The sequence below is a fragment of the Oncorhynchus mykiss genome, chromosome 2, assembly GCF_013265735.2.
Source record: "Oncorhynchus mykiss isolate Arlee chromosome 2, USDA_OmykA_1.1, whole genome shotgun sequence".
In the NCBI taxonomy this organism is placed as follows: domain Eukaryota; kingdom Metazoa; phylum Chordata; class Actinopteri; order Salmoniformes; family Salmonidae; genus Oncorhynchus; species Oncorhynchus mykiss.
The window spans coordinates 58,252,801-58,356,766 of NC_048566.1; the positions used below are offsets into that span (position 1 = coordinate 58,252,801).

Below are 103,966 nucleotides of genomic sequence, written 5' to 3' on the forward strand. Positions count from 1 at the left end.
CTAGAATCTTGACTAGAACCCCAGAATTTTGATCATATTTCTCCAGTGCTAGCCTCTCTACACTGGCTTCCTGTAAAGGCAAGGGCTGATTTCAAGGTTTTACTGCTAACCTACATTACATGGGCTTGCTCCTACCTATCTTTCCAATTTGGTTCTGCCGTACATACCTACATGTTCACTACGGTCACAAGACGCAGGCCTCCTTATTGTTCCTAGAATTTCTAAGCAAACAGCTGGAGGCAGGGCTTTCTTCTGTAGAGCTTCATTTGTATGGAATGGTCTGCCTACCCATGTGTGAAGGTGAACGCAAAGGCACTGGAGCGACGAACCACCCTTGCTGTCTCTGTGAGTCACTGGCTTACTGGTGCTCTTCCATCCCGTCCCTAGGAGGGGTGCGTCACTTGAGTGGGTTGAGTCAATGACGTGATCCACCTGTCCAGGTTTGGCGCCCCCCTCGGGTTCATGCGGTGTGGGATCTTCATGGGCTACACTCGAGAATCCCCGGATTGGGACACCTCCATAGGCCTACATTTTCAGAGAGGTGAAAATGCCCCTCTCCACTCCCCTCTACAATATGAATCTAAAGTATAAAATTTTTACATCAACGGCCATGTAGTTGACTCTCAGACAAGCATGGCTTCACTCAAACGAATTCGGCTAGAGTCCTGGTGCTAGCTGGGATTCCAATTGATGTTTACTTTGTGTCAAAATAACTAATTGTTTTCTTTTGCTGAACTTAAATAACAACAGTCTAACCTTGTATAGCATCATCTAGTCAAATTGCATCAGTTTCAATGGGTGACTTTTAATTTGAAGGCGAACCGCCGATTCCGCTATTGTTGTCCACAGCACACTGGTCTATGAAACACTGACAGGTGAGAAAGGGCGACCGACGGACTAACAACAGCGTTAATGGAACTTTGTTGCTGATTTCGTTATGGGTAAGAAACTTTCTGACCGGTTCTTATTTATTTAACCTCAGTTCCAAGAGCAACAGGCGCAGTCCTGTGCAATTTCTCGTGGCACCAACATATATTGGTTTAATTCGATATCAGGCTCTCATTCTGCGCTCATAGAGAACATGATATTTTCACAACGTGTCTTCCTTCCCCTGACCACATTTATAGTTTTTGATATAATTCTATAATTTAGCCTAGCATAACCTACTGTTAATGTCTTTCTTATATGTACCATTGCCTCCTTTTACTTTTGTGTTAGCCACTACTACGACTAAAACTGGCTACTTTTGTCTGCTTTACAATATTTAAACAATCAAACGTTACACTGTAACAATGTTCTTCAATCAAGATGAGCTGGTGACGGCGCAACATCGTATAACGAAATGATGTTTGTACATGTGTTTCTACAAACCCTCATCCAAACGTCTTGCACTTGAACGTTCGGATTTTTACATTTCATTTTGCAGTGATATGTGGCGATGTAATCTGCCCAGCAGCTACATAATTCAGTCTGTTGGCCCATTTAAAAACACATAATGACCATTAACAAAGACAGTACAACCTAAAGGACCAAACAACATGTACCATACTGCCTCTCTGTCATTAATATTTATAAGCTTATTGATCTCCTGTTCAGGGAGTGGTTCTTAGTGTGTTGCACCCAATGATATACATTTACACTAGATCACTAAAAGGGGTGCAGTTTTGAACACTACGCGCCTCCATCTTGGCACAACCCACCATAAGAAGAAAAAAAATCACTAACTTTGTACATTGTAGCGCAAAATATGCTGATTTCAAATCTGATTGCCGCCTAAACTTTATTCGTTCACTTAATGGGTCTCTCTCACGTCTCTCCCAAAGATGATCTATTGCCTCAGCGAACTGACTGTGTCTGTGAATAGGGCTTCCACAGGCCACCTCGTGAATGACCACATTACTGATTCGAGATAGTGGGCACTTTTGTAAAATAAGCTATTTTTATGCAGATATTGTTGATCAGTACAATAAAACAAGCTCAATAACTCAATGCTTGCACACACACCTATTGAATATTCAATCAACTGTATTATGAATAGGCCTAGGCTTGATTTACCCAATAGAAATTTACCATTAAAATAAATGATCACTGTTACCAAAGTCAAATTGATTATATGATTTATTCATTAATGCATACATGGCTGTCACTGAAAATTGTTGACATGTAAAATTGAATGATATTGAACTCAACATTTGCCCAACGATTAAACAGCACAGTTTCTCTCTGGCTCAAGTGCCATTCTCTGATTTTGGTTAATATGCCTTTTTTGCTGTGGTATCGTGATAGTATTGAAAATCGTGATACCAAACCCGGTATCGATGTAAACATTTTGGGAATGTGACAACACTGTCACATAAGACCTTTACCCTTTACATCTTCCATGATAAAGTCATTGGATTTGTGAGAGAAAAGAAAGTTGCACTATGCTCCCTTTCCTCCTGATCAGCAAGGACTGAAAATAGGGTAAATCCATATGAATTCAACCACTTTTTGTCAGCATTCATTTTGATTTAAACAACTTTCCATACATATTTGCTCATGGAAGAAGCAGTCAGAAATGTACTTTTTGGACCAGAATGCCAAAACATTCAGTGTATAAAGGGGCTCAAAGTTGACCCATTTTTCATACCCCACCATACCATGCGACATTCATGTCTTCATCACTGTAAAAGATAAACGGTTGATTGATTATCATTTAAAAGCTTAAAGTGTTCTCAAATAATTGGATTATTTCTCTAAAAAAATATTTTAATAGATTTTTTTAAACCTTTAACATCAATTATCTAAACGCACGTATTTTCATATTCACATACAGTTAATTCGGAAAGATACTGCCACCACCGTGCTTCACCGTAGGGATGGTGCCAGGTTTCCTCCAGAAGTGACACTTGGCATTCAGGTGAAAGAGTTCCTTCTGGCCACGATACCATAAAGGCCTGATTGGTGGAGTGCTGCAGAGATGGTTGTCCTTCTGGAAGGTTCATCCATCTCCACAGAGGAACTCTGGACCTCTGTCAGTGACCATCGGGTCAATGATTTCTCAGTTTGACCAGACTGCCAACTATAGGAAGAGTTTTGGTGGTTCCAAACTTCTTCCATTTTTAAGAATGATGGAGGCCACTATGTTCTTGGAGACCTTCAATGCTGCAGGCATCTTTGGTACCCTTCCCCAGATCAGTGCCTCGACGCAATCCTGTCTCAGAGCTCTACAGACAATTCCTTCGACCTCATGGCTCGGTTTTTGCTCTGACATGCACTTTCAACTATGGGACCTTATATAGACACGGTGTATGCCTTTACAAATCATGTCCAATTTAATTTAATATACCACAGGTGAACTCCAATCAAGTTTTAGAAACAACTCAAGGATGATCAATGGAAACAGGATGCACTTGAGCCCAATTTCGAGTCTCAAAGCAAAGGGTTTGAATACTTATGTAAATAAGGTATTTCAGTTTTTGTTTGTTATACATGTGAAAGATTTTTAAAATCATGTTTTCGCTTTGTCGTTATGGGGTACTGTGTAAAGATTGAGGATTTTTTTTTATTTAATCCATTTTAGAATAAGGTGGTAACATAACAAAGTGGAAAAAGTGAAGTGGTCTGAAGACTTTCCGAAGGCACTGTATGTTGTAGCGTATACCCTATTTCACATCATCTGAGGTTTTTGTGTTGTGCCCGTCATTATTTGAGACACAACATGCTCTTGAGTACAGGGTGGGTTTCATTTCAATCGTATAAATATAATTCATAGAATGGACCTATCCCTTCAGACCACTGCAATTTAGTTGGTATACCATTGACATTTTTATTTACATTTTTACCACACCCACCATTGAGCGTCAACTTAAATGATCATGTCTATTCATTATCCATATTTCTATCATTTCAATTGGTTTCCTATTGAGTTTGACAGTATAATTTAAAAGGGATATTTCCATTCAAGTCAACATTTTCTGATGTGTGGACACCCAATCCTGTTGGTGGTAGCATTTGAAAGTAGAAATGTCAATTTCTTTCTCTTCCAATTTTAGTACATTTATCAGTCAAAACATGACACCCACTGTGCATTCAAGAGTGGGCACAACACAAAACCTTAGATAATGTAAAATCGGGTCTAAGCTACAACATATGGAAAAAATCGGAGTAGAAGCATTTTTTGATAATTGCTGTTAAAAGTTTAGAAAATTACAATTTGTCTTATTAAAAAAAAAAAAAAATTCTTCCAGCTTTTAAATGATATCAAACTCAACCCTTTATCTTTTCCAGTGATGGTATGGTGGGGTATGGCATTCAGGTCCAAAAAGTTACTTTCTGAGTACTTCTACAATGGGCAAATATCTATAGAATGTATCATTCAAATCAAAAGGGCTGCTTTCAAAAAGTGACTGAATTCAAATGGATTTACCCTATGGGCTTAGAGGATTTTAGTCTTCTCATTGCTCTGTTTACTTTGCCTTTGTGCACAGACACAGCCATCACACCTTTCTGCTCATGATTTTCTCTCAATCGTTAGGGCTTAGCTGCATATGTCAAACCCTTTAACTCAGAAAAGATTAATGGTTAACCTTAGTCCATTCTTAGACTTTAGCATCTATTCATGAAGTTATCTTCTGGCTGGGGGAGTTTTGTTAAAGGGCGACCGCACTTCCTGATTTGGCCTTGTTTTTCATCAATGCTCATTTAGAAATCCTTGCAGCTATGACAAAAGTCAAACTAGACTTGTCTTGAGCGTGTGGTTTGATGTGGTTGTTTCTTGGGTGTGTCTTTGGCATTCAATCACAACAAACAAGACCAGTAGTGAGTATAGTGAGGTAAGCTAATCTAGCTTTGCTATGGAGAGAATAAAGTTTTGAAGTTGAGGACTTCTCCTCTCCAGACTGATTCGCCATCTCAAGATGGAAAGCTAATTCAGTTCTTGGTGAAATACTGCACCAAATATCTTAGTTAGATGTAAAATTGCGAGACTAAGATCTGCTCTGCAAAAACGTCAAAATTAATGACCGATTTCTTGAGTTAGATTAATTCAGACTTTTGAGGAAGTGTATACTAGCTACGGCGTCTCAAAATGAACAAACAGTACTATGGTTGCTTTTTTTCTCATTTTTCAAGTGAAGGTCTTGTAAGCACACTCCTTCCTTTCGGCTAGCCGAGTTCGGCTAGGCACCAGCCAAACTGAAGCCTTAAGCACACACTGATATGCACAGCTCTCTGGGTGAGATTCTGTCTTCAAGTCTCCAGTGGTTGAGGAAGTGGCAAGCGGGCTGGAATGCATGACACTCTATCCTGGATATGACTGCATTTGCCTCAAACCATGGGTCCAGCAGGCAGAGTTCAATAAATACAGGCAGATGTAAGATGCAAGAGGATGACCCTCTTCTAATACCACTCCGTAGGCTGTCTAATTCAAAGCTTCCGCCAGAAGGAAGCTTTGAATAGGTCCGTAGCCGACAGAGTAATATGAGAAGAGTGTAATTGCTCAACTTATGCAGATATTCTAAACAGTGTTTTGATAACTTTCAAGTTGTGACAGTTTCATGTAGAATAAACCATATTCTGCTAATATAACAATGTGCAAATATTATACCTTCCAGTACGGTGTCACGTGTAAGAAAGAAGTACCCACTAATGTTTGATAGTACCATTCGACTCAATAATAACAAAAGACGATAAAAAGTAATAGATGTCTTGTATAATTTAAATGCTGAGTGTAAGGTCTCTCCCAATTCAGACATCAGTATCAACTTGTTTCAGGACTCCATTTCAAAAGTATCTCTTCTGCCCATCTGTTGAAAAAACAAGGAAGGGTTGATGAGTGACACGTATCAAAAGGGTGATATTATTAAACACTTGTGATGTACTGTCTTATTAGCAATCACCTTTTGTCCCTTCTGAGGTGTTTGCCAATGCCTGATGGGCATGGTAGCATAGATCAGCTCCAGGCCCCTCGTCACAGATACTGGTCATGAAGGAGCCTGACTTTGGCTCCTGTATCCAACCCAGCTCCTATAGCACAGAGGGAGAGAGCGAGAGACTGCCACCATACCGTCATGGAAGCCACATGTAAATACACGGTTGAACATAGTCAATCAGAGATGCTAATTCACAAGGGACACATGCCAGTGTGTTACTGATTGGTTGGCATTACTCACTCGGGCCCAGGAGTAGTCCAGTGGCACAGACAGTGGAAGGGGACACCTTACAACATACAAGACATATAGCACTGATTACATGATTAATGGTGGTTAGGTGAATTCCAGGATAGATAGTATATTGACCAGATCAAATGTGCCCAACCTGATTCAAGTGTCCTCCATTACTCTGAAGCGGGACTGGTGTCTGGCCACTGCCTCAGCCTTCTGTAACAGCTCTTGATATGTTAGCAGGGTTCCCACGACGCTGCTGAACAATAAATCCACCAGGTTCTGTACTTGGCCTGTGAATGGAATAAAGTATCACCCAATAAACATATAGCGAGGAAAAATAACTTTCTCTAGTTTGGAAACAATTTATATGCTAAAAGAGAGACTGTAACTACAGAATCGTTTCAGGCCAGTGACGCTGATGCCATGACTATGCAAACAGCTGTAATTACATTGCTTGCTGACACATGTTGATATTTGCTGCCAGAGCCATAGCTGTATTTTTAGTTGACAAGTACCATCCTTAATTCGTTTTTGCCTTAGAAAATACACAAACATTAATGAGAACAGGCATGTTTTGGGTTAGAAGATGAAGCCGAAATGCTAGCTAGCTACTTAACTTGCAAATCTGGGTTAGTTATATTTTTTGTCAGAGTTGAAACAAGTTGGCTAGCCAGTTTGAGTTGAAACATCATTGAAAGCAAGCTGGCTACATCCTAAGCTTGGAAGATACTATCCAAGATCCTGTCCTGTATTGACCTAAATGCCAATGTACTACAGTTAGCTGTTGTTAGCAAGGTAGCTAGCTAACGTGAGCTACACACATCTTCCTCTGACATGCTACATCACATTACACATTATCTTGATGTGGTGCCTTTTGGACCTCATAACTTTTAAGGGAAAAAGTGTTTATATACTGATATATATATATATAATACCAGTCAAAAGTTTGGACACCTACTCATTCCAGGGTGTTTCTTTATTTTTTTACTATTTTCTGCTTTGTGGAATAATAATGAAGACAACAAAACTATGAACTAACATGGAATCATGTAGTAACCAAAAAAGTGTTTAACAAATCAAAATATATGTTATATTTGAGGTTCTTCAAAGTAGCCACCCTTCGTCAGTTTCTTTTGTATGTCGTTTTGTTATAAACATTTTTTTACACCTTTTCCTCCCCAATTTTGTGGTATCCAATTTGTAGTTAGTCCTGCCCCATTGCTGCAACTCCCGTATGGACTCGGGAGAGGCAAAGGTCGAGAGCTGTGCGTCCTCCGAAAACACGACTCCGCCAAGCCACTGCTTCTTGACACAATGCTCGCTTAACCCAGAAGCCAGCCACACCAATGTGTCGGAGGAAACACCGTACACCTGGTGACCGTGTCAGCGTGCATGCGCCCGGCCTACCACAGGAGTCGTTAGAGCGCGATGGGACAAGGACAACCCGGTCGCGGATAGCTGCGACACAGCCAGGATCTGTAGTGCTGCAGCTAGCACTGCAATTCAGTCCCTTAGACCGCTGTGCCACTCGGGAGGCCTGCAATTTTTTTAAATGTTGGATAAAAGTAGAGACAGAGCTACAAAATGATATGTCATGGGAAAATAATTCTGCCTTGAAAGTTGATAAACTTGAATGTCACAGCCGTATGGATCTGTGCAAACCTGCTACAGCAAGTGTATCTTTTTTTTGTTGTTGAAAGATTCATGCTGATATGAAAGATAAGATCCATATGTTTCGAAAACCTTATCGCAAGCAATGATTATTAAACGATAAAACAGAGTGTCGGGATTGTATTTCACATGGTCCCACCAGTAAGCTGTGCTTATAGTTGAGAACCTTTGGGATTTGGATTTGATTTATTAGGATCCCCGTTAGCCGACGCCAATGGCAACAGCTAGTCTTACTGCGGTCAGACACACAACGAAAAAGACATTACAGGCACAAGACTCCAATTTACATACATTTAAAAACATTAACATGTGTCACACATACGGTGCATTTGAAAACTGCCTTGCACTGTCATCTGTGGGACCTTATATACTGTAGATGGGGGTGTGTGCCTTTCCAAATAATTTCCAATCAATTGAATTTACCACAGGTGGAATTCAATCAAGTTGAAAAAAGTAAAATTGTTTTGTTGACATTATCAAATAGTTTGTCAACCTTTTTTGTAAGCTTATATATCAAACTCAACCATTTATCTTTTCCAGTGATGCAGACATGGATGTCTCATTGTATTGCGGGATATGCAAAATGGGTGAACTTTGGGCACCTCTATATCTCTTGAATGTTTTTGCATTCAGGTCCAAAAAGTATATTTAACCAGGGGCAAATATGTATGGAAAGTTTTGTTCAAATCAAAACCCTCCTAAATTAAACCTCTCGTCTTATAAAGGGTGCCTAGTCTCCTAATTAATGATGCAAGTTGGCCATGTACCACATCTCTCTTTCTCCTTCAACCTTTTTCTCTTTTCCACTCTCTTTCAATCTCTCTCTCTGGGCAGAGGCTAAAGGGTCCAGCATTCTGTCTGACCTACATAGAGTAAAGAGATAATGCTGGAACGACCCAGCCCTAAAATCATTGCCCAACTCACCCACACCGCCTCAGTCACATTGGTCTCACACCGCTCTGGCCCTACTTTGCTGGTGCAACATGTATAGCAAGTTAAGTTTTGGGGAAAGAATAATACTTCGAAAAATAGATTCTAGATGAAAAGGGATCAAAGTTAAGGTAGAAGAAATAGACATTCTTCCTGCCCACCATTTGGCTATTTTGTCATCGTTTTAGAATTGTCTAATCATGTAGAGAAGTGATGGGAGTCAAGTTTATTCTACGGTAAGTGTCTCATTACTGATTTTGAGTAGAAGGTTTTATTTCTCCTGTAGGAAATTGATAGGAATGAAATCATGCTGTGTGCCCATTACTCTTGCAGAATTGAATGACTGTATGTGGATGACTATGCCGTTCATACCTCCCTCCTCATGCCTGTGCTAGAATGCAATGTCCTTGTGGATTGCACATGTAAGTATTATATTGCTGCACAGGAATCTTTATATTGGCATTTAGAATTGGTCATATTCATATAGTTGTATCATTTTCCGATATTTTTATTAATGATGATGATAGGATTTCTGAGCTTGAGCTATTTATTAATCATTAGTTATAAAAGAGACATGAGGGGTGCCATAATGAAGCTGGGGGGGGGGGGGGGGGGGGGGGCTGAGTGCAGGGAAAACGGTCACGTGTGGCTGTACTGATAAGGGGAGGAACCCGCTTACTTAGCTCCCTGCCTAGCAATAATGATGCAATGTTTTGTGATAAGGAGGAGACTGCACCCAAAGTGGGTTATGTATACTACCACGGGTGGGAACCATGTCTTTGTCTGTTCAGCTGTTCGATCCTCTGGGAAGAATACACTTGGTTTGAGCTTTCATAGTGTCTGAGTATTTACTCTGATAATTAGAACCTAACAATGACAATACAATGCCTTATGGAGACACATCCTGGTCAGTGAGTTGGCGGTACAATATTTTAATCTAACCACCTGTGTCTTTCTTCCTTTTTGTCCCTACAGGGATGCCATACGCCATGTTAAGATAAAGACGACTGTGTTTAACATGCTTAAGCGGTTGGACAAAATCCGGTTCCGGGGCCAGCGGACAGATGTGTTTCTGGATCTGGGCGACTCGCCCAACACATCTGACACTGAATGTAGCGAAGAGATTCTGATGAAGCCTCGGCCCTCACTTGAAATGAAAGACACTGAAGAACTGCAAGACCCTGTAAGTGAATATCAGTATTAATAGAACCACAGAACTGGCATCTCTTCAGACTCTTTCACTTCACTAATTCTCACTGAAACAAAACAGATATTTGCCTCCTAACTTAGTTTGGAATCTTACAGATAACTTTGTTAAGTCTACTCACTCGCCATGCCAAGGTGCCGCTTCCATTTTCGGGGAGGGGGAGGGGGAGGGGGAGGGGGAGGGGGGGGGTTTAAGCCAAAATGTCCCCCCTTTGATACATGGCTTTCATGTTTATTCAACCCCCTTCCTGTTGATGTAGTTCACTCAAGCGAGGATGGAGAGAAAGACTTAACAACCGCTGTCTAGTCAAACTATACATGTGCCAAGGCCTACCGCCAACTCAACATCCCTGAACACATTAGAAGAACAGCTATATTTTTCATCTTACTATTTCATTTGACTGCATATTCTGGTGCGTTGCTGTTCATATTTTTGTGGAGAGAGGTTGATCAAACTGCTTGATCTTTGAAGATCTACTCAGAGGAAAAAGTTGACTGCATGTTTTCCCCATTTTAACACCGATCAAAGTTACCATAAGTTATTTGATATCATTCCACACTGGGTGAAATTGATTGCGTTCTTTATGAAATGTCCAAAAAAAGTGCAAAGTTGTTGACAGATGCACACAAAAGACGTGAAAACTTGCCACTGGTGCAAATGCTCAGCTAGCCGATCTGGTTCCTAAATATCAAGACCCAACTTGCACGTCGAGTCTAAATAAGAGAAGACAGTTGGAGATGTTGATCTTTTTAGGGTGGCTGTGTCTCAAACAAACTTTGACCTGGAACGCCTATGTGCAGTGGAATTAGGGCTTCAACACAGCCCCTGTAATGTCTAACCACAGACGTCTTGGTTCTGGGAAACTGGGCTTCAGCCAGTTCAGTACTGTACAGTGACACATTTTGTTTGTGTCTTGGGCTTGTTCTCATGGAAACAGGAATAGTGTGGTTCTTCTCACTCTGGTTATTTATCATAATCTTGACACCTTTGTCATTATGTTTTAATCGATTTATGAACTCGTGTCAAATAGATGTATTTACCCGCGTCGCAGGACTGGCTGTCATTACTTACCACTTTTGATGCACTTTAGCTCTTTTATATCTAATTAACGTTGAGGTCTAATTTACACGGATGGAATACATTGAGGTACATTACATTTGTCAGCTAGTAGACCTAGTGAAACGCGTCACTGCTTCTCCGGGTAAATGGTGCAAAGAGGGACAGGGTTAAAGTCCATCTATTATTCTCATCATTTTACAAGCGGCACTATTGCAATCTGCTATTGCACTGATTTCTACCCTTCTGACACGAGCGGTCTCTCCTCCTGCTGAGAGGATGTGAAATGAAATCGACTTTGCCTCTCCCAGCTCTGTTGTCTGAGTAGTGTCGTACAAGTTGGCACTAGTGGCTATCTCACTGTAGCAGTCCTCTCTCTCTCTCTCTCACACTCACTTTCTCAATCTTTCCTCTTGCGCACTCACCATCTCAATCTCCTTTGTTTCTCTCTCTTTGTCAAAATTTTTGTTCCTCTATCAGTGCTTTGGGTCATGATACTAGGCATACAGGATTATACTGCTGTTTTTGAGCCAGGCTGGAGGGTGCAGGGAGAAACTGTAGGGTGAAATTAATTCTGCAGTCAGCTTGCCTCCATTTGTTTGTTTGTGTGTTTTGTGTGTGTTTGCTTTGCTTTGCAATATCAGAATTTTGAGGTTCTGTGTGCAGGTGTTTTGAACCAGAGACTACGGTAGCTCACATCGGCAAGGAGGTTGTTCTTCTTCACTCACCCCTGCATTTGTGTTTGCCCACATCCAGGCTGGTCCAGGGACACTTACGATGCCTGCTGCAGCCATCCAGGACTACCAGAGGGCTGAGACAGATCGACTCAACGACTTGAAAGGCCACCTGGAAGTTGCCTTACTGGAAAAGCACTTCCTACGTGAGTACTGCACTTTATGTTTCAACCTAGGTGATAGTTTGTCAGAGCTCTAGCCGGAAGTCTTTGATTTGCAAAAAGGGATATCATCACGTTTTGTTGTTTGATTGCCAATCTTCACAGCAGCTTTGGATATCTGTCTTTCCTGTCCATGTGTCTGTTGGGGCATTTTCACACATGCAGTCAAAAGTTTGGACACACTTTCTTTATTTCATCAAAACTATGAAATAACACATATGGAATCATGTAGCAACAAAAAAAGTGTGAACAAATAAAAATATATTTTAGATTATTTAAAGTAGCCACCCTTTGCCTTGATGACAGCTTTGCACACTCTTGGCATCCTTTTAGCCAGCTTCGTGAGGTAGTCACCTGGAATGCATTTGAATTTAATTTGTGGAATTTCTTTCCTTAATGCGTTTAAGCCAATCAGTTGTGTTGTGACAAGGTAGGGGTAGTATACAGATGATAGCCCTATTTGGTTAAAGACCAAATCCGTATTATGGCATGAACAGCTCAAATAAGCAAAGAGACATGAAGGTCAGTCAATCTGGAAAATTTCAAGGACTTTGAACGTTTCTTCAAGTGCAGTCGCAAAAACCATCAAGTGCTATGATTAAACTGGCTCTCATGAGGACCGCCACAGGAAAGGAAGACCCAGAGTTACCTCTGCTGCAGAGGATAAGTTCATTAGAGTTACCAGCCTCAGATTGCAGCCCAAATAAATACTTCACAGAGTTAAAATAAAAGACATCTCAACATCAACTGTTCAGAGGACACTGCGTGAATCAGGCCTTCATGGTCGAATTGTTGCAAAGAAACTACTACTAAAGGACACCCATAAGAAGAAGAGACTTTCTTGGGCCAAGAAACATGAGCAATGAACATGAGACTGGTGGAAATCTGTCCTTTGATCTGGAGTCCAAATTAGAAATGTTTGGTTCCAACCGTCATGTCTTTGTGAGGCGCAGAGTAGGTGAACGGATGATCTCCACATGTGTGGTTCCCACTGTGAAACCTGAAGGTGTAATGGTGTGGGGATGCTTTTCTGGTGACACTGTCGTGATTTATTTCGAATTCAAGGCACACTTAACCAGCATGGCTACCACAGCATTCTACAGTGATACGCAATCCATTCTATTTTGCGGTTAGTTGGACTATCATTTGTTATTCAACAGGACAGTGACCCACAAAACACCTCCAGGCTGTGTAAGGGCTATTTGATAAGGAATGAGAGTGATGGAGTGCTACATCAGATGACCTGGCCTCCACAATCACCCGACCTCAACCCAATTGAAATGGTTTGGGATGAGTTGGACCGCAGAGTAAAGGAAAAGCAGCCAACAAGTGCTCAGTATATGTGGGAATTCCTTCAAGACTGTTGGAAAATCATTCCTCATGAAGCTGGTTGAGAGAGTGCCAAGAGTGTGCAAAGCTGTCAAGGCAAAGGGTGGCTACTTTGAAAAATCTAAAATATATTTTGATTGTTAAACACTTTTTGGGGGGGGTTGCTACATGATTCCATATGTGTTATTTCATAGTGTTGATGTCTTCACTATTATTCTACAATGTAGAAAATAGTCAAAATAAAGAAAAACCCTTGAATGAGTAGGTGTCCAAACTTTTGACTGGTACTGTATTTCTGAGCTCGAGTTCGAATCAGTTTGTTTTATTTGTTACATTGTATTTTTGTCGTTTGGTAAGGTTGGTTTCAAATTGTCAAATGAACCAAAATGCCTAAACGAAACCGCGTGTTCATGTAAGTCATTTTGTTTATTGGGCAACAATGCGCACTTTGAAATCCATCTATAATATCATGGAGCATCACTTTGTGTCCCAATCGTATTACTTCAGCTTTCTTTTCCGAAACCACATGCAGGAGGGAAACGGCTCCATAGCTGCTCTAACTGCGACGGGCAGTGAATATGTGCTTCGTTTGGTGCGTTCCCGTGTGCGGATAGTGTTCCCACCAGTTCAAAGGGACAAACTTAAGGGGGTAAACGCACTAGAGTGGGAAGAAATGTTTTTGGGTGTGAAAGCCCCCTTAGTTGGTAAAGTCATTGGAATTTGTGTAAATTGTGTTTTTCTCTCTTTCGGGGCTCTCCTGGCTGCAGAATTACTGGCTCCTATAACCCTCTGGCAACGTTAAGTGTTAGCCTCCTCTTACCCCATCTAGGTCAGTGATCGTACATAGCATCTGTGAGTGACTATATCACTACTAAATGATGCTTACGTTTGGGCCGTTATTGTCATCCTACTCGGGCATGTGTCAATACATTTCGCACATTGAGGAGATCAAAGTACAGAAGAGGTGTGTGTGTGTGTGTGTCCTTCATTTCACATCAGCCCTTCATCTTGGATGCAGGATGTTTGTGTCAGCAGTGTGTGCCTCATTGCACAGCCTATTGACCTCTGTCTTGCACCAAAGGGTACTATGGGAATGATCACAATCTCCAAATGTACTTTTGCTGCTCTGCTAAAGCACACGTGTTTCCTCTAGGGAGGAAAAAAAGGTGAGATTTCCGTGTTGTCACAGTTGGTATTTAAGTTGATATGACAATGCGAATGTTGTTTGTCTGCCTTGATTTGAATCCTGGTCTGTAACTTGTAAGGGCTGGGAGAATGTTTTATCATGAGCCTTCAGGGAGGTGGTAAGTCCTTTTTTTAAAATTCTGCTTTGAGTCAGTAAGACCTGCAGCTCCGGGACGTGTTCAGGATTGGTGGTGTTGCATTGCACTGTGTTGGCAAACCTTGTTTATCAAAGTGACCCAGCCTTTAATTTCAATTAGTGTGTCAGCAGGCCCAAGAGATTACCCCTATGCTAAGAATGGTTAAAAACACACGCGCGGACATGCGCTACAGTAAACGCAATCTCTACCAGGAATTACCAGTTACATTTAAACACACCGACCACAGCCATTGTGTTTAACACGCACATGCACAGCATACACTGCAATGCTGATTAATTGAGGCCAATCTGCCCCGCGATCAATACATTAGTCTAGCAGACAGTCCATGTTGTGATATCATCAGCCTCTACAACGGCACAGACCAAGGCATTTACCACCCGTTTGAGTTGGATACAATTGACAGATTTAATAGTGCTGTAAGGGTTGACCATTTCCCCTAAATAGCTTGGATTTCAATCTCACGGTCGATCCTTTCACACAACCTGCGACAGGAAGAGCCTCAGAGAGCCAGGAATGTGTATTTTTCTGAGTTCCCCCCCCCCCCCCCCCCCCCCGCTTGCTCTCTTGATGTTTAAATCCTAGAGGCCTCCGCACTTACCACCTGTACTGACTCTCTGGACCTTAGCACACATGCACCCACTTACACACACGCGTGCGCGCGCGCGCAAACAATTTAAACACTTGCCCCCCAATCCCCTCTTCCCTGATACATGTGTACATTTTGTACTCTAAATTGTGCCATCCTGTATTATACTTATGCAACCAACAAAAAAAGATTCTACTGAACCAAGGACTTTGTTTGTATTGTTATCTTTTATAAAATCTAATTGCTTTTGCATTGTCGAAGGAACCTGCAAGTAAGCATTTTGGAAGGTGTATCCTGTACATATGACTAATACAACTTGAAACACTTCACGATTGTAAATAATGTGAAGTGTGGTCATCGTCCACTATGAGTGTGGAGGTCATGCAAAAGTCAGACGAGGACCTTCTTATTGTGCCAGCAAATAAAATCAATTTCTACAGATGGTCGATGTCACAGATGCTTTCCCACACTCCGAAGAGAAAGGCAGCCAGGTATTGAAGGACCATTGGGTGTCTCTGGTCTGATCCGCTGCTACAGAGACCGAAGGATAAGAGGTCTCAAACAGTTAATTTCACAGCAGTAGTTACTTCAGAAACATTCAGCATGGCCTCTCCCTTGCTCTTGGCAACTATTAATCTATGCTGGCTAGAAACCACAACGCATTTTTTTTTATAGTCTCCAATTCCAACCTCGTCTGTTCACATGCCTGGGTGCGTGTAACCTGGGCTACACTTTTAACGACAATGGCGGCGTAGAAGGAGAGATTGGTAGCAGTAGTATGATGTATTTTACTAGGCATTAATTATGCCTATGTTTGTGTAAACACTGTTAGTAAAGTAGTCCAGGTTCTGTTGTACATTTTATGTAACAGCTTGCCCCCAGAGAAATGGGTATGTTTATACAACAGCGAGTGTTTTCATCGTCCAATAAGGCTATATCTAAAATGCGTTTAATCTTCACTTGAGCTAACGGTTGGTAGGTACTAAAGCGGTTGTACCTCCCAGGTGCCCTGTATTTGAGGGCCAGCTTCTGTCTTTAGAGATCAGGGGATGGGGTGGTTGTGCCAAAACGAGGCAGATGCAGTTTTGAATGGTTTCCAGTTTACTCTGCTAGTCTCTGGCTCCAGGCCAAAACAAGGTCAAGTCACATGGGTCACACCTCCTCCTGTTTTACATTGTGAAATGCCTGGATGAGGTTACATAGCGATACCTCAGGAATGTCCAGGCCAGCCTGTAGACGTCATTCCACTCACTGTTTCCTTGTTGTGAGTCATTGCACAGGGCGTTCGGTTTTCTTAGGGAAAGTATTAGTGTGAGGAGATGCTGCATGTCCTGGATGGCATTAGTCCTTTGGCTTACTTTTTATTTTATACCCACTGTTAGACACTGACTCTGGGACAGTTGGTCATGGTTATATGATCCGCCCCCCTTCCCCATCTACCTAGGATGTGTGAGGATATTGCTAGCTTTGAGTATGAACCTCACACAGAACACTATTGAAAGTTTACAGGAATTCAACCTATTAAGCGTTGCATCATGGAATTGGATATCTAATTCAAACAGCCTGTGTATCAGGAGTAAAATACCTCTGTTTACCCTGGCATTCCTTTCCCTAGCCTGGCAACATATCCATTAGCTAAGTGTTAGCCAGTGATAAAGATACACAGCACCTCCCTTACCAATAGTGTCCCATGATACTGGCGCTGAAAGATTTACTTGAATACGATAAAAGACGAGAGCGACCTCAACAGCGCGTTGGAGATGCTAACATAAATGGTTGTCTTGTGTTGGCAGCTAGCCAAAACGAGGCACTGTGGGAAGGAAGAAGCAAGGAAGTCGGAGAGAGAGAGAAGCTGGCCTTCAAATACGGAGAACCTGGGAGGTACAACCGCTCTCTCGCTTGACGACAAATACAAAGTTACCAACGTCTTTGCAATTGATACAAACCAGCGAAAAAAGATGCGTCCAATTAAAACCCGAGATGACGTCATTAAAATACAGTAGGCCTTTTCCCAGCAAATTGAAGGCAGTAATGAATGTATTGTAATGTTTTTAAAATGTATAACAGATTTCACAATGTATTAAGTGTGTGCCCTCAGGCCTCTACTTTACTACCACCTATCTATGACACAAAATCCATATGTACATGTGTTTATAGTGCGTGTGTTTGTATGCATGTGTCTATGTATGTCGCTTCACAGTCCCCGCTGTTACATAAGGTGTATTTGTATCTGTTTTTTAAATACATTTTTTTACTGCTGGCATGAGTTACTTGATGTGGAATAGAGTTCCGTGTAAGTCATGGCTCTATGTAGTACTGTGCTCCCATAGTCTGTTCTGGACTTGGGGACTGTGAAGAGACCTCTGGTGGCATGTCTTGTGGGGTATGCATGGGTGTCTGAGCTGTGTGCCTGTAGCTCGGCGCATTCAACATGTCAATACCTCTCACAAATGGTGATGAAGTCCATCTCTCCTCCACTTTTTTAGCCAGAAGAGATTGACATGCATACTATTAATGTCCCTTGACCACACGACCAAACAGTAGTGCTGGTGCGTCAAAACTAGAGCCTGTAGGACCTGCCTTGTTGATAGTGCTGTTAAGAAGGTAGAGCAGTGCTTTATTATAGACCGAGTTCTCCCTATCCTAGCTACTGTTGTATCAATATGTTTTGACCATGACAGTTTACCATCCAGGGTTACTCCAAGCAGTTCTCAACTAGTCTCAACTTGCTCAGTTTCAGTCAATTGAGTTCTATTTTTCTACTTGTAGGCTACCGTCTGTAATTTGCCTCCAATATATTTCATGATGTGTAGCATAACGTGCGCAATGATTTACCAAATCTTGATTTGTTGCATTGTTATAGGGTAAGCAATAGAATAAGCCGCATCAGTATTTGCAAACATAGATATTATCACCTATCTAGGACCTGATCCGTCGTCAGTATTGTGGAATAATTCTAATGTTAAGGTAAGATTTGAATGGGATAAATCTGATCTGAGAGCAGCTTTGCCTTTCCTGCGATCCTCAGTATCGACATGCTTCAATGCGTTTAGCGAACATTCTCCACGGGTGGTGTTTTGGGAAACGTGGGTTACATCTTTGGCCGTTGTAGGAAAGATGCATTGTTAAAACACTCGGAAGATGCATTGTTAAAACACTAGTTTGTCCAGGTTTTCCATCGCTATCCAGAAACCGGGCCCTGGACAGTTGAAATGAACGTAGTTGATGCCTTGTTGCCTGTCTACTTGCCTGTCTACTTCCCTGTCTACCTCCATCTTATTGTGTTAGCCTATCCCATTCAAATAATATCAAGTCATTCTTTCTCTTGTGGATTAAGGAAGGACATTGAGGAAGAGTCTTCTTGAGATCTTTTCTGTATCTGTTATTCTGTGTCATGGGGGAACATCCCTTGTGAGAAATGAAATGTCTATCTTTTATAAGGTCTTAGTTCAATTACAGTGATGAAGTAGGTTGAGGTGTTCTCTGCCAGAACTCTGTGCTACATTCATTTTTAATTACCTAAAACAGTTGCATTAACGAGAGAAACTTTTACGGGTCTTAATTCGTCTTCTTTTCACCCCTTCTCTCTGTTCAGTCAAATAAAAGCTCAATGATTTGGGGACTGTTAAGGTAGTTGTGGGCAAAAATATCTGTTCCCATAGAACAGGCGTAGGCAACCCTGGTCCTGGAGTGCAGCAGATTCTTATTTTAGTTCCAACCAGGCACCGCATCTGATTCTACCAGTCATCAGATGTGCTACTTGGACAATGTCAGTGACTGGTTAAAGACTTAACCAGTTTGTCCAGGTGCCTTTGACAGTGACTCTCCAGGAGCAGGGTAACTGTTAGGAATATGTATTGGCTGAGACATTGATGGGCTTTTATTGCTTTATTTTTCAGAGGAAGAGTTGAGGAAACTTCGGGAAGAAACCAACATAGACACTCTGAAACAGGATTTGGAGAAGGAGAGATCGAAGAGGCTGGACTTGGAACATAAACTGAACTTGGATGTTCTCAAAATGGGGTAAGGGGCATGTGCGCACATGCTCCACTGCTGGCGTCCTTGTGTTAGTGTGTCTGTTGTATTTGTCAGTCCTTGTTAAAAATGGAGCCTCTCCCTAGAGTTGGTAGTGGGAATTTCTCAAGAAGCAGAGCCAGGCTACCAATAAGCAATAATTGTTTTCCCCCTATCCTTTTGCTTTCACTTGTCTGACACAATTATGTCTCAATAAGTGAATGTGTTTTTCTGAAGCCATGACTAATGCTCTACCTACCAGCAATGCTTTTTCTCTCCTGTTCCTAGACCGGAAGATTCCCCATCACGGCGACCCAGAGAAACGCCTCCAACTGCCAACGGTACAGGTAAGCCAGAAACAGGTATTCCACAATAGACAACTGAAGATACGCACAGACACGCTAATTCACACATTTTTTGAATACCTTTCATTGCAGACTTGACGCTCCCCAGACTGCGCATCCCAGGATTTCAGCTCCATAACATGCCATCTCTCACCATTCAAATGACCTGTCTCGTAATGGTTCAGAATGGAAATTTGCCATTGGAGATGGTCTCAACATCTCTGTGTGGTAGTTAGAGCCCCTCTGGTTTTTGATGGGTAGAGAGCTATCTATCTTTCCCGTGTTTGTGTGTGTGTCTGTGCGTGCGTGCATGCACACGCTTGTATGTATGCAACGCCTAGCATGAGTATCAGGAAGTGTGTGTGTGTGGCGACAGGAATTGCATCCCTCTCCCTCTCTGTAGGGACTGTTACACATTCATAGGTGGATGAATGCAGCTGTGGGACATTGCCTCTTATGGTGGAACATTGCCTTTGTACTCCCCTGTGACCGTGCTCAAGTCTTGATTTTGTCTCGCACCGCGTTTCTTTATTCAATTCTGTCAGCCTTGTTTTCAGATGAGGGTTTCTTTGTACTGCGAGACACAATATGTGACCGACCGGCTCGATTCGGTCCTATGTAGCAAAATTTGAAATTGTTTTTTTTTTATTAGATAAAAGTACACTCGGAGCTAGAAAATTGTATATCATACACTACAGTTGAGGAACAATGGGAAAGTAGATAAACTTGAATGCCCTTGAATGTTTTGGTGCACCTAATGGAGAGCTCTTCTTTGTCTACACCCATTCAGCATTGTTCACACCCTCTTAATTAAGCCTTAGCACCACCGATCTCTTTAAGGATTCACATGTGAGGCCATGTGCTAAACAGAGTAAGAGTGTAGTAAATAAATAAATATTTCAAGACTAAAAGTGTTGATAGTAGGAGCCAAAATACACTATCTAGTTCAAAATCTGATTGTAATCACCCCTGGCTAACTTGATGGGTCATGTAATTATCTGACTAATTGGAGTCTTGTTTAGACATGTAGTTAGCTAGCAACCAATTAACCTAATGGTGCTTTCAAGACGACTGGGAACTTGGAAAAATACGAGGTCAAATCATGACCTCAGTGATCTTCAGGTAGGAAAGTTAGGGCTCTAGAAAGAGGCCAAAGTTCCCGAGTTCTGCTGAAGGCAGAAGTCAGAGCTCTGAGTTCCCAGTTTTGAATGTGGCAATAATCCCAACCCATATACTACTAACAATACAAACTGATTGTCATAGCTAGCCACCATGCATGAATCTGCAGGTAGCTAAAGCTAATCACCTAGGTTCAATGTTAGCTAGCTAGCTAACATTAGGCTATAACTAGCTATGCAAATGGGTTCCTGAGATACACAGATCATACACGTAACGTTAGCCAGCAAGCCAGCCAGCTAACATTAGCTAGCTATCTAGCTAACAGTACACTTTAACTTGCAATGAAAACAACTTTAGAAATGTGTAATATCTGAAAATGTAGCTAGCTGGACCCTAGTACATGGATAAACGCTTCTCGCTGTCTGTCACAGATGCCATGGTTGCCCTTAGTTTGAAGATGTAATCCGCAGACAGGTGTTTTATACAACTTCTCTTTTCTAAGCCCGCCACATATTTGCAATCAAACGGCAGAATTTGCTCCACCTCCTTAGCTATCATACTCTTCTTCCCCTGGGCATTCCACTGATTTCAAAAGTGGAAACTTATTTCGTGACAACACTGTTAATCGCCGTTTTAGAAGACTACGTCTGGTTCAATGAAAATGTTTTTGCCTAAATCAGGGATTTCCTCATCGTCTGATTCATTTTCAGAGTCTGAGTCAGCATGGCACGATCGTCCTCAAAGTGGATAGCATTAACAACACTTTTGTAGTTCTTCATGATATGTCTTTTTAAAAAACTTGGTAGAAAGGTTTACCTACACATACTGAGCAGGTCATGTTATAGACAGAAGCATGCTACACATGTCAGACCAATGGCAACTAATTTCTCGGCATGTCCAGCCCATCCATTGTCTCAGCCAATCATGGCTAGCGGGAAGGTTCCTGTGTTTTTCCGTAATTTAACAAAGTTATTCCTATTTACAGATGGCATTATGTTTGTTATTATGGCACATGAAAGTTCACATGTCCCAAAAGGCGTTTCTGCCAAAAAAACACATTTTAATATAAAATAAATGTTTACATTCAAATGCCTCCTGTGAAATAGTGACGTGCAACATACGCCTAGTTTCCTGAAACGAGTCACATATTTGACTAAAACATAATACAGTATTTTCAAACCTTGCTTATGGGTGGGAATACTTTGGAACAGATTTCCAAAATTAAAATCACTTGGATGTTACTTGGAGCTTATTTTCTGGTGTATGTACAGTCTTTTATGTCGAACAACAAATACAAATAAATCAATGCTAATGGGCCAAATAAAATCAAACTCGGACCAAATTCGGCCTGCGGGCTGCCAGTTGGGGAACCTTGCCTTAAAAGGTTTTTAAACAAATCTCTCTTTTAAATGTAAATTGCATGTTATGTAAAGGTCCAGAGGCTTTTTTTTTGTGATTTCACGTGTTTCTAAAAAATGTACACAACCTGCAATATACTTCCTCATTGCTCGTTGTGCAGTATGGGGGCTCTGAAAAACATGAACAAAGGCTCCAAAAACACCCAAATACTTTCTTCAGAAGCGACAAAGCTCTCAGTATAGGTGTTTCGAAATTAAATTTTATACTTTATCTGCTACGTCATATTTCATTTTCCCCTACCAGTTGTGCTGCGCGGGCTACACGAAGCAGCACAGCTTATAGGGGAAACCGCTCGAGTTCATCACACGACTCTCCCTTCAGTTTTGCTAGCACAGACTGGGATATGCTAGGGATTCATCCGATAACATTGAGGAGCATACCACCTCAGTCACCGGCTTCGTTAATAAGTGCATCAACGATGACACGTCCGTACGTACATATCCCAACCAGAAGGCATGGATTACAGGCAACATCCTCACTGAGCAAAAGGCTAGAGCTGCCGCTATCAAGGAGCGGGACACTAATCCAGACCCTTACTAGAAATCCCGCTACAACCTCAGAGCCATCAAACAGTCAAAACGTCAATACAGGATCAAATCCTACTATGCCAGCTCTGACACTCGATGGATTTGGTAGGGCTTGCAAACTATCACGGATTACAAAGGGAAACCCAGCCACGAGCTGCACAGTGGAGTGAGCCTACCAGACAAGCTAAATGCCGTCTATGCTCGCTTTGAGGCAAGCAACACAGAACCATGCATGAGAGCACCAGCTGTTTCGGACGACTGTGTGATCTCACTCGCCATAGCTGATTTGAGTAAGAACTTGAAACAGGTTAACTTTCACAACGTCGCGGGGCCAGACGGATTACTAGGATGCGTGCTCAGAGCATGCGCTGACCAGCAAGCAAGTCTGACCTATTCAACCTCTCCCTGACCCACTCCAATTCGCATACCGGCCCAACAGATCCACAAATGACGCGATCTGAATTGCACTCCACACATCCCTCTCCCATCTGGGCAAGAGGCACAGCATTCAAAAACATAGTGCCCTCCAAGCTCATCACTAAGCTCAGGACCCTGGGACTGAACACCTCCCTTTTCAACTGGATCCTGGATTTCCTGACCGGCTCCCCCCAGGTGGTGAGGGTAGGCAACAACACACCCGCCACACTGACCCTCAACACGAGGTCCCTCAGGGGTGCATGCTTAGTCCCTCCCTGTACTCCCTGTTCACCCTTGAATGTGTGGTCACACACGGCTCCAACACCACCATGTTTGCTGATGACACAATGGTGGTTGGCCTGATCACCAACGATGATAAGACAGCCTAAAGGGAGGAGGCCAGTGACCTGGCAGTGTGGCGCAAGGACAACAACCTCTCTCTCAACGTCAGCAAGACAAAGGAGCTGATCGTGGACTACAGGAAACAGAGAGCCGAGCACACCCCCATCCATATCAACAGGGCTGTAGTAAAGTGGGTCAAGATTTTCAAGTTCCTCGGTGTCCACATCGCTAAGGAATTATCATGGTCCACACTCACCAACACAGTCGTGAAGAAGGCACAACAATGCCTCTTCCTGCTCAGGAGCCTGAAAAGATTTGGCATGGGCCCTCAGATCCTCAAAGTTCTACAGCTGCACCATTTGAGAGCATCTTGACTGGCTGCATCACTGCTTGGTATAGCAACTGCTTGGCATCCGACTGCAAAGCGCTATAGAGAGAAGTGTGGCTGGCTGAGTGCATCACTGGGGCTGAGCTCCCTGCTATCCAGGACCTCTAAAAAATTGTCAAAGACTCCAGCCACCTGAGTCAGACTGTTTTCTCTGCTACTGCACGTTATTAAGCGGTACCGATACACCGAGTCTGGAACCAACAGGACCCTGAACAGCTTTTACCCCCAAGCCATAAGACTGCTAAATAGTTAGTTTGAGTAGCTATTGGTTAGCCATTGGTTAACTATTTAACTAACTGCATTTACATGTTTTGACTGATCACATACAGTGGGGCAAAAAAGTATTTAGTCAGCCACCAATTGTGCAAGTTCTCCCACTTAAAAAGATGAGAGGCCTGTCATTTTCATCATAGGTACACTTCCACTATGACCGACCAAATGAGAAAAAAAAAAATCCAGAAAATCACATTGTAGGATTTTTAATTAATTTATTTACAAATTATGGTATTTGGTCAATAACAAAAGTTGATCTCAATACTTTGTTATATACCCTTTGTTGGCAATGACAGAGGTCAAACGTTTTCTGTAAGTATTTTGGCCCATTCCTCCATGCAGATCTCCTCTAGAGCAGTGATGTTTTGGGGCTGTTGCTGGGCAACACGGACTTTCAACTCCCTCCAAAGATTTTCTATGGGGTTGAGATCTGGAGACTGGCTAGGCCACTCCAGGACCTTGAAATGCTTCTTACGAAGCCACTCCTTCGTTGCCTGGGCAGTGTGTTTGGGATCATTGTCATGCTGAAAGACCCAGCCACGTTTCATCTTCAATGCCCTTGCTGATGGAAGGAGGTTTTCACTCAAAATCTCACGATACATGGCCCCATTCATTCTTTCCTTTACACGGATCAGTCGTCCTGGTCCCTTTGCAGAAAAACAGCCCCAAAGCATTATGTTTCCACCCCCATGCTTCACAGTAGGTATGGTGTTCTTTGGATGCAACTCAGCATTCTTTGTCCTCCAAACACGACGAGTTGAGTTTTTACCAAAACGTTCTATTTTGGTTTCATCTGACCATATGACAATATGACATTCTCCCAATCTTCTTCTGGATCATCCAAATGCTCTCTAGCAAACTTCAGACGGGCCTGGACATGTACTGGCTTAAGCAGTGGGACAGGTCTGGCACTGCAGGATTTGAGTCCCTGGCGGTGTAGTGTGTTACTGATGGTAGGCTTTGTTACTTTGGTCCCAACTCTCTGCAGGTAATTTACTAGGTCCACCCGTGTGGTTCTGGGATTTTTGCTCTGTTCTTGTGATCATTTTGACCCCACGGGGCGAGATCTTGCGAGGAGCCCCAGATCGAGGGAGATTATCAGTGGTCTTGTATGTCTTCCATTTCCTAATAATTGCTCCCACAGTTGATTTCTTCAAACCAAGCTGCTTACCTATTGCAGATTCAGTCTTCCCAGCCTGGTGCAGGTCTACAATTTTGTTTCTGGTGTCCTTTGACAGCTGTTTGGTCTTGGCCATAGTGGAGTTTGGAGTGTGACTGTTTGAGGTTGTGGACAGGTGTCTTTTATACTGATAACAAGTTCAAACAGGTGCAATTAATACAGGTAACGAGTGGAGGACAGAGGAGCCTCTTGAAGAAGTTGTTACAGGTCTGTGAGAGCCAGAAATCTTGCTTGTTTGTAGGTGACCAAATAGTTATTTTTCACCATTATTTGCAAATAAATTCATAACAAATCCTACAATGTGATTTTCTGGATTTTTTTTCTCTCATTTTGTCTGTCATAGTTGAAGTGTACCTATGATGAAAATTACAGGCCTCTCATCTTTTTAAGTGGGAGAACCTGCACAATTGGTGGCTGACTAAATACTTTTTTGCGCCACTATGCTGCTGCTACTGTTTTATCATCTACCCTGTTTCCTAAACACTTTATCCTTACCTATATGTACATATCTAATTACCTTGTACCCCTGCACATCGACTCGGTCCTGGTACCCCCTGTATCACAGGAGGTTGGTGGCACCCTAATTGGGGAGAATGAGCTCGTGGTAATTGCTGGAGCGGAATGAGGGGAATGGTAGCAAATACTTCAAACGCATAGTGTCCGTATGTTTCATGCCATTCCATTTGCGCCATGCTGGCCATTATTATGAGCTGTTCTCCCCTCAGCAGCCTCCTGTGCCATTTGTCGTTCCTCATCGTGCATCTATTCCTCATGTTATTTTTCAATCATATCCTGTTTTTTTTCTCTGCATTTTTGGGAAGGGCCCATAAGTGAGCATTTCACTGTTAGTCTCCACCTGTTGTTTACGAAGCAGGTGACAAATACAATTTGATTTGAACCACCCACCATCACATAGTCTTGGAAATCCCAGACTTATGCTGGAACATTGCTAACATTGTGGGATGCAACTAGCATGCTTTGGGAGACTAACCACCACATTGGTCGTCCGCTCAGCCACATTCCAAACTAAGCGAGGATGGAGTACAGATTTGAATGGTACTTGTGAGTTGTCTTGGGGAATAACCCAAGGTGACTATTTTAATTGGGTGTGATGTCAGGCTGCAATTTATTTTAGTGAGGTGTCTCGGAGCGAGCTGTTAGTTAATTAGTTCCAGAGACGTGCTGTGGAGACTACAGTATGAGGGGAAAGGAGATTAGAGAAACTGCTAAATAAAGACGAGGTGTTTGGATACACTGTAATGAAGAGATAGAGGTGCTAACGTAGGTCTGACACAAAGCATACATAGTGTTGTATTCACATACTTTCATACTGCAACAACCATGCAACATTGAGTTGAATACTGGTCAAATATATACAGTATAAGTCGTGGTCACCAACACTAGTCTTGGAAAGCAACAAGGTGTGCAGGCTTTTGTTCCAACCCAGATATAACCTACCTGATTCAACAAAACAAGGTCTAACAATATCCCATATGTTCCTCTGCCCCTGCAGACAAGCAGAAGGAGACCATGTACTCATGGCTGCAGGCGTGGCTGTACAACCGGTTCGGAGCGTACATCGGGGATTTCCGTTTCCAGCCGGAGGAGAACACAGTGGAGCCAGAGGAGCCGCTAAGCGCTAAGAGGTGAGAACTGCCCACACCTCCGATGTGGAATTACCCTTACCTTCTGCCTAAAGCCCCATAGTGACGGAATCCACAATAATCCATTGTTTACTTCTGCCACAGCCAGGAGCTAGCATAATAGGTATTGTCCAATTCATCAGGGGACTGATGTTAGCGTCACTATGGGCCTTCAGGTAGGGTTGCAAATTTACCAAAGTTGCCAGAATCTTCAGTATTTTTGGTAATTAACAGATTGCAGAACAGATGTTCTATCATAACTTTGGTAAATTATGCTTGAATAAAATAAATGTATTCATATAATATTATTTATTTTTTATTACCTTTATTTAACTAGGCAAGTCAGTTAAGAACAAATTCTTATTTTCAATGACGGCCTAGGAACAGTGGGTTAACTGCCTGTTCAGGGGCAGAATGACAGATTTGTACCTTGTCAGCTCGGGGGTTTGAACTTGCAACCTTCCGGTTCCTAGTCCAACTCTCTAACCACTAGGCTACCATGCCGCCCCATATTATAATTGTTGTCCTTGAGTTTCTAGTAGATAGACCACAAGAGAAAATAGCCTAATTTAATGAAAAGTATCTAATCAACGATGCCATTATTTTCTATTAACTCTGCAACTCTTCCAACTATTGACTTTTCGTCACAACTGCCACCAGTTTGACACCAAAATATTGGCAACAAATACATAGTGACATAATTTATTTTACTAAGTGTGTAAAAAAAATGACATGATGGATATTTCATGCTGAAAAGCCTCATATTTGATGCACACACACACACTACATGTTAATGTTTTTAAATGGATGTAAATTGTGAAGTCTTTTGTCTGAGATATCTTTTTCGTTATGTGTCGGACCCCAGTAAGACTAGCTGTCGCCATTTGGCATCGGCTAACGGGGATCCTAATAATTGAAATCAAATGTTCACTAAGTTGATGGTTTATATTTAGGATCATGTTTTACAGCTTTGTCATTGTATTTTTTAAAAAAAATCATATTTAAATCTGCAATATTTAACTTTTTGGGTGACCCGACCAAATTCACATAGAAATAGGAGTTATAGATCTTTCATTCTCATTGAAAGAAAATCTAAGAAGCGTTAGATATGTTTTATGTACGCTGTTTATATGTTACATTTTTGCGTCTTTTACTTTCGGTTTTGTACACCAGCTTCAAACAGCTGAAAATACAATATTTTTGGTTATTGAAAATTAATTTCATAGTGGTTTAGATGATAAAATGACTCTCTACGCTGTGCGTTGCTTGTTTTGTCACAAACTGAAATTAGGCAAACTATTTGAATTTTAGCGAACAGGAAGTGGCTAAGCGATTTCTGCATATTACACCTTTGAATTATTTAATACTTTAAAGGTTTTAAATGTGATAAGGCCACACAGAGGGTCGGAGATAATTAGACACCTGTGATAATCTGAAATACCCAAAAGGGCCACTACATGTCTTGTGATAGATTACATAAATTCCTTGAAAGATTCTAGTAGTGTACTGGTAATTGTCAAAAGTTTCCAGTAATATATATACCTTCCATTTGTAACCCTAGACACAACTCAAGGAAAGGTTAATTCCACCCATATTTGGATTTTGCCTGAACTATCCCTTTTTAAGATTCTGATTTTAACATTTGCTCTGACGTTGTTCCCCTTGGCTTCTCCCCTATCATTTCGATCAGAGTGGGGGATCAGCCAGCCACTGTAGTCATCAGGTTACCAGCTCAGAAGACCCTGAGTACATGCTGCTTAGAGAAGGGTCATAAAACTGATGGCTTTGTAATGGGCCTAGAGTCTGTCAGCATGCTATTAATCAGCACCCACCGTAAAGTAGCCGTCCCCATGACTTCACCCTGATGTCAAATTGGCCTGTTGTTATAACCCACAGCCAATCCCAGGCCTTTCAGCACAGTAGAGGTTGTAACTATGTTGTTGTGGAAGTGGGAGGATTGTCTGACCCCTGGTGGTAGATTGAGTGCACTGCAGCAGGCTGTTGTCATTCTATGCTAGTTAAAACCGATTTAGGGTCCGTTCTTCCTGCTCCAATCCGATCAGTGACCTTTTACAGTTGCCCTGGACCAGTCCTCTCCTGAATAACGTAGAGTGGAGTCATGGGTACTCTGACTCAAACTATGTTATGAAACGTACAATAGACGGAGGGGAGAGAAAGAGGAGAGCAAGAGAAGAAGAGAACGCTCAGTGTTAACAATGTCCGTATTGTCATGAGTAGTTTGACACAAACTGTGTCCTGTAACTTTATCCAATTACATAAGAGGACGGAGAGTGAGAGAGCAGAAGAGGCAGGGGGAGAGAAGGAAGGAGTGTTCACTGCACCCTGCCAGTTGAAATGAACTTGATGTTAGTTTTTGAGGCTGAAAGGGAGATGAGATAGGAGGCAGACAAGAAGGCTTTGGCAGACAAGTGATTCTTCCATGCAACACATATGCCAAATAAAATAAAGGTTCAAATAAAAGACTTTCCCATGAAGGATAGCTAAATGCGGCGAAATCAGTTGTCTCTTCCTCCACCAAAAAACTATATAGCACTCTTTGTGCTTTTGCTTGTTCTAATTGAATAAAACTTCCCTTCTCTTGTCCTCTGTCCTCAGATTGACTGAAAACATGAGAAGACTCAGTAAGTGTTGTAAATTTAGTGAACAAGATGTACCGATCACACTCAATGTCAGCCGTATCTTGATGAATATCATATTCTGAGTCGAATACTATTCCAATGACATATCTTTATTGTAGTAAATGATGTATACATGATTGATGCATTTGTGTCTTGATAGTGTTTTTAAAAATGTTTTAATACTTTCTACTTGTCTGTAGAGCGAGGTGCCAAACCTGTCATAAACTTTAAGAGGAACCTTTTTGCCTTATCCAGCTGGCAATCAGTGTATACGTCAGCCTTCGCCTTCATTGTGAGTGTGTACACACACACACACACACACACACAAGGCAGTGAGGCCAGAGGTGTCCACCTCTCATGACCATCATTTGGCCGCCTAGTGTTTTGAGTACTCACGCGACGTAGCCTGCTTTGTGAGTCCTCTGAAACAGAATGGCGCACACACACACACTGTTGAGCCTGACAAACCGGTGCGCCTGGCACCTACTACCATACCCCGTTCAAAGGCACCTAAATCTTTTCTCTTGCCCATTCACCCTCTGAATGACACGCATACATAAGTCATCTCGATTGTCTTGAGGCTTAAAAATCAAGATTCCAGCGAGAAAGATCAATAGATCTATCGCTCCACCTGTATAGCAACATCTATTTAGGTTTTAGAGAGATATTTGCATGTAAATCTATATCTGCCCCAAAATGGTATACAATATGTGTTGCATAGTACCGAGATGTTTCACACCTCAGTATGAGTATAGACTAGAGGTGGATAGATGGAAATAATAGATTGTGTGTGACCTGTTCTCCCCCTTTTTATATTTTACACAGATCTATATGAATGCAGCGTGGCACGGTTGGGCCATCCCCATGTTTATCTTCCTAGCCATTCTAAGGTTGTCCTTGAATTACCTAATTTCCAGGTAGCTAAGCTCATTACAAGGTGCATTGCCTGTTAAAAGTTGTTCCATTTGAACATGTGCAATCTGCTTGTGAGTTGAGTCAAACTTGTCTCTCTCCACTTTCTTCTCAGAGGTTGGAGGATCCAGTGGAGTATTGTGCCTGGGGTCTCTGAACCTGTGGTAAGACTTTAATGATGTCACCTCTTTTGGGATCTAGCTTTACCTAGGAAAGTTCAAAATAAGAATCCCCTTGCACCTTCCACACACCCCTACCCCTTCAGTGCTTGCAGATTTTAGGGCACTGGGCGTGTATGAGGTATTCTGGGTGGGGTTATCCCTGTGCTGGGATAGGCTACCCTGGGGCGGCAGGGTAGCCTAGTGGTTAGAGTGGACTAGTAACCGGAAGGTTGCAAGTTCAAACCCCCGAGCTGACAAGGTACAAATCTGTCGTTCTGCCCCTGAACAGGCAGTTAACCCACTGTTCCTAGGCCGTCATTGAAAATAAGAATTTGTTCTTAACTGACTTGCCTGGTTAAATAAAGGTAAAATAAAAATAAATAAATGTGGGTTTTATATGGTGTGTATTCTCTTTTCTCTCCACTGGCTATCTGGTTAACAGGCTACACTCTAGGCAGTCTCTTCTGCTGATGTAGTGGTACTCTCTCTATTCTACTCTTTTCCTTTCGGCATGGTTAATACCTGCCTGGCGCCCAAACAAAATCTTTATCTTTACCCCTCTCAAATAAATACCGCTACAACCTTAATGCTGTTTGCTTTCGGGGCAAGAGTTTGGATGTAACTCTTCTTTTCCTAGGAACCACCAAAAGAGGATCTGACTGTTTCAGAGAAGTTCCAGTTAGTTCTTGATGTAGCTCAAAAAGCACAGGTGAGCTGTAACAATTGTTTCACCTTCTTGAGTTAGAAATGGTTAGAGATGCTTGATGACATCTATTCATAGTTATGGAGCTGCGTTGTGAGGTGTTTAAATTGCCATTTTCACAACAAAAATGTGTGTTCTTAACAGAATCTTTTTGGAAAGATGGCAGATGTCTTGGAGAAAATAAAGAAGTGAGTGTGTTTGTTACCGGTATGTTTAAGTTTGTTAACCAACGTGTGTTTTACACTTCATGTGTATATATACAGTTGAAGTCGGAAGTTTACATACACCTGAGCCAAATGCATTTAAACTCAGTTTTCCACCATTCCTGACATTTAATCTTCGTAAATGTTCCCTATCTTAGGTCAGTTAGGATGAAGTTTACATACACTCAATTAGTATTTGGTAGCATTGCCTTTAAATTGTTTAACTTGGGTCAAACTTTTCAGGTAGCCTTCCACAAGCTTCCCACAATAAGTTGGGGGAATTTTGGCCCATTCATCCTGACAGAGCTGGTGTAACTGAGTAAGGTTTTTAGGATTGAGGTCAGGGCTTTGTTATGGCCACTCCAGCCATTTTGCCACAACTTTGGAAGTATGCTTGGGGTCATTGTCCATTTGGAAGACCCATTTGCGACCAAGCTTTAACTTCCTGACTGATGTCTTGAGATGTTGCTTCAATATATCCACATCATTTTCTTACCTCATGGTGCCATCTATTTTGTGAAGTTCACCAGTCCCTCCTGCAGCATAGCACCCCCATAACATGATGCTGCCACTCCCGTGCTTCACGGTTGGGATGGTGTCCTTCGGCTTGCGAGCCTCCCACTATTTCCTCCAAACATAACAATTGTCATCATGGCCAAACAGTTCTATTTTTGTTTCAACAAACTATAGGACATTTATCAAAAAAGTACAATCTTTGTCCCCATGTGCAGTTGTACACCGTAGTCTGGCTTTTTTATGGCAGTTTTGGAGCAGTGGCTTCTTCCTTGCTGAGCGGCCTTTCAGGTTATGTCGATATAGGACTCGTTTTACTGTGGATATAGATACTTTTGTACCTGTTTCCTCCAGCATCTTCACAAGGTACTTTGCTGTTGTTCTGGAAATGTAATACAGTGAAATAATCTGTCTGTAAACAATTAATGGAAAAATTACTTGTGTCATGCACAAAGTAGATGTCCAAAACTACAGTTTGTTAACAATACATTTGTGGAGTGGTTGAACCTAAGTGTATGTAAACTTCGAGTTCAACAGTGTATATATAAATATAATAAATAAATAAATCTGTGTGCGTGCACGTGTATTTCAGCCTGTTCATGTGGGTGCATCCTGAGATTACTCGGAAGCTTTACGTTGGTCTATGGGTGGCCTTGATCTGCTCCTGTCTCATCCCCTACAAACTCATGGGCTTTATGATCGGTAAGTACAATATGTAAATTGTACCCTGGACTGACCTAAGATCAGCATAGGGGGTCACTCTCTGCTACACCTACTCGGTGAGAGCCCCAAGCATTGAGATGAGAAAAAGACTGAGATATACCAGACGAAGAAAGAGACACGGAGAGATCCTCTTGTTCTTCTCTCATGCCTTTCTGCATGTCTCCTCTCCAGGGCTGTATGCAGGGATCAAGTTCTTCCTAATCGACTTCATGTTTAGGAGCTGTCCCAAACTAAGGGACAAGTATGACACGCCGCACATCATTTGGACCAGCCTGCCCACTGACCCCCAGCTGAAGGAGCGCGGGGGCGCGACGTTGTCCAGACGGGTACGTCTCAAACTCTACATATACTATTGTATATAATGCGTTTGTGTGTCTGTATATGTGCAGGTCTTTTGTGCCTACAGTGCATTCGGGGAAAGTTTTCTTTATGTTAAAGCCTTATTCTAAAATGTACCAAATAGTTTTTTCCCCTCATCAATCTATACACAATACCCCATAATGACAAAGTAGAAACAGGTTTTTAGAAAATGGAAATATGACAGGTACATAAGTATTAAGACCCTTTACTTAGTACTTTGTTGAAGCACCTTTGGCAGTGATTACAGCCTCAAGTCTTCTTGGGTATGACGCTACAAGCTTGGCACAGCTATATTTGAGGAGCTTCTCCTATTCTTCTCTGCAGATCCTCTCAAGCTCTGCCAGGTTGGATGGTGGATTGTCCACTCAAGGACATTCAGTGACTTGTCCCGAAGCCACTCCTGCTTTGTCTTGGCTGTGTTCCTGAGCTCTCTGGAGCAGGTTTTCATCATGGATCTCTCTGTACTTTGCTCCGTTCATCTTTCCCTCGATGCTTACTAGTCTCTCAGCCCTTGCCGCTGAAAAACATCCCCACAGCATGATGATGCTGCCACCACCATGCTTCACATTAGGGATGGTGTCAGGTTTTCTCCAGACGTGACGATTGGCATTCAGGCCAAAGAGTTCAATCTTGGTTTCATCAGACCAGATAATCTTGTTTCTCATGATCTGAGAGTCTTTAGGTGCCTTTTGGTAAACTCCAAGCAGGCTGTCATGTGCCATTTACTGAGGAGTGGCTTCTGTCTGGCCACTCTACCATAAAGGCCTAATTTGGTGGAGTGCTGCAGAGATCGTTGTCCTTCTGGAATATTCTTCCATCTCCACAGACAAACTTTGGAGCTCTATCAGAGTCACCATCGGGTTCTTGGCCACCTCCCTGACCAAGGCCCTTCTCCCCCTATTGCTCAGTTTGGCCAGGCGGCCAGCTCTAGGAAGAGTCTTGGTGGTCCATTTAAGAATGATGGAGGCCACTGTGAAATTTGGTTGTACCCTTCCCCAGATCAGTGCCTCGACACAATGCTGTCTCGGAGCTCTACAGACAATTCCTTGGACCTCATGACTTGGTTTTTGCTCTGACATGCACTGTCAACTGTGGGACCTTTATATAGACAGGTGTGTGTGCTTTTCCAAATCATGTCCAATCAATTAAATTTACCACAGTTGGACTTCTACAATCAAGTTGTAGAAACATCTCAAGGATGATCAATGGAAACAGGATGCACCTGATCTCTTTTCTGAGTCTCTTAGCAAAGGATCTGAATACTTATTTTACATAAGGTATTTCAGTTTTTTATTTTTAATAAATTAGAAAACATTTCTAAAAACACTTAAAAAAAAAAAGCTTTGTCACTACAGGGTAGATTGATGAGGAAAAACATTAATTTAATCAATTTGAGAATAAAGCTGTAACGTAAACAAATGTGGAAAAGGTCAAGGGGTCTGAATACTTTCCAAGGGCACTGAAGGTACGTGTACACACACACATTAAATATTGATGTGTGTCATTGTCACAGTTCATCCCTAATTAATGTTGGTGGTCACAGCAGCTGGGAACTGTGGGAATCCTTAAGTTTGTGTCTGATCACCTGAGTTCTCTGTTGTTTTTCCTCTCTCAGCTCTCTGGGTGTGAAAAGGTAGGGATCCCTAGGGTGCACTTTGGTTGGCGAGTGTCTGTGTTTGCGCCACCATCGTGTGTATGTGTCATTTAGAGATAAGCTGCATTCCAAATCGACCCCTTGCCCCTTTGGATATCAGCAGTAGAGCAATGCTAACCGTGTCTATGTGAAGGATCAAAATGTGTCCTTGTCTTTTTAACATGTGCATCTACCACAGTGCTGTTGAAAGTGTTATTGTCCATGTGGCACCAAAGTAGAGATTACCGTAATGGTGTATTGAATGTTAATTTTGTATCCATTCTCATAGACACGATCAGAAGGAACCATATATTCAAAGTAGTGCTGGGTGTGTTGAGGAAGTAACTAGAAGCTAGAAACTGCTCATTGGTTCTTTTTGAAAGATAGTGGTTTGTTAATAGTATTTGTAATATCATACCGGTAACTACTCTTCCACAAAATCCCGTACAATTATTCAAGGTTGTTTTATAATGTCCTAATAGTTAGCAATACTTATCAGTGTGTTCGGGCCAGTTTGTGTTTTCTAGAAAAAAATCCTGCCAATGGTCAGCAAAAACAAATTAAAGTGAAATCAAATTGTATTTGTCACATGCGCTGAACACAACTGGTATAGACTTTACTGTGAAATGCTTGATTATGAGCCCTTCCCAACGATGCAGAGTTGAAAAATAAAATGGTAACTAGGAATAAAATAAATAAGAATGGAGCCATATACAGGGAGTACCAGATCAATGTGCAGAGGTATGAGGTATCATGAAGGCAGGGTAAAGTGACAAGGCATCAGGATAGTTGTGAATATGTGAGGGTTTTGTATTGTACTGTTAATGGTGTGTGTGTGTGTGTGTGTGTGTGTATAGTCTAGTGAGTGTGCGTAGGGTCCGTGCAAGATGGAGTCAGTGCAGATAGTTTGGGTACCATTAATTGACTATTTAGCGGTTTTATAGCTTGGGGGTAGAAGCTGTCTCGGCGCCTGTTTGTCCTGGAGCCGATGCTCTGGTACTGTTTGCCAGGAAGTAGCAGAGTGAACAGACTATGGCTTCGGTGGCTGGAGTCTTTGGCAATTTTTCGGGCCTTCCTCTGACACAGCCTGATACTGTTTAGAGGTCCTGGATTGCAGGGAGCTCGGCCCCACCACCCTCTGTAGCGCTATGCTAAAGAGGGTGGTGTTTCTGCGGTCAAGGACGGTGCATTTGGTATACCAAGCGGGGAAGCAGCCAGTCAAGATGCTCTCGATGGTGCAGCTGTATAACTTTTTGAGGAGCCTAGGGCCCATGCCAAATCTTTCTAGCCTCCTGAGGGGGGAAAAGGCCCTGCTGTGCACTCTTCACAACTGTGCAGGTGTGTGTGGACCATGTCCTTAGTGATGTGGACGACAAGGAACTTGAAGCTCTCGACCCGCTCCACAACAGCCCAATCGATGTGGATGGTGGCCTGCTCTCCCTTCTTTCTCCTATAGTCCACAATCAGCTCCTTGGTTTTACTGCTGTTGAGGGAGAAGGTGTTGTGCTGGCACCACAGGTCTCTGACCTCCTCCCTGTAGGTTGACTCATCACCTACCACAATCGTGTCGTTAGCAAACTTGATGATGGTGTTGTAGTCATGTGTGGCCACGCAGTCATAGGTGAACAGGGAGTACAGGAGGGGACTAAGTACACACCCCTGAGGGGCCTCCGTGTTGAGGGCCTGCGTGGCGGAGGTGTTGTTGCCTACCTTACCACCTGTGGCTGGTCCGTTAGGATGCCCAGTATCCAGTTGCAGAGGGAGGGGTTCAGTCCCAGGGTCCCTGGCTTGGTGATGAGCTTGGAGGGGACTATGGTGTTGAAAGCTGAGCTGTAGTCTATGAACAGCATTGTCGCGTAGTTATTTCCCCTTTTGTCCAGGTGGTAGATGGCAGTGTGAAGTGCAATTGAGATTGCATCTTCTGTTGGGGAAGTAGGCAAATTGGAGTGGGTCTGGGATGATGGTGTTGATGTGTGTCTTGACCAGCTTTTCAAAGCACTTTATAATTACACGTGTGAGTGCTACAGGGCGATAGTCATTTACGCAGGGTACTTTGGAGCTCTTGGGAAACATGGACAATAGTGGTCAGCTTGAAACATGTTGGGGTAACAGACTGGGACAAGGAGAGATTGAAAATGTCTGTGAAGACACTTGCCAGTTGGTCTGCGCATGCTTTGAGAAAACCTGTCCAGTCATTTTTCATGTTTCATTCTTTAGAATGAAAGGTTGTTATATACAGTACAGGGCATGAGTCCATTGCGTCATGCTTTGCATGAGACACTCCATAAACCTATCGTTCACATCCCCATAAGCATTGTATCCAATGCTCTCCACTAGTACCCCGGCCAATATGCACTGCTAACCATAAAACTGTGTACACTTTGAGTCACCTGCAGTGAAGTTGACTGAGTGATGCTGATGACCAAGTCAAGCCACTGGTTTGAGAGAGCCTGCTATAATACACACACACTGCTTAGGTCTAGCCAATTCCCTTCCCACACTCTGTTCCTAGTCTAAAATGCTGACCTCTCTCCATCCTTCCTTCTATCCTACCATTCTTATCCCCGCTCTCTCTTTCTCTTTAGATCCATCCGACGGTAGCTCACGGCAGTCTAGGAACAGCCTTACCATGTGGTATCAGTCTAGAGGAACAGACTGGCAGAGCCTACAATACTAAGAAGGGGGCTTTCCACGAGGTCTTCAATCTTTCTGGGGATGAGCGCCCCCTGGCAGGTTGGTAGAGCACTACATGATCATTCTCAGGAGCGACAGCTGACTATTTGTGCCTGGATCACCAGCTCACTCTTTTCCATGTTGACCTATTTCCATAGTTGTTGTTGATGAATTTAGTGTTTATCGATTGTGTTATGTTGGTGCAGTGCAAGCAGTGAAACCATGAGTATTGACTGTTTGTTGGCAGTGTGTCAGACCTGATATATATGTGTGTGTGTGTCGACTGGTTTCGTTGGCAGTGTGTGAGAATGGCTGGCGATGCTGCTTGATCAACAGGGACAGGAAGAGTCCCACAGACTACATCCGTAATGGTGTGCTCTTTGTCACTGAAAAGTAAGCCATATACTGCTAATACCTAGCTGTCACATGTAGATATGTACACTGAGAATGCCAAACATTAGGAACACCATTCCCCGTTCAAAGGCTCTTCAAATCTTATCTTGCCCATTCACCCTCTGAATGACGCACATACACAATCAATGTCTCACTTGTCTCAAGGCATAAAAATACTTTTTTTTTTAATTGTATTTATTTTTTATTTAACTGGGCAAGTCAGTTAAGAACATATTTACAGTTAAGAACAAATTGATTTACAATAACGGCCTAACAATGAAATAAAAAATATATAGGACAAGAGACACCACATAAAGAGAGACCTGAGACAACAGCATAGCATGGCAGAATAGCTTCTTTAAAAACCCCTAGAGTTGATGTCCGGGCCCCCGTGGAAATCAAATTAGCATAATACAAAAATCCCCATCAACATCCTTCAGTTTAAGCTGGAGATATGTTTCTACGCCTCGGAATGCTCTCAATCCACCGCGTCCGCCGATGTCGCGCGTTCGCATCGGAGGCGAAAGGTGACAGAGAGCTAGAGCTGTGTTTGTCAAATCGTGAGACATCCCGAAAATCGGTCTCCTCACACAATCGTCTGTAGCGTCTGAACGGGCTTGGCCTACAAACTATTATGAGCCCTCGGATGGTAACCCGAGACTCACACAAACATGATGGTGTTCGACAACCCCCACAAGCGCCTTGGGACTCGTCTGAAGGGCTTAGACTGTTATGGGTTAGCCTGTCTCCTGCCTTTTTCATCTACACTGATTTGAAGTGGACTTAACAAGGGACATCAATAAAGGGATAATGGCTTTCACCTGGATTCACCTGGTCAGTCGGTCATGGGAAGAACAGGTGCCCTTTAATGTTTTGTATGCTCAGTCTCTGCATGTGCTTTTGCAGCACCCTTTTTGTGTGTTTTGTATTGGCCTGTGTTCAGGTGTAATGTGTCCTTCTCTGTGCTTACAAAGTGTTTCCCTCCCCAGTTACCTTTGCTTTGAAAGCTCAAGCTGCAGGTCAAATTCCTCTAAAAAGAATAAAGTCATCAAACTGATTGACATCACTGATATTCAGAAGGTGGGTTTCTCTATTTTCACTTCACCTTCTGTCCAATGTCTAAATTCATTGGTTTAACAAAAATTTGAGTTGGGCAGTATCCATATTTTCTGTACCATGCAGAGGTATACAGTATTACCGAATGTGCACACAAGGGGTGCTATTTCCAAATGATAAAGGGAACTTTGCGGTAGTTTAGGAATCACAAAGACAGACGCGACTGCACAGGGATCTTAGTCAACTTTGTTTACTAGTGTTTAAATAAAATGTAAAAAATGATCAAGAAGGATCTTGATCCAGGAGGATGCATAGCTGGAGGCCTATTGCTGGATATCATTTATTTGACACATCTTAGATTTCTTATAGTTATAAGCAGTGGCATAACATGCACACCCAAACCCCTAAAAATAAACAATTTTTTTACAGTATTGAAAATCATACAATCAGTATTTCGGTATAAATGGTATATCGCCCAAGCCTACTAAAAATCGACTTCTGCAGTAGAATGTTAAGGTTGTCTGAGTTTATCTGGTGTTTTGTTTGTTCCACAGTACAAAGTCTTGTCTGTATTACCTGGATCTGGAATGGGAATCTCCATAGCAACACCGTCCACCCAGAAGGTAGGAACACTTATGGACAGTCCATTTTACACCATGTATCTTTTCTCTCTATTTAGGTCTGATTTGTTTTGTCAAATATCCTGTTTAAATATATAAAACTACAAGATGGAATAACAAGTGCATTACATTAGAACATCACAGCCATCCTGAACTACTGTAGCTGTTAAAGTAAATAAATCAACAAAATTCCACACCTGGGTGAAGTCGTTTATCATCAGGGTTCTAAAGTGCCCTAGTTGCACCAGGGAATCCAAATGTAATTAATTTTGTAAGTGGTTCCAAAAATGTGGCGTGTTAAAACTAAAAGGGGACTTACCTAGTCCAGTGGAGACCCAAGGAACCTTGAGTGAACGGATTTGGTATCTCATGTTTTTACACTTTACTTTTTATATATACTTTAACAACAAAGTGAGGTACGTTGGAAGCTTGTATAGTAGAGCTTTGTAAACAAAAAAGGAAGTAATTAAGTGATCTACGGGACTGTAATGAGGACCAGCCAACTTTTCCATACAGGATGCAGTGGTGAGTATTAAACTGTCACCTGTGATCGAGCGAAAGGCACTATGGTAGAGTGGTGACTGCTGGTAAATGGTATCACCATAGACACGATCTGGTAGGAAAGTTGACTGTACAATCTGCTTTCTGCTATTTAGGGACTTTAAATCTTAGCTTTTTAACTAGCTCATCGGTATGGTTTTTAAACATAAAATCTTTGTCAATTCAAAAGAGCAGATATTTATAGGCAGGAACCCAATCATTGAGCTTCATAAGTTTTGACAGGTTTATCAACGCCTAAAATAATCTTCCAAATAATATCCCCTCCTATTATCACTGTCTTTCTATCCCCCTCACGCTCCCCTTTTATTTACCCGTTCTCTCTCAGCCGTTGGTGTTTGGTGCCATGATCCACAGGGACGAGGCCTTTGAAGCCATCTTCACACAGTACACGAAGAAAGTGACCATGACCACAGCCACCAACCCTGAGACCTAACATACCAAAATGGCTGCCTTCACCAGGGATGTCCTATACTGACACAGCGAGTTCTCTATGTAGTACACTGCTACTGGCCAATTAGTATATCTGCAAGTATGTTAAGCTAGTGTCCATGCCAAGGTGGTGGATTCCTCCACCAAGCCACATTAGGTTAGTATGTGAGGATGGTATCCACTTGATCTGAGGCCTGGTCCATCACTATAAAGCCCAAGATCTTTGTATCCTCTCGCTGATAACCACAACTTCTCATTAGGTCTAAGGGACTACAACTGGACCCGCACACCATCGCTGACTCCTACTGGTTCGGTCGAGGCTATTGCATCTGGGGAAGTAGCCTTTTGAGCCAAGAGAGCACACTTGTCTTAATTTGCTGTTGTTCTGTACTCGGGTAATAGCTTTTCAAGTCTCTCTCTTTTGTTGTCAGTTTTTCTTTTGTACACGCGTGCGTAGTGTGCACATGCGTGAGAATGTGTGCTGCTAAAAAGCGTGTGTGTGTGTGGTGGGGGGGGTGATAATTTTATGGTCAACACTGTTGTGCTGTTTCAGGAGGAGGCTGGATCTCTTTGCCTATCTGAGAGGACTGCCTGGCACTCCCATTTTGTGTATCACACACATTGATGCTATTTGCTTCAATTGTTGCTCTCCTTCAATAGGATGCATTTGGTTTGATATAGATATCATTGGTGGCCTTGCACAGGTCTTAACTCACATTTTGTAAAGTGCACCAGAAACCACGTTTATGAATACCTCGAGCCTTCATGTTTCTCAGTTAATGAAAGTGCTTTAGATATCATTTCTGCAATAGCCTTTAGGTGTAAGTGTTTTATTTAGCCTTTTTTTCTGAGAGAGGAGGGACGGAACTGGAGTCATTTAATGATGAGCAGCCAAAAGCCTGAAGTTATTGTAGTCTATATCTTTCTCGCACACATTTTTGTCTCGGCAAAGAAAAGGTATGGATTTACATGTCCAGGTTAAGGAGTTATAATGCATTCATAAGCACCACATAAACATGACCTAATGTCAACATAGTCTTTCTGAAGCCTCAGAGTACATTTATTATGTAGAACAATATGTGACTTGTAATATGTGACATTCTACATAACTAATTGGTTCAGTAAAAACGATAACTTATGTAGGTTTTGTGGAATGCTTATGAATGTACTGTAAGTACTTTATGGGACAGATTTCATGTAAAGCAATTCCCCAAAAAATCAGGAGCCTTTTCTACACTTCCTTGTTCCACCACTCTCAATGCCTTACCTAATTCTCTCACAGATTTAGGCCAGGATTCAAACCAATGCAGCACTGCACTTTCGACTGACTCTGACGTGTAACTTCAGGTAAATTGCCATTGGATCACGCATCCACATGTTCTTAAAAGTCGAGTGCAGTGCAATGCCGGTTATTTGTGTTAGTTTGAATCCCAGACAAAAATGTTGGCAGTAAAGTTTTCTTTTTGGTTTTGACAGCAAACGGGAATGGGGTTTATATTAAAATGCTAGTAACCTTGTCAAGAGGTTCGGACCTCTTGGTGTAATGGTTAAGGTGTTGGCTTGAAGGTCGCTGGACCCGGCTTTGAGTGCCAGTCGGGGCTACCCCCTGAATTTGCTAAATTGGTGTCAGAAGTGGGATGGTGTCTGTGAGGCCATCGGAGAGGCGTGTACACCTGAGGGACTTGGTATAGAGAAAGTATGGGGGGGGGGGGCCCTCTCCCGAAGGAAGGGGGTAATGTAGCGTCCTTAACCCAACACCTTGCGACCTCGTCAAGATGTTCGTAGCTCTTGACGTAACGGTTAAGGTGTTGGCTACAATATGTTCTAGTTGAGCACATGCTAGGGAGGCTAACTGGACATTTGCTTGATGCCTTTTAGTCTACACCAAGTAATTTAGGTATCTCACTCGCCAAGCCCCTCAAAAAAAGTTAGATCTACTTAAGAAGCACAGAATGTACTGTATGTGTGCCAAAATCTTTACTTTATTTCACTGCTTGTCATTTAGTTATTTCACCCTATATCTGTAATGTTTACAGATGTTAGGTTCTGAACTCCACTGCTTTAAGTCAGTTTGATTCCTTGTAAGACTATGAGGTCATGAAGACTGACCGGGTACGTCTTGTGATGGAGAACTTCTGAATGCTGATAAACCTGAGTGGTCACATCTCAGCCAATCAAAGACTTCCCCTGGGTTTAGCCACACTCTTTGCCCGTGGATGGTGAATTGAAAGGTGTCAATTCGTGGAGTCATGTTGCTTCCAAATCTGTTTGAATCGCCACTCGCTAAACAATGTCAATGTATGGCATGGCCGTCAACTTGAAGATGGAAAATCCTCATTGTAGTACCGTGTGTGTCCCAAATGATCAAATGTGTTGTAAAAAAAAAAAAAAAAAAAAAAAAAAAAAGCCTTGCTAATCAATCATGCCCTTGTTGATCGATCATCCTTTTCGTTGCTTGCTAATTCCCAGTATGATGGTAATGGCTTCACCAAGTCTTCCGGTAGGTTTTTTTGTGTAGTTTCTGCCACACTGTTATGCTCACCTACCATGTCATTTCCCAATAGTTGAGGAGGATCAACACGGGACTGGATACATTTTCAGAGGAGGATGGATATTGTCTCTATGGTTCTGTGTCAGAGGGGGAGAGATTGTTTCAACCACTGAGGCTTGCCAACTGAAAACTGCAGAAGTAATCATGTGGCCTCTGTGTTAAACAAGTACAGGGCCTTCAGAAAGTATTCATACCCCTTGACTTATTCCACATTTTGTTGTGTTGCAGCCTGAATTAAAAAACATAAAAATTATCTCACCCATCTGAACACAATACCCTATAAATGACAAAGTGAAAACATGTTTTTAGAAAATGTTGCAAATGTATTTAAATGAAATGCAGCTTTCCACACCTTGTTTGTGCAACAGTTGGCAATTTTTAAAAGTTGTTTGTTTACCTATCTACCAATAAGTGCCATTTGAGAGGCATTTGAAAACCTCCCAGGTCTGATGTCGAATCTTTATATGAAATTCATTGCTCGAATTAGGGACCTTAGGCTTGCCCTAACAAAGGGGTTGAATACTTATTGACCCAAGACATTTCAGTTTTTCATTTTTTATTAATTTGTAAAAATGTCTAAAACGTTGACATTATGGAGTGTTGTGTGTAGGCCAGTGACAAATAAATCTAAATTTGATCCTTTTTAAATTCAGGCTGTAACACAACAACATGTGTGAAAAAGTCTAGGGGTGTGAACACTTTCTTGAAGACCTATTGTATTTATTTGAAATCAAAGTACTTGTTTGCTAATTCATTTTTCATAATACCTTCCCAATCAATATGTAACTGTTTAGGAACGATAGATAACCAGTTACAGTAGGTGTGAATACGTCTTTGTAATCTGCAGTGTCCACTGCCCTCCCAAAAAATTGTACATATGAAATTATGTAATGAACACATTTTAAATCCCTGTAAAGTTTTTAAAGAAAATTGTTTAGTGTAAAATGTTATGTACATTTTCACTTAAGTAAACACATTTTAAAGTAATGATTGTTGGCCGTTTTCTTTCAAGCATCTCAGTAACTTTATCACTTATTTCTTTATCCCTCTAATCTGGGATTATCCCTTGTTGAAGGTGGGCATACACTGGAAAGGTTTGGAACGCACTGGGTTAGAAGACCACGGCAAATATGATTTTGTTTCTGGTGTGAAAGGATCCTTTGGAGAGACATTCGCTTGAATGCTCAGAGTGCAAGAGTTTTGCACTAACTTGTGATTGCTCAGTCTGTACACAAGCGTGGTCTAGGTTGAAGTTGCCCCTAGATGCTGATCTTGGGTCAGTTTTGCATATCTCCCACTAATGGTTAAGGTTAGGATTGGGGAGGGGGAGCTTATGACATAGTGGGTCCTCATTTAAAAGTTTTGTTATGCTTGCAGAATGGTGTGGTACATTAGAATGAATGGAGTGAATCATAGTATTTTACTGTTAGCCATTGTTGCTGTTAATGCTAATGCGACCACCAGAGGGTGTCAATGTCTTCATGAAGCTTCTTCGTGCTTGCTTACGTTTCCAAATAATCCTACAGTCCACGTAGGGCAGACGTTTTGATTGCTATACCCTATCCGAAAGAGCATATTCCAAGGTTTTTAATTAATCTAGTTTTGCCAGACAACACAAAATGTTTTACAAATGGTCTCTCTTTCAAAATATAACTTCCTGGAATAACTTCAGCTCCATGCCTTCTGGTGAAAATCAGCAAATACCCATTTGGGGAAACTATCCTTTCTATTATATTCTGTTATATTCCATCATGTTGTAAAGGGCTGGGGAATATAAGCATGTGATGTCTGCTAAATTAACACGTTCATTTCATTGACATTCCATAGCCTATAGCACAGACAAATACATCTTAAAACATGCTATTCTGTTCTTTTTAAATAGTCTTACTTCCCTGTTTTTTTTTATTACCTCTCTAAACAAAATATTTATGGATTTCTTTGTGATTGCGTATATTAACCTCTCGAGGGTACGCTAGCGTCCCACCTCGTCAACAGCCAGTGAAACTGCAGGGCGCCAAATTCAAAACAACAGAAATCCCATAATTAAAATTCCTCAAAAATACAAGTATTTTAAAGCCTTAGGAAGCCTTAGGAAGTGCAATATGACCCCATAGACACTGTGTATTTGATAGGCCAAGAGTTGAAAAACTACAAACCTCAGATTTCCTACTTCCTGGTTGGATTTATTCTCAGGTTTTTGCCTGCCATATGAATTCTGTTATACAGAGACATCATTCAAACAGTTTTAGAAACGTCAGCGCTTTTCATCCAAAATTCTCAATGCTGCCCCCTACCCTAGTTGTTAATCATATTTAGGAAAAGTCGGGGACAGGTGGGTTCAAGGTTTTTATTGAAAAGACATGAAGCTGTAGGCCTAAGAGTGCTGTTTACTGTAGCTGTCTTAATTTCTTATGGCTGCCATCCCGTTAACAGGATAATTGTCATCAACAACCGTTGAATTGCATAGCGCTACATTCAAACAATATTACTCAAAATATTTATATTCATGAAATCACAAGTGCAATATAGGAAAACACAGTTTAGCCTTTTGTTAATCCACCTGTCGTGTCAGATTTTGAAAATATGCTTTACAGCGAAAGCAATCCAAGCGCTTGTGTAAGTTTATCGATCGCTCAACAAAACATTATGTACATCTAGCAGTTACAGGTCTGTGAGCCAGAAATCTTGCTTGTTTGTAGGTGACCAAATACTTATTTTCCACCATTATTTGCTAATAAATTCATTAAAAATCCTACAATGTGATTTTCTGGAATTGTTTTTCTCATTTTGTCTGTCATAGTTGAAGTGTACCTATGATGAAAAGTACAGGCCTCTCATCTTTTTAAGTGGGAGAACTTGCACAATTGGTGGCTGACTAAATACTTTTTTGCCCCACTGTAACTGGAGAGGTTCCAACAAACTTGATGTGCCAATAGTGAACGTCTGTCAGGAGTTCCCCCGGGCGCGGTCCCGTCAGTTCTCTTATAAACTGCTTACACAGACATATTTGCATGATTTTACATGATTCATTATTCATCACTAACGTTGGCTCCTGCATTACACTGACCAATACCTCACATGGCTTCCTCTCTCCAAGACCTAGAAACTGAGAGACCTCGGTTCCCATAGCAATGTTCTGGGCGCCTTGCCAAGTTGCTTATCAGTGAGAGTGAGGATTCCTCCATACACGATCAGTCAGTCACCTGCACGAAGCCGTCTAATTGGTTATTAGAAAAGTAGCATTGATTTGATACCCAAACGGAACAGTTTCCCTCACATTCCCTCCTCTTATCACTCTAATTATCGTAACATTTTAGGGTAAGCATTAGAATATAGCTTCTATCAAAGGAGGTTCTATCAAAATATTTCTATTAAAGTCAGTGAAATCAAACACAGAAAACCAGGCACTTCATCCTTTCAAACCCTTCACTCGGTTTCACAATCTAAAATACACACACACTCAGAGGTGACTAAATCTGTCTGTATAACCATTGTTTACGAAGGTCTTACCACAATCGGCTTGCAGTGACATTTGTTCTACGCCAACTGTTCCCGAGACTAGTCAAAACATAAAACAAATCCTCTAGGGCCTTCTAAACATGTCAAACAAAAAACAACTTTCAGTTCTCACTCATCGTCCTTCTCTAAAAGGAAGCTCATCCAGCGTCGGCAGCTCATCAGTCTCATCATCCTGAGTAGCATTAAACATGATGGCTGCTGAAACCTTATCAGCTAGGGAGGCACAAATAGCCTTACAACATGTTATTAATACAATTAGAATAGACTAAGCAAAAAACAAACGCTGCGGCCCATTGGGCAGTTTGGGATCCCCAACATCCAAACAGACATTTCAAGTTGCAAGCGTCCACTGTCGGGAATTGTTCTTCACCACAGTGGCAATGTATTTGGCAAGATTGGTAAGTACTGAGCCAGGACAAAAGTGCAGCACTCCTCTCCAATTATTACACAAGTGGACCCCTGACCTGCCAAAAGTTAGTCAAGACCCTCTCTGTTTTGCAGAGCCAATTTATGCCATTTTTTCAGTTTGTCATTTAATTGTTTCAGGGCATTTCGAGCAGCATTGCCAATTTCCTCTACGTGTTTAGAGATATCACGAATTTGGTCAAAGTGCTCATGTGACTCCATACCCAGGAAAAAAATACACCAAAGAACCTGGAGGCAGTTGCCTGAGTGTGAGTGATGTCAGCCAGAGACCTCTTATCTCTTCTCATTCCAGGAGATTTGTAGGCTCTAAAAAGTCTTAAGACTCTTATCAGTGTTTGGAACGGTTCTCATAGCTGTCACTACAAACCCAACAGTACAACTACCTCCCCAGTTCAGGGCCAGGCTATAGTAAGCCATTTTCCCACACAACCAATAGGTGCCACCTGGGGCTCCTCTCAAAGGGACAATAACATTATAGGCTGACATACCATAAGTAACATTACCAGGTTCCCCAGTGTCGGCATTGTTAACAGTTAACATTGTACAATAACATTCTAGTTCACCCAAACGATTAACTCCTTCTCCTCTAATACACCAAGGGGTTGTCATCACTCCTGCTACTGAGATGGGTGGGAGTAAAGTATTGTCTGGCCTAGCAAACGACGGTGGGCTTGTGTGGTTGTGTAATGCAGAAAACGTCATGGGGTCATGGTCACGTGGTATCTCTACCACAAATTGTAAGTCAATTTGTGTAGTTAGATTTACCCAACGGGAACTCCCACAAGTGGTAACCTGCTCCTACCTTAACTGGCCCCAACCCACACACCCAACACGCTTTTTGTCCAGATGTAAGATCAGTAACCATTTCTTCTCTAGAACGGAACAGATTGCCCTCATGGTTATGATCAAATGGTAAGTGTTAGGCACCAGAGGTGCTCTTGCATGTACAGCATTGTTTACTATCCTAAAGTCTTGCACAAATCACCAGATGGTTTCCTAACAGGTAGAATTGGTGTGTTCCATGGTGAATTCGGGCAGGGAACCAGAGTGCCTCTTTCAACTAACGCACTATGAATGTGAATGATACCCTTTTCCGGCTTCTTTGCTAACAGGGTACTGAGCTTTGTAAAGGTCTGTGGGTGCTTTTTGGAACGGCCACAACTGGAGCAGCTCCTTTCATGCGTCGGTCTTTGACCTAGCCCACAGTTCATCAGGTATATCCTTTCGCCAATCAATGTGTGAATTATCTTATAATACCACAGGCGTGGTTTCAACGGGAATTATAAAAAAAAAAAAAAGGTATTGTCACCGCAGTAGCCCAGTATGGCGAAAGTTGCTGTTGAAGCTGACCACTTTCCTTCCCCTTCCCAGGCCACCCAATCAGTTGCTTCCATAGCTTTCTTCATCCAAACACCCACATCTTTCCATTGTGTTCCAGGAGCTTTTGATAAGCTTCAATGGGGAAGAGAACCAGGGACGTCATACAAACTCAGGTTCGTGTCCGTCAACAACACTCCAGCTGCTACGAAGTCTTCTCCTCTGTATCCCAAGGGGGATATAGACAGGGCAGACATTTTCAACACTGAAACCGCAGCCCCAGTGTATGTTTATTAACTAACATATCAATATCAAGTGGGTTTTGGGTTGACAAGGTGGTCAATTTTAGCATTTGACAGGTTTCTTCTGGTTCTTCATCTTTTTTTGTTCTTCTTTAGTTTCTTCTTCTGTTTCCACTTCATCCTATGATTGGTAGGCCCCCTCATCCACCTCTTCCAAATTGGTTGTTCACCTGCACGCCCACAGGTGGGGACGGCCACTCTCCTTGGGCTTCTCCAGGACAGTGTCTTGAAAGATGCCCTATCTTCCTACAGTTGTAGCAACTCTAGTCTCTCCCTCCGTCAGCTCCAGCAGGGGCCCCTCTTCCTCTACCTCTTAGGTTTCCATTTTCTCTATGTCCTTTTACTCCTCCAGAGTAGCACATCAGCCGTACCTTCTTCAGTGTATTTCCTTCAACTGTCTTTCTGAATAGGTTATAGATGGCTTTATGTCAGACAGTGGGTTTTTTCCCCATGCAATACAAGTTGTAGTTACAGCTGTTTTCAGATCTTGTGTCAGGCCTGTCACCACAGCATGACACAATAGGCTGCTGTAGGAGTCTTGGTCAGGTATCAGGCCTATGTGTTGGAGGAAGACTGTCTCCATTCTTTCCATGTAGTCACGGTCGTGGTAATTGACGGACCAAGGCGCAGTTCCACATTTTTATTTGCAGTGAAACTTCTAAAAAAAACGAAACAATAAACCAACAACGAACCGTAACCTCAGTGGTGCTACATACACAAACAATATCCCACAACCCAGGTGGAAACAATGGAGAACTTAAGTATGATCCCCAATTAGAGACAACGATAATCAGCTGCCTCTAATTGGTAACCATACCAAGTACACCAACATAGAAATAGGAAAACTAGAACACCCCCCTAGTCACGCCCTGACCTACAACACCATAGAGAACCAAGGGCTCTCTATGGCCAGGGTGTGACAGTCACTCACTTTTTCATCAGTTCCCTGTTTGGTGGAATGGATTTTCTGCCAGTCTGTGCGTTTGGGGAAAGCAGCCTTTATAGCGGTAAAAACTGCAACCCACGTGTTTATAGTCCTTCCATTTAAATTTCAAGCAGCGGCAGAGTATCTCTTCAATTTTAGTGAGGGAAATATGTCTCCAGCTTCAGCGATTTTTTTTTTTGCAATTCGTTCCAGTCACTGGCAGCAGAGAATTGGCGGGAAAGGCAGCCAAAGGAGGTGTTGGCTTTGGGCATGACCAGTGAGATATACCTGCTGGAGTGCGTGCTACAGGTGGGTGTTGTTATCGTGACCAGTGAGCTGAGATAAGGCGGAACTTAGCATAGACTTATAGATGACCTGGAACCAGTGGGTCTGGCGACGAATATGTAGTGAGGGCCAGCCGACTAGAGCATACAGGTCGCAGTGGTGGGTGGTATAAGGGGCTTTGGTAACAAAACGGATGGCACTGTGATAGACTACATCCAATTTGCTGAGTAGAGTATTGGAAGCTATTTTGGAGATGACATCGCCAAAGTTGAGGATTGGTAGGATTGTCAGTTTTACTAGGGTAAATTTGGTGGCGTGAGTGAAGGAGGCTTTGTTGCGAAATAGAAAGCCGATTCTGGATTTGATTTTGGATTGGAGATGTTTAATATGAGTCTGGAAGGAGAGTTTAGAGTCTAGCCAGACACCTAGGTATTTGTAGTTGTCCACATATTCTAGGCCAGAACCGTCCAGAGTAGTGATGCAAGTCGGGCGGGTGGGTGCGGGCAACAAACGGTTGAAAAGCATGCATTTGGTTTTACTAGCGTTTTAAGAGCAGTTGGAGGCTACGTAAGGAGAGTTGAATGGCAATGAAGCTCATCTGGAGGTGTGTTAACCTCTCTAGGGTAGGTGAGACACTAACGTCCCACCAGGCCAACATCCGGGGGAAACTGCAGAGAGCTAACATTCTAAATACACCATTTGTTATAGTAAACATACTTGTAAATACATGTATCTTACATCATTTAAAAGAGAAACGTCTTAATCCAGCCGCTGTGTCAGATTTCAAAAAGCTGTTACTGTGAAAGCAAACATGCTATTTTCTGAGGACGGCGCCACGCACACACTAGCATTTTCCAAACAAGCATTAGCGTCATGAAAGTCTGAAATAACAATAAAATAAATTGCTTACCATTGAAGATCTTCCTCTGGTGGCAATGACAAGTGTCCTAACTACACAGTGAATGTTTGTTTTGTTTGATATAATCCATTTTTATAGCCTAACACGAAACATTTGTAAACCGCTTGCGTCATGATTTCCGTCTCATTCAACTTTGGAAGATGCGTTCGTGGTAATTACACACTGAACAAATGTTTATCCAGTCATGGTTGGTTTCATTGCAATCCTCCGGTTGTTACTAACACAACCATACTTGATGGTTCTTTTCCCGGGACATATTGACCGAAACAAACCAATTTGAAGACCCCAATCAATGACATCATTGCGCACCAATGGTAGGACCGGTCTATCGTTGATTGACTGTATTTTGGCCCAATGACCACTGATCATCTTGAAATCTAGCTTGGAAGATAGCCAATGAGCTGAGGTAAATGGCAATATGTAATGGTTATACATTTGAAGACCAGCCTTTGTCGTAAACTCTGGTGTAAAAGAGGTTCATTCATCATTGCAAATCCTACTTGACGGAGCTACGGGTGTTATGCATAGCAGTACATATTCAATAACATTTTCAACAAGTTTATATATTTAAAATATGGCGAATAAATCAGGAAAAGCTAAAACAAAGTCTAGGTATGCAGATTTAACCCAAATTATAGAGGAAATAGATAGATACGCCTGACAACGTATCTATCTAGAAGGACGGTGCCAGGGCATGGACCACAAAAAATGTCCACCTTCCAGCTGCTGTGAAGGACTACAACAAGAGCATGGGAGGTGTGGACCTGGCATATGCGCTGATAGGATACTACAATGTTCTCCACAAGACCATGAAATGGTACAAGACATTTTTCTTTCATTTCATTAACAATGCTGTGGTGAATGCCTTCATCCTCCAGAAGGAAATGGCTAAGAGCTGTGGACAGCCCCTCATCTCACAGCTAGCCTTCAGGGAGCTGCTCATCCAGGAGCTTGCTAGCTACAGCAAGTCCACTGTAGCACCTTTTGTCCCCTCTACCTCTGTCCCTTCTGCTCCAACCAGTGGTGTTCACCTGCCCAGATTCATCTCTGCAGGCATGAATGTGCCTCAGGGCAAAAAGGGCACAGTAGGGAGACGTCGTTGTGCCCTTTGTCACAGGAAATGCCCCATCACCAGCACCACCTGTTCAGTAAGCCTCTGCTTTACAGCAGAAAGACACTGCTATCGGCCATGGCATCAGCAGCACAATATTGTGTAGAGGACTGAGGGTCTTCACAATATTGTAAATAGAAAATATGTAAATAGTTACCCTTGTTAATTGTTTGTAGTAGTATTATTATTATTATTATTATTATTTTTATATATATATTGTGTTAGAATAGAATTTATGTATTTTGTATATAGTTCTTTCCTTCAAAATGTATCACTGTACCAATTCGGCCACTGTGGTATCCCCATAGAGACTGCCAGAGGTCCGGACAACAGGCCCTCCGATTTGACACACTAAACTCTATCTGCGAAGTAGTTGGTGAACCAGGCGAGGCAGTCATTTGAGAAACCAAGGCTATTGAGTCTGCCGATAAGAATACGGTTATTGACAGAGTCGAAAGCCTTGGCCAGGTTGATGAAGACTGCTGCACAGTACTCTCTTTTATCGATGACGGTTATGATATCGTTTAGTACCTTGAGCGTGGCTGAGGTGCACCCGTGACCAGTTCGGGAAAACCGGATTGCACAGCGGAGAAGGTACGGGAGGATTCGAAATGGTCAGTGATCTATTTATTAACTTGGCTTTCGAAGACTTTAGAAAGGCAGGGCAAGATGGATATAGGTCTATAACAATTTGGGTCTAGTGTCACCCCCTTTGAAGAGAGGGATGACTGCGGCAGCTTTCCAATCTTTGGGGATCTCGGACGATACGAAAGAGAGGTTGAACAGACTGGTAATAGGGGTTGCAACAATGACGGCAGATAATTTTAGAAAGTGAGGGTCCAGATTGTCTAGCCCAGCTGATTTGTACAGGTCCAGGTTATGCAGCTCTTTCAGAACATCTGCTATCTGGATTTGGGTGAAGGAGAAGCAGGGGAGGCTCGGGCAAGTAGCTGCGGGGGGTGCGGAGCTGTTGGCTGGGATTGGGGTAGCCAGGAGGAAAGCATGGCCAGCCGTAGAGAAATGCTTATTGAAATGGTGGTGACCGTGTTACCTAGCCTCAGTGCAGTGGGCAGCTGGGAGGAGGTGCTCTTGTTCTCCATGGACTTTACAGGTTCCCCAAACTTTTTGGAGTTAGAGCTACAGGATGCAAATTTCTGTTTGAAAAAGCTAGCCTTTGCCCTCCTGACTGACCGCATGTATTGATTCCTGATTTCCCTGAAAAGTTGCATATCGCGGGGACTATTCAATGCTAATGCAGTCCGCCACAGGATGTTTTTGTGCTGGTCAAGGGCAGTCAGGTCTGGAGTGAACCAAGGGCTAAATCTGTTCTTAGTTCTACATTTTTTGAAAGGGGCATGCTTATTTAAGATGGTGAGGAAATTACTTTTAAAGAACAACCAGGCATCCTCAACTGATGGGATGAGGTCAATATCCTTCCAGGATACCCGGACCAGGTTGATTAGAAAGGCCAGCTCGCAGAAGTGTTTTAGGGAGCGTTTGACAGTGATGAGGGGTGGTCGTTTGACCGCGGACCCCTAGCGGATGCAGGCAATGAGGCAGTGATCACTGAGATCCTGATTGAAAACAGCAGAGGTATATTTGGAGGGCAAGTTGGTCAGGATAATATATTTGAGAGTGCCCATGTTTACAGATTTAGGTTTGTACCTGGTGGGTTCCTTGATAATTTGTGTGAGATTGAGGGCATCTACCTTAGATTGTAGGACTGCTGGGGTGTTAAGCATATCCCAGTTTAGGTCACATCGTAGAAGGAACTCTGAAGATAGATGAGGGGCAATCAATTCACATGTGGTGTCCAGGGCACAGCTGGGAGCTGAGGGGGGTCTATAACAGGCGGCAATAGTGAGAGACTTATTTCTGGAGAGATTCATTTTTTAAATTAGAAGCTCTGATTATTCGTTATGAATGGCATTTATTTGATTTATTTCATTAACATTCATTTTAACCACAATGTCACAAATAATTGAACATATACACACACACACATACACATGAGCAGATTAACTTGGTCAAAACATTTATTTATTTAAGATTGTCAGAATGTTGGTACTTATTAACTTTGATCCAAAGCCACGAATGAGTGAGTCACTCAGCTTTATGCTGACAAATCTAGATATATGGTGCCTACGAAATAGGTCAAGCGTAAACAAATAAATTAGTACCTTTCATAAATTAAATAAATACAGTGCCTTGCGAAAGTATTCGGCCCCCTTGAACTTTGCGACCTTTTGCCACATTTCAGGTTTCAAACATAAAGATATAAAACTGTATTTTTTTGTGAAGAATCAACAACAAGTGGGACACAATCATGAAGTGGAACGACATTTATTGGATATTTCAAACTTTTTTAACAAATCAAAATCTGATAAATTGGGCGTGCAAAATTATTCAGCTCCCTTAAGTTAATACTTTGTAGCGCCACCTTTTGCTGCGATTACAGCTGTAAGTTGCTTGGGGTATGTCTCTATCAGTTTTGCACATCGAGAGACTGAATTTTTTTCCCATTCCTCCTTGCAAAACAGCTCGAGCTCAGTGAGTTTGGATGGAGAGCATTTGTGAACAGCAGTTTTCAGTTCTTTCCACAGATTCTCGATTGGATTCAGGTCTGGACTTTGACTTGGCCATTCTAACACCTGGATATGTTTATTTTTGAACCATTCCATTGTAGATTTTGCTTTATGTTTTGGATCATTGTCTTGTTGGAAGACACATCTCTGTCCCAGTCTCAGGTCTTTTGCAGACTCCATCAGGTTTTCTTCCAGAATGGTCCTGTATTTGGCTCCACCTATCTTCCCATCAATTTTAACCATCTTCCCTGTCCCTGCTGAAGAAAAGCAGGCCCAAACCATGATGCTGCCACCACCATGTTTGACAGTGGGGATGGTGTGTTCAGCTGTGTTGCTTTTACGCCAAACATAACGTTTTGCATTGTTGCCAAAAAGTTCAATTTTGGTTTCATCTGACCAGAGCACCTTCTTCCACATGTTTGGTGTGTCTCCCAGGTGGCTTGTGGTAAACTTTAAACAACACTTTTTATGGATATCTTTAAGAGATGGCTTTCTTCTTGCCACTCTTCCATAAAGGCCAGATTTGTGCAATATACGACTGATTGTTGTCCTATGGACAGAGTCTCCCACCTCAGCTGTAGATCTCTGCAGTTCATCCAGAGTGATCATGGGCCTCTTGGCTGCATCTCTGATCAGTCTTCTCCTTGTATGAGCTGAAAGTTTAGAGGGACGGCCAGGTCTTGGTAGATTTGCAGTGGTCTGATACTCCTTCCATTTCAATATTATCGCTTGCACAGTGCTCCTTGGGATGTTTAAAGCTTGGGAAATATTTTTGTATCCAAATCCGGCTTTAAACATCTTCACAACAGTATCTCGGACCTGCCTGGTGTGTTCCTTGTTCTTCATGATGCTCTCTGCACTTTTGACGGACCTCTGAGACTATCACAGTGCAGGTGCATTTATACGGAGACTTGATTACACACAGGTGGATTGTATTTATCATCATTAGTCATTTAGGTCAACATTGGATCATTCAGAGATCCTCACTGAACTTCTGGAGAGAGTTTGCTGCACTGAAAGTAAAGGGGCTGAATAATTTTGCACACCCAATTTTTCAGTTTTTGATTTGTTTAAAAAGTTTGAAATATCCAATCAATGTCGTTCCACTTCATGATTGTGTCCCACTTGTTGTTGATTCTTCACAAAAAAATACAGTTTTATATCTTTATGTTTGAAGCTTGAAATGTGGCAAAAGGTCGCACATTTCAAGGGGGCCGAATACTTTCGCAAGGCACTGTACATTTAAGTAGCTCAGGTCTTGAAAATATGGACAACCTTTTCCCCTCCCTATCCTCACTGGAATCTCTTTCATTCAGCTTCTTCTTCTCATCAGTGAAGAAGGACTCCATGTTTCAGAAATTCAATTCATATAGAGGGGCTATCACTCTTTCACACTGGTAAATAAAGCCAGTTTATATTCTAAATGACATTCTTTCTATTTTTATAGGGAGAGAAACCAAATGCATTATCAGCGTTCAAACTCCTCCGTGTGATGGTGTGGCGCAATGACAGAATGACGTCATTTACCAGGAACTGACGCAGCATAAGCTCAAAACTTTTAATTGAGGAACCACTACAAATCTGTGGCTTGAGGAAACTTCACCCCAGAGCGGTGGTCATGGGAGATGGTGTGGCTGGGGCAATCAAAGACCAGGATGTGTGAACAACTGACTTCTCAAATGCAGTGTTTCAGTTTTAATTATATACGTTTTTGAACCATTTCCATCATTAGGCCCAAATCTGTCATTTGAATGGTTTGTGACCAGAGTGTATGGTAAATTAATGATCTATTCTCTGTGTCAATATGCCATTTTTAACCTTCTGAGCACATCCTGGAAACATAAAAAACATTCCAGCTTGGAGTAAGGAAATTGTTTTAATATCATTATAATAATAAAAAAATATCTACCAGGGTTGCGGTCAATACCATTTCAATTTCAGTCAACTCAAAAAGTGAACCAAAGTCTAATTAAATTCAAATCCATGGTGAAGTCCCTTCCCTACAGAGCTTCTGCCACTGTTTTATTCACACAATTAACCCCCTCCAAGTCCAAAGGACTAGGCTGGTGTTGTACCCACATTTCTCTTTCACTTTCTCCCATTCTTCTAAGGGTGTGTTTGGATGGAGTAGGTGTAGTGTAACAGGTCTTTTCCACACCCAGAGTCTTATTAATCTCACTATCTATTCCCAACCCCATTATGCCGCGACAGCCTGGACAATTACCCCCTCCCATAGGGTGACTGGTTACAGTAATTGGGGCCCAACACCCCTCTGGGGGGCATGGTTCCCCATCTACCCACAGACCTTTATCCATATTCAATATCGCGTTAACACACTTCTCATAATATTTATATATTGCAGGGTATTTTTTTAGTCTGCATTTTAGTCGTGATGTTCCTTTAGGAGAATTGCTTCCGGTCCCCTCAGCGTTAACAATTCTTTCTATCCCTGGGCATGTCGAATTTAAATTACCCCAGAACAGACTTGACCAGGGTATGTTTACATTACATTCGTCCAATCCCTTGTTTGCTGTTTCTACACACTCCTTTTCCCATAAAGGCATGCCCGGATCCCCTTTAAGGTATTGAACGCATCAATGTGTGTATAGCCTTAATGTTCCCTTTCTCTTTTAATCACGTCCACTTGTATGGCCTTATCTTCTAACTCGGTCCACTGCAGTGTGACCCAGTAAAATTCCTGCGGTCCCAGTTTACGTCCAAGACGCTGTAGCCAACCTCATTATTCAAGTGGCTGTCAACCTTCCAATTCACTAATCTCTGTGAGCACATGGCTCAAGTCTCATCTCTTTTCCTATATCCTTTAAAAAGCTTTTCTCATTTTCCGCTGACTTTCCAGTGCTTAAATATCAAACCACCTTTAGTAGAGATCATAACCTGGGCCCATTCACATATTATCGGGAGTGCACGAGTCTTGAACACTGGAATGCGGGCAGTTTTGTTCAATTTTCCGTTCTCTTTATCCCTACTCTAACATGTGTTTGTTCCCAGCCAGGCTCTCCAATCAAGTACAAAGACACCAACAGCAGTACTAAAAACAGCATGCCAATACTTACACTTTAGAGGACGATCCCGTGAAAGAGAGATTAGTTGTCTGAGAATGTTAGGGAGTCTTAACAACGAACGAGCGCTTCCTGGACGGCTCCCCACCATGCCCAGCACTTCCTCCTTCACCATCCACACCCTTTTCATAGGATCTTTGGCCTCCTTCTTTTGGGCCTTTTTCACACTTTGACAGCTGTGCACCATCCCACCTACAGAAACAGTCAGTGGGCATTGTTACTTCATCACCCTTATTTTCCACTCCACGACTACCTTCAGCCTAGGGAGTAGGTTAACTCGGCAATGGTAGCAAAACCATATATCCCCCACTTTAACTGGTCCTGCTGTTATTCCATATAATAACATTGTTTTCCGCCTGGTATCTTTCTTGGCCTTTCCGTGGCACACTCTCCTTCTACACCTTGGCGCCACTTCAGACCTCCAGGCACCGTGCTAGTCATGCCGTCCTTCGCTACTGTTACTCTGGGAGCGGTAAGGCTCTTCTGGACCATACATTTTATCCCTTGGTGTTTTAAACCCATATGGACGCCAGAGATCAGCACTCGCTCAGCCTCCCCAGGGAGCTCTCCCTTTTAGGAATTGTTTTCCAGCTTTCTCCCCTTCCACTATTGCACTCCTCATCTGAGCAATAGAGTCTACTTTGTCATTACCCTGCCAGTACTCTCCTTCTTTCATATGTGCTTCCTAGTGTATTATTTCATGTTGCAAATGCATTAGCAAGTCAGCTATATTAGCCCATACACCTTGGTTAGCTATCTGCTTTCCTTTAGCTCCTTCATAGCCATTTTGTTCCCAGATCCCTAAATCTTATTTTAGGGCTCTATGGCAGTAGTCACTATCAGTTTTTTTTTCTCACATTTTTTACGTGCTTTTATATTTAGTTTTTAACAGGCCTTCAAATACTGCAGATTGAAGTTACCACAACTGTTGGGGCTCTTCAGAGAAGCCATACGTGTCTCGTAAATGTTTAACTCTAGATACTGTAGGTAGTCTACATCTTTTAGGCAACACTGTCCTATAATATGTTCAGTTCTCACAGCACATCAGACAGAAACAAGGTTCTCATGGGTATTGCTTGTGGTTGTGGTAACCCAGCTTCCTGTAGCTTTCGGTCAGAGCTCAGATCAAAACTGCCAGCGTGTCCTCTCGAGAAAGCACTGGGGGGCCCAGCAGCTCTTGCTGTTTTAATGTCTCAGAGCTACAGTCATCTACCTACCTCTACCTCTGAATCTTCAGCCCTCTGAAATTCTTAACTCTCCTTTTTTATTTTATTTCAATTTATTTTTTAACTTTCCCCTTGTAATTATTTTCTCATCTTTCTTCTAAGCTCCTGCAACATGGCATCATGTGCCACCTCCATTATGGACGTTTTAAGGGCGAGAGTGAAGCCTTGAGCTGTCATCAAATGCTCTGAGAAGGGGTGGGTGGCAAAATTAATCACCATAAGTGAACCCTGTTTCACAAGTTCCTTCATCCATCTTATCAATTCATGATCTAGGAGGGGTAATAATGGTCTCTTCTGTTCTAGGAACATAGTATTTATACTATTGTTAAGTGCATGTTTTCTACTTTCTACTAGCTCGTTTAGGGTTTCTGTCCCTCCTGTTATTGTCATCATCCCTGTTATTGTCATCATCCCTATCATCCTCAGGGTCGTTATTATTTGTTTAATAAGCCACATTGGCCTGTTGGTGTCATGGAGCGTACACTTGGACTGGACCTCTGGCCTGACCATAGGTCTAGGGGCCACCATCCCGTACCTGGGTGGCTATCTCATTTCCGATATATGTGGTTCCACATGTTCCATCCACCCCACACCTTGATTACATGCATTCATTCAAATTCTCCATTGATAGTAACCTTGGGATCATTATGTGTCTCAACTCTGATGGCTCATTACAGTACAGTACCTCATTACAGTACCTTTCCAAGTACCATTTCAGTTCTATTGTGGCTTGTGCAGATTCCTCTGTGGTGGCTCCGAATATCCTGGCAGAGATATAAGGTAGTGCCACCGAGGATATGCCTGCATTATGACAGGTCTCCAGGACCCTTACCGCCATTTCCTGGATTTCTCAGAGGAAATCTTGTGAGATTTTTTTCTCTGGTACCACTGCATGTACCACATACTTCCTAACCTCTCCTGAGGGGGTGCTTTTGGTCAGATTACTTCCATTAATTATTTATTTATTATTGTAGCCTTTGCTGGTCCCTTTACTGCAATCTGGGCTTGTCTTTCGGCCTCCAGTCGAGGTCCTCCCAATAGCAAATATCCTGTGCTAAACCTCCTGCATGATTCGGGCGGGATGTAATTTAGGAGCAGACACGTCTCCTTTCGCTTCCCCTTCTCTTTTGCGGTTTCTCCTGCCCGATCCCAGTTCACTGTGGCTTTGGCCCCTCATGGCTGTGTCACTCCTGCTCATTTCCACTTGCCCCCTTGGTTGAGGTGTTTGTTCTCTATCTCTGGGCGGGTCCACTTTCTTCCCTTCCTATTTTGTTTAGGGTGGATGCCGAAGGGTGTCCATGAGACCCAGATTTTTGGTAAGAGGGAGGTTGTGGTAGAGGAGCCAATCCTGCTGGCTCTGAACCAATCCACCCAGGTTCCATCTGTTCCTCTTCATCCCATTTTTGTACAGCTGTAACCAGCGTAATCACCATTCTGGTTCTGAGAGCAGTAAGGGAGTCGACGTTGAACCCGCAATACTGCTTGGTGCTATTTAACAGTGGCTGGCCCCGTGCTCCAGTTGTCTTGAGAGACTTGGAGGGTCAGCACCTTTAGTTTGCACTCCCTATTTGATTTCTCAAATGTTATTTTGTCTGATCTTCCCAGTTTTCGTTTTGCACCAGTTTTTGTTTTGCTTCCTATCTTTAAGTTTGGTGTGTTTTTTTGTTGTGTGTTTTGTTTTTGCCTGCCTCTTTCTGGGCAAATGTAGTTGGCGCTTATGGTGGGTGTCTTTTCAGGTTCCAGGTTCCAGTTGTTATCTTTCCTAAGATTAAGAGGTTTCTTTCCACAAGAAATTACTTTAAGTTGCTTTATCTAGTACCAGGTACAGTTGAAGTCGGAAGTTTACATATACTTAGGTTGGAGTCATTAAAACTTGTTTTTCAACCACTCCACACATTTCTTGTTAACAAACTATAGTTTTGGCAAGTCGGGTTAGGACATCTACTTTGTGCAAGACACAAGTAATTCTTCCAACAATTGTTTACAGACAGATTATTTCACTTATAATTCACTATCACAATTCCAGTGGGTCAGCAGTTTACATACACTAAGTTGACTGTGCCTTTAAACAGCTTGGAAAATTCCAGAAATGATGTCATGGCTTTAGCTTCTGATAGGCTAATTGACATACTTTGAGTCAATTGGAGGTGTACCTGTGGATGTACTTCAAGGCCTACCTTCAAACTCTGTGCCTCTTTGCTTGACATCATGGGAAAATCAAAAGAAATCAGCCAAGACCTCAGAAAAAAGATAGTAGACCTCCACAAGTCTGGTTCATCCTTGGGAGCAATTTCCAAATGCCTGAAGGTACCACGTTCATCTGTACAAACAATAGTACGCAAGTATAAACACCATGGGACCACGCAGCCGTCATACTGCTCAGGAAAGAGACACGTTCTGTCTCATAGAGATGAACGTACTTTGGTGCGAAAAGTGCAAATCAATCCCAGAACAACAGCAAAGGACCTTGTGAAGATGCTGAAGGAAATGGGTACAAAAGTACCTAAATCCTCAGTAAAACGAGTCCTATATCAACATAACCTGAAGGGACGCTCAGCAAGGAAGAAGCCACTGCTCCAAAACCGCCATAAAAAAGCCAGACTACAGTTTGCAACTGCACATTGGGACAAAGATCGTGTTTTTGGATGAACTTCCGTGTTTTTGGATGAACTTCCATTAACTAGTTAAGGTTAAGTAGTTAATGAAAAGCAGTAACACTTCCTTTTTTTTGTTCCTCAGCTTCGCAACTGATGGATGTAATAGATTATTTTTAATAGCAATTACAGTGCCTTGCGAAAGTATTCGGCCCCCTTGAACTTTGCGACCTTTTGCCACATTTCAGGCTTCAAACAGAAAGATATAAAACTGTATTTTTCTGTGAAGAATCAACAACAAGTGGGACACAATCATGAAGTGGAACGACATTTATTGGATATTTCAAACTGTTTTAACAAATCAAAAACTGAAAAAATGGGCGTGCAAAATTATTCAGCCCCTTTACTTTCAGTGCAGCAAACTCTCTCCAGAAGTTCAGTGAGGATCTCTGAATGATCCAATGTTGACCTAAATGACTAATGATGATAAATACAATCCACCTGTGTGTAATCAAGTCTCCGTATAAATGCACCTGCACTGTGATAGTCTCAGAGGTCCGTTAAAAGCGCAGAGAGCATCATGAAGAACAAGGAACACACCAGGCAGGTCCGAGATACTGTTGTGAAGAAGTTTAAAGCCGGATTTGGATACAAAAATATTTCCCAAGCTTTAAACACCCCAAGGAGCACTGTGCAAGCGATAATATTGAAATGGAAGGAGTATCAGACCACTGCAAATCTACCAAGACCTGGCCGTCCCTCTAAACTTTCAGCTCATACAAGGAGAAGACTGATCAGAGATGCAGCCAAGAGGCCCATGATCACTCTGGATGAACTGCAGAGATCTACAGCTGAGGTGGGAGACTCTGTCCATAGGACAACAATCAGTCGTATATTGCACAAATCTGGCCTTTATGGAAGAGTGGCAAGAAGAAAGCCATTTCTTAAAGATATCCATAAAAAGTGTTGTTTAAAGTTTGCCACAAGCCACCTGGGAGACACACCAAACATGTGGAAGAAGGTGCTCTGGTTAGATTAAACTTTTTGGCAACAATGCAAAACGTTATGTTTGGCGTAAAAGCAACACAGCTCATCACCCTGAACACACCATCCCCACTGTCAAACATGGTGGTGGCAGCATCATGGTTTGGGCCTGCTTTTCTTCAGCAGGGACAGGGAAGATGGTTAAAATTGATGGGAAGATGGATGGAGCCAAATACAGGACCATTCTGGAAGATAACCTGATGGAGTCTGCGAAAGACCTGAGACTGGGACGGAGATTTGTCTTCCAACAAGACAATGATCCAATACATAAAGCAAAATCTACAATGGAATGGTTCAAAAATAAACATATCCAGGTGTTAGAATGGCCAAGTCAAAGTCCAGACCTGAATCCAATCGAGAATCTGTGGAAAGAACTGAAAACTGCTGTTCACAAATGCTCTCCATCCAACCTCACTGAGCTCGAGCTGTTTTGCAAGGAGGAATGGGAAAAAATGTCAGTCTCTCGATGTGCAAAACTGATAGAGACATACCCCAAGCGACTTACAGCTGTAATCGCAGCAAAAGGTGGCGCTACAAAGTATTAACTTAAGGGGGCTGAATAATTTTGCACGCCCAATTTTTCAGTTTTTATTTGTTAAAAAAGTTTGAAATATCCAATAAATGTCGTTCCACTTCATGATTGTGTCCCACTTGTTGTTGATTCTTCACAAAAAAATACAGTTTTATATCTTTATGTTTGAAGCCTGAAATGTGGTCGCAAAGTTCAAGGGGGCCGAATACTTTCGCAAGGCACTGTACACTCTACAGTTGCTTTATCAATAGTAATTAAGCTCTGTGCTTACCTTGCCTCAGTCTTCCCCCTATAAATACATCAATCAGTTCCTGCTCTGTCAGTCCTAGAATCTTCCCTTTCCCTATCTTTTACATTGGCATTTATACTTTTTGCCCAAGCCTAGGCCTCTCTTGACTACAGCCACACATCACATCCTCCCTTTCACACGTGATGTTTAAGCAAAGTATAAACTGAGTGGCGCAGCGGTCTAAGACACTGCATCTCAGTGCTTGAGCCATCACTACAAACACCCTGTTTCGAATCCAGGCTGTATCACAACCGGCTGTGGTTGGGAGTCCCACAGAGTGGCGCACAATTGGCCTAGCTTCGTCCAGGTTTGGCCAGTGTATGCTGTCATTGTAAATAAGAATATGTTCTTAACTGACTTGCCTAGTTAAATAAAGATTAAATAAAAAAATGTATAAAAAGAAGTTACTTAACACTTTGACTCCTTTTACACATGATGTCTACGCAGGTAGGTTAACACATTGTTACCTTCCATGATGATAATCCATGGTGTCATCTGTTTCAAGGCCCACATGCCATCCGGCAGCTCTAACCCAGGGCTTGAGTGTAACGGAGGTGTTGCTATATTAGATGAACCTCCATCCTCCAGCAGAGGAAGATCTGCATACAGTCTACCCACACCAGTCACTTCCTCCCTGCCTTTAACTGGGTCAAGCTGTTCTCTAGCTGCTTATGGTTGGGTCTACTTCCTTCCTGGCCTTCTTCCGCTTCTTATTCTTCCTGGTTTCAGTGTTGCTAGAGTCCTCTCGGGAGACTGTAGGGGTCATCATGTCATATTGACCAGGCTCATTCACGACATCATCCAGACCTGTCATTTAAAAGAGAGCTCCGTGTTCAGAGTTTTTTTTAGGGAGACAAAGAGCATAGCTGTGAAGCACTGTTGCTTCCATTTAGTGCTATTTGTCACACAAAGGTGATACCACAAACTATATTTTATGCATCTTTGTGGGTAGATTGCCCTTTTAGTGTCTATACAACACCACCAGGCTAACTCAAAACATGAATGATCTGCCATATCAAACACTTTGTTATTCGGTTATACAATTCACGGGAAATAAATAATTATTATGATGCTGACTCTTTCTGACTCTTGATTGCCTGATACATCCTTATAAAAAGACAAGTGGCAGCTTATTGCCATTTGACAGAAGAACAGGGTGAGTACACGTCACTCTGATAGAGCCTACACATGACCACAATGCAGTTCAATGTACTGATAAAACAAATGAAACAGAAAACTATTTCCTTTCTCAGGTAAGGTGAGCGGTTAAGAGACTCAAAAAATAACACCAGCATACAACTTTATCAGAAGAAAATAGGTTTAGTTTTTCTATAATTTACCTTTGGAAGTCATTGGGCTTTGGAGTGAGGATGATCGCTTACTTGGCTCTGTGTAAATACTGTAAGTATTTGATTATATCCCTTTTCTTCAAAATATCATTATGTTCTCATAGCCTGCGGCTTGATTCATAGATTAGTCATAGTTTATCATGGTCTTCAATGTGCACTCAATTTAGCCTACATATTCAAAATGTATAGCTGAGCATGCTGTCGAATTCCACATAAGAGATTGATTTATCTTAGATTGATTAATGCAACAATGTCAATTTGAACCAGTAACTTTGATGGTATTTCCACATTTTCGAGAAGTAAAGAAAGGGATGTTGTTACATTCTGCAAAAAATTACTAATATGCACAAATGATTTCTATTATTGTCCTATTCATTGTTGCCATTTAAATTCTTGCAATTACTGATAATTGATCTCTTATTTCTTATTCGTTTGATTTCCATGATCTATTTCTGGCCTCCCCTAGTCTCTCTGGCCATAGTTGTGGTCATAGTTTCCTGTGTGAATGGAAAGGACCCTCTATTTGATTGCCTACAAGACTCAGACTATAATGAGCTACTTAGAATAGTGGACAAGGGTCTCCCCCACACCGGCACACCTCATCATATTGCCATCATCGGGGCTGGCATGGCTGGCCTGACGGCAGCAAAGTTTTTGGAGGAGGCAGGACACAAGGTAGTCACCCAGATTCACTGAACAGTATCTAAATACAATGTGAATGTCACACTTCTGTGTCCATATAACACCTATTACAAATAGTGCCTGTGCAGTACATGATCACTTAAATGACTTTTATTGGACCACCAGGTAACCATAATAGAGGCAAGTAATCGTATTGGAGGACGGGTAGAGACGTACCGACCTAAGGGAGAGCATTGGTACGCAGAACTTGGTGCCATGAGGATCCCTAACTTCCATACGTGAGTAAGGCCTGAAATCCTTGACTTATCATTGCAGGGTAAGGGTCAATTGAATTTGAATTCAAATGATTTTATGAAGTGAATTGAAATCGTATTGTTTTCCATGGGGATTTTCTGAATCACATTTCTTGCTCTTGACCCCAACACCATATGATAGATATGAGTCAGAGTGTTGCAATGTTGGTTATGGGGTAGTTCTAGTAGTAGACGCTTATGTGGACGTGAGAGATTCAGAGTTGTAAAAACAGGAAATAAAGCAGTTCAGAATGTTCTTGAATGGAGTCAGACATTTAGTTCTATATGCCACAATACAAAGGTATCACAATATCTCTTACTGGTTATTATTGCAAAAAAAGTCAAGTATCTTATCAAAAATGATTTGCATGGGAATGACAGAATGTGCTCACATTTACCATCAACATTTCAATGTTAACCATAAGATATCTCACTCCATAGAATTCTGTTGAAGATTGCAAGCCATGCAGGCCTTAGTCTGAACCCATTCATTGAGGATAACATTAATGCTTACTATTTGGTGAATGGGTTGCTGCACAAAAACTCTCTGGTGAAAGGGGACCCAGACGTCCTCAACTATCCGTTGAATGAAGATGAGAGAGGGAAGTCAGCTGATCAGCTCTTCGACTTGTCTTTGCAGAAGGTTGGTGCAGATGCAGTGGAATCAAATAGGGTTTTCGGGTCCAATACAATAAACTATTTTCCATTCTCCTGAACAGTTGCAGAAATATCTTATCACAAAATGTACATGACAAATACATGATTTGTTGCAGATAAGAGATTATGTGAAGAACAATGGCTGCCGTGCCATGCTGGACAAATATGACATGTTCTCTGTAAAGGTAAAGAAAGAAACAACTTCCTTGTAGGCCTACTGGATATGGTTGGCTTTTATGAGATCATCCATTTTGAATGATGACACCAGACAAGATACAGCAGCTGCTTTGAGTAAATGAGAATGTGATGGGTTGATAATGATTGTAACACTATTACAACATTGTGTACATTTTGCATATACAGTTGAAGATTACATACACCTTAGCTAAATACATTTAAACTCAGTTTTTCACAATTCCTGACATTTAATCAGAGTAAAAATGCCCTGTCTTAGGTCAGTTAGGATCACCACTTTATTTTAAGAATGTGAAATATCTGAATAATAGTAGAGAGAATGTTTTATTTCTGCTTTTATTTCTTTCATCACATTCCCAGTGGTTTACATACACTCAATTAGTATTTGTTAGCATTTTCTTTAAATTGTTTGACTTGGGTCAAATGTTTCGGGTAGCCTTCCACAAGCTTCCCACAATAAGTTGGATACATTTTGGCCCATTCCTCCTGACAGAGCTGGTGTAACTGAGTCAGGTTTGTAGACCTCCTTGCTCGCACATGCTTCTTCAGCTCTGCTCACACATTTTTCTATAGGATTGAGGTCAGAGCTTTGTGATGGCCACTCCAATACCCTGACTTTGTTGTCCTCAAGCCGTTTTGCCACAACTTTGGAAGTATGCTTGGGGTCATTGTCCATTTGGAAGACCCATTTGTGACAAAGCTTTTAACTGTCTTGAAATGTTACTTCAATATATCCACCAAATTTTCCTTCCTCCATTCATGCCATCTATTTTGTGAAGTGCACCAGTCCCTCCTGCAGCAAAGCACCTCCACTACATGATGCTGCCATCCCCGTGCTTCATGGTTGGGATGGTGTTCTTCGGCATGCAAGTCTCCCCCTTTCTCCTCCAAACATAACGATGGTCATTATGGCCAAACGGTTCTATTTTTGTTTCATCAGACCAGAGGACATTTCTCCAAAAAGTACTGTCTTTGTCCCCATGTGCAGTTGCAAATTGTAGTCTGGCTTTTTTTTGGCGGTTTTGGAGCAGTGGCTTCTTCCTTGCTGAGCGGCCTTTCAGGTTATGTCGATATAGGTCTCGTTTTATTGTGGATATAGATACTTTTGTGTCTGTTTCCTCCAGAATCTTCACAGGGTCCTTTGCTGTTGTTCTGGTATTGATTTGCACTTTTCGCACCAAAGTACGTTCATCTCTATGAGACAGAATGCTTCTCCTTCCTGAGTGGTATGGCGGCTGCATGGCCCCATGGTGTTTATACTTGCTTACTATTGTTTGTACAGATGAACGTGGTACCTTCAGGCGTTTGAAAATTGCTCCTTGGCTGATTGAGGTCTTGGCTGATTTCTTTTGATTTTCCCATGATGTTAAGCAAAGACGCATTGAGTTTAAAGGTAGGCCTTGAAGTACATCCACAGGTACACCTCCAATTGACTCAAATTATGTCAATTAGCCTATCAGAAGAACATTTTCTGGAATTTTCCAAGCTGTTTAAAGGCACAGTCAACTTAGTGTATGTAAACTTCTGACCCACTGGAATTGTGATACAGTGAATTATAAGTGAAATAATCTGTAAACAATTGTTGGAAAAATGACTTGTGTCATGCACAAAGTAGATGTCCTAACCGACTTGCCAAAACTATAGTTTGTTATCAAGAAATTTGTGGAGTGGTTGAAAAACGAGTTTTAATGACTCCAACCTAAGTGTATGTAAACTTCCGACTTCAACTGTATGCCTTTGAACGTAGACCCTTTCATCCAGCCATTCTACATATACAGTACAGCTAATGTTAAGTCTCAATGGTTTGTTTCTGACAGGAGTACCTTGTGAAGGAGGCCAATCTGAGTCGTGGTGCTTTGCGGATGATTGGGGATATTCTGAATGAGAACAGTTTATTCTACACTGCGCTCACAGAGGCGCTGTATGATCAGTCTGATATCAATGATGAGACTATGTAAGAATGCCCCTTCTGTATATACACCACAATCATCTCATTTATCGAGAGCCCTACTTGGTGGAGTTCAATTATATCCGCAGAGGGTAGGTGTGGGTCTATGCTTTCGTTCCAACCACAGTAGCAAACCTGATGCAGCTACGCCTTGAATGAAGACTGTAAATAATTGAACACACCTGTATAGAGATGTTACTTTTTGGTTGGAATAAAAGCCTGGACCCACAATGGCTCTTTCAGATAAAACTAGGCACCACTGCCTCACCACTTTGGTTACAACACATTCACACATGTGCGGTATACCCTGAATGCCCAAGCTTTACAGCAGTGTGATTATTATTTTTATTTTTTTCAGCTACTTTGAGGTGACAGGCGGGTTTGACAAACTACCCAATGCCATTTGCGAGGACTTGAAGGGCACCATCCACCTAAATTCCAAGGTGAAACGTATCAGTCAGACTAGCAATAAAGTGACTGTGTCCTACCAGGACCACCATCTCTGGCACAAACCATCCTCCCTCACCCACCTGACAGTAGACTACGCCTTGTTGACAGCCACCGCCAAGGCTACTCTCTTTATCGACTTCGAGCCCCCGCTATCAGCAGACAAGATGGAGGCGCTGCGTTCGCTGCACTATGATAGCTCCACCAAGGTAAGATTTGCAGTGTAATACAGTGTAGTTCATTTTTTCTCAATTCTAGGTCTGGAGGAGGCCTTGGTAATTGCACATTTTTGTTCTTGCCAGCACTAGCACCCCTGATGCACCTGAGCTAGCATTAACATTTGCAGTCCTCTAAGTCCCCAATACAGGAATTGGTGCATTACGCACAGTGCATTCTGATAGTTTGATCCTATTATTTGAAACTGTTCAAATGAGAAGGGCTATTAATAAAGTTGATATCGTTGTGAAGGTGGTCCTGATATTCAGTGAGAGGTTCTGGGAGAAGGAGGGCATCAATGGAGGGAGGAGCATCACGGATATGCCCTCTCGTTTCATCTACTACCCCAGCCACAGATTCCCTAACACGGACATCGGGGCCCTCTTGGCTTCCTATACCTTCTCGGATGACTCCACCCTCTTTCAAGGGGTGAATGACGAGGAGCTGCAGGGTCTAGTGCTGGAGGACCTTGTCAAGATCCACGGGGAGGGCATACGGCCACTCTGCATTGGAGGGCTGGTGAAGAAGTGGGCGCTGGATCCCTATAGTCTTGGGGCATTTGCCCTCTTCACCCCGTACCAACATATAGACTATGCCTCAGAACTGTTCAGGAACGACAATAGGATCCACTTTGCTGGGGAGCACACAGCCCTGCCTCATGCCTGGATAGAGACGGCCATGAAATCTGCTCTTAGGGCAGCTAGAAATATCAATAACCTCAGAGAGTAGAGAACGGGTGCAGTACAGTATATACTCTAATCCACTGGTGAAAGCGTATGTCTGTATACTCTGGAGAAGAGAGAACACGTACAGTTGAAGTCGGAAGTTTACATACACCTTAGCCAAAACCATTTAAACTCAATTTTCACAATTCCTGACATTTAACCGAAGTAAAAATTACCTGTCTTAGGTCAGTTAGTATCACCACTTTATTCTAAGAATTTGAAGTGTCAGAATAATAATAGAGAGAATGATTTATTTCCACTTTTATTTCTTTCATCACATTCCCAGTGGGTCAGAGGTTTACATACACTCAATTAGTGTCATTGTCCATTTGGAAGACCCATTTGCGGCTTGCAAGCCTCCCCCTTTTTCCTCCAAATATAAAGATGGTCATTATGGCCAAACAGTTCGATTTTTGTTTCATCAGACGAGAGGACATTGCTCCCAAGGATGAACCAGACTTGTGGAGGTCTACCATTTTTTTCTGAGGTCTTGGCTGATTTCTTTTGATTTCTCCATGATGTCAAGTAAAGAAGTACTGAGTTTGAAGGTAGGCCTTGAAATACATCCACAGGTACACCTCCAATTGACTCAAATTATGTCATTGTGTGGGATGTGTGGGAAGGATGGAGATTGCAGTGTGTGCATTTTGGGGACTCATCTGCTCATGTCGAGGGTGAGATCTCCTGTCTGTTGGGTAGAATGGGTCTGCTGCTCAGGAAGAAGAGGACTTCTGCAGGTACAGTTGAAGTCGGAAGTTTACATACACCTTAGCCAAATACATTTAACTCAGTTTCCCAATTCTTGACATTTAATCCAAGTAAAAATTCCCTGTCTCAGGACAGTTAGGATCACCACTTTATTTTAAGAATGTGAAATGTCAGAATAATAGTAGAGAGAATGATTTAGTATTGGGTAGCATTCCCTTTCAATTGTTTAACTTGGGCCAAACGTTTCGCGTAGCCTTCCACAAGCTTCCCACAAAAAGTTGGATGAATTTTTGCCCATTTCGTGCTTCACGGTTGGGATGGTGTTCTTCAGATTTCAAGCATCCCCCTTTGTCCTATTGTTCTATTTCTGTTTCAACAGACCAGAGGACATTTCTCCAAAAAGTGCAATCTTTGTCCCCATGTGCAGTGGCAAACCGTAGTCTGGCTTATCGGAGGTTTTAAAGCAGTGGCTTCTTCCTTGCTGAGCGGCCTTTAAGGGTATGTCGATATAGGACTTGTTTTACTGTGGATATAGATACTTTTGTACCCGTTTCCTCCAGCATCTTCACAAGATGCTTTGCTGTTGTTCTGGGATTGAGTTGCACGTTTCACACCAAAGTACGTTCATCTCTTGGAGACAAAATGCGTCTCCTTCCTGAGCGGTATGACGGCTGCGTGGTCCCATGGTGTTTATACTAGCATACTATTGTTTGTACAGAAGAACGTGGTACCTTCAGGCGTTTGGAAATTTCTCCCAAGGATGAACCAGACTTGTGGAGGTGTACAAATTTCTTTCAGAGGTCTTGGCTGATTTCTTTTGATTTTCCCATGATGTCAAGCAAAGAAGCACTGAGTATGAAGGTAGGCCTTGAAATACATCCACGTGAGGTTGAAGGACACAAATGATGTCAGTTAGCCTATCAGAAGCTTCTAAAGCCATGACATAATTTTCTGGAATTTTCCAAGCTGTTTAAAGGCACAGTCAACTTAGTGTATGTAAACTTCTGACCCACTGGAATTGTGATACAGTGAATTATAAGTGAAATAATCTGTCTGTAAACAATTGTTGGAAAAATTACTTGTGTCATGCACAAAGTAGATGTCCTAACCGACAAGAAATTTGTGGAGTGGTTGAAAAGCGAGTTTTAATGACTCCAACCTAAGTGGATGTAAACTTCCGACTTCAACTGAATTTGTTTATGTACACTGAAAGACCAACAGTATGTGGATCCCTGCTCGTCGAACATCTCCTTCCAAAATCATGGGCGTAAATATGGGCCAGTCAAGTTCTTCCACACCGATCTCGACAAACCATTTCTCGCTTTGTGCACAGGGCCATTGTCATGCTCAAACAACAAAGGGCTTTCCCGAAACCATTGCCACAAATTTGGGATGCACAGAATTGTCTAGAATGTCATTGTACGCTGTAGCGTTAAGATTTCCCTTCAATGGAAGTAAGGGGCCTAGGCCAAACCATGAAAACAGCCCCATTCATCACTCCAGAGAATGCGCTTCCACTGCTCCGGAGTCCAATGGCGGCGAGCTATATACAACTCCAGCCGAAGCTTGGCATTGCGCATGGTTATTTTAGGCTTCTTTGCAGCTGCTCAGCCATGGAAACCCATTTTATGAAGCTCCTGATGAACAGTTATTGTGCTGACATTGCTTCAAGAGGCAGTTTGGATCTCGGTAATGAGTGTTGCAAGCAAGGACAGACAATTCTTTACGCACTATGTGCCGTTCTGTGAGTTTGTGTGGCCTACCATTTCACGGCTGAGCCGTTGCTGCTCCTAGACGTTTCCACTTCACAGTAACAACACTTACTTAATCTATGGAGATTGCATGGCTGTGTGCTCGATTTATACACATGTCAGCGATGGGTGTGGCTCAAACAGCCAAGTCAACTAATTTGAAGGGGTGTGCACATACTTTTGTATATACTGTATAGTGTATCTGTATGCTTCAGGAAGTCCATGACAAAATGTTCTATCCACGATCTTTATAGCAATGCTCCTTCCATAGAATGACAACGAAAAACAATCAAAATAATAATGGCACATTATCAATATTAATAAAAAGTGCTTATTATGTGTTAGGATATTGAACTGTTTTATATGGAGTATTTTTATACAGTACCTGCTGCATATTCATGAATGAGAAACTAAAATAGGTCATTTACAGTGCATTCGCAAAGTATTCAGACCCCTTCCCCTTTTCCACATTCTGTAACGTTACAGCCTTATTCTGAAATGGATTAAATACATGTTTTCCTTCATCAATCTACACACAATACCCCATAATGACAAAGCGAAAACAGGTTTAGAAATGTTTGCAAATGTATTACAAATAAAAAACTGAAATACCTTATTTGCATATTCAGACCCTTTGCTATGAAACTCGAAATTGAGCTCAGGTGCATCCTGTTACCATTGATCATCCATGTGATGTTTCTATAACTTGATTTGAGTCCACCTGTGGTAAATTCCATTGATTGGACATGATTTGAAAAGCTACACACCTGTCTATATAAGAGCAAAAACCAAGCCATGAGGTTGAAGGAGTTGTCCGTAGAGCTCCGAGACAGGATTTTGTTGAGGCACAGATCTTGGGAAGGGTACCAAAACAATTCTGCAACATTGAAGGTCCCCAAGAACACAGTGGCCTGCATCATTTTTAAATGGAAGAAGTTTGGAACCACCAAGACTCTTCCTAGAGATGGCAGCATGGCCAAACTGAGAAATTGGGGGGGAAGGGTCTTGGTCAGGGAGGTGACCAAGAACCCTTTGGTCACTCTGACAGAGCTAAAGAGTTCCTCTGTGGAGATGGAAGAACCTTCCAGAAGGACAAGCATCTCTGCAGCACTCCACCAATCAGGCCTTTTTAGTAGAGTGGATAGAAGCCACTGCTAAGTAGAAAACAAATGACAGCCTGCATGGAGTTTTCCAAAAGGCTCATAAAGGACTCATAAGAAATGGTGGTGGCGGCATCATACTGTGGGGAAGTTTTTCAGCAGCAGGAACTATGAGTAGACTAGTCAGGATCGAGGGAAAGATGAACGAAGCAAAGTACAGAGAGATCCTTGATGAAAACCTGCTCTAGAGTGCTCAGGACCTCTGACTGGGGCAACAGGACAACGACCATAAGCACACAGCCAAAACAACACAGGAGTGGCTTCGGGACAAGTCTGAATGTGCTTGAGTGGCCCAGCCAGAACCCGGACTTTAACCCGATTGAACATCTCTGGAGAGACCTGAAAATAGTGATGTAGTGATGCTCCCCATCCAACCTGACCGATCTTGAGAGGATCTGCAGAAAAGAATGGGAGAAACTCCCCAAATAAAGGTGTAAATGTCATATTTCAGTTTTACATTTTTTTATAAACTTGCAGAAATGTCTAAAAACCTGTTTTTTGTTTTTTCATTATGGGGTATTGTGTGAAGATTGATGAGGGGGAAAAAACGATTTAATCCAAGGCTGTAATGTAACAAAATGTGCAAAGTCAAGGGGTCTGAATACTTTCCGAATTCTCTGTACATAATTTTAGTTACATATCAATGATTCTGTTATGATCAGTACATTTACTAGTTGTAACTATTGTTGCTTTCAAAATAAAACTTTTAACAAATCCAATGGGAGAACCAAATTGTTGTTGATCATGACAATTACTTGAACAGTCTGGACAGAAATAGAAACAGATCCACTTACTGGATATTGCACGCAGAATGGCAATAGGCCATAGTTGTTCCGATTTGCCCCATGTATTTGGCAGCCTGTATTAAGGTGTCTGAGACTATATTGATAATGTAAGGTTATTAATATAACCACTGTTCCCTGAAGGATGGAAACTAGATATAACATTGCTATGGGGGATCGCTCATCAAAATGCGAGACCGGCTGACGACCTTTCAACATGCCTGTAAGGGCCAATGGAATTGCAGCGTCCGAGGAGGTCCCACTCTCCTCGTTTATATGAAATCCATAAAAAACAGTCTCAAAACCTTCTGGTGTTATGTCTAGTTTCCGTCTTTCAGGGAACAGTGGTTGTATTCATAACCTTATTTTCCTTTTCAGTCGGTCCACTAGATATAACATTGCTATGGGGAAATACAATCATGTACCGTTTATAACACCGGAATGTAAGGGTTTCCCGAGTGGCGCAGCGGTCTAAGGTACTAGCATCGCTGTGCTAGAGGCGTCACTACAGATCCGGGTTCGATCCCGGGCTGTGCCGCAGCCTGCCGCGATCGGGAGACCCATGAGGCGGAGCACAATTTGACCAGCGTCGTCTGGGTTAGAGGAGGGTTTGGCTGGCTGGGATGTCCTTGTTGCGCTCTAGCGACTCCTTGTGGCAGCCGGGTACATGCACACTGACTTTGTTCAAATCAAATCAAATGTTTTGTTGGTCACATGAACATGGTTAGTAGATGGTAATGCGAGTGTAGCGAAATGCTAGTGCTTCTAGTTCCGACAGTGCAGTAATATCTAACAAGTATTTGAACAATTCCAAAACAACTAACTAATATACACAAATCTAAAGGGATGGAATAAGAGTATGTACATAAATATATGGATGAGCTATGAGCGGCATATGCAAGATGCAATAGATGGTGTAAGATACAGTGAGGCAAAAAAGTATTTAGTCAGCCACCAATTGTGCAAGTTCTCCCACTTAAAAAGATGAGGCCTGTAATTTTCATCATAGGTACACTTCAACTATGACAGACAAAATGAGAAAAAAAATCCATAAAATCACATTGTAGGATTTTTAATCAATTTATTTGCAAATTATGGTGGACTTCCTAAGGCTTCCACTAGATGTCAACAGTCTTTAGATCCTTGTTTGAGGCTTCTACTGTGAAGGAGGAGAGAATAAGAGCTGTTTCAACCAGAGGTCTGGCAGAAGGCCTTGAGCTGATCGCCCATGAGAGGTAGCTGCGTTGCATTGCATTTCTAAAGACAAAGGAATTTTCCGGTTGAAACATTATTGAAGATGTATGTTAAAAACATCCTAAAGATTGATTCTGTACATCGTTTGACATGTTTCTACGAACTGTAATGGAACTTTTTGACTTTTTGTCTGGACCTAGTGCTCACACCTCATGAATTTGGATTTGTGAACTAAACACGTGAACAAAAAGGAGGTATTTGGACATAAATGATGAACTTTATCGAACTAAACAAACATTTATTGTGGAACTGGGATTCCATGGAGTGCATTCTGAGGAAGATCATCAAAGGTAAGGGAATATTTATAATGCAATTTCTGACTTCTCTTGACTCCACAACATGGTGGGTATCTGCATGGTGTGCTTTTTCCTGGAAAGTTTTTTTGAAATCTGACACAACGGTTGCATTAAAGAGAAGTATCTATAATCCCACGCATAACACTTTTATCTTTTATCAATGTTTATTATGAGTATTTCTGTAAATTGATGTGGCTCTCTGCAAAATCACCGGATGTTTTGGAAGCAAAACATTACTGATCATAACGCACCAATGTAAACTGAGATTTTTGGATATCAATATGAACTTTATCGAACAAAACATACATGTACTGTGTAACATAAAGTCCCATGAGTGTCATCTGATGAAGATCATAAAAGGTTAGTGATTAATTTGATCTCTATTTCTGCTTTTTGTGATTCCTCTCTTTGGCTGGAAAAATGGCTGTGTTTTTCTGGGACTAGGTGCTGACCTAACATAATCGTTTGGTGTGCTTTCGTCGTAAAGCCTTTTTGAAATCGGACACTGTGGTGGGATTAGCAACAAGTTTATTTTTAAAATGGTGTGAAATACTTGTATGTTTGAGGAATTTTAATTATGAGATTTCTGTTTGAATTTTGCGCCCTGCACTTTCACTGGCTGTTGTCATATCAATCCCGTTAGTGGGATTTCAGCCGTAAGAAGTTTAGACATACAATGTATAATTTTGCCATTCGATTTAGAATTTTAGGATCCATGTAAGTAAAAAATATATATATATATATATATATATAAGATTTGATGAAACATCGAATTTGGTCTTTACTGCTATAGCCCATAGAAACGCATTGAATGACACATTTGTACATAGCAAAACATACAGGAAAAAAAATCACAAAGAACAGAAATGTCTGTCCTATATTTGAGAGATTTGAGAAAAACAAAACAAACAACAGTAAAACAAAATCAACCCATGTTTGGTCACAGTATTCGTGGCGCATTTTACCCCTATGCACTTTTTAAGTCATAACTGAGTTACCTTCAGACGACTCCCCTCACCCTTGTGTAGGGTAGATAAACCGACACCTTTGTGTTCGTGACAGTCTCCCCTTTCAAAATTGGTGCAATATGTGACCCATTTCAGGAAGCTAGGCATATGTTGCACGTTAATACTTCACAGGAGAGGCATTTGAAAGTCTTTTTATTTCAATCAAAGTGTGCTTTTTGGCAGAAATGCCTTCTCCAACATGTGAACTTTCATGTGCCCTAATATCAAACTTGTATGCCATCTGTAAATACAAATACAATTGTTAAATTACAAGCTTAGTTGGTTCAGCCACAGAAAAATACAGCAACCTTCCCGCTAGCCATGATTGGCTGAGATAATGAGTGGACTGGACATGCCGAGAGATGAGTTTGGATTGGTCTGCGGTGTAGCATCTTGTGTCTATAAAATGAGCTGCTCGTAATGCGTAAATAATCCTTTCTACAGCAGTTTTTTTGAAAGATATAACATTAGCCATGGAGAACTGCAAATATGTTGCCACTGCTCTCAATAAAATTGCTGCCCTGAAATTATCAGGCGCTATCGACAATGGTCAGTGGGAAAATGTTGTGATGGACTACTTTCTGGAGGACAATCGTGCCATGCTGGCTTGCTAACGTTACTCTATGGATGTTAATAAAGAGTGACTTGACACAACTGGCCAAACAAGCTGTGCAAACTAAACAGAAACGACACAGGACGTCTTATTTAATAAAAGGGGTTGTGGTCTGCCGTGAAGCTTTCATCCATGTATACGGGTAAGAATCTAACATTGAACCTATTTGGTTAACTTTAGCTAGCTATGACAATCGGTTTGTATTGCTAGTTCAAGCTTGCTGTTAGCTAGCCAGCTGGACTTCAATGGCTGGCTTGCTAACATTACTCAATGGATTGGGATTTTTGTACTTTTTTTTTGCTAGCTAACGTTAACGTTACATATCTAATCAAAAGACACCAAGTTAAAGCTTGTTGTTAGCAAACTAACATTAGCGGAGGTCAGATGGCTGGCTTGCTAGCTAACATTGAACCTATTTGGTTAACTTTAGCTAGCAATGACAATCGGTTTGTATTGCTAGTTAAAGCTTGCTGTTAACTATCCAGCTGCAGTTCGATGGCTGTCTTGCTAACGTTACTCTGTGGATTGGGATTTTAGTTAATTTTTTAGCTAGCTAGCTAACGTTAACGTTACATGTCTAAACAAAAGACCCCAAGTTAAAGCTTGCTGTTAGCTAGCTAATGTTAGCCGAAGTTAGATGGCTGGCTTGCTAACTAACTTTGTACCTATTTGGTTAACTTTAGCTAGCTATGACAATTGGTTTGTATTGCTAGTTAAAGCTTGCTGTTAGCTAGCCAGCTGGAGGTTGATGACTGGCTTCCTAACATTACTCTATGGATTGGGATTCGAGTTCATTTTTTAGCTAGCACAGGCTTAGGAGAACTTCTAAGTTTTTTGTTCTATGAGATGATATCAGTGAATTTACATGACCTTTATGAGTTATGAAGCCTTTATGTGCTTGATTTGATTACATAAATGATTCAAAATGCACCAAAAAAATCACAGAAATTGACAACGTCTACCATATACCCTATTTTCGGTGTTTAGTAGATACAATTATTCTCCTATTAGGGGTGTGGCATTCAGATGGTTATATTGGCCACCCGTTACAGAAATGTCATTCCTGTTCATGTTAAGTTTATACACTGCAAATTTATATTTTCCTTTAATATTTAACCTCTTAGAGCTCTAGGGGCGCTATTTCATTTTTGGATAAAAAACGTTCCCGTTTTAAGCGCGATATTTTGTCACGAAAAGATGCTCGACTATGCATATTCTTGACAGTTTTGGAAAGAAAACACTCTGAAGTTTCAGAATCTGCAAAGATTTTGTCTGTAAGTGCCCCAGAACTCATTCTACAGGCGAAACCAAGATGATGCATCACCCAGGAATTAGCAGAATTTCTGAAGCTCTGTTTTCCATTCTCTCCTTATATGGCTGTGATTGCGCAAGGAATGAGCCTACACTTTCTGTCGTTCGCCCAAGGTCTTAGCAGCATTGTGACGTATTTGTAGGCATATCATTGGAAGATTGGCCATAAGAGACTACATTTTCCAGAGGTCCGCCCGGTGTCCTTTGTCTAAATTTGTGCGTAATCTTCAGGTGCGGGCATTTTCTCCTGGGATTCAGGAGAGAAAGCATGTGTCCAAGAACGATGTATCAATGAAGAGATATGTGAAAAACACCTTGAGGATTGATTCTAAACAACGTTTGCCATGTTTTCAGTCGATATTATGGAGTTAATTTGGAAAAAAGTTTGCGTTTTGAGGACTGAATTTATGGATTTTTTTTGGTAGCCAAATGTGATGTATAAAACGGAGCTATTTCTAATACACAAGGAATCTTTTTGGAAAAACTGAGCATCTGCTATCTAACTGAGAGTATCCTCATTGAAAACATCAGAAGTTCTTCAAAGGTAAATGATTTTATTTGAAGGCTTTTATGTTTTTGTTAATGTTGCGTGCTGGATGCTAACGCTAATGCTAACGCTAAATGCTAACGCGAAATGCTAACTCTAGCTAGCTACTTTTACACAAATGATTGTTTTCCTATGGTTGAGAAGCATATTTTGAAAATCTGAGATGACAGTGTTGTTTACAAAAGGCTAAGCTTGAGAGATGGCATATTTATTTCATTTCATTTGTGATTTTCATAAATAGTTAACGTTGTGTTATGCTAATGAGCTTGCTGATAGATTTACACAATCCTGGATACAGGGGTTTTTTCATAGCTAAACGTGACGCAGAAAACGGAGCGATTTGTCCTAAACAAATAATCTTTCAGGAAAAACTGAACATTTGCTATCTGAGAGTCTCCTCATTGAAAACATCTGAAGTTCTTCAAAGGTAAATGATTTTTTTGAATGCTTTTCTGTTTTTTTGTGTAAATGTTGCCAGCTGAATGCTAATGCTAAATGCTACGTTAGCCATCAATACTGTTACACAAATGCTTGTTTTGCAATGGTTGAGAAGCATATTTTGAAAATCTGAGATGACAGTGTTGTTAACAAAAGGCTAAGCTTGAGAGCTAGCATATTTATTTCATTTCATTTGCGATTTTCATGAATAGTTAACGTTGCGTTATGGTAATGAGCTTGAGTCTGTATTCACGAACCCGGATCCGGGATGGGGAGATCAGAAAGGTTAACCGGAATGACATTTACTCTCACGGGTGGCCAAAAAAATGATCTCAACCCCACTCCCGTACTAAGCCATGCCTCCAGACTTCAAAGAAATGGTTGGGTCAAAATAACCCAAATTGTGTTCTGTCCACTATTTACTCAGTATTGGGTTGTTTTTAAAACCTTTTACTGCAGTGGGCTAAATTAGGGTCACACAGATTGTCTTGGTAATCTCAAAAAAATCTACTTTGACACAAAGGTATACACCTCACACACATGGTTATGGGCTTAAAAAAAATCACATGTACAATGTCAGATATAGAGATTAAATGTATTACATTTTGATTTTGCATCCCAATATTACACTTTATATACATCACAGAAGACTGACTGTTTGACATAGAAATACGGGATTTTCGGCAGATTTTTTTTGAAATAATGTTTATTCATTATAATATTAATGTCACACCCTGATCTGTTTCACCTGTCCTTGTTATTGTCTCCACCCCCTCCAGGTGTCGCTAATTTTCCCCAGTGTATTTATCCCTGTGTTTCCTGTCTCTCTGTGCCAGTTCGTCTTGTATGTCCAAACCTACCAGTGGGTTTTCCCCATTTTCCTGCTTTGCCTTTTCTCCTTCTTCTAGTCCTCCCAGTTTTGACCCTTGCCTGTTCTGGACTCTGTACCCGCCTGCCTGACCATTCGGCCTGCCCTGACCCCGAGCCTGCCTGCCACTCTGTACCTCCTGGACTCTGATCTGGTTATGACCTTTTGCCTGTCCCCGACCATTCTCTTGCCTATTCCCTTTGGATTTATTAAACATTTTAAACTCCAACTATGTGCCTGCTGTGTCTGCATTTGGGTCTCGCCTAGTGTCATGATAATTAAAATATTAATGATATTCCACCCATGAGGCCACTAGAGGGTGATTTGGTCATTTGACTGCAGGAAAGGGCGGCCCCATCCTGTTTTTGACTGTACTCCTATGACTGTAGGAAGTTCTTCACAAGATCTGACCTTTTAACAGTTCATAACTTAAGAAATCACAGGCGAGTATACACTGGAAATAAATCGTATTACTGTTCTGACTGAGGGAAGTGCTTCACAACATCAGGTGATCTAACAATTCATCTGAGTGCACACAGGAGAGACATTTTACTCCTGCTCTGACTGTGGGAAGTGCTTTACCTCATCAAGTGGTCTAACGGTTTATCTGAGATTGCACACAGGAGAGAAATCTTACTCCTGTTCTGACTGTGTAGAGTGCTTCATAAGAACTGATATTCTAACAGTGCACACAACTGGGTAACTTAAAACATCACCAGATAATACACACTGGAGAGGAACCTCACTAGTGCTCTTCTCTCAGACCTCCAACAATTGAAATCAGACCATCACTCAATTCTCAGCTCATAAAATAAATTGTTAGAGTGAATTGTATTAAATGAAGAGTTGCACACTCAGTGTAATCTCATTGTTTCTTAGAAGGGGGGGACTGCAAAGAATGGAAAACTAGCCTACTCCTGGTGGGCAAAATTGGTTGCAATTACATCAGGCTAATGTCCTATTTAGTCAGGTTGTATACTGATTGAACTTTTTTTTTGGCATCTTTGTGACCAACACAATCTTTATTTATTTATTTATTTATCTGACGTAGATTCAGTCATATGTCATGTTGAAAAGTCAGAAACAACTAAGACTTTGGGAGTTCACCTCAAAAATGTATTACAGTATTGATCTTATTAAATCAAATTCAAAACAAATGTTATTGATCGCGTACACATGTGTTGCAGATGTTATCGCAGGTGCAGTGAACTGCTTATGTTTCTAGCTCCAACACTGCAGTAATAAATAACAATTCAAAACAATGCACACCATTCCCAAAACATTTAAATGAAGAAACTAAGGAATATCAGAACGAACAATGTCAGAATATAAATATATACACTGCTCAAAAAAATAAAGGGAACACTTAGACAACACAATGTAACTCCAAGTCAATCACACTTCTGTGAAATCAAACTGTCCACTTAGGAAGCAACACTGATTGACAATACATTTCACATGCTGTTGTGCAAATGAAATAGACAACAGGTGGAAATTATAGGCAATTAGCAAGACACCTCCAATAAAGGAGTGGTTCTGCAGGTGGTGACCACAGACCACTTCTCAGTTCCTATGCTTCCTGGCTGATGTTTTGGTCACTTTTGAATGGTGGCGGTGCTTTCACTCTAGTGGTAGCATGAGACGGAGTCTACAACCCACACAAGTGGCTCAGGTAGTGCAGCTCATCCAGGATGGCACATCAATGCGAGCTGTGGCTAGAAGGTTTGCTGTGTCTGTCAGCGTAGTGTCCAGAGCATGGAGGCGCTACCAGGAGACAGGCCAGTACATCAGGAGACGTGGAGGAGGCCGTAGGAGGGCAACAACCCAGCAGCAGGACCGCTACCTCCGTCTTTGTGCAAGGAGGAGCAGGAGGAGCACTGCCAGAGCCCTGCAAAATGACCTCCAGCAGGCCACAAATGTGCATGTGTCTGCTCAAACGGTCAGACTCCATGAGGGTGGTATGAGGGCCCGACGTCCACAGGCGGGGATTGTGCTTACAGCCCAACACCGTGCAGTACGTTTGGCATTTGCCATAGAACACCAAGATTGGTAAATTCGCCCTCGCACCCTGTGCTCTTCACAGATGAAAGCAGGTTCACACTGAGCACGTGACAGACGTGACAGAGTCTGGAGACGCCGTGGAGAATGTTCTGCTGCCTGCAACATCCTCCAGCATGACCGGTTTGGCGGTGGGTCAGTCATGGTGTGGGGTGGCATTTCTTGGGGGGGGGGGGCGCACAGCCCTCCATGTGCTCGCCAGAGGTAGCCTGAGACTGCCATTAGGTACCGAGATGAGATCCTCAGACCCCTTGTGAGACCATACACTGGTGCGGTTGGCCCTGGGTTCCTCCTAACGCAAGACATGTGGCTGGAGTGTGTCAGCAGTTCCTGCAGGAGGAAGGCATTGATGCTATGAACTGGCCCGCCTGTTCCCCAGACCTGAATCCAATTGAGCACATCTGGGACATCATGTCTCGCTCCATCCACCAACGCCACGTTGCACCACAGACTGTCCAGGAGTTGGCGGATGCTTCAATCCAGGTCTGGGAGGAGATCCCTCAGGAGACCATCCGCCACCTCATCAGGAGCATGCCCAGGCGTTGTAGGGAGGTCATACAGGCACATGGAGGCCACACACACTACTGAGCCTCATTTTGACTTGTTTTAAGGACATTACATCAAAGTTGGATCAGCCTGTAGTGTGGTTTTCCACTTTTAATTTTGAGTGTGACTCCAAATCCAGACCTCCATGGGTTGATAAATTTGATTTCCATTGATACTTTTTGTGTGATTTTGTTGTCAGCACATTCAACTATGTAAAGACAAAAGTATTTAATAAGAATATTTAATTCCTTCAGATCTAGGATGTGATATTTTAGTGTTCCCTTTATTTTTTTGAGCAGTGTATTTAGGCGTGCCATAACAAAGGGGTTGAATACTTAAGGCATCTCAGCTTTGAATTTTTTATGAATTTGTAAAAATCGCTTAAAAACATAATTCCACTTTGACAATGTGGGGTATTATGTATAGAAGTGACAAAAAAATCTATTTTAAATTCAGGCTGTAACACAACAACATGTGGAAAAAGTCCAGGGGTGTGTATACTTTCTGAAGACACTGTACATCCCTGGCTGTTCAAAAGCCTTGCTGGTCATCACCAGTAACACATGCAGATTATAACACGGTCTGCTGACTTGTCGAAGGCATCTGTTTTCTGTCTTCTGACCTCCCACCGGGCCATTCAGAGTCGTAAAAAAAGAAAGGGAGAGCAATTTATTTGTCTTGTGATAGGGAGGGCTGACCTCCCCCCTTTCATTCCATTGATGCGGTCCAGGGAATATCTGTTTTCCAATAACCCCGACTGAGGGTGCATGATTTCACTTGTGGGCTCTCGTTAAAACGACATGTTTTTCTTTCTTTCAAGTTTCTCGGTAGCTTGGTATCACTGCTCAAAGTTAGCAGAGTTTGGGACTTAATTGCTCACTCATTTCATTTGTATATTTCCTACCAAAGCCACTTGGTGTCACTAGATCACAAGATTCTGAGCTATGTTCAAGAATGTTCTCCAGTCACATGTAGTTGACAGAATGCTACCCTTCCAATTTAGCCCTCATTCCGATAACCAGTTTGTGAAAGGCTTATAAATAACAGTATAATAATTATTATTTTCACCCATTCAAGTGATTGTGTAGAGAGTGAACAATAAAAAATAAAAAAAACTAGTTTAGGGCATAATGCTGCTGTCCCTGCAGCTGTTTGTAAACTGTTGTGATGAGCTTTGTATGTTGAAATATCAGGCTTATTCCCCAGGCTGGTCCTCTTGTTAAGAAGACATAGGGAAGCCATGCAAATTTTTCTCTGTATGAATAAACCATCTGGCTCCCTCCGGTACTGAGCAGCGTAATCACTTACAGCTAGCGGGAAGCACTGGGATGTTTTCCTATGCCTTTATCAAACTGGCAGTAAATTGGCAGGCTGCACCTTGTAAGATCCATGTAGGTACGGTTGCATACTCAGTGGAAGGGCATGCTTGACAGAGAAAAGGGGTAACTGGATCAAAGTTGATGTAGTACGACTTCTGTGATTTGTGCAGCAGTTATGTGGTGCTTATGAAGCCTTTGTACATGATGGTTTTTCTATAGAGGGACCCACATTGATAAGGAAAGAGGCAGTGAACTGCGGCCATGCTGTGAGGGAGGAGAAGAATAGTGGCAAGATTAGCCACTTGCGTTATCAATTTGGGTCAACTTTTACCACCACTGGGACTTCCTTTAAACCACGGCATATTATGGAGACACAACAGACAATTATTACTACCGGTTTTCATAATGGCTTCACCTACTGACAACCCTCATCTCACAATCTCTAATTTGCCTCCATGTCAACAATAACATGTCAACTTATTGTTGCTCCAGTTTGAATTTTCCATGTGAGGCAAATATTGATGTCACTTATGTAATGCGGTGCCCAGGCCGTTCTCTGTGCAGTGTAGCTGCAGCATTGAGCCAGTGTGGTTTAAGGAAAGTCCCAGTGGTGGTAAAAGTTGACATTTCAGAGCATATTATTCCCGGAAACATTTTCTGGTTACCCAGCTGTTCCTGCTAATTGCAGTGTAATAAATTCCTAAAGTTAATGTCAGTCAGACAAATACTCCCCGGTAAAGAGGATGCAGGAGCATTAATACCAAGGTTTGTCTCACTTGTTGTATGATAATTGGGGTTAAAGGTCCTGCCTAGTAAACATCATGTTTTCTGTTGAATTCTGTTGTATTTAGCCAGATGAACTTAGCATTATCAATGGTTGAAAAATGTGTTTCATTGCTACTGTATGTTGCTAACGCGTGAAAAGGTCTGAATCGCACGCTTCAAAGACCACGAAGACAACTTATCTTGTTGTCACTGGTTGCTTCTACAGCTGCACCGGGACCAGGACTATACAGTAGATAACGGGAAAGCGGCCTGCCATCATTGTGCAATCAAATCTGTAAAAAAATATTGACCCTTTGCCATCCTTAGGGTATAAGTGTAAAATAAGGAGATCGGGTAGCAAAGAAATGTTTTGGTATCTGCATTCCATTTTCACTGGTAAATTCCCATTGGTGAGTCTCTAAGCGTTGCACCAAGGGAACAAATCTTGGAACATTTTAATTTGGCCCAAAGGCCTTCTCTGCCACCACCTCTCCCTGGACACCAAGTAAACACATCTCCTGTCTTAGAGGTGTGATTGTTTTTCATGGTTGCTCTTGGGATACTTTCCTCAGTAATGGGCTCCTATTCTGTCTGGGGGACGAATTTGAATATCTTTCAGTCTGCTGTGTTATCACGGCCCTTTTCCATTTGAACATTTCCCTTCTCGGTCCTATGCTGCATCGTGCCGCAGAATGATATCTGCTCTTGTCAGCAGATGCAGGATTTTAATCATAGCCAGGGAGGCACCCTGTTTGCAGCAAGCACCAGTATTTTCATTTGCCTAGACTCTTCACCATTATTTGTTATCTGCATGCCCTCACTGGCGTAGAGACAGCCCTTCTAATCCTTGCGGGGCCCTGCCTCATACTGAATGTTATTTTTTTGGGGGTGGTTTGCTCACAATTCTGCTCATAATTGCAAACAGAGATAACTCGGGACATATTTGGGTTTGGAACCATTTTTGTGCATGTACTGTTATTATACATTCTGTTGAACCTAAAGGGGGAACCTTCTCAGGAATGTTCCGGTTTCCCTCTGACAGGGAGCCTGCACCTCCTAATGTATATCATTAGTGCCCTCTGCTAAGCTGCTCAACTGTGAATGAGAGCGTCTGAGGACAGTACAGTCGTAAATTTGTTTGGTTCAGTGTTTTCAAAGGGTACCAAATTGCCATTTTGTATCTATGTTGTGTCTATGTATTTTTAATGGTGAGAAGAATATAATAGATAAGGAATCCACTTTTTCTGGTGGGAAACATAAGGTATTCATGGTTTTCTGGAATCTCATTTATATTTGTCAAGAATTCAATTCCCATTTTTTTATGAATTAATAAAACCGAAAGCTTACCTTAACTTGGAAAAGTTGCAGTGTTGGAGAGCCTTAGCCAGCAAGCTAGCATACATATCATTCCTCTCTATTTGAGTCAGGTTGATGAGTTTTTGTTAATGATGTCAGGGTTAAACATGTGTTGAAGTTAAGGAGACAATGTTCCAGATGATCCATCTACATGGAGAGACATCTCTCTCTTGTCCACTGTCTATAAAGTGTTAATGAAATGCTTGATACTACCATGGCTTGTAGATACAGGCATTCTCTCTCCCAAACAAAATGCATATATACACTGTAGACAGACAGGGCATGAATTAACATGTATTCTGCCTAAAAACTGGAATTGCTGACTTTAAGCATGAATCCACAAAGTTTAACACTGTGTTATTGGACTTTTAGATATGCCTTTGGTACTTTATCAAAGTGCAGTGATCAATGCCCTTGAAGAAATACACCTGCCTCAGCCTTATTTGGGCATTATATCCGATGTATACAAAGGCAATTTCTTTCCAAGTTATTTGTGGAAGCAGCTGACTGAACCAATTCCACCCACAGGGTTAGCATAAAAACAGGCTGCTGTTAACTTCATCCCATCGGTCAACCAGTGGCTGAAATGGTTATGCCAGTGTGCCTCAAAACTTTTGAGGTCATGGAACCCAGGACAGTGTTATGCTGATGATGTTCCAATCTCCTCCAGAGAGGAGCATGTTATCAAAGACATGCTCTCCAGCACAGATTACTTTTTGTTGAGAGTTACCGGTGGGGGACCCCTGACTGGTAACTTGACCAAGATTACTAAGTTTAGATAGCTGGCCACTAGATCAATTCATCAATCTAAGAAATGTTAGCTGAGATGGGCTAATTGTGTGACTATCAGTGACTGACATAACAAGAGAGAAACTGTTGATGCACAACCAAATTTAATGCCCCCAAAAATCGAAAGGAATTTTGTTCGGAAGTGTCTGTCCTATAGCTGAGCGATATAAGAAATATCAGGAAACATTTTATTTTTCTTCGTTTTTTTTTACATGTATTTAACCCCTTATTTTTTGGCACTAAACAGTCTCCATATATACTTCCATACATTTTTTCAATCTGTACCAGGGGACCTTCGGACGAGTCTGGTGGGGCCTGCGGGCATCCTCGAGCAATACTGTGTACCGCAAACTGTTCGGACGCTACAGACTATTTTTTGAGAAGACCGATTTTCAGGATGTCTCATGGTTTGACAAACCCCGCTCTGCTTCTGTACCCTTTCACCGTAGACGTGGGAGTGCGACAACGGCGGATGCGGTAAACAGATATCTTAAACTGACAGATTTTTATATGGGGTTTTCGTATTATGTTAATTACATTCCTGCAGGGCCTTCAGATTTATTCAACAAAATACGATAGTCAGTTTAAAAAGTCAGAAACATCCAGCTAACCCTATGCCCTATCTCAAAACTGAACTTGGATTGAGCTCGCCTAGAGCACATGTGAGCACTAGGCTACTTCAGGAGACAGATTGTAGTTTTTATGCCCTGATATCAGGAGTTGGCAGCGAAACATTTGATGAAACAATTCAGAGACTGAAACTAATAAATCAGGTGACTTATATTTAAGTAGATCGATAGACAATCCTGAAATCAGCTGTTAATAGTCAAACAAGGTTTAAAACAATGTTTGAGTGAACCCAGAATACAGAACATTTATGGTGAGGTCGCTTCCGAACACTGTAGACTTCTCCTTCTCATTGGTATCAGGCAGATGCAGCTACGACGGCACTGGACTGGCTTGAGGCTGCTTGGGAAACTCGCTGCTATGGACTGTGCTTACCATTCTGTCTCACACTCCATGTATCAGAATGCTGCTATTGGTGAAGACATTCTCACTTTCAGTGTTAAGGCGAGATTGCAGGTCCTACCAACAAAATACAACCTAGCACTTTGGTGTCTGTTGCAAATCAAATCAAATTGTATTGGTCACATAGACATGTTTAGTAGATGTTATTGTGGGTGTAGTGAAATGCTTGTGTTTCCAGCTCCAACAGTGCAGTAATATCTAACAATTTCACAACAACACACACAAATCTAAAGGAAAGGAATGGAATTAAGAATATATGAATATTTGGACAAGCAAAGTCGGAGTGACATAGACTAAAATACAATAGAATTGAAATACATTATGTACATATGAGATGAGTAATGCAAAATATGTAAACATTATTAAAGTGACTAGTGTTCCATCATTAAAGTGGCCAGTGATTTCAAGTCAATGTATATTGGGCAGCATTCTCTAAGGTGCTGGTGATGGTTATTTAACAATCTGATGGCATTGAGTTAGAAGCTATTTGTCAGTCTCTCAGTCCCAGCTTTGATACGCCTGTACTGACCTCGCCTTCTGGATGATAGTGGGGCGAACAGGCAATGGTTCAGGTGGTTGTTGTCCTTGATGATCTTTTTGGCCTTCCTGTGACATCGGGTGCTGTTGGTGTCCTGAAGGGCAGGTAGTTTTCCCCCAGTGATCCTGAGGTTGCGGGTGGTGCAGTTGCCTTACCAGGCGGTGATACAGCCCGACAGGATGCTCTCAATTGTGTAACATTTCTGTAAAGTTTTGTGAGGGTTTTAGATGCCAAGCCAAATTTCTCCTGGCACCCCACTCCCAGGGCCTTCACCTCCTCCCTGTAGGCTGTCTGGTCATTGCTGGTAATCAGGCCTACTACTGTTGTGTTGTCTGCAAACTTGATGATTGAGTTGACCCATGGTCCTGTGCTTAATGATTGGCTTGGAGGGTACTATGGTGTTGAATGCTGAGCTATCATCAATGAACAGCAATCTTACATAGGTATTCTTCTTGTCCAGATGGGATAGGGCATTGTGATGGCGATTGCATCATCTGTGGATCTATTGGGGCGGTAAGCAAATTGAAGTGGGTCTAGGGTGTCAGGTAAGGTAGATGTGATATGATCCTTGACTAGTCTCTCAATGCACTTGTTCATGATGACAGAAGTGAGTTCTACCGGACGATAATAATTTAGTTCAGTTACCTTTGCTTTCTTGAGTATATGTTGTTAATGGTTGACGCTCATACAAAGTACATAGCTAGACACTGCCTTGTCGACCTGATAGCTACTGGTAGTCTCACCAACAGCACACGTTCACAAACTCTCTCAGGCTGGTTTAATGTCGATTATGATATGTTTTCTTGTATGCTAAATATGCCAGACGTTGTTGTGGGGGAGGCCAAAGGGAGGTGCTCATTTTGGAAGTAGGTTGCTCTTTTGACTCTTACATGGAGCAGACCTTTTCTGACAAGTGACAGAAATACCAGTCCTTTGTGTCATGTCTTAACAGCCTCGGTTATCAGTGCAAGCTTGTGGTGCTGATATTTGGGAGTCTAGGCCATGTACGTAGACTGACAGTACGTGGCCTTCAGATTGCAGGCCTGCATAAGACAACAGCAGGAGCAGCTGGCGAGGAACTGCTCTGTGTCAGCGGTCATGGGCACCTTTGCTGTGTGGAGAAGAAGGTGCTATCTGTGTCCAGATATTCATGTCCTTTGAAATGTTTTAATTCATCTCAGCTGTAATGTGATTTAAATAAAGTATTTCAGCTGTGTGTGCGTGCACATGAGTGCCTGCAGCCTGGCATATGAAGAACCCACTTAATATATCCCTCCATGCTACATGTCTTCAAACGAGACGAGTGAAGCGTCCAAGCACATTATCTTTAAAAAAAAAAAGTAATTCACATCAAGATGTTATTTGTTTAGTAGTCAAAGAGAAATACTCACAATTTAAGCAAGAAGATTCCCTCTTTCAAAATGTGATGCCTTGTATTTTCTTATGATGGGTATTTTAGAAAAATAACAAGGGTGAGGGTGTGTGTACGATGTGTGTACAATGGGCATTTCAGATTCATCTCCTTGACATGGAATGTTGAAGCCGGGGGGGTTTATCTGTTGAAAGACACAATCTGTTCTCGTAGACACCTAGAGATTGGCGTGTCACCTTTCTATGTGACTTCATGAAATCTCGTGAACCAATCATCTAAAAGGATTGGTTGGTGAGATGGCGTGAACAGTGAGTCAGTGAACCTTGGGGTCCCTTAGTTGAAGGCAGACACTTCAAAGCAATATTGTTTGAAACTCTCAAGGTTGTCTGATGAAAACAGACGTTGTATCACCTCACATTATCACATTGTCCTGTTCATAGACGCAATAAAGAGAGGAAAGACTCAGACGCGTGAATGGCAGTGACATTGGTGCTGCTGTCTAATTGGATAAACACACGTGAGGGTAAGGTGTGCCGACGCTCTGTGGAGCTGGGGAGTGTGTTTATGGGAGAGTGAAATGGCGGTGAAAGTGGGTGGAGAACTCTACAATAGATATGTACCAACATTATGTCAACGTTTGTGTGACGGTTTCTGTCAGTGTTTGTGTTTCTCCAGAGTGGGCATGAGGTGGGTTGGACGTGGCGTTCGTTGTGATCGAGTTTCTGTCTTCGCCGGCGATGCATGATGGCCATCTGGAGGGAAGCGCATTGCTCATTAATCACCTCCCTCTGGACGGACTTCATTAAACACTCTGCTAAGGTGCGTTTCACTAATTCACTGTTCTTTCTTTAACTTTCTCAATCTCTCTCTTTCTCTCTCTCTCTCTCTGAGATAGTATTTTGATAGTTGATAGCATTTTCTTCCGAAAAAGGAACTGCATTCAACTGCTGGAGGTGGAACAGGAATTGAATTGGTTTCTTGCACAGTACAGGGATTCAGAAGGTAAAGCTGAAAAACTATCAGGCAGTACGCTGTAATGCTTCCATTCACCACAACATGGCAGTGTGTCTACATGAATGAGAGGCATGGAGCAATGAAATAAACCATGGTTGCTGGCTGCACTGTTAAAGATGGTGCACAGTAAATTACTGGACTTTTTCTGTTATGGAGTTTCTATCTGTTAATTTTGTATGGCACACACACACACACACAATCGCTCACTCGCTCTCTTCTCATTGCTCCTTGGATTAGGAAGGTAGCTTAGAGCTCTTACTAAGACCTCTCTTATATATGGGCTTCCACAAAAGACAGATGAATCCCTTTGGATATTAGAGTATCTCGTTCAGTAATCACACACGCACACACACTTTGTCTCCTGGCCTCTGCTGTGCTCATCTCAAGTGCCGGACAGAGGAGAGCAGTTAGAGAGGCCTGGAGGAAGTAAACACTGTATATCATTTAGGATGAATGCCCTGTATTATCCCTCGCTCCTCTCCTCCGCTCACACATTGGCCCACAGGTGGGAGTTACGGTAGCTGCTTATTGCAGTCCAGATGCCTGGCTGGGGTGTTTACTGTGAGAATGGGACTGGCTGTGTTCAGAGCTGTGTTCACAAGGCAAATGATATAGTCATGAAAGGTGGTAGTATATGTGTGTGTTTGTGTTTACATGGATTTTGCATACAACAAACATTGTGCCACATCATATCTTCCAGCTTTCATCTCATCTGCTGTTGGTAATGTGTGTGTGTTTATTTCTAGACCATCACTATGACATATGTCTGGCGCCTTGTATCACTTTAGAGACCCATATAGTGAACTCCCCTCAAACGCCTGCAAGATAAATTGACCCCAACCCCCGCAGGTGTGGATGTCCCCTTGTTCCCCCCCAAATAGCTCAACTAATGTGGGTGTACAGGAGGCATGCATGGCGGATGGGTGAATGTATTGCTCAGGGGGGTGTGCCCAAACCTGCCTTAGTGACCCCCAGGTGATTACAGTACTGCAAGCCCACCAGGCCCTCCCACCTGGATAGATGGAAATAGGAGAGGAGCGAGGAAGAGAGGTTGTTCCCTTTGATGTATACCTTTATCCTATAACTTTGGTGTTTAGAACAGTTCAAACACAGCAATCTGTGATCTGTGTGAAGGTTTTAAGGTGGGTGTAATGTGCATGGTAGGTTGGCTGCTGAGGGGGAGGACGACTCATAATAATAATAATAATAATAATAATAATAATAACTGAGCAAATGGAATGGCATCAAACTACGTGTTAGATGTAGTTAATACTATTCCACTTATTCCGCTCCAGCCATTACCACTAGCCCGTCCTCCCCAATTAAGGTGCCACCAGCCTCCTGTATTGCACATGTAGTTCCATGGAACATGCATTAACATATCACAATATCTGGTACTTTGGTTCTGAATCATGGACCAACCTCTCAGGCAGGTAGCAGAATTTGTTTACAATCTTGGAACCCACGACCAAATCTAGCTAGCTAACTCAATTCACTTCTGGGAGTGTGAAACATTAAGCATAGATCAGGGCACCAAACACTCCAGGATCCGAATAAGAAAATGCCCTATAATTAAAATGAAGTGCTTCTCTGTTGTCAAATCAGCATCCTCTAAGGGGTGCTTGGATTGGTCTACCCCACCAAGCAGCTTATTCCTCCATCCTAAATGTCCAACACATGAGTCCCCACCAGACTGCAGCCAGACTCCTAGCTGCAGGGAGATCGTCTCCACTAGGTCCTGGAACATTGTGTGGCACCTCATCAAGGCCCCATCTGTCATTCACGCTGCACCACTGTGTCCACAGAGGCCTGAAGATAATGATAACCGTTAGTCCATTTGCCACAAAACACTGGGCGACCTCCTTTTCAGACGCCCTCACTCGCTGGATGATGGAGATAACTGGACCACGGCGTCCGCACTGTTGTTTGTTGCTTAGGGCCTCATCCATCCAGGCAACAGATAGAGACAAAATGGCAGGCAATCATGGCCGCGATTTAAAAACGGAGGCAGTTGGCATGACAGCCATTGATGTCGTTCACAATTAGCGAGTGTTTTATAATTAGCTAGTTAGCTAATGGGCTGATGGCTGTTTTTCTCCTCATTCTGTCGCCGTGGTTGCAGAGGCAAGACCACCACCTCCTGTGGTTTTGGACAAAATGGCAGGTTAGTCAGGTTGCTTAAATGTGCCCAGCAAATGTCCCTGGTGGCTCCCAGACGTGTGATTCAGACTGCCATTTGGCCACGCGCCTAGAACTTTTCTGTGACACTGCCACCAGCGCCGGATAGGCGGGACAGCTGGTGCCAATGACAAATCGTATAGGGATGTGTTTTTTTTGGGGGTTCCCCCGAAATCGGGGAGCTTCTCTTCAGCATCTGGAACGAAATCCCAAAGTCTCCTTGCTTTGGTTTTGGCTGATTCCTGTTGACTGCCTCTGATATGTTCCAACTGCTCTACATACAGCCAAGAGAAACAGTCATTTCTTCTTTATCTATATTACTCCCCACCCATTAGGGACTCTACTTTTCCTACCAACACCATTCACCTTGAAAGTCAAAATAATCTCTGTGCTCTTGGATTTCAATTAGAGTTCATATGGGAAGGCTTGTGACATTGACAAAAAAATTGGTGGCTAAACTTCATCACTCCCTGATGAAGGTTGTGTGAAAGCAAAACATTTTGGCCATATTTTTTATTTTTTAAATTGTACCTTTATTTAACTAGGCAAGTCAGTTAAGAACAAATTATTATTTTCAATGACGGCCTAGGAACAGTGGGTTTAACTGCCTGTTCAGGGGCAGAACGACAGATTTGTACCTTGTCAGCTCGGGGGTTTGAACTTGAACTTGCAACATAGAAGGAGATATGATCGAATGTGCTTATCACACAACCTATCCTATCATTTCAAATCCAGTGCCTAGGACAGGGGTGTCAAACATACAGAGGGGGTCCAATCTGGCCTGCGGGGGGTTTGAGTAATAATAAAAAGAAAAAAATATATTTACAAAAAAAATATATATATATATACAGTGCCTTGCGAAAGTATTCGGCCCCCTTGAACTTTGCGACCTTTTGCCACATTTCAGGCTTCAAACATAAAGATATAAAACGGTATGTTTTTGTGAAGAATCAACAACAAGTGGGACACAATCATGAAGTGGAACGACATTTATTGGATATTTCAAACTTTTTTAACAAATCAAAAACTGAAAAATTGGGCGTGCAAAATTATTCAGCCCCCTTAAGTTAATACTTTGTAGCGCCACCTTTTGCTGCGATTACAGCTGTAAGTCGCTTGGGGTATGTCTCTATCAGTTTTGCACATCGAGAGACTGACATTTTTTCCCATTCCTCCTTGCAAAACAGCTCGAGCTCAGTGAGGTTGGATGGAGAGCATTTGTGAACAGCAGTTTTCAGTTCTTTCCACAGATTCTCGATTGGATTCAGGTCTGGACTTTGACTTGGCCATTCTAACACCTGGATATGTTTATTTTTGAACCATTCCATTGTAGATTTTGCTTTATGTATTGGATCATTGTCTTGTTGGAAGACAAATCTCCGTGCCAGTCTCAGGTCTTTTGCAGACTCCATCAGGTTTTCTTCCAGAATGGTCCTGTATTTGGCTCCATCCATCTTCCCATCAATTTTAACCATCTTCCCTGTCCCTGCTGAAGAAAAGCAGGCCCAAACCATGATGCTGCCACCACCATGTTTGACAGTGGGGATGGTGTGTTCAGGGTGATGAGCTGTGTTGCTTTTACGCCAAACATAACATTTTGCATTGTTGCCAAAAAGTTTAATCTAACCAGAGCACCTTCTTCCACATGTTTGGTGTGTCTCCCAGGTGGCTTGTGGCAAACTTTAAACAACACTTTTTATGGATATCTTTAAGAAATGGCTTTCTTCTTGCCACTCTTCCATAAAGGCCAGATTTGTGCAATATACGACTGATTGTTGTCCTATGGACAGAGTCTCCCACCTCAGCTGTAGATCTCTGCAGTTCATCCAGAGTGATCATGGGCCTCTTGTCTGCATCTCTGATCAGTCTTCTCCTTGTATGAGCTGAAAGTTTAGAGGGACGGCCAGGTCTTGGTAGATTTGCAGTGGTCTGATACTCCTTCCATTTCAATATTATCGCTTGCACAGTGCTCCTTGGGATGTTTAAAGCTTGGGAAATATTTTTGTATCCAAATCCGGCTTTAAACTTCTTCACAACAGTATCTCGGACCTGCCTGGTGTGTTCCTTGTTCTTCATGATGCTCTGAGCTTTTAACGGACCTCTGAGACTATCACAGTGCAGGTGCATTTATACGGAGACTTGATTACACACTGGTGGATTGTATTTATCATCATTAGTCATTTAGGTCAACATTGGATCATTCAGAGATCCTCACTGAACTTCTGGAGAGAGTTTGCTGCACTGAAAGTAAAGGGGCTGAATAATTTTGCTCGCCCAATATTTCAGTTTTTTATTTGTTAAAAAAGTTTGAAATATCCAATAAATGTCGTTCCACTTCATGATTGTGTCCCACTTGTTGTTGATTCTTCACAAAAAAATACAGTTTTATATCTTTATGTTTGAAGCCTGAAATGTGGCAAAAGGGGGCCGAATACTTTCGCAAGGCACTATATATATATATATATATATATATATATATATATATATATATATATATACTGTAAATATATCTTTTTGGGGGGTGGGAGCAAGGAAATATAACACATTTGTAGTGCAGCCCACAAGACCTCGTTGAAGACCGAATGCGGCCCCCGGGGCAAAATTAGTTTGACACTCCTGCCCTGGGAGATAAGGAATGGGGGTCGATTTGAGATTGAGTGACAGCGATTGACCTACAAAGATGATTGAAGACAGCCATTTTGAGCCGATGTCTGCCTGGAGACACACAGGATGTATGACTGAGATGTGAGGCAGGACTGCAGTGATATGTGAGGAGAAGATAAAAGAGGGGAAAGGTGTCACAGCTCCAGGGAGGAGACCAAGGGTCGGACAGCATGCAGGAGAGATGGAAGAGGGGGTTAACAGCACAGGTCTCCGCTGTCAGAAAGGGTCGATCTCCCGGTATTTATAACACTCTGAAGATGAAATAGCAGACATTGACATTGAATTGGACAAATCGTTCCTTCCTTGGCATCTCCTCTACCATGTGAAATCCAACCGACAAACTTGATTTGAGATTCCACAATCTTTATCTGAGCTGAGTTAAGCAAGGCTTCCATTTGTGGGAAACATGTTCCCTAATAACAATTTCGGGTTGGACGATATGAATGAACATTCCAAAATGTTAGAGTGAAACATAAAACGGCAAATTGTGTGTGCATAGTCAGGCTTGTGAGGGGGTGTTCACATGTACCAATCAGTTTGAATACACAAATTTGTATTTTTTATATTACCTTTATTTAACTAAATAAATGACAGCCAATGCCTGTTCAGGGGCAGAACAACAGATTTGTACCTTGTCAGCTCGGGGATTTGAACTTGCAACCTTTTGGTTACTAGTCCAACGCTCTAACCACTAGGCTACCCTGCCGCCCCCAAATATTGAATTATGAAGGGTTCTCACTCTTGCAAGCTCTCCTTTGTAATTGTATTGTATGGAGAGAAAGACCTTAAGTGAAAAATGTTTCATTGGGGCACAGAAGCCAGAACTATCCTTGTGCTGTTGGACCATAAAGGCCAGGAGGTGGTCTCACAATGCTCCAGCGTCAGCACTCCTTCTTTGTGGGCTTATCACTAGCATTAATGGGGTCTCGTTCACTCTCCAATGGCACTGTCGACCGCTGCAGCTATGGCCAATGAAACATCTGTGAGGGTAATACTGTTTTTTGTTTACTGTCCTTCTAAATTAGATTTGTGGTGAAGTTCAGAGGGAAATCGATTCGCTGTATTGAATACAGAGCTGTGGGCGTACTGTGTGGTGAGCAGGTTTAGATTTTATGGCAATGTTCCAATTCTCTGAAATGTTTTCTTACATGAAAGGACTGGAACTGTTTTTCCCATGTTTTTTTCCTTTCCCTTATTCGGTTGGTTTACAATGTTTCCTTTCCTGAAAAGGATCTTTGCTTGACTGATCTTTGCTTATAAACTGTCATGTTTTAGAGCTAGAGCTATACAACTGCAATACAAAAAATTGTTCTGAGAGTCCAAACTAATAGTTGAAATAGAATAAATAATGTAAACAGAAACATCTAGATACAGAAGACAAATTATAGAGGAAAACCCTGAAGCAGGGTGTAATTAATGTGCCATGGAATCAGCGCTTCCAAAATCTATTCCCAACTATTTTGCAACCTGTATGGCGCAGCTGTCAATTTTTGGGCCCTTGAATTAAAGTGGTATACTTTTTTATTTCACACAGTTTTCTTTAACCTATTTTGGTGTTTAATGTAGGGCTGACAGACAAGTTCCTTACCTTCTCCCTCTTCCACTTGCCTCTTCCATTTTTGTGGTAATGCTGCAATCTGTTTTTTGTCATTTTGGAAAGAGCCGACATTTCCATTTATTTGTGTTAGCTGCATGTGACATAACTCCACCAGTCCTATTCATGATATCATTAACAAAGATTTTTTTGTTTTAATTCCCCCCCTAAAATATTTATTTTCAGTTAATAAATATGTTTGAATTTACCCATATTTGTAATTTCTTAACTGGCGGATTAAACACAAATTGCAACCAGCTTTCTATGGCTTGTTTTAAAAATAACAATATTTTGGAGATTATTTAATTTTCAGATAACTGAAAGTGAGAGGTTATAATCTGAATAAAGGGAAAAGGGACATTTTTGAACACGGGGTGAGCCATTCTTACTAATATGCTGAAAACCAGTTTGGATTTAAGTACAACTTTTGTATGACTGAAGCCTTTAGTGAGAGGTTGGTTCAATGATTTAATATTTAATAATTTCAGCCCTTAGAAATCATATTCAATATATAAATAGGCCTGTTGAATTTTATCTGGCTTGCTGTTCCAAATAAAGTGGGATGTTTTTTACTCATATCATTAAAAAACAAGTTGTTTGGTGTAGGCAGGGCCATAAGTAAATAGGTAAACTGGAATACGACTAAATAATTTATCAGGGTGATTTATCCACAAATAGCAAGATCTTATATTTTTGCTAACTTTCTATTAAAATGTATTGGCGTGAGATCGTTTCTTTCTTTCGGGATATGAATACCGAGTATGTCCTCTTCACTGTCAGACCATTGCATTGGTGAACTACACAGTAATGTGGTACAGTACACTTGTAATCCAGAGAGGCTAGAGAAATTATCTAGATCCTCTGTGAGGCTGTGCAGGCATCCAAATTGCGGATTTAAAAGAAAACATGAGTCGTCAGCCAACAATGACCACTTTGTTTTTAAGCCCTGGATTTCTAGCCCCTTGATATTATTGTTGGAATTAATTTGAATAGCTAACATTTTGATGGCCATAATAAATAGATATGCCAATAGTGGACAACCTTGTTTCACTCCTTGACAGTTTAATACTTTTTGAGAAGTAGCCATTATTTACTATTTTACACCTGGGCAATACTCTTTGTCATGTCAGTCTGGGGCGGTCTCTGGGGCAGCAGCACTGAGATTGGCTGGTGGGTTGAGACCCACACATGAGGAAGAGATAGTGGCATTACCTGCATTTTTGTCATGATACCGTTTGCAACCTCGTAGATTGGTGTTTCCTGAAAACAGAGGGTTCTACTGATAATGGGATGTACGTGAGGTTCAGTATTGTAGCTGAGGGAGTTTTATTTCATTGCATTTCGAGATTCGAGGCTAAATGTTCACTGCTACAAATTCTATATATTTTTATAAAGTTTATTTCCAAAATGCTATATAGACACATTTTTCACATTTACTGTATGTTTTTTTTCATCTGAAATTAATGCTTATGTCCACTTCAGTGTCAGACCATTTTATTTATTTACACGATATTGTAAAAATGTCATTTTTGGGCAATCCATTTTTCATCTGAAATGAATGCTTATGAGTACCTTAATCTGTCTGTAAAATATTACTGTTCTCTGATTTTTTTATTGATATTTATTTTAGATATGATTATACAGTATACTATACTATACAATATATCCATTGTTTAGCTGGAATGGAAAGTGCTTATGCTGTGTTTTTTACAAACAGATCTCATATTACTGTATTGATAAAAAAAATACAAATTGATGTCACATGATTCATTTGCATAGTTCTTTAGTAAAACATGTATTTGTCACATTTGACTGTGTAAAACCTTGCAGTGCTACTTTTTTTTTTATATGAGAATGGGGTGGATATATAGCATTTTGCAACAACATTTGATTATTTGTCTCTCTGAAATGAAACCATCTAGTGATAGATTTCAAACAAACACATCTCTGTCATTTAACAACCCCATGCCATGATTAGATGTGGAAAAACACCAATCTCTTTCATAAAAAAAACATACAAAACTAATCATGATAATTTGCCAACATTTCTGAAAATTGATATATATAGCGTTTTGGTGAGAGTCAGAGAGCAGAGAGGAAATCTGTTTTTCATTGGCTGAGTGGCGAGAGGATGAGCTTTTGATTGGTCTGGGTTGAGAGGAGATGGAGAAAATGTATCTTTCATTGCTTGAGAGGAGAGACCCAAGGTCCGCTCTCCCTGCTACAAAGGCAGCCAACCCATGATCAATATGGTAATTTTCCCTGTTCACTGAACTCTCCCTCTTGCTCTCTCTTTCTCACACAAAATTATCCAATGATAATCCGTTAGGTGAATTGACCCCACTGTGTCATATAGCTTCTTCACAAGCATCTCTTCAGCAGAAGCAGACCCTTTAACAGTTTCAATGAGAAAAGGAGTATATGGCAGCACAGGCTTTTCATCAACACTGTTCCCAATGGATGAGCTCCCAAAAGAATCATGGATCCAGTCGATTAGACCCGCAGTGGGACACGACCCATTACAGATGCGTATGAGTATGTATGCTTAGTAGTATAATTTACAGGAAAGTGTGTGCGCGTGTGTAACAGCAAGCACTACTGGAATATCTTACAGCATATATCTTACAGCATCATTAGCTGTGCAATTCCATCTGCATTTAGTGGTGAAACAGTCCAGTTGCTAATTTCTCAGCCATAGCAGGAAGGTCGATTAGCATATCCTGGAAATATTTTCACTGAAGGGTCTATGTAAGGACAGTAAATGGCAGACAAATCTGTTTACTCTTATGTTCATGTTAGCATATGTTGATTTCTAGATAAACTCTGCATTGCAGTGGCTCAGTGGGTTGATAGTATGGAGAGATTAGTGATAGCAGCAGTTTCTCCATGTGGCCCCCATCAAGGCTGCCATGGAAGTGAAGTGCTGCTTTTTCATCTTGCTAAACAGCACCAAACACTGCAGTTTGGTTGGGATATCTTGCTCTCTCACCAGGCACACTCTGAATCTCGCCATGTATATTACTGTGAGTGAGGGCTCTATTCAACCTGTATCGTTGAAGCGTTACAGATTGCGCGCTAGAAATGTAAAGGTAATCTCAGATTGAGCACACATGTGCAGCACTTCTCGTGTTTGCGGTGCGGTCTCCGCTAACTCGGGAACATTCAATCATGCAGTTACACTTAACTTCGCAATACAGATTGAAGAGCGCTTTGTGTGGGGTTTGTGGAGAGGGTTATGCACACACAAACACACACATGCTTGTGTGTGTGACTATAGGTTGTGTGTGTGTAGTGTGTGAGATTGGAATCCACTTTGCAGATGCAACAACGAGTGGAAAACGACCCTGCTTCATTGTCATGCTGGTCCAGATAGTGCGTAATGTATGGCCGGTATCACAGCAGTGAGAAAAGACGGCGGCTGGGAAGGGTAGAGTAGAAATATCTCCCCATCATGCCAGGGGCAGTGGCATAAAAACGCTGTTGTAGCTTTATTTTTCTCCCTGCTGTCATTTTTATGTAACGAGCCCATAAAACCAGGTGGCGTCTCGTTTGTCTACTCCCTCACAAATGTGTTTTCGTCAACAAAATGGGGCGAGCGCTAGCGTTTGCTGTCATTAAAGGTCCAAGATATGAGGAAGCACACTGGCTTTGAGTCCCATATCTGTATTGATAATAGAGCTGTGAGCCTCGGAGACAGGCCGCTAGCTTTCATCGATTTGGTAAAGCTCTGTATCCAGGTAATTTCCCTCCTAAGTGTGTTGACCTGCCATTTTAAATATATATATATTTTTTACTAACAAATTGCTTTTAATTTGTGGCACAAAATACCTTTATATTTGTTGTGATATAAACTGTAGCCTTTATCCTTTCTAACAGTAGCCTACATCACTTCCAATAGCAAGGGCTTATTGATTTCCCCTTGTTATGGAAGCTTCATTAAATGGCACGTGATACTAATTCTAAACGAGCAAATAAACCCCAAATGAATTAGGCACATACTGTAATACATTTCTCAGATATGGCCCAAATATAACTTGTGTTTTTCATTACACTTGCAGCAGAGGCTCAATTCAATTCTCAATCCCCGAGGACATCTAACCATAGAACCTGGTCAACAGCAGGGCATTGAGGTCCTGAACCCTCTCCGGTGAAATTCCCCTACATTGACTAACTCCACAGTCTTGCTTGACAGGGCATCTTTTTCCAGAGGCAGCTCAGTGAAAAAAAAGTCTCTCATTCTATTATGTAAAAGGTCCATGTCATCACCTTTCGACTGCCCTGGTCCCTCCACTTTATTAGGTTAGGCACCATTATTTTAATGCAGGTATCCATTTTCTCTCAAGTGTATTAAAGTTCCCTAACCTTTACTTCCTTCTGACCTTGTCAGTCAACTGGAATTTAATGAAGTTCAGTCAAAATGACAGGATTAGACAAATCTCTTCCGACCAAACAGCATTTCATATAGTTTAACATCAGTGATCACCTGCATTTCCAATGTATTTAAAATAAAGGAGCAGTATAACTTTTTGGGCGACCCAAACAAATTTGTGAGTTATTTAGATTAAGAAGCGGTAGATCTGTTCTATGTGCACAATTTCTATTCTTGCCATTCTTAAGATTTGTTTTTGCGTCTCTTACTTTAGTTTTGTTCACCAGCTTCAAACAGCTGAAACAACAATATTTTTGGTTATGGAAAATACATTTCAGTGGTTTAGATGGTAAAATTATCTACACTATACTAGCTTATTTCGTCACAAGCTGAAATCAGGCAAACTAATTTTAGCAACCAGGAAATGGCAGAGCGATATCTGCAAAGTGCAATGTTAATAATCATAGGTTCCTGTGTGCGTTTGTGAATTAGCGGGATTTGATTATGCCTAATATTTCTAGTCTCCTTCAACCCCTTTGTGAAAGAGCCTATAATTCTGCTATGCAAAACGACCTCAAGCCTCTGACAATGTATTATTGCATCAGTGTTGGAAATGAATGTTCTGCAAACCGTCATTACATTGGCCGATTGCAGCAGGCATAACACAGTCAATAACATGTCCACACAATTATTCAGAGGTTTAAATACTCTTTATGTAGTAATTTCTTAGAATGTTCCACTTTCAACCGAAATAGACAGACCTCCACATCATTCTTCATATACTCAGCAAAAAAAGAAACATCCCTTTTTCAGGACCCTGTCTTTCAAATATAATTTGTAAAAATCCAAATAACTTCACATATCTTCATTATAAAGGGTTTAAACACTGTTTCCCATGCTTGTTCAATGAACCATAAACAATTAATGAACATGTACCTGTGGAAAGGTTGTTAAGACACTAACAGCTTACAGATGGTAGGCAATTAAGGTTATAGTTATGAAAACTTAGGAAACTAAAGAGGCCTTTCTACTGACCCTGAAAAACACCAAAAGAAAGATGCCCAGGGTCCCTGCTCATCTGCGTGAATGTGCCTTAGGCATGCTGCAAGGAGGCATGAGGACTGCAGATATGGCCAGGGCAATAAATTGCAATGTCCGTACTGTGAGACGCCTAAGACAGCACTACAGGGAGACAGGACGGACAGCTGATCGTCCTCGCAGTGCTAGACCACGTATAACAACATCTGCACAAACCCACTGTTGCTGGACCAGACAGGACTGCCAAAAACTGCTCTTCACTGACAAGTCGTGGTTTTGTCTCACCAGGGGCGATGGTCGGATTCATGTTTATCGTCAAAGGAATGAGCGTTACACCGAGGCCTGTACTCTGGAGTGGGATCGATTTGGAGGTGGAAAGTCCGTCATGGTCTGGGGCGGTGTGTCACAGCATCATCAAACTGAGCTTGTTGTCATTGCAGGCAATCTCAACGCTGTGCGTTACAGGGGAGACATCCTCCTCCCTCATGTGGTACCCTTCCTGCAGGCTCCTCCTGTCATGACAATGCCACCAGCCATACTGCTCGTTCTGTGCGTGATTTCCTGCAAGACAGGAATGTCAATGTTCTGCCATGGCCAGCGAAGAGCCCGGATCTCAATCCCATTGAGCACGTCTGGGACCTGTTGGATCGGAGGGTGAGGGTTAGGACCATTCCCCCTAGAAATGTCCTGGAACTTGCAGGTGCCTTGGTGGAAGAGTGGGGTAACATCTCACAGCAAGAACTGGCAAATCTGGTGCAGTCCATGAGGAGGAGATGCACTGCAGTACTTAATGCAGCTGGTGGCGACACCAGATACTGACTGTTACTTTTGATTTTTACCCCCCCCTTTGTTCAGGGACACATTATTCAATTTCTATTAGTCACATGTCTGTGGAACTTGTTCAGTTTATGTCTCAGTTGTTGAATCGTATGTTCATACAAATATTTACACATGTTAAGTTTTTTGAAAATAGCTTATTTTCTTTGCTGAGTTTACATATCTGTAACATCTTGAAAC

At 41.9% G+C, this 103,966-nt stretch overlaps 2 protein-coding genes across 4 annotated transcripts; both read left to right on the top strand.

Moving 5' to 3' along the window:
* Positions 1–803: 803 nt before the first annotated feature.
* LOC110492647 (GRAM domain-containing protein 4) lies at positions 804–43,946 on the top strand. Of its 3 annotated transcripts, none has more exons than XM_021567123.2 (20): positions 804–941; positions 9,723–9,930; positions 11,767–11,890; positions 19,063–19,186; positions 19,466–19,539; positions 26,700–26,832; positions 29,446–29,471; positions 29,669–29,760; positions 30,294–30,385; positions 30,496–30,544; positions 31,179–31,250; positions 31,389–31,432; positions 32,553–32,662; positions 32,855–33,009; positions 34,659–34,676; positions 37,262–37,409; positions 37,649–37,742; positions 38,732–38,822; positions 39,353–39,421; positions 40,305–43,946. In XM_021567123.2, exons 2-20 carry the CDS (start codon positions 9,766–9,768, stop codon positions 40,410–40,412), a joined length of 1,788 nt encoding a protein of 595 aa, XP_021422798.2. In that variant the 5' UTR covers positions 804–941; positions 9,723–9,765; the 3' UTR covers positions 40,413–43,946. The 3 variants fall into 3 exon arrangements, with proteins under 3 accessions (XP_021422798.2, XP_021422773.2, XP_036807756.1); XM_021567098.2 differs by lacking the exon at positions 804–941 and adding an exon at positions 8,741–8,983; XM_036951861.1 differs by lacking the exon at positions 804–941 and adding an exon at positions 9,447–9,511 and having other exon boundaries at positions 19,466–19,524.
* Positions 43,947–63,476: 19,530 nt separating this feature from the next.
* Positions 63,477–69,751, top strand: LOC110492681 (L-amino-acid oxidase-like). The gene is made up of 8 exons (XM_021567141.2): positions 63,477–64,514; positions 64,929–65,137; positions 65,270–65,382; positions 65,839–66,040; positions 66,171–66,239; positions 68,067–68,203; positions 68,556–68,853; positions 69,113–69,751. The coding sequence occupies exons 1-8, from the start codon at positions 64,484–64,486 to the stop codon at positions 69,587–69,589; spliced, it is 1,536 nt and encodes a 511-aa protein (XP_021422816.1). The 5' UTR covers positions 63,477–64,483; the 3' UTR covers positions 69,590–69,751.
* Positions 69,752–103,966: the final 34,215 nt, after the last annotated feature.

Excerpts from the sequence above, each read along its gene's own strand:
- LOC110492647 (XM_036951861.1), top strand. The coding sequence starts at position 9,456 with ATGTTTTGTGATAAGGAGGAGACTGCACCCAAAGTGGGTTATGTATAC. Across the intron at positions 37,410-37,648 it reads GGATGAGCGCCCCCTGGCAG|TGTGTGAGAATGGCTGGCGA; the intron begins GTTGGTAGAGCA and ends TTTCGTTGGCAG. Across the intron at positions 39,422-40,304 it reads CAACACCGTCCACCCAGAAG|CCGTTGGTGTTTGGTGCCAT; the intron begins GTAGGAACACTT and ends GTTCTCTCTCAG.
- LOC110492681 (XM_021567141.2), top strand. The coding sequence starts at position 64,484 with ATGATCGCTTACTTGGCTCTGTGTAAATACT. Across the intron at positions 65,383-65,838 it reads AGGATCCCTAACTTCCATAC|AATTCTGTTGAAGATTGCAA; the intron begins GTGAGTAAGGCC and ends CTCACTCCATAG. Across the intron at positions 66,041-66,170 it reads TCGACTTGTCTTTGCAGAAG|ATAAGAGATTATGTGAAGAA; the intron begins GTTGGTGCAGAT and ends GATTTGTTGCAG.